Raw genomic sequence first — 121,131 nt, 5'->3', positions numbered from 1 at the left:
CGTACCTACTACTAGACGCTCGACGGTAGAAAACCAGCAACTGAAAGCGGAGATGAAAAATAAATAAATCTTTTTTGAGTACACCCACCATTTTGACGATGATCAATATCACCCGGCAACGCCAGAAAGTCACGAGAGACGAGCAGCATGCACGGGCAGAGAGCAAATGTGAGAGGGAGTACAAGACTTATTGCCGTCTATTTGGTTGGGACTATCGTCGGTTGTTACGCAACGCTGCGCTGTAGCGACACCACACAACTCGTTATGTTATATATCTTGGCGGAAGCCGTAAAGGGGCGGATGAAATTCACAAAATTGCTCACTGCCGCGCTATATATCCTAGTAGTACACAACACCATGCAAGACAGGAAAGGAAAAAGAGATGAAGAGAGAATCCCACCTCAACGAAGAAATCAATAATTCAAATGCTCCCGCTGCATGCGTGTGTGCGGGGGTGCCGATGTCTTTCTCTCCTATAATAAAACCCTTCGCACTTCTTTTTTCCCCTTTTTCCCCAAAAAAGTTTGCTACCTTTTTTTTTTTTTTTTAAATGAGGTGTGTATTCGCCGAAGGCGAATGTTACCAATTTATTGTCATAGGCATGGTAAAATACAAGAGTCACACTATTATGAAGTAGAGATAAAATAAGGATAAGAGAGGGGGATGGGAGAAGAGAGAGGGAACCGAGAGGAAAGATTAGGCAGAAGATCGAAAGTAGAACTGGAATTCTGGAAAGTGAAGCGGAGCGGCACGCGATTGAAAAACTGAGTAAAAAAGAATAAGAAGACTAAAACGAATAAAAAGACGCCGCTGCCGACCCCCCAGATAGACCGGTGCGACGAGATGCTGATTTGGATGTCACCAGCACCGCGAAGCAACGGACGACTCTTACGGCCACGGTCCGGTTAAGGCGCCCGCTAGAGCCTGAGGATGAGAGCAGGGTTAAAAGCGCCAGAAATTAGGGCACGAGGGACTCATGCGAAACAAAAGAGCGGCCAAAATGCATCAACTAAGAGCACGAGTAAAGAGAATAGGAAGACTAAAAAGAATAAAAAGACGCCGCTGCCGACCCCCCAGATAGTCCGGAGCGACGAGATGCTGATTTGGATGTCACCAGCACCGCGAAGCACCGGACGACTCTTACGGCCACGGTCCGGTTAAGGCGCCCGCTAGAGCCTGAGGATGAAAGCAGGGTTAAAGCGCCAGAAATTAGGGCACGATGGACCCATGCAAAAATGTACAGAGTACCAAGACGCAACTAAGAGAAGAAGTAAAATATAAAGAACTGGGAAAAGGTGGTGGTGGTTAAAGTCTTTTGATAGAACATAGGAATTTAACAAGCGAAGACCAAAGAATTTTGGATTGGGAGAAAGCGTCTAATGGGACTGGCCACGACAGCTTTAACTCAACCGCAGAATTAATAAGGCTGACTCTGTGTACGGCGTGGCTGGTACAGACAAACAAAATATGAGCCACATCTTCCACTTCCCCTGAAAGGCAGGGACAGAGCGGTGACGGAGACTTTTTTATTTTAAAGAGAAAGTTGTTTAAGCCGCAGTGGCCCGAGAGAAAGCTGCAGAGAAAGAAGGGTAATTTAGAGGAGGACAAAATCGAGGCGGATTCCACTGAGGGAAAGAACAAGCGGGTCTGGGCACCAGTATTTGCATTTTGCCAGGCTTCATTCCAAAGGGAAAGCATTTCTGACCGCAACAGTCTTTTCCTGTGCAGACCAAGGGGTATGCCTGCTGGAGCTTCAGACGCCAGAATTTTGGCAGAGATAACGCCAGCAACTTGTAACGACGAGGGTGGCAGAAGCGCAGCTAGGGTAGAGATGGATCTCTTTAGCACCGTTTCGATTATTTTGAGGTGCAGAGGGAGGGTGTTGGCGAGAATGAGGGCCGCGTCAGTAGACGTGGATTTGAACAGACGGCCAATTGTCAGCGCAAAAGGGCGTTGGGCGGATTTCAGGGCTGCAATTACACGCTTCCTGCGGATGGCCGAGGCCCAAACAGAGCAGTTGTATAGTATAGTGGGAATCACGGTTGTTTTATAAAGAAGAGAAATTGCATTACGCGAGAGGCCCCACGAAAGCCGACAGCATTTTAGAATAAGAAACAAAAGTTTTTTTACCGCAGCGCATTTGTTAGATATGTGGGTGTTCCAGCTGAGTTTGTCATCGATGGTTAGACCAAGGTACAGGCATGAGTGGGAACGAGCAACACATACGTTGTCAACCTTCAAGGGCAGAGACGGCATGGTTCGTTTCGAGGAGAAGACCATGAAGACGGATTTTAAACCGTTGAAAGTAAGTTTGACCGAACGACCCCATGCTACAGAGGAATCGCACATTGCTTGAAGGTTGGCAAAAGCAGTATCATAGTTTTTGTCCATTGCACAGAGAACAATGTCATCTGCATACGCCAAAATAAGGAAGGGGAAGGGGAAACTAAGGCTTAGCAGTTCCTCTATAAGAATGTTCCAAAGAAACGGCGAGAGGGCACTGCCTTGAGGACAACCGAGCTCAGTGTTGGCAGTGAAGGTGTCCGAAGCGTTTTTCAAAATGCTTGAGCGAGAGCTGAGGAAGTCACCCAGAATTTTTACTAAAAACTGGGGGCAGCCTTTTTTGATCAGGCTGTTCAGAATGGCTGGGTGCCAGGTCGCGTCAAAAGCTGACTTAATGTCTAAAAAAGCACAACAAGTGACCATCTTCTTTTTTTTGTTGCCTTCGATTAACTTAATAAGAGAGAGGGAGGCCGTTTCTGTGGATAAACCTGCCCTGAAACCATGCTGACTGGGGCTGAACCAAGAGTGCGTAGCAGCCAAAGCTTTGAGTTTAGCAAGAATGATTTTCTCAAACAGTTTAGAGAGGCTGTTGATAATACTGATTGGTCTGAAACAGTTTGGGTGAAGGTAATTCGGCTTATTGTTTTTTTTAAGGATGACGATAGAGGCGGTTTTCCAGCAATTAGGAAAGTAGCCGAGGTTAAAGCAAACCGAGAAGAGGGCCGCTAAATGGGATTTTATTAAATCGAAGGAATGGCTTAGCCAGATGGACGAGATTCCGTCCGAGCCGGCGGACTTAGAGAGGCGTACACTATCGAAGGCCTGCTTAACTTCGGAAGGGAGGACCAGAAATTCCGTAGAGGAGAGAGGTGCTTCGCAGAAGGTAGTTGAGGAGAGCAGAGCGGATTTGTGAAATGAGTCATCTGGAGGGTTAGTCGGGAAGAAGTGCGAGCTGAAGGCAGAAAGGATGTCCTTTGGGTCGGTAATGGAAACTCCATCAATTAGTAGTTCTGAAGGATGATTGTTTACTGGGGTGGATAACGTCAACTTTTTTAACTCTCCAAAAATATCTCCGTTTAGGTTATTGGAGCAGAAGGATTTCCAGCTTTCTTTTTTACCTGCTCTTAGGGTCCTTTGGTATTCGGCTTTGAGGTGACTGTACGCGTCTCTATTCCCTTGAGAGGGAGACTCACGGCTGAGTTTGTAGGCGACTTTCAGCTTTTTACGCAGAGACCACATCATATCGGACCACCAGGGCATCCTAGCAGGAGCTCGGGAGGGATGAAATGGGAGTTTACTTTTCAGAGCAGCCGACTTGATAGAGTCAGTCAAATTTGCAATGAATGCTTCGATATCCTGAGGAGAAGTAAACGTCTGTACAGTACTGGGGCTGGCCATGGAACCGAGGGAGGCTTCAAGGTTTGAGAGAAAAAGAGGCATGTTGCAGTTGGGAGGAGACGGAAGTCGGAACTCAGTACGTGCAGGCAGGGCAACACGACAACCAAAGGGCACACGGAAAGAGATAAAAGGGTGGTCCGAAAGAGACGGATAGGCCGGGTACAGCCAACCATTGAGGGAGACGGAGTCCCCAGCCAGGGTGACGTCAACAAAGGACGTGTTGGACGGCTTGTGTGAGAGTAGTTTGAGATTCACATTTGAAACAGAGAGAGCGTTATTTAGGAAGCAGAGCTCTAGGTCAACGCCGATGTGGTCAGTGCGAACGCTGTTCCAGGCCTGACTTTTGGCGTTGCAATCAATGCCGAAAAAGGCGTGTTTTTTTACGGCCGGCGGAATAGAATTAAAAATTGACTCGAGGTGTAGAGGAATCGATACCAGAGATGGTCTGCAGTAAATAGAAAAGCAGAACAGATCGTTGGACAGCTTGATGCCACAACAATTATTTGATAGACCAAAAATGCAGAGCGAAGCGTTCAAAGAACTTTTGGCAATAATCAGGGCGCCGAAAGCATGCTCGGAAGATAGATTGTGGAAAGAAGAGTAGCCAAGAGGAACGAATTTAGGCTCAAACGAAGAAGACAGGGGGGACATAGCTGCATACGGCTCTTGAATTAAAATTACATCAATGTCAAGATCGAGTATCAATTGAGAGAGATTAAGCGCAGCGCAGCGCGAGTGCCTTAGATTGATCTGAAAGCACTTGAGTGGGGCAGACGCTTTACTGATGTTGTGATGGGCGACTGGCATATTCACTCGGTGGAAATGTAGTCGAGGTATTGAGCTACGGCTTTGGCCAGAGCAGGACAAGCGATAGATCCAACTTGGTGGTTTTGCTGACAATTCGCACATTTGAAGTCTTTAGGGAATGATGTACAGGAATGAGTCGCGTGGTTCTGTGAGCATTTCCCACAGACTAAGATAGGGGAATTACAAAAATGATGGATATGTCCATACTTTTGGCACTTTGAGCAGTGCCGCACCTCTTTTCTTGGGTCAGACTCGACAACCGCATGAGTAACGCCATCCAGGAGGATTCTACCACTTTTGATCAGATGCTCACAGAAGGGCTTGGAGGAGAAAGCAATTCGGACAAGGAAAGAGTTACTGTTTGGGCGTTGGTGTAGAACCCGCACAGACTGTAAGTGACCCCTTAGGCCAGGATTTTGTTCAACAAGCCTACGATTAAGAGCGTTCTCTTGCGCAACTCGAGCAGCCTTATTTTCAGTGCCTTTTAGATGGGAGATTCCCTGTAACTCTCGAAACCTGACCAGAGCAGGAAACTGTTTTTGAGGGACCGATACAGAACGAAACACATTTTGGGCTGAGTTATTGTTGAAGAGATCTTGGGCTTTGTCACGAGAGGCCACGTCTAAAAAAGACAAAATTACTCGTCCATCGATTTTCTTTATGTTTTGGACAACTGGACCGTCACCATCAAGGTCAAATAACTTGTCGATTTTGTCGTTCGAAATTTCGCTCATCGGCAGGCGGTCGCTACCTCCTACATGAGCGATCAAAACGGGTTTTTTAGGTACCTCCGCATACAGGCGGGTATTTTTCGGAGCCGAGGGATTGCTAGTTGGAGGGTTTGAAGCTGGATGGGGTTTGATCAAAGACGGAGTCCTAGCTGATTTGACAGACGATTGCAGCTCAAAAAGCCGGATGTCTTTGTCAGCAAGAGATAGTTTGGCCGTTAAAAGATCTTTTTTTGCTAGGTTAAGTTCGCTTTGGAGGGAGGCTCTATTTTCGATTGCTTTCTCCAGCTTCTCGATTTTTTTTGTCATTAGAGACTTTTCTGATTTGACACCGACTGCTTCTTCTTCCAATTTGGCAAACAAGGATTTCAATTTTAGCGTCTGCTCTGCTGCGTCGAGATCAAGGAATGAATCAACGTCCATTCCGAACGCTTTATCAAATAGGAAAGGAAAATTATCATCCTTATCATCTTTCTGCTGTTTGGACAAATTTGTCTCTTGGAGGGAAAACTGAGCTGCAGAGCTATCCCTCTTTGTCCCGGCCGCTTTCGGTTTTAACAACATTGCGGCTTTACAATCCACGCAATATTTGTATCTCGAGTCAATCGGGGCAAACGGAAGAGCGCAAGATTTGCAAGAGATAGTTTGACTTTGAGACGGGGTGTTGATACTGAGAGCAAGGGAAGTATGGCCCCAGACGGAGGTATCTCCGCCTGGATCATCATCGTCATCTCCCATCACTCTTAGGGAAGTGGATAAAGTTAGTGGCTAGCAATTAAGATCAGGGCCCTTATAAAAAAAAAGGGAAACAAAAAACGAGAAAGAAGAGAACGAAAGAGATGGACGATCCTCTTCGACACTGGGAGGGACAGGCAAGACGAGTACGGCGTCGAAGAGAATTAAAACTACCCCCAGTTCCCTCACCCCTCAAACCAAGCGTGAGCAGAGTGCCCAGTACTCAATCCCCCCAAGGTCTCCACCAGAAGGTTTCCGGCGCTCCCTCAGAAGCCCACGACACGAGAACGGATTGAGAAGCTGGCCTTGCCACTCGCTCAGGGAGGAGGAGCAAGATCACCGGGGATCTTAGCTCTATAGAGCAATAAACTAGGGGACCAAGCCTTTTCCAGTTATGCTTAGAACCAGACCGGACGGGGTGGAATTTCACCACACACTTCCTGTTTTAAAAAATTTGAAAATAGAACTTCGCAACTTACGATTGACACAGGGTTATAACCCTGTTTGATTTCCTTTATAACTGATGAACGAGCACAAGAGAGTCTACTAATTGGGAGAGAAAAAAAAAACACAATTAAGCCAACTGATATAAGTAGAAGAAATAATAAGACGTAGAAAAAAATATGAAGGCAGCAGAAAGGTGTGATACAAAGAGAGAAGAAAAGAAAAGAAAAGAAAACAAAAACTGAAAAGAGAAACTGATCCGTCAGGCCACTGACAGATCAGCTGGAAGGGGGGGGGGAATTTTATACACAGACAGTAGATCGAAGAAACAAACGCGAAAAGGATAGAAAAAGAAGATGAGAAATATAGAAAAAAGATAATCTGCAGAGTCCAGATTCACTCGCAAACGAGATAAATCCAAAACTACTGTTGAAAACAAACCAGAAAAAGCACAAATATCCAAAAAATCGGGAGCACAAAATCACAACACGTCGAGGCTGTAGCAGACGACGGACGATCCGTTGTTTGCTACCTTGTAGCTCCTTTTATAACAAAAATAAGCCTAAACCGTTTTGCGAGTCAGCTGTAGCTACTTACACTGCATGCTACCCCGTTGGCAAAAGTCATCAGGTACGCCAACGAATAGGCGAGAGATTATGTAGGTAAAAGAAGAGCTGTTGAACTAAGTAGGAGAACCAACAGGTGAAACAGACGAGCTGGAGTTGCTGGTTGGAGGTGTTCAATGTCTTTGCTCCGACGATATACAAATGGGTTCTAATCAAATGTTACACTCGATCAAGATTAGAATGGGACACACACACACACACACGGCATCAGTGCACGAGCAGCAAACGGGAGGCGAATTATATAGCGACACACAATATCCCCATAGGAGGCTGATCATTGATATCTTGACGTAGATAGAAACAGCCTCCTTAAAAAAAAGCCAACGGGAAATGTTTACCTATTATTCTGATTCTGCGGGGGGAACAGAGACGGATGCCCTGGCCTTATAGAAGGAAGAGGCGGGCCAGGAGGCGGGTCACTATGCACATATAGCCCAACAGCTTTAACAGTGTAGTTAAAGGGTCAGGGCTGCTATAAGGGTCTCCTAGTTCTCTCAAACAAAAAGAAATAAAAAATTGTTCCAGGAAGTTTTTCTAAAAATCGAAATAATTAGAATTATAAGAAAAATAGCTATTGCTAGAGATTGTCACGGACAGGTGTGTGTGCTGCTGCACCGGATATTGTGTTTCTTAGACGTTCTTCTCGTGTTCTGGATGTATAACATGTCAATTAAAATATTTTGCGTCTTCGTTTTTTCGTCGTTAGTTTCTGAAGCAAAAAAAAAAAAGGTTTTCTCTTTCCTTATTTTGTATTTTCCGTTCAAGTTGTGAGCCGCCAACTACTCTAGTTCCACACATCCCGTGGCACGTATGTCTCCCATGCCACTACTATTGCATACGTTGTGTATACGCAGTAAAGGAGACATTCATTAAAAAGTACCGACACTTGAGTGTAGTGAGCAGAGACGGGTGGGTAATGAGTTTCCATCAGCTGATGCGGACGTTCACTCGCTCTATCCTCCTCTTCCACCGGCTGTATGTACAGCACAGTACGTATATATACATACATGTATGTGTGTATACTTTCTACTTCAGTACGCTCAGTCTACAAGGCAAGTTGAGTTTGGCAAAACTCGACTCAAACTTTATGTACATCCCGCTAGTTGCTGCCGATCCTACTGCCCTTGCGTCAATGCAAATAATAGCCACCAAACTCACATCCTATTGCTATCTCTCAGTTTCTATTGCGTCTACATTAGTTGGAACTATTTCTCATTCTATGTATATATCCGGGAATAAACCCCAAAGTATATTTCATGCCTTACTTGCCGCTTGTGTAGTACGTGATATGCCCTGCCGGTAATAATCCTCTAATAGATAAACAATGGCAACTCCAACTCTATACGACCACTCAATAAACTAAACGTTGGTTTGAAACATTTAGACTCAACTTTTCCCTCGCTTACTTTTTTTCCGGGAGGGGGGGAACAGAGGTTTTGTTTTGTTTTCTTATTTATTTTGGCCTAACTCTCGCTCCGAAAGACTAAAACGTCTATAGCTGGCGCTGGCCAACCCCGGCTGCTGGAAGATGGAAAGTTGCGTCTACATAATAATGTATGTATACAACGGCGTCCGCGGACGACATATGCTGCCGTTCTTTAGCCTCTTTGCGTCACGGCTATTTCTTTTTCTTTTCTTTTTTCCTTTTTTTTTTTTTTTTTGCTTGTATTATAAAACTCGACTCTTCTTCGGGTGCTGCAGGACCTCCCTTTTCTGTGAAATGGCAACGGCTTCACGGCAGCAGCAGCAAGCAACGGTACTACATACTACATTTTTTTCCTTTTTTCTTTCGGAGCTGCTATCATCCATCTCTCCTCTTTTGATGGGGTGAGGGTTTCCACCTTGTATTATCTTCGACTGGAACAGCGGTGGCGGATCAACAAACTAATAAATCCTCTCTGCTGGTATAGTTCTCTAGCGTATAGGGGTAAGTGGATAGGTTTTTTTGGGAGAAAAGAAATAAAAATATTTCAAATGGAAATTTAAAAAAAAAAATTCATTTTTAAACAAATCTTCCATCTCAGTGCGTGTGTCAAATCGCCAGAGCAGCGTGTCATTAAAAAAGCTCCTCCCCCACAAACAAAAAATAAAAACTTGTGCTGACGGTGCGGATGGTACACACACAAACACTCGGGCGACCTATTATTAATCCGCCAAAGTTTCCGGTTATTATCTATTTTGTTTTATTTCAGAAAAAAGGAGGAAGAGAGAAGAGAATTAAAGCCAGCCATGGCGTGCGCGTTTCCTCAACCGCAAAAGCCAGCACAGATCTGAACAAGTAGATGGTCTGGAGATAAATAGAGACGAGATAGAGAGACAGCTAGAGACTGCAAATGTACATATGTATACAAATCTTTTTTTTTTCACAGGATATACAAATTGGTTGAATGGTCGTATTTAGCTGGCGGTATGCGCGGTGGTATCTGCCGGTGTTTGTCGATCGAGCGATTCCCACTCCGATTGTGATAATCCAAGCGAGAGATGGACAAGATGATTATAATATGTATGTGAATAGGAGAGCGGAAGAAGAAGAAGAAGAAGTGCGTTAAATCCGGTTAAAAAATGAAAAATGCTGGAAAAATGAAAAAAAAGATGATCGGTTCTGTTTGTTTTTTTCTTTGACGGAACCTTTTTTTGTTGTTGGCTGTGCAGCTTATTCCATTTGCCAACCATTTTGTACTTTGAAAATTGGAAGACAAAAAAGGTAAAACGGGCAAAGAAACACCCACTGCTGGATAAAAAGAAGAAGAAGGAAACAAAAAACAAGGAGATATAGAAAACCGATGCTGTCAGAACGGATAGCAATCGGCTTATTGTCTTCCGCACCGAGAACGAGAGAATTGTCACATAGAGCGATAGGAAAAAGACGATCGTTTTTGGCACCGCCTTATAGCAGTAGTATAGCTTTTGGCCATGCACTCCGTCCTTGCACTAGTCTTTTAGAATTTAGTGTACGGGCTTTTTAACCTAGCCAAAGCACACACACACACACACTCATCTGGCTGCTGCGGGGCTTCAGTAGAGAGAGAGAGACTCTCCTATACTGCTGGTGCGCTCTTTTCCTCTCGCTTTAGTCTAGTAGTGGGTTTTACTATTGACCGAGCACGGCTAGCCTGGAACAGTCAGTCGGCACCGAGCCGTTGTCGAGTGAGGGTCGTGTCTATAACTTCTATCTCGTGCCATCCCTCTTTTATTCTCTCTCTGACATTTTACCAAGTTACACAACAATCATTTTGACCAACACAACAAAAAGTTATTACGATTTTTCGGACATTGTCAATTGGTTCGTCTGAAAGTTGTCGATCAATCCGTGAGTTCTTTCCATCGATAAAACATTCGCACAAGGAGTGTGACTCTGTTTTTTTCAACCGTTCTGTTTCTTTTTATTGAAATTTGTTTCTCGCCAAGATTTTTACCGCTTATGTGGTTCGACCATGCCAATAGTCGATGACTGGCCCGTTCGGGATTGAAAAAAGTTCGTTTTTTTTTTTGTTTTGTTTTTCGTTTGGTTCCGGCGTGTGTGTTTTTTAGTGTGAGAGTGTGGCCGTGTTGTGCACCGTGAATTTTAAGGAAGGGCAAGACACCGGCAATATTATACAACAACTACCACCATCATCTCGTCCAGACTCTTCATAATTCCGATTCAAAGGTGAGTCTCTCTCGTTACTGTTAAATACCTGCGATATCATCGGGACGGAAAATCGTGCCGGCACCGCGTCTAGGCAGTTTGTTGGGTTTGATTAGAAGTTATAAGGCCGACAGGGATGAAATAAGCAAAACAAAAGGGAATCTCTGCATTTTGTATTTAAAAAGAAAAAAAGTCCAAACGATTTTTGTTTTTTTTTAAAGAGACTTTTTCGTTCATTATTTATTGGATTTTTTTGAAATTTTAACGTTGGGACTAATGAAGCGCGGTCGATTGAGTTACCTGTTTCGACCCTTTTTTTTTGTTGTTGTCCGACCTTAATTTTCTTTTTTTCTTCTTTTCTGATATCTCCTGTGGTTTGGAATGGGATATCTAAAGTGAGAGAGAGAGGCTGGTCGTCTCCTGTTTTATCTATTTGGATTTCCTCGTATATGCCACGGTGGCGTGGGCACAGGCACACCAGCGCGTGTGTACCGTTATAAGGTTGTCTCCTTGTTACAAATTCATGATTGATGTTGGTCCGTCGCCTTTTTTCTCTCGTGCGCATCTCACCTGCTGGCCCCGCTCTCTCTCTCCCGTCTTCTTTTGTTTCTTTTTTCTCTCATTTGATTCCTCGTCGACTTTTGACTCTCTTTCGTGAGTCTATCACATCCAATCAAATTCAAAGCGAGAAAAACCAAGTGGAGGAAAAATACTCAATCCTCCAGGGTTTCAACTTTGATACGTTCGCCCGTTTGTCAGCCAAGACAAAAAGTTAAAAAGGTGTGGAAAACGGCCGTGATGTGTACAACTTCTCTTGCTTTGTGTTTTCTGTACTACTCGAAAAAGAAAACTGGCCTGCAATCGGCTGAAGGTTACAAGGCCGGCAGGCTCACGCAGGTGGACACTCCCCTCCGCCCAGAACAAACACACAAACACTCTCACACGTACACGTAAACGTGAAGAATAAAACAAGTGCCATGAATAAATGTCGTACTCAATTCTTCAAAAAGTTCTTTCTCATCATCATCCCAAAGTCTTTTTCTCTTTCTCTCTCTCTCTCTCTCTAAAAAAAAAAAAAAACTGGGGGAAACGAATTGTTTACATTCGGTGTCTTTTACGACCGCCAATTTCGGCCATTATCTTTCTAAATCCTCGACCAGAGCAAAGCCGCTCGTCATCGCTGGCACCGTGCGATGCAATCGTGTGGGAAAACTCAATTTTTTTTTTTCAATTGCTCATGTAGGTCCATCCGTCGTTTTTCTTCTTCGCATGAAGTACACAATTGAGCCGGCCAAGAGAAAACCTTTTGATTTTTGGGTTGTTTTCCTTTTCTCATCATATTTTTGTGAAATGAAGAGAGAAAAAAATGGGGGTTATAACACACAGCGTAGGTTGAGGGGGGGGGGGGTGTCGGGGGTGGAGGCGTGTCTTGTGGAAGAGGAAGTGTCTGTTGGTTTTGATAGAGAGAGAGCGAAACGATGATATCAAGTTACCCACACAGACACGTATAAAACCAGGAAAAGAGAGGGTTGAAATGCGATCGCCCAACGCCATCTTGGTTGCTGCTGGTTTGAGGGGACAAACCAAAACCACATCACGGTCACTCTCTACGTGGGCTTTTGACAAATACGAACAAACAAAAAAGAAGGAGGAGGAAAAAAGAAAGAAAAAAGGAAGAGAAAAAAAAGAAGCGACATCATCAAGGTAAACAGAGCGGACCATCCATCAAAAGATCAAAACCTCAACGACAACAGACGTATAGAGTCTATACTGTGTGGCTGCTATAGTGGGCCTCTCGGTGTGTGTGCCTAGCGTGCCTCACCCACATCTCGTTCACGCTCCAAGATTCCAATCGGGAACTTTCTCCGTGGAAAAAAAAGGAGGATAGAATAATAGGAAAAATAAAGAAGAAAAAAACCCAAAATATTTTTCTTTTCCTTTTTTCTTCTTCTTTTATTTGTGTTTTTTCTTCTTTTTTGTTGTTGGCTGTCGTTGTGTTTAATAATAAAAGGGCCAAGCTGTAGATCGAGAAAACCTTGCGGTCCGGTCGGGAATGAAGTCGTCAACCGCGAAAGTAAGAGACGTAACAACCTTAATTATTCAAGAAAATGGAGAAGAAAAAAAAAGAGAGGGAAAGGTGTACGACTTTTTTCTTCTTCTTCTTCTGTACGCGGCCAGCAGACGGGAATGAGGGGAGGTGATGAAGACATTCCGCAGCCCAAACAGTCGATTACCATACTTAACACGCGGGCCATATTCAATAGGGCCATTCACACTTCTTCCTCTTCTTCTTTCTTTTCTTTCTTTCTTTCTTTCTTTTTCTTTCTTTCTTTCTACCCGGTTTGAAACGGCTAGACGCTCAAGATTTTTATAGATACAGTCACTATGTATATATCTACGTATACATATAGAATATTATTATAATATTTATACCGTGGACGGACGACGACGAGGACCCAGAAAGCGGACCCAGAGAGCGGAGGAACATATTGTACAACTTGTATTGCCCGTTTGCGATGGGAAAGGTTGTTGTGTGTCTGCATGCATAATAGCATCATCTCGACAACACAAGAGTGGAAAAAAGGAAAAAATAAAGTCCCTTAAATAAATTCGTTGGTTTTTCTTCTTTTTCTTCTTCTTCTTCTTTTACGGCGTTCGGTGTGGCGCGCCGCGTGGCGTCCTCCGACACTTTTGGACGGACCGAAAATGTTCTTCCCTTTTTTTTTTTTTTTCTTTTTTTGGTCCGTGTCAGTAATAAACAGGATGGACAGCGGACACACGGAGAGAAGAAAAAGCGAATCGGCTGGGATGGCAAGCGTCCCGAATCATTTGTTTGCTTATTTATACAAGACGACGGACAGAGACAGTGCCAGGGGACGGGCGGCTGCCGAGCTGGACTGACTTGTCTTTTCGAACAGCAGAGCTTCGTCGAAGCGGATCTAATTTGCAACGCGTGTTTGTTACCGTTAGCGAATTAATATTCGGCGGATGGCCCAGTCCCGTTAGATGAATGTGGCCATCTCCATCCATCCATTCGTCCGGCCTTGTTTCTCCTAGGTAAACTCGCGCGTGTATAGACGACGAGGAAGGAGGAAAAAAGAAGAGAGACTAGCTGATGCATCTTCCAGCAAAGAAGAAACAAACAAAAGCAGCGGACACCAGCTGAATTGTTCGTGTCGTGACGCACGACATCGGCAATCCGTTCTCGGCAACTTTCTTACTTTTTTATTATTGGGGCTAGATAGACTCGCGAGTCGACTAGCGTCTGACTCTCTCCATCTCACCGTGTATTTTCTATAACCTAGCTACGATTGATTCCGTCTATCAATGTCTCGTCTTTTTTCCCCCCTTACTTCCTCGTCACACTCTCGTCTCCCTCTCTCTTTCTCTCTTTCGCCCGTTAATGAATGTAAGTCGCTGATTAGATTCGCCTGCTGCAGCGACACCAAAAGATTCACCGACACTTCACAGTTGGCTGAACTTCTCGACGCCCAAAAATTCGTAAAAGGGAAGGAGGAGGGAGGAGAGAAGAAGAAGAAGAAATAGTTGAAAAGAAATCGTCGATCATCAAACGATTTACAGACACTCGATCTCGTTGCCAGTGAGACACTGGACAAGGACTGCGGAGGCGATCTTTGATGTGTGCCTACAGCGCCGAATGGAATTCAGCAGGAGGAAATATTCTTTGAGAATGGGACTGAGTGTTTGTGTGTGAGAGTGATATAGTGGTGTTGTGTGAGCGCACCTGACTTTATTACCGGACCGTGTCAATGGGCACGCTGCCCTCCAAGCCCCGCCAATTATGCACATTTGTAGGTAAAAGAAGGGAGACGAGAAGGAGAGAAAAAATTATTGGTACGCCGCCTTCTTCTTATTTTCTGTCTACTATCCATCTATTTGAAATGAGACAGCCTCCCTTTAGCGCCCGGGCAGAGAAGAAGGAGATGAAGAAACACAAGGGATCAAATGAAAAAAAAAGAAAAAGAAAAAGAAAAAGGTTCTTCGAAGTTAAAATAAGAAGAAGATGCGGAGGCAATTGGCTTTTATACGCATTTTTCACGGTTGGACACGGGAGGGGGAGAGAGTGAGGAGAAAGGAGAAACAAGGAAAAGATGGATGGATGGATGGATGAGTCTCTCGGCCAGCAATAAGGAGAGGGGCCTCGTCTTTTTCTATCTCTGTTTTTGTTTCAGGAGCTCAGGTATGTCGAGGAGGCCCAAATAGCCAGGAGCAAGCGGAACATTGGGAGAAGAGAGAGAGAGAAGGAAAGAAGAAGAAGAAGAAGGAGGAGAGAGAAATTATACACCTCGTGTTATACCTGTTACATGGACATTTTACCTTTATTTTTCTCCCCATTTCTTTTCTTTCTTTTTTCTTCCTTCTTTTGTGGGTCGACACAGGGAAGAAGAAGAAGAAATGGAGGAGAGCTCCTCCTACCCTCTGACTACCTTAACCTAATACCTCCCTCCCCTTCTTCCTTATGGACCCAATTGATCGACCAGCAGAGAGTGGAGGAGGAAAAACTTAAGAGAGAGAGAGAGAGAGAATGTGTTCCAGCAGGTATATAATATCTATATCTATCTGTCTTTGACACCGGTGACCATATCGCTGGCCGCTACTACAAACCTGACGGGCTGCTGCTGCACAGGTTGACTGACTCTCGTTTCATTTATACCTGGGTGCGCTCGCCCTCATCTCCTCCAGCCCGATGGGTTGTTATAAAAACGGACAGCCGAAAAGCGTTGAGACGACGGGCCGTGTGATTTTTTTGTTCCCCTTTTTTTTTACAAACTTCAATAAGGTACCGACTAAACATAAAAGAGGAGGGTAAAAAACCAATTGCACACGTCAATCGATTGGCTTGTTTACCGACAAGGGTTATACGGTCTCCTCGTTTGATTTTGGTTCCCCTTCCGAAAGGATTAGACGCGGATAAACAATAAAGATATACACCAGAGTCAAATAACACCACAGAGTTTAAGAGCTAGTATAGCTGGGACGCGCTTTAATTGCGATGTATACGAGAATAAATAGGGAGTGCCCCTGGATATGTTAGACCCATAGAGTGAAACAATTAAAAAAGAAAGAAAAAGACACTCAATCTAGCAGCTTGGGTAATGACCTTATACAACAAATAGATGGTATGGGTCGCTTCTCTATTCAACTGGTTCTTTTATTCTTCTTCGTCTTCGTCTTGTTCGTCTTGTTGTTCTCTTTTACGATGTTTACAGTTGCGCAGGTTTTGATGACTCACTCGTAACTCGTGTGCGCTTCTTATTTTCTACCCGCCTGAAAAAAAGAAACAAAATTTCCTACCCCGAAATAGGTTTATAATTTCGGCCGACCTCAAACTCGTTCGAATCGTTAAAAAGAAGAAGAAGAAATCTACATAAAATTGTTGTTGCTCTTCTCCAAACAGCCAAGTCGTAAAAGAAAAAAGATAGAGAGAGAGGGAAAAGAAAAACAGGCAGTGCTACTAACTTCCCGAAACAATTTCCCGCTTCGTAAACTCTTTGGCATCTGGTTGTGCGCACTGATTGAGTTATCATCTCCCGCGTCAATCAAAAATACACTTTTTTTAAATTTTTTACCACATTCTTTTTTGACGATTTAAAGTTCTTCTTTACAAAAAAAAAAATAAGGAAGAAGAACGGCGGCAATGTGTAGCGACACAAAGTGTCTTTTGTGATGTTTGACACCTTTGGAAGGTGCACTGCATATTAATCAAAAGGCCCATGAAAAAAAAAAATAATCATAAAAACAGGTGAAAAATCAAAAAAAGCCACTCAGATTGACCTGTTTCTCGTTTTTGATATTTTGATACTTTTACACAAACATTTTCGTCTTGGGTTGTTTCGTTTCAGAAGAATTTCAACCCCCTGTATGTGTATTAAAAAAAAGGAGGTGTAAATGGTATTCCGCCAAGGGCCAACTGCAGCAGCAGCCTCGGCCGGCCATCACAGCTCGGGAGAGATAAAAGGTGTCAGGTGTATATTTATACCTCTTGTGCGGATGAAGAGCTATATTTCATCCGTATAGGCCCTAGAGGCCTCTCTAGAACTATGGCGCGGGGTTTTCAAAACGACTAGGCTGAATAACACGAGAGGAAGAGAGAATGAGAGAGAGAGGGAATGAAAATTGCTGTTGGAACTTGAAAATGGTGTAGTGGATGGTGTTGTGCTGTATCGTTTGTCGGCTCTCCAACTGCTCTCATCCACACTGGCTGCTGGCCGACAAGAAGGAAAAAGAAAAAAATGAAAATTGATGCGGGCCAGAGATGATACCGTGTTCTTGTTGTGTAGTTGTTTTTGTTGTTTTATCTCCACTCGGCTGCCATCTCCTCGGGCCCTGCAATTTCCAACATCTTGATCTTGCCTTTAATGCATTCGGTGAACGGTTTCACGCAAACCCCTCCCGGCTTGATTCAACGTGAACATCTCTCTCATCTGGCCCGTCGCCCGGAGAGAGGGAGAGTCAGTTGAGCGGGCGAAAGAAGAACAAGTGGGGGGGGGGGGGGGGGGTTGGAGGAGAGAAGAAGACCTTGACTCTCAAGCGCCGGCCCAATTAGTAACGTACACAGTGGCCCGTTTCTCTCTCTCTCTCTCTCTCTTTCTCTTGATTATATTGCTGGGGTCCTTTGGGGCCTTTGCTTTCTTACTGTTATACACCACATTCCCCCATCATCAGAGCTCTCGAGAACCCGCTGGCCAGCAGTGATGGTAATTTTTTTCTTTTTCGACCACGAAACGGACAGCAGTCCAGTCAGCCGGGGCCATTTTCGTGTCTCCAAAAGTCTCGGGAATCCCAATGTCACTGGGTCAGCTGTGCAGATAACGGAGTGCTGGGATATTATTGTTGTTACAAGTCTTGTTCCGTTGGATTCTGCCATGCTTTTCATACACCAAATATCTCTCTGGCTGGTGGTACATAGCTATATCGTGTTTCTTCCGTGTCGAGATCCATCAGAGCCATACACCAGGGGAGTAGAGAGAGAGAGAGAGAGAGAGACGGAACAGAGCGGAACATTGGGAAGGTACACACAGTGGTCAAAGTGCAATTTGCCCAGGTAGACAGGGCCCCTGCTGGACGCATCTCTTATACTCCTGACATCTCATTCTCTCCGCCTTTCTTCGACTGTCAAAGCAATAAAAAATCCACGGCCCCCAAAACATGAGAGAGGAAGGTCAAAAAGAAGAGAAAATAAATAAAAAAAAAACGGTGAGAAAATAAGAGAGAAGAAGAAGAAGAATAAAAAGATGTTTTAATTATTTCACGGCCCGCGAGCCTGTGGTTTACCATAGAAAAGGAAGAGGGCCGTTTTTCTTTTCTCCTCCATCCCCATGCTGCCTTGTTTTTCATCTCTTCACGGAATTGTTCAGACACCCCCCTCTGATGAAGTTGTTTAGTCTCTATACATTCCTGAATCGGAATGAAGCCCATCGACTCCGCCCGCGCCGCCCGTCTCTTCCAACCCCCAAGGAAATTGGGGTCTCGTGTCGAGGTGCTAAAATAAAAAATAAAAAATAAAAAAAATAAAAAAAAAGGGGGGAACCCAAAAGGTGGAATGGTGTGTGCCTTGTTCTGCTCCATTCAAAACGATGTCTTGATGGATCTCTTCTTCTTCTTCTTCTCTTGTCTTATATTCCGGACCGGAGTCAATCTCACCACACCAGTTCACAGTGCACCACCATCGGCATCAGCATCTTTTGGGATTTTTGTTTTTTTCTTTTTTCTTACTTCAGAAATATGTGCTGTTGTTGGCGGGGCTGGGCCGATTGAGTCGTCGTCCCAGCTGGGCGGTATAAACGACACACAGAAGAAACTACATAAAAAAAAGGGCCAAACTAGGAGGACACACTTTGTGTCCCTCCTCAATTTTCTATAGTAAATCTATAATGCAATATAATATAATACAATCTAAAAGAGGAGCTCTCCCACTTGGGGGCCCCTGTGAGAGTGCGCATCTTCGGGCCGCCGGGATATGCACGAGGGCCCCCCTCCTGACGGCCGATGACTTTGTAGAAAGCAAATCACCACACACACAAGACCAAAAAGAAAAAAATTCGAAGAAGAAGATTGGAAAAAACCCTCCTGCGAAGAATAATTTATTGAGAAAACCCAAAGTTCTTATCTTTCACTCTCTCGCTGTGTGTTACCAACAAGTTTATCAACCGGGAATAACAAAGAAGCTAAAGGGAAAAGCAGAAGAAGAAGAAGAAGAAGATTAGGCAGAGAAATGTTAACGGTGCGCCACACACATCGGCCGAAACCGGACTTGGATCAATTGCGAAATTATGCCGTTTTCCCCCCCTTTTTTCTCTGACCATCACAGCGATATATGCATGGCGCAAAAAAGCAATCTAAAGATTCTTTTTCGTTTCGGCAATTCCCTTGTTTGACCGCATTTGGCAAGGGTTTGCCTTTTGTTATTTTACTGCACATCTCCTTCAAATTCCACCGTCTTGGGTTTCTTTTGTTTTACGGCGTAAAAAGCTTCTCTTTCGTTTGACTCATCCTCGCATATGTGTACATAGTTAATACACACACACACGCCGAACGAAGTTGCCTTTATATGCTACACACAAGGCTTCTAGCGCATTTATATCCAAAGGGGGAAAAAGAAGTTATCTCTTTTGTTTTGTTTTTTTCGTTTTTTTTTTTGTCCCGGACTTTTGATAATGGCAACAACACCTTTCGGCACCTCTTCACGTTAACGAAGCCATCTCCTTATATTTCTTCGTTTTGTTGCGCAACTTGATAGAGAGACTCTCGCTAACAAATTCGTGAAAATCTTTTCCAACTTCTCCGGGACTTTTCTTTCCAAACTTCTCCTTCTTCTCCAACACGTCGCTCTTTTGGATTATTATTTTTTTTCTTTCCGACTTTTCTTACGTAACGCTCGCTGTCGGGGGCTCTGGCCGTGTTAAGTTCTTTTCTCTTCATCCGCTGTATTCTAAGCGATTCTGGATGCGCCTAGCAGAGGTAAAACAGTAAAACAGGGTGTCGGGGTCCTTCTCTTTGAACTCATTTGCATTGGAATTTTCTCACTCTGTTCTCCAAAAAGCCAAACTCGCCTTTATTCTTCTTGTTCTTCTCCAATCTTTTTATAGCAGTAGGACTCGTTGTTTTGGTTTCGCCGCACCAACGAGGAGGAATTCCGCGCTCGTTTTCACATTCTCCTTCGTATTTTTATACACACATGCCTTTTTTTGTGTGTTGGTGGGTTGTATAATAATAATAACGATTTATTTATACGCTAAAGGATCAGCAGAAGGAGAAAAAGAAAAAGAAAAAAAAGAGATGAGGGTCCTCGTACGAGTGGGTAGTCGTAATGACGCGGAACAATAGCCGTGGAAAAAGAGAGACAAGTTGCGTGTCCCATTGAACCGTGTCGTTTTTTTTCTCTCTCTCTCTCTCTCCACTTTTTTCCATTTCTATTTTTCTTGTCTTATTTCTGCCCGCAGTCATGATGAAGTCAAATCGATAAATTGTTTCGGTCGGCCCCCTCGCCGTGCGACTCCAATTACACGCACCGCAGACGCGACGAAATCTTTGCAACAAACACAAAACACAAAAGTCGGCCTCTTCCGAAGAAGAAACAGGGCCGGCCGTGTGCGTCCGTGTCTGCCGCGTGAATTTCTCATCATTCCCGAAAGAAAATATAAAAAATAAGAAAAAAAAATAAGAAAAGAAAATTTGAATGGAACGGAGAGATCCCCCGTTGATTTTCGGCTTATTGCGATCCCGCAGTTGGATGATGAACAAGAAGGGGAGGGTCAATAATGGTTGGATATATCAAATGACCGACACAGAGAATCTCCGGGAAAAATAAGGGGAAAACGCAACTCATTGCCGGTGCACACAGCAATCATCTTCCCACCTATTTCCCCGAATCGAAACAGGGCGACTACGTAACAGCTATATGAGTGTGTGTCCTAGAGAGAGAAGCCCTGCCTCTTGTTCACAAGGGGATAGGAAGATAGAAAACTTGCCATGCAGCATTAACTAATCAGATGTGAGCTATACAAGAGAAAGAGAGAGAGAATAAATCAAAAGGACGAGATAGCCGAGTAGCGCGGCAATGAATTCGAAAACAGGAATCAAAAGGAAAAAATATGATAGAAAAAGAAGAGACTTATTCTTTTTTTTTTCTTATGTAAAGAGCTGACTGACTACTTCCAGATATGGAGACATGTCATCTTTTGATCTCCCTCTCGTTCGTCATCTTATATCTCTTAAGAGAGAGAGAGAGAGAGAGACCCTATACACTAGCCTACATTTGATTGGCCAGTGAACCTGCCCAGGTGATGTGATCTCTTTTCCCTTTCTACATATTTCATTTTTTTTTTCTTGTGCTTCTTTCGAAATTGCCGGCTTTATTTCGTCGAACGCTGTTATTCAGTTTTCTCATCAGTTTCTCAACGACCGACGTTACCCGGGCAACGTCGCATTTCAAAAAATATGGAAGCGGGAAAAAAATAGACTCGATCCGCCCTCTCCAGTCTCCAGAGGAGCATAAATTAAAAAGGCAACGATGAAGTGACGAGGGGTTATAAAACGGTCACACAAAAATAAAGTGTAAGGCAATCAAAAAATGCTGGCAGTTTCTCTATCGACGCGGAAACTTATATCCAATTCAAACGTACATGTGTAGCTACAACATGGGTTCCCCCTTTCTCTCTATTGTGTCGCCCGCAATGAAATGAATGGATCCGCTTGCCGGTCTGTGTGGCGGGTTGGTCTCTTCATTCCGCAGCCAGGTATATACACACACTCAGATATATAGGTGTATTCGTTGCTGGTGGGTGGTGGGACGGGGAGGGGGGACAATCATAAATTGTGTGTCGCAGTCGTCTTCCCCCCCTATGGGTTGTGGAAGAAACTTGTCGACTTGTTCTCGCTGGGCGCTTTTTTGGCCTTTAGACCTTTTTTGATTTTTTTCCACTCGGCCGGTGAATTGCTCACTTAAATATTTTTCTCTTTTTGCTCGTCGTGGGGGGAGAGATATAGAATATAGGAACGGTCTCTCTCTCTTTGGGCTTTCCATAGTCTTCACCATCTCAATGGGCGGTGGATGGAAACCCCTCTAGCGCTCGCGTCGTCGCAAAGTGAGTTGTCAAATCTTTCGGTGCTGTGAAGAATATAAGAAAGAACGGAGAAGAAGAAAACGGGTCTTTGAAGTGGAAATGTAATATGTATTTATAGAGACGACGACGTCGTATAGGCCGGCCGGCCACCCTTTTTGTCCTCCTCCCCTCTCTCGCCAGACGGGCAGCACTAGGACATATAAACGCTCAGCACGCATGGACGTAGATTTCCTTTCTTCAAATATGACTAGATTTTTATTATTTTTTAGTGTGTGTTGGCTGGACCCGACGATATTTCCCCATTCTTCCCTGTTGATTTTTCTTCAGAAGAGTAAAAAGAAAAAAAGGAGAAAAATGGTGGGAAAATCATAAAAATGCGCGCATCCATACTTTGATTGATCATCTTGTTGCTCTTAATCACGTAACTAACGACCGCCGGTATAAATCAACGGGACGGCGGCTCGTCTATAACCAACATCCTTCATCCCATACACAATCGTTTTATTCTCTTCATTCGTTTTTTGGGGAGGAATAGAACCTGTTTTTTTTTTATTTATTTTATTTTTCTCGTCTTCTGGTTATATTCCTTTGGTTTCTATTCGATTCGACTCATTTTTCATGCTGGGAATCGTGTCGTGCGAAAACTCTGAAAGAATGAGGACGAATTGAAATTCAAAGCATCTCCTTTGATATTCACATAGCTCGGGTTGTTATTGTTGTTGCTGTATATATAGGCCCGGTTGTACTACTACCGCTGCCGTATATACAAGTAAACACCGCGCAGTCTGGCACAGACTTTGCAGCTGTATCCGTCCGTCGTCATCATCTTCTTTTTTCTTTTTTCTTTTTCTTTTTCTTTTTCCTTTTTTTTTTCGCTATCTCCTGCTGGTGGCATTATATAAGGAATAAAAGAGCGCTGAATGGTTCTACAAGGTTCATTTTCCAGCTGAAGGAAGAGAGCAGCAGCTAGCGGAGAGTCTCTCTCGTCTATAGGGAGAACGAGGGAAAAGAGGCGGACTTGACAGGCCGTGTCAGGATCGGTTGGACTCGTTGCGAGTTGAAGTTGACGTGGCGGAAGAGAAGGAAAAGAGACAGAGAGAACACGTCGTCTAGTCTTTTTCTTCTTTCTTTTTTCCCCTTCTTTGTTTGAAGACCAGCGGTGCTGTCACGTCAGTCTTGTTCCCCTTTTGGTTTTTATTTACCAAAAGAAGTAAGGAAGAAAGAAGAAAGAAGAAAAAGGAAAAAACAAAATTCCCTTTTTTATTTCATTTCTTTGATTCCATGCGCGCCTTATTCAAATTGGTCATGGTGTGCGCTTGATGGCCGAGGAAACTGGTGTGACTGTGAAGAGAGTAAAAGTGCGAAGAGGAGAAGAAGAAAAGGAGATCGCGCCCCGATTTTATTTTTGTGGCCAGCTCGTCTTATATATTCCTCCCTTTTTTTTTTATTCGATACATTTGACGATATCCATATAAAAGAATGAATAAAGAAGAAAATGAAATGTGTCAATGCATCAAAGATGTCGTCTGCACGGTTGGTGGAAGAGCGGGACAAATTGGTTGGCAGTGGTCGGTATCACGCAACTCGTCACGAAGCACGTCTCCGCTTAAAAAAAAAAAGAAAAAAAAAAGTCTTTCATCTTCTTTGTATAATATCAAATGGAGAAAAAAAATGGGGGGAGGGGAAAGAAATAAGAAAAAAAAACTGGATTTTTCTTCTGTGTATAGGTTTCCTTCCTTCTTCTTCTTCTTGGTCGCAACCCTCCTGGTAGTAGAGGCCTTGCCTCTACTGCTGCACAGATGTTATCACCAGGTTGTAGCAGTGACACTCTTCAGTGTATTGTTTATTCAACCGCGCTCTTCTCTCCCGTTCCTGTCTCTTATTCCTTTTTCTTCCATTCGATGTTGTGTGTATACGTTGCGATCTAATCGCCTTCGTCGTCCGTCTCTCCCCCCCCCCTCTCTCCCCGTCTGTGTCTCTTCCACGTATTCGCCTATCGCTGAACAGCAGGTTCGACCGAGCATGGAATAAAACCTACTACCTTAGAGTCGACTAAGGTATACTATATACCTTCAGAGAGTTGAAACACATGTTCCGCGGTACCTGTTTTCTGTTTTCTGTTTTCTTGTTCTTTTTAAACCCAAAAATAAATTCAAATGTCTATACAAGTAGAAAAGAAAGAAAAGGAAAACTTTGTGCGCTTTGGAATCCGAGTTGAAATGTGTCACACGGCCCAGACGTGGGATTGTTGCTGGGCCCCTCTCAAACGGATCAGAAGAGGATTTCTGTCATCTTTTTTCCTTTTCGCCTTCACAACTGACGTTTGCTCTTTGACGTGAAGACGACCAGAAAACTGATCCAAGTGACAATCAAAATCGTGGCAAAACTGGTTACAATGGCCATTTTTTCTTAGACACAAATTCCCCAACTGAAACATTTGTCTTATCCAAAGCTCCTTTGACTCTCTGATTTCCGTGTGACTCATTCCACCGCCGCGAAATCAAACAGAAAAAAAAGGAAATAAATAAATAAATTTATTTGTTTTTTTGCATTCGAGCGATTGCGTAATGGATTCGAATTTTACTGAGTGGGTCTTGTTCGTCTAGTCGGTATACATGCCTTGTCTCTTTCGATATGTGCTGTCTGCTGCCGGGCATTAGCAAAGCAGCGAGTTCCACATATTAAAGAGTCGCACATGTACACGCCGCGCAAAGTGGCCCTCCGGAAATTCTCTCTTTGAGCAGCTCCTGCTGGCTCCTGCAGCTCCCAGCGCAACTGCTGTTCGCTTGCAAATGGAGAGGGGGAGGCCGGTGATCGATGATGATGGTGAAAGACGATACTGCAACTAACACATACAAGTCTATATAGGAGGAGTATAGCCAGTTGGGATGGAGTAGCAGTTTGCTCTGGAGTGACGATGATGGCCGTGCCCGGTGGCGCCCGGACGAGGGAAATGCACGCAAACATCAAGTTGCGATCCATACAGATAGCTATATACATAGCGAGAGAGAGATGAGAGGAACTAGACGGAAGGAAGAAGAAGATAGGGGAGAGAGAACTGTCCTAATATTTTCCCTCGCATCAGTCCCTCGGCTCCAGCGTATAACGAGCACCAGTCAATTTTGTGTTTTGCCTGCTGTGGTGCTCATCAAGCAACATCATTTGGACACCATCAGTTAGGGGCGGAGAGGGGGGGGGGCTAGCAGAGAGGTCTGTATACACTTATTATTACACATACCACGAAGAGACAGCGGGGCCAGCGAGGAGTTATCTGACCAGTGTATCATCATCATCATATACTATGTATAATACTAGTAGTAGTAGATATATAGGCAACTTCTTTTTTTCCCCTTTCTCTGAAAAGACACACAGTCAAGAAGATGGGAGCAATGTGAGGGCGAGCGGAAGTTGCTATATCCGCATAAAATGCAGTGCCATCAGCTTTGAGTTAGGCCAGCCTCCTCCTCTTCCATCTCTGGGAAAAAAGAAGTACAGCCGGCCGACCAACCAAACTGTAGCGGATCAATGCACTGGCCATCGTGGTCATCATCATCGTCTTAGAAAAGACGAAAGGGGAATGTGTAGTAAGAAGAAGAGATCCCAACTAAGCAAGGGCTGGGCTTCGCCAATGTTATCATTCGATTCAGAGCTCTTCGCTTTTTTTCTTTTTCTTTTTTCCCCCTTTTTATTCTTTTTATTCTTTTTCTTCTTGTACTGTACCCAAGAGCCTATTCGATCGAGTATCGACATATCTATACAATCCCCTAGTGAGCAATTTTATTTTATTTTTTATTTTTTCTTGAACAAACGACACAAGTTTGGTCACGCTTTGAATCTTTCAATCTCTTCAAAACTCGCAGAGAAAGAAAAAAGGAAAAGAACCTGTCCGTGTGTACGAGCAATTTCGATACAATCGAGATGTTCACCAACTGATTACCTTGTACACTGTGACAATTCTCAAACTGGCGTGTCCGGTTCTGATCGATTGTCGCGCCCAGTTATTTTCTTTTTTTTATTTTTTATTTTTCTTTTTTTCCTCTGCTGCTGACAATTTTTTGGGTGTCCGTCTCTCACTTGTATCCGTGGATATAGTGATGGTCACTGAATAAAAAGTCGATTCGATGGGCACCGCAACACCACAAGGCGAGAGATGAACGTCTTTTCAGACCCTCTCTATCTGCCCTAATAACACAAATAGAAGAAATATAAGAAGAAGAAGAAGAAGAAGAAGAAGAAGAAAAAAGAGTCGTCTCCTAAAAGCTGCGAGACGACGACGGAGAAATAAATAAAAAAAAAAAAGTGTCGACGAAAGCAAGGAGCAGCTTTCGCCTTTGAGGCTTTGGATTTATTTCTCTGTAAAAGAACGGAAAATGGGTGAAAGACAGCAATTCGGTGGCAACTCGACGAGAGAAATATATATCAAAGAGAGAAAAGAAGAAATCTGCGCTCGCTCACACAACGACACCCACAAGCGCCAGCGAGATGCACCCGCAGCACGGGCCATTGAACGTTTGCGCTGTGTGTCGCCGGCGTCGACGTGTTGGGGAGAGAAGAAGAGAAGAAAAAGAGAATAAGAAACGGGCCAGCCAGCGTGGAACTAATTCGAACCAGAAGATATCTACCGCACAGACATCCCCCCAACACCCACCCACTCCTCAGTAGTATATACGTACGTAGTACAGAGAGAACAGACCCGTTTCCTTTTCTTTCAATCACCCACAAGGGGATAGTTTTTGATGCCAAAGGTTCTTCTTTTCATTTCTATTGGGACTCCTTATCGCCCTCCACCACTAGGATATTTATACCTTCAGACCGCCATGACGACTCTACAACAGCGTAAAGTGAAAAAAAAAAAAAAATAATAAAAAATAAAGCACCTGGCCCTACACATCGTTGCTTATAAAATATCAAACGCTTTCCTTTTATTGTGAAACACTTATAAGGAAACATATGCACTTACAATGATCAAAATGTCTGTTGTGTCCTTGCAGGATCTCCGCTCCTATTGTGTTGCCTTCGCTGCGGCTTTCGCTTATTATCCGCTACATTCTTTTTCATTTACACTACACACAGTGCTGCTGCTGTCCGTCCACTCGGACTGAGGGTGGTGCTGTCGTCATAATCACTTCAATCACGCTTCGATTGAGAATATATAAGAGACGATAATACCTAACGGTCGATGCGCCGCACTTTGAACATTTCCTTTTTTTATATACTACCTTCAAACGCCGCCGCCACCGCCGCTGCGATTATTCACATTTTTGAGAGACATATGTATATAAAAGGCGACGCTTCTTGTGGCCTACATTCAAGGATGACCACCGCTATATATATATATATTGTACACACGTGTAGATGATCCATTTGTGTAGCGACGTTATTTTCTTTTTCTTTTTCTTAAGTGGGTGTTGCGCTGGTTGGGTTAGTGTTTGCGGCAGATGTTGTTGACTCTTTTCAGTCAAATGGCTGTGTGGCGGGCGGCAGAGAAGCCGTGGCTTTTCTGATTTCTTTCTGCGTGTGTAACCATGCAGTGTAACGTATAAATAGGACCCGCTGTGGTTTGACTCGTCCTGGTGGGTCTCCAACTCCACCAGAGAAAATCCTGTCACTTTTCTCTCCGCTGCTTTCCACTCGAAAATGTCCACATTTTCTTTTTTTTTCTCTTTCTCCCTTCTTCCTTTTCTTTTTGGAAGTTTAAGAAAAAAAAGTTGACATTTTTCCAGCGGTATAGAGTTGCGCATCGTTAGTGTTGTCAACGGCAAATCAGATAGCGGATAGAGTGACTGAGAGAGGAGAGCGACGAGGGCGGAATATAGAGAGAAGAGAGAGAGAGAGAGAGAGAGAGAAGGAACCAGGATAACTTGTGCTAGGGTATAGTTTACCCCAGGGTTCAAAGTTGATAGACGTCACTCTATGTATATGTGTTGTGTATAGAGCCGGTGATGTCTATAAGGGTGTCGAAAGAAAAACGAGAATGCCAAAGGAAAGCAATTAAAAGAGCCCAACCAACCGGCTAAAGGCCACAGCCGACACACGTCAAATTGCTATTATTTGCTTTAAGGCCTGCGATAATGATTTCTCGCCCGTCGCTCTCTTAATATCCGGGATTTTGTTCAATAGCACTTCTCCAGTGTTTGACACATATACACACAGCACACACAAGAGGCAAGAGAAGAGCTTCTTCCTATATTACCCTGTCGACCAATCAAAAAGTTTTTTTTTTTCGGCTGCTGCTGCTGGGGGGGAAGAAGGAAACTTCCTCGTTTCTCTTTGAGATTCTACGACCGACAAGTCGCTCGGAATTTCTTTTTAAGGGGGCGGATGTAAAGGACACACAGAGTCGCCACTGAGATTCTCTCCATTTTCGGTAGGCCATCGTCTGTGCAAAGGTTTTTTCTTCTTTTTCTTTTTCTTTTTTTTCTACGGAGATCGTGAAGAGTTGACATGGGCGGTCCGTCTTGTTCCGTCTTTTTTTCTTCTTCTTCTTCTTCTTCTTCTCTTAGAGCTCAGGGGCCTCATAAGTATGAGAGTCATGTGTTTGTGTGTGTGTGTGTGCGAGCGCGCGCGCCCGTTGCACGGCCCGTGGGGTTCTTGCAGCTGTCAACATGTTCCTCTTGACAAACGTTAGACGACGATCTCTCGCAGCGGCTGCGGCCCGCCCGCCAGTTTCCTCCCTCGGCTCGGCTCGGCTCGGCTCGGCTCGGAGAAATGATCATCATTTCAGAAATGAAGAGAGGCGATAGCGCATGAAAATCATGTGGTATGGAATCGAATCGCGCGCGGCACTAAATCATCAGCAGCGGTGGTGTCTGCATGTGTCTAGGAGATTCTCCCTATGTATGTACGTCGAGCGCGTGGGACGCAATAAGGAGACGGCCAATACGCCAAAACACGGAGAGAGAGAGAGAGAGAGAGAGAGAGAGCCAAAGTCAAAGCAAAAGCAAAAGCAAAAGAGCCTCACGAAATACATATAAATATAATGTAAAGGGGGGAAGCGGAGAAGACAAACAGATGAACGCCGATGATAACGCTTCTTCTCTTTTCTCTTTTACGTATAGTAGAGAGAGATGCAGCTGCTGCTGCTGCTGCTGGGGCCCCTTCTTTCTTCTTCTTCTTCTTCTTCTTCTTCTTCTTCTTCTTCTTCTTATATTTTTCTGTTTAGACTTTGGCTGGGCAGCAAGTTGATTTATTCCAAGTGTCAGACTACAAGAAATCTCCTTATGTATCCGACCCGTAGAAATCGTATAGATATTTGAGCCTTTTCGTCTTTTTGTCTTTTTGTCTTGCCACCTTCCAACCTTACCCCCGCGAGTCCTTTAGGGAAGGAATCGAAATGACGAGGAGACAAAACACAAGAGAGAAAAATGCACGCAGTCCTCGACGTGCGTTCTATTCATTCATCTCAGGTGGCGGCCGTGGAAAAACGGTGGAATGTCGAGTGACACTCCTTCCATTTGTCTTTTTTTTCCTTTTTTTCCTTCTTTTCTCCCTTCTTTTCTCCCTTTTTCTTCTTTCTCCCGGTTGTTTGTTCTTCGTCAAAAAGCAGCGGCTTATCCACTTTGGAGATCTCGATTCAAATCGTCTCTAATTTCCACCAGCAACAGTTTCCCTAATACCGTCAACATCGCCAGGATTTCGGGGGTTGATGGTTTCGTTGACATCCAATTTCTCATTGGATGTAAATAACGTCGGCCATCAGTTGCAATAGGAAAACACAAAACACAAATAATATAATATCCCGTAGGGATACTGGGTGTTGATGGGATATGGGTGATGACCTGGATATATACTGTATAGTATAGCTATTCACCGGATAGGTTAGCCAGTTGAACGAATGTTTTGTTTCTTTTCGGGGCTTGTTGTTGTTGCTTTTGTTGTAATACAGTCATTATGACGTGACACACGGAGGTGAATCTTGTGCGCAGAAAATGTATTCATCATCGTCTTGATTCTTTGGATTTCTCCTTTTTTTGGGGAGGGGGGGGGGGGAGGAATAAAAAGAGTCTGGCGTCCGTGTTGGTATCGTTTGCGGCGTTGCCCTATGATTAATGACGGAATGATTGGGCTCGTCTTTGCTCACGAACTTGCACCCTTCATCAGGTTTCCAACCTCTTGCGGGGACTGCATATGTACACACAGCCAGGCCTGGCCTATACCTTTATATACCCACCTCTCTCTCTCTCTCTCTCTCTTTGCCGTTAACTCTCTGTATAGCGTGCCGTGCCGCTTTGGGCGTCGTGTTAACGTTCACGCCACCTGCCTTCCCTTTTCGTTCCGTTTTTTTTTCTCTCTCTCTCTCTCTCTCTCTTCTTCTGATTCTTTTGATTCTTTTACTCATCTCGATTCTGCAGCTGTGCCACGACGTGAAGAATAACCGTCGTGAACATCTCGTTTATTTTATTCCATCTTGGATGCTGTAGCTATAGCGCCTATATAGGAGCCGAGCAAGTCTCCGCCTGGAGGCCAATAGCCGACTTGGCTTAATATTCAACAGTCTGAGTCTCTGAGAGAGCGGGATAGAGCGGGATGGAACGGGATCGAAATCAGGGCAAAATTGGAATCTCCCGCGTTACTCGATATTGCTCTTATACGACTGACTGACTTTTCGGGCCGTGTTTACGCAGTGACTACTAAACCGTGTAATTGCTTTGGATATCTTTTTTTCCCCTTCGTTGTTGTTGTTGTTGTTTTTGTTGTTGTTTTTGTTGTTGTTGCCTCCTTGTTTTGGCAACAGCTTTGCGGACTGGCGTTGGCTCCCACAGTGTCAAATTCGGCTGAGCTGCGCTCTGCGCACGATCGTGATACGAGCTACGAAATTATTAATAAAAACCGTTTTTCACACGCCGCAGAGCACAAGAGCAGCAGAGAGTCTCTTAATCTCTCGTTGCACAGCGATAGACACTCTGTATACTGACTAGAATATATATTTAAAAAGCCATTATGAATTAGGAACAACTGGCAATTCGGTCGTCGTGTCCCTTTTGCGCCTTTTGATTGCCATTAGACGCGCCATTATGAGGTGTTGCCTCCGCGTTTTGTGTGTGTGTGTGTGTGTGTGTGTGTGTCTATTATTTGGGGTGGTGATTGCAAGTTTCAGTATTGAGTTGTCTTGTTCTTTTTTATTTTCGACTCAAGTTGAGAGTTTCGTGTGCACAGGCGGCGTCGTCCTGATCATCAGCGGGGGTTGCTTTCTTGTTTTTCTTTTATTTTGTTTTTCAAATCGTGAGTTGTTATTCAAACCGCTGCCGTGATGATGATGATGTACGAACAAACATTGGGGGAAACCGAAAGAGAAAGAAAAAACAAAGAAAAAAACAAAAACACGTAAGGATGTGGTTGATGCATCTTTTTCTCTTCTTTCCTGTGCGATAGAGCTTCGCCGCTATACTAGACGTATAGTTGTAGTAGTAGTAGCTAGTATCTCTCGTCTCTCTATCTCGTCTCTCTAAAGATGTTCGATTGGCCACGAGTTATTCTCTCTCCTCTCAACAGAGGCAACGTGATTATCGTCTGACTCGCTACTACTATAAGAGAGGCCAAGCTGATGGAGGGAGAGCAAGGAAGCCGAGGCGGATAGAGAAAATGAGATTCCGCATGGAATAAAAGCGTCGCTCCTACTCAATCGACTTTCCTTTGCCGCCGATCGTCTATATACCCCGGCCCTTGTCCCACCAAGGCCTGCCGCAGACTCTCTTCTCTATTCTTTCGTTAGATAGATATTCACATTGTGGCCGGAGCCGGCGGAGTGACGTCCGGATGCGTTTCGATAGATAGATATATATATGTGTGTACACACACAGCAGACTCACTCTATTCACTGGATTGGATCCATCGAGCGCAATAGTGTCGAGCGCTAGTCGAAAGAGAAAGAGGGAGAGAGGGAGAAAAGTGGCAACTAATTGTCTGTGCCAGCCGCTGCACGACCCAAAGAGAAAAGAGCTTCTTCTTCCCTATATACACTCTGTGAAAACGGGCGTTTCCTCCTATTGCGAGTGGGGGGGTTCTCGGTGCGCAACGTTTATTGAATCAGTTGTCGACACAACGGAGACCAGCGCCAGACCAGCTAGAGCCGGGCCGTCACCCCCATCTCTTTCATTCCCTTTTTGTGCGGAGGAAGGATGATATTATTTCGACAATTTCACATCGGAATAATTTCCAGTTCCGGCGCCCCCCAACCCCCCCAAAAAACATGTAAAAGACGAGTTGACGTTTCAAGGCGTCGCATAACAAAGTTTTGTCGGTTTCGATTGAATAGATGGAAGAAGAAGAAGAAGAAGAAAAAAAGATGAAAAGGTCTGAAGATCAATCGAGTTGAGAGGTTTGGTTGTTGATCCACTTCTTTTTCCTTTTTTTTTCCTCGTTGAAATATGGAGTAGTTGTTGGGTAGTGGTGGGTGGACGAATCCACACGAACTCGTCTACTGAGGAGATGTGATGGATGTTGTCTTTCCTATTACATAACTACGTTGAAGTGACGCAGAGAGAGACGCAGAGAGAGGGGAAAAAGGAAGAACAAGTCTGGGGTGGGAGAGTCTATGCTGAGAGGATTGCTACTGTACACGGCTTGCATCTCCAAACGGGGATTATACATATACGAGAGAGTTTGTATCCTATTTATATATATATACATCAAGGGAAAAGGAATAGATGGTGGGAGGGGGGAAACCATAGAGATCGTTTCATTAATACTAGTTTGCCCTAACATCTTTGACCCTCCTCCTCTCGTCTCTCCCTCTCTCTTACTATGAGTCTCCTGGCAGACACGTGATTCTTTTTCACAACCTAGAGTAGCTGCTGACCGGGGGTAGTTATTATAGACACAAGTATTGACTACGCACGCCAAAGTGTGTACACGGCCGACTCTCTGAGCACTGGGGGGAATAGTGCACGACGCGGTGCGGATCGTCTTTCGCTTTCAATCAAAGCTCGGCCGAATGGAAAGAAGAAGAAAAAAAAGAACCCGATCCGATTGATCCTTTCCCTAGACGAGATGAAATAGTCAACTCATAAATCAAAGTGAGCCTCGGGCTATTGTATCGCCATCATTATACACACAGTGTCCTAGTTACACTATACATACTATATACTAGGTATATATTTCTTCTAATAAATGTTTGCCACACCGTGAACTTTTCACGACCTAACCAATAATACGCAGTAAATGGCGTACACACGTCTATGGCCGGCAAACTCCCACACCACCGCCCACTCTTATTATATGCCGTCATTTTGTAGATGAGGTTTTATGGACGGGCTTTGCGCAAGCTGCTCTGCTGTGTGTGTTGAGGCAGCAGCAAGGGACTGCGGCCGAAAGGGGATTGCGATGAAAGGAGAGAAAATATACAGCCTCACGACGCCAGCACAGACGGCGCGTGTATAGTATATATAACGCGGCGGCCGAGAATCTGTCTTGCTTTTGTTTTTCTTCTTCTTTTTTTCTTTTTTCCTTTTTTCGGCTTTTTTCCTCCTGATGTATAGAGGATATAACATCCGTGCCTTGTTGCTGTTGGTCGCTCCTTGCGGCTCGATAAAGTAGCGAGAGAGGCTCTACGCACACACATTACATAACGTCGAGTAATATATAGAGTAGGCCTATATGAACACAACAACGGCGGAACAAGAAGAAGAAGTAAGAAGTAAGAAATAAGAAATAAGAAAAGGGAGCAGCCTTTTCTTCCTTGTTAATGTCAATTAGTCGGCCGCAGCAGCTCGGGCGCGATCCATTAAAAGCTTCTCTCTCTCGCGCTCGTTGTCGACTTGTCGTCCGCCGACTTGCGGCTCAGTTGCGCCCGCCTTATATATTTCCCCAGTTTTCTTGATTCTATTTTACGAGAGCCACGATTTCAACCCGTCGACGGGACCCACAACGCCGCTGGATGACTTCCTGCTGAGCCGAGGGCAAAAGAGCGACGGCCTCCCCTTTTTTCTCCCTAGAAAAGAAGAGAAAAGAAGAGAAAAGAACCATTTGATTTCATTAGAGCGAAGTGGATCAAGTCTAAGAAAAAAAAGGGAGTCCTCTATAACTGTTCAAGGGATAGCTAGCTGTTGGAACTCTCTTTTTCTATGACGTGTCTGTGACTTTGTATACATCTTTTTGCCATCGTTCTCTTTTTTTCCTATATCCTAAAAGAATGAAAGCAAGTGGGAGAGTATTTCAATTTATTGTTACGACGGGCCCTAGACTGCGCCTCATCTCGCGAAGTTGGCCGTTTCATTGCCGGCCGTATCGCACTATATAGTACTGCATCGGAGCGCAGTTGTACTAGCGGTGATGGTTGCAGCAGCAGTATTATAGAGTGGGAGAAACTATAACAGAATGAGGGTGTCGGTCGACATCGAGAGCGTCGACGTCTCTCTCCCTCCCCCCCAAAAGTCGTCGACAACGGCCCCCTCTCTCCGCCCACGATCTCGGGGGAAATTGCTCCGCACAAGTGAATGATCAATACTAGTACTACTACTACTACATCTATATACTATATACTATACCGCCTCTCTCTCTCTCTCTCTATCTGCCAGCCTCTCCTATATATCTATATATATATATATGTGTGTGTGTGTGTGTACTGTACACTACTCAACGAGTCTCTCTTGTATATATAACTTCCTACTATGGCCGCCGGTCGGTCCAATCTCGTGGGAAACTTTTCACAAGCGAATTCCGATTATCTTGAAAGCCTCCGCGTTTTTCTCCTTCTCTTATTATTCTGCTGCAGCCCTTTTCTGTTTTTCCCTATTGTTGAAAGACGGGCGTAAAGATTATGAGATCCGGGTCATGTAGTCAGTCAGTCACAGTTTTTCTTCTTCTTTTTCTTTTTCTTCTTCTTCCACAGTTGTGTTCGAATTTCATCCGTTTTTTTTTTCTTATATTTGTGTGTTTTCACCATAGAAAAATCAAAATGGGAAGAAACAGATGATGATGAAGACGACGGGCTCGAACGGCCCCTCAGAAAAAGAAACTGGCAAAGATGCGTATACATTATTCAATCTGTGTCTGTGCTGTATATATCCTATGCTATGGGCCGCGCGTTATATCTGTGTGAGCTGGCCATGTCAGGCTCGAGCTCGACTCCAGCCAACAGAGTTCATGAATATTCAACTCTCTCGGAAAAGAGAAGAGAACTAGCATCTCGGTTATTTATGACAGTGAAAACGTTCAACTTTTTTCTTCTTCTTCTTCTTCTTCTTCTGCTTGTGTTTTTCTTCCTCTTCTCTATTCGGTTGGGCTCTCCGCTCTCCCCTTATATATACATATAAATATTCCCACCCGCGGAATAAATCAAAATACTATTCTCTTTATTACATTCTTTTTCCTCCGCCATATAATCATATGAAATGGGATAGGATATACTTAGCGGCCTGGCATTCAGAAATCGATTTGAAACCCCGAAATTTTCCAGCATTTTAATCATCGTCTTATTCCCTTGTTTGGATTCCTGTCTTTATATAGATGGCAACAGTTTGGCAGAGGCGTCAAAGATGTCGTGCCGTCTTGCACTTGAGCTGGCTAATCCTGCTGATCGCCCGGCCGTGCCTGGCCGCCGTGTCCGTCCAAACGACGTCGTCCGTCCTGGAGGAAGTCCTGGAACACGGGCCGCTGTTTGACGAAATGGAAGACGAGGCCTGGTGGAGCGGCGTCGACGTCGTGGACACAGCCTTGCGGTCGTGGCCGGAACCCGGTCCAATATCCGATCCGTCTGGATTGCTGGCCGTCTCAACGAGTGCGCCGATGGAAGAGGAGGATTTCTGCCGCTTCTGGCAGGGCCACGGCCGTCCTGAATCATCGGGGTCCTGGCTCCCAGCGGACGCCTGTTCATTGATGAACAGGGCGCTGGCCGTTGACCTTTCGGGCGGATCCAGCTCCATGTTGTTGCTGCCCCGATTGCCTCCCCCGCCGCCTGTCCCGCCCACTCTGACTGATCTGGTCAAGCAGCTCAATCAGCTCAGTCAACTCCAACAGGAGCAGTCGCAGTCCCAGCAGCCGACCAACGTCGGCAACAATGACAGTGAGTGCCTGCTCTGTCAATGGGCCACGCTCAATGGCACCATCGATCTTCTGCCCAATTCAGGTAAGGCACCCCTTCTCCATCATTCCAGCAATGAAGTGTGTCAATCTCCTCCCACTAGAGTCCTACAGACTTATTGGGGACGGACACATACGTAGAGAGAAAAGACAAAGATTAACTAGACCTTATACATCACCAATATATATATAGCTGGGCAGAGTGGGTGCATGTATAAAGGTGTAGCTAGTACACTCTTCTCTATCTCTGTCTGTGCGTGGATGGGATACACGTGATGAGGTCCTTTGTTCTGTGAACAGTCAATATTTGAACTAAGTGCCGGACGGACGGACTTGGGGGAATGGGCCCCCCGCCTAGCCGGCTAGCCCAGACGCATCGGTCACAAAAGCTCAAAAAGGTTTGGACGACCGGACAGAGAGAGGAATAAGACAAGTTGCCCACCCTAAACTATATGGTGACCATGTCTCGTGTCAAACCGGAATCAAAGGCTCTTTATGCATATGGCTTATGTCTCTTTTGATACCAGGCACTTTCTTTTCAACCACTGAGGCCAGCACGATCCATTTCGTCTCTCTAGAAGTGGGCGGGAAACCAAAAATGAAAAAAAAAAATGAAAATGGGAGAAAATGACTAGATTTTCTGCTGGGCGCGAGAGTTTTGGCTGGGATATAGAAGGGAGGATAGTGTAACAACGTGGCACGGTTTTTTCGTTTTTGTTGTTCAAGAAAAACGAAAAAATAAAAAAAGAGTCGACTGTCACGCTAGAGGTGTTGCTCCGGCTGACCCCGCCGCTTCCCGTCTCTTTTCTTTTCCAGAAAAAAAATAAGAAACAAACTCTATATCAAGCAATTTTAGGGAAAATTACCGCGTGCCGGCCCAGTCTCTCTCCGTTGCGGTAGTTTTTTTTTCCTCTCTCCCGGCAGTTGCGTGCCCAACTCGAAAAAATAAAAAATATAAAAAAATATTACCCTCAATCAGAGTTGTACGCGCGGCTCCATGCCGTGCGCGCCCTTTTGAATGAAAACGGTGGGCAAGGACGGGCAGGATAAATTTTTCTCCTTCAGATTTATTTTGACTTCTTTTTTTTTTTCTCTTTATTTCTGTACAGTATTTATATAAACATCAGCGTACGTACTTCATCATCTGTGTATAGTAGCAACCGGCCATTCTCTCTCTCTCTCTCTTCATCATTCGTTATTTTCCTACAACCGCTGGATAGCTCCTTGTTGTGAATACATACCGACGTGCCGGTTTTTCCCTCTGTCGCGCCTTGTTAGCTCCCGCACAACAGCGCTGGCTGGCTGATCCGGCGAACAAGAGCCGGCAATTAAAGCTACACATTCAATACTAGTATACCGGCAACTTTCTATCCTTCGTCTGATGTTAGATCTCCTTTGAAATATTAAATAACGGCCATTTTGTTCTCTTTTTTCGATTATTGCGTCCGTTCCGTGTTGACTTGAAATCTTTTTTTCTCAAAAGGAAGCCAAAAAGCTTCTGGTTTTGATTCACTCTTGTCTGTTGTATAATAAATAAAAAAAAGGAGCTGCGCTGGAAAAGAAGCGACAAATCATCGGCGGGGTAGAAACAAATAAAAACTAAGGAGCAAAAAAAACATTCCAATTGGGTTTTTCTGGCTGGGAGAAAAATAACAAGGGCGTTTATCTGAAAAGCTATAGGGAAAGGCAGGGTGCTTGGCACGTCTCCTTGCGGTTCCTCAAGGGACATTAGGAGGGAGATATCAGCTCAATATGATACATCTCTTTTTTCCGTCTGGTCTAATAGAACCAACGCGTATAAATATCAAGTCTGCGGGTGTAATAATCCAATGATTAGAAACAAGGAAAAAAGAAAAAATCAAGCAGCGAAAAGGCGCATCTCTCAAGACCGAAAGGGAGGGATTCGACGCAACACGCATCGAGGCGTTGTTTTAGATCTTGGTCTAAATTTTGACCAGAAATGAAAAAGAAAAAAAAAGGGTCGGCAATCAAAAAACATCCGGCTCAATTTAAATTGAGTCCACTCCGCTTCTATAAAGCGGCTCACGCGATATTTTTTCACCCCCACTGTTGTTTTTTCTTCGAGAAATTAAAAAAAAAAAAAAAAATGATGTTGTTGGATCAGGTGTGTTAATGACCGGTTTCTATATAGCGCAATTTTTTTAATTTCTTTTTGCTAATTTAACGATGCGCTAATAACCGACATTCAACCGCTCTTCTATTAACGACTTCTTAATTACCCAACGAAATGGATCCCCCGGCTCTTTTTTATTTAAAAAAAATACAACAAAAACGTTCCAATGGAAATTTGAAATAAAAAGAGAAAAAGAGCCCGCCATTTCCTTTAATTCATTAATATCCCCACCCCGGTTTTATAGTCGTGAGTGTACCTATAAAAAGGGGAATTGATTTGATATCGAACATATCGAATCGGCTTCCATCGAACATGCGACAACTGAATCCAAAGTCAACAGGGCGCAGAGCTAAAAAAGGAGCTGGAGGAAATGGGAGGGATGATTTCGTGAGCTGAAGACGACAGCCATTTCCTCATCTCTTTTGGATTTCTTCTGGCCCAGCCAAATCTATCTGTCGGCTAGAATGTCTTTCTTCCTTCTATATTTGTGCTCCCACCACTTATATAAGGTATATTTGCACTGGGCTGAGCGACAGCAGCTGCAGCAGCGGTGCAACATCGACACGACACCGGCGTCAACAACCCAAACAGGGGCGTTCAACAAAAGAATCTCAGAAGAGGCCAAAATAATACAAAAAGAAAAAACAAAAAACAAACAGCAGAGACGATCTCGCCGCCGCTCTATTTCGTGTGTGTGTGTGTGTAGCGCATCGAAAAGGCGCCTCCAGATTCCGGCCGAGCGCGGCTGAGATGAATCAAAAAGAAGAAAGAAAAGAAAGAAACAATTCTTGGCTTGGCTTTTTGCTCTCCTTCCAAGGATTGCTGCGCCTCCCTTCGACGGTGATGGATGGCCTTTGATTCTTGTTTTTTGTTTTGTTTTTTTCTCTCCTCTCTTTTTTCTCCGTTCGTGTTATTGTGTGTGTGTGTGTGTGCTGCGTGTGTCCCATCAGAGTCGCACACAGTCCAAAATAGATGAGAGAAAATGCTCCACTACGCCGCTCGTCCTGCATGGTCTATCTTTTGATCCCCTCGTTTCTATACAACATCATCCCCGACATTCATTATATTCCCAATACACGGGACGAATATTACGATTTGTATCCTCTATACAGTATATCCTATCTCTCACTCTCTCTGGCGCAGTTGTAGGGCTGTAGGCCTGCTGGCCGGCTACGGATGAGAGGGGGCTCAGCAGATAGTGGATATAATAGACTGCCGGCCTCGTCGTAGGAGAGCGAAAAGGGATGATCCTGATCAATTTTTTCTTGTTGCCCCCGCTGTGCGCGGCTGCATATTATAAATACATCGTCGAGAGCTATAAGCCTCTATGTATATAAATATATATAAGTTATACATCACAAATAAATAAAGAAGAAGACGGATCCAAGAAAGAACTTTATCGAATATAACTAGGTTTTCTGCCTACACATACTGCTGGTTTTGTAGCTCGGAGAGTTTATCGTCTTCTCTCGCTATCGATAGGCTATATGTGGCTATATGGGACGGACGACGTGTATTATGCGGTATAGACCCGAATCACGCACAGCCCAACTCGATAGACTTTCTGGGGCGAAGAGAAATATATAGATGGGAGCCCAAAAGAGACTCGATTAAGAGGATGATGCGCACGCTGTTATTTATAATTCACGCACACACAGTGCATGTTGTTCGGATCCGTTCGGATGAAGACGTGAAACGTTAGATCGCTAGAAGCGCATCTTTCCTTTTTGCCTTCCAACTATCATCATGTCCTGTGTGTGTGTGTCTATAGCCTTCTTCTTCTCCTAACACAAGTTCAGCCAAAAAGATTTTGGTTTCTCTCTCTCTTCTATTTTTATTTCTCATCTCTCTCTCTCTCTCTTTTTATTTATTTCTTCTTTTTCTTTTTCTTCTTCTTCTTCTTCGGAGTTTTTTTTTCTTCTTTTATTTTTAATACTTGTTGGGGAGTTTGAGACTCTTGGGCTGGCCTCTTTGTTTAGAGCCGGGCGCCGCCGACGCGCATCACGCCAGGTAAAATAACACCACGCACACATCACCCGAAGCGATTGTATACACACATTATAATACATCCCCCCTTATTCAACAAAAAGAGAAAAGAAGAAAGAAGAAAAAAGACCTTTTTTTTCTTTCCTTTTTCCATCTTTCGTTCTTATACAGCAGATGAGGGAGGACTGCATAAGAAACTGTTGCAGGAGATGATGATGATGACGATGATGATGATGATGATGAAAAAAAAAAGAGTTGGAAGAAACAGAGACCCGAGACACACACACACACGGACACACAGAAAACAGAAAAAGAAAAACGATGATGAAGACCAAAAGGAAAGACGAAACGGCGCAAGTGTGTTTTCCAAAGTTATATATTTCCCTCCCCTCCTTCTTCTTTTTCTTGCGTTCTTTCACGAATTATTTGTTTGAGAAGGAGAGAAGAATAGAGACACTTGAGAGTCACCATCGTCCATCCCCCATTTTCCTTTATATTCCTTTTTTTTTTTCTTTATTTATTTTAAAAAAAAATAAGAAGGAAAGAAAAATCTTTGACAGCTTTGGTGTTTATATGCTGACCAGCCCCGGGAAATCTGAACGCAAACGGCTATGGGCCGGCCACCTCCTCCTTTTCCTCTTCTGCATCCATCCCACCTCCTTCTCTATCCACCTTTCTCCCTTAAAAGGTGCGATAGGGGCTCTATTGCTCTTGTGTGTACAGCTGCTGAAACTCGATGGCTGCTTCTTCGTCTATTCTATTCCATTCCATTCCATTCTTTTCTGTATCTCAGCTAACGCCCAGCCAATGTATTATTATACACGTTATTATTATCATTATGATTCACATTACTGAGAATGTGGAAAGAATCATCTGATCCACATCCTCCGAGAAAAAGAGAAACGATCGAGATGAAAAGGCGAATCAAAGTCAAAAGCACAAAATAACAAGAGCCAACAGATAAGCAGTTTAGGACACACAAACAAGTTGAGATGTTATAAAAGAAAAAAGAATAGGACGAGAGGTGGATGAAGGATACACAGGGACACTGGAGGCATCACGAAACAATCGGCTGGGCGTCTGTATTTATAGAAGAACCGATAATAATTTTTGGTCCTTGTCAGGAAACGTGATCCCGGCTTGTTACCGCATCCCTAATAAAGGTTGTGGCCAAATTCGGATCAACTCCGTGCCTCTGCCCTTAACCCTTTTAACCGGTTCAGATCTAATTTTCTTCTACCCCACTGAATAAATAAATCAAAATAGAGTTTTATTTTTTTCTAAAGAAAAAGACAGCCCAACATTGTCTGTACTGAAAGGAAAAAAGCAAATGAGGGCCAACCAAGAGTTCAGGCGAGTAAACAACGCAGTTGATTACTCTGAAACAATTTGACCTGATGGGCTTGGCTGCAGACTGCAGAGCGGTTAGCTATGGCATCAGCGACTCTGCACAGAGTTTTAGTTAGTTAGTCAGTGTAAAAAGATTTGAAAAAAGGGAAAAAGAGAGATGATGAAGATACTACAGGAGCGAGACTGTCGGTCTGTTGTGTGATGATGGCCGGTGCAAGTGTTTTTGGTACGAGTCGAGTGTGGCTGGAGCCGAAGAAGAAGTCGCGGCCTGCAGGCGATGATGTGTCAATTACGGCTCCCAACGAGGCGTCTTAATGGCCACTTGAGATAATACCAGGGCGAGTGGTTTCTTGGTTGAAGGTGATTTTCTTCTTCTTCCATTTTTTTTCGCTCCTTTTCACCTAGCCCGCCACTTCTCGCTCCATCTTTTTTATTTTTTTTTAAGACTTGCGCCTCCATCACCTCTAAAGTTTCTTATAACTCAACGCCGGGATGGGTACGAACAACAACAACACCGCCTCCGGATGGAAGAAAAACAGAGGGAAAAAAAAATTAAATAAAAGAAGAGCCAGACGAAATGACGTCAAAAATATTAAGAAAGAAAAGAGTTTAACAAAATGAGAAAAGTGGCTATGAAAATGGAACCCGCCATCGGCCATCATCACACAACTGCCCAGCACTCTATCGGCCCATCATCATCTTGGGAGAGCAGCGCAGTATATATGCATATACGATCCGATAGTTAACAACTGAGCTCACAATAAACAAATCGCCCATATTTGGCAGTGAGTCAGAGCTCAGCAACTTTGCGTGGAAAAAAAGGAAGAAAACCAGCGCACAGTTCTGAGGTAAAAAAATAACAAACGGAAGATGCATCAGGTTGGGCAACAACAACCGCCAAGAGCTCTGCTGGTTCTGTTTGTTCAAGAGTCTCTCTCTCTCTCTCTCTCTCTCTCATCGCCAGTCATATATATTTAAATATAGAACATGGCATTTTTGGTATCCAGCGAGAAAGAGAGAAAAGAACACGCACAAACGCTTTCTGAATGCCCAATGAGGTGATTTGTGGAGGGGTTAGATCGTACCTTCATCTTCTTCTTTTTCGGGGTTGCCAACGTTGTTTGGAATATTTCGAAAGTCGCGGTCGTAAAGAAATAAGATCATCATTCCAATTCCTATGGCGGCGGCCCTATATCTCGTTTTGTTGTTGGCTTGTATTTTCGCTGGTTGTTGCGCCGTTGCAAAACCGACCGGAATGTGTCTCGGGTGTTCCCGCCTCTTGATTGGCTCGTGCTCCAGGTGTGTGCAAGACACACACACACAAAAAAGAAAGAAAAGAAAAAAAAGGTAAAAAAAGGAAAAAAGAAACGAGATGCGGCTAGACCGCACCTCGGCGTTGCGTGACCCGCCAACTTGCATGGTCCTTTTTTTTTCTTCTTTTCTTTTCTTCACGTTTTATTTTTATTCCTCTCATTTTATGAGGCACTCTCGACCTTTACTCCTCAGTCGTTGGCAGGCGAGAGTCGCCATCCAACTGACGAGAGTTCCGTGCATAGTGCCGGAGTCTATCCTCCTTCGCCTAATGTCCGTGTAAGTGACGACGGTCTGGCAAGCTAAGAAAACCTAACAACCAACACAAAAAAAGGAACCTTAAGCTAATAAGAGTTGAAGATTGAGAAATATACGCAGTCTAAGTGCTTGGCGTCGAATTGAAAGGCAAACTAGAGGTTCTCTTTCTCTGCTTTGGCTTTGGGTTGAAATGGTTTTTGATGAAATAGTTGTTGAGAGGCTACAGGTGGCGCCACGGGACCAACCCCTTTTCTGCATGCGATTGCACAATGGACGCCCTTCGGTTGGCTCCTTATTATTCCCAGTTTTCCAATCCAATCATCGCCAACAAGATGAAGCCATTGAGATGATGATTGCTGCCTCTCATTTAACCTGTCCTTATTCTCTCTCTCGATCCTCCGCTGCTGCTGCTCCCCCCCCCCCTCCCCCGTCCTCCTTCAGACATCAGACTATATTTGAAGAGCGGGAAACAAGCCGGTCTCGGCGTTTGTGCAGCGCGTTCAATTGAGTTTGATGGAGAGATTGGAATCGTCTGAAATGCAAACAAGCGAGAGAAGAAGAGAGAGAGCGGGGTAGTAGTAGAGCTAGGCTAGTATACATCGCCCATTAGCGGAGTATTTCCCCCCTCGAACCAGAGCGGCTTGTTCATTTAAAATTTTATTTTTATTTATTTTTTTCGATTTGGTTTTCCCACCACGTCGGTTGGAAGTCCATGTCCTCTCTTCATTTTGGACACACAACAGCAGCAGAGCAGGACCAGTCGACACTGGCGGATGATGAGGTGATGACGTTTTTGATACCCTCCACTTGGGTCCTTGGGTCCCCTCCATTTTCCCTATTCTCCTTTTTGTTCCTTCAACTCTTAACTATTATTATACAGGACGTATCTACCAATCTATCCATCTACCTATAGAATATACGTCGACTATCTGCTTTTTAGATATTTTTTCGCCTCCTCCTCCTCCTCTTTTCCCCTCTTCTTCTTTTTCCCCGTCCGGCCCGTCTGGCTGTTGCCCGGTACCCCGATGACTATCTCAAAGATTGAACTGTCAGAGCCGATGGGAGTGATCAGCCCCCTCGTGCTGCTTAGCCATTCACTCCACGTAATTAGTTATTAACCCAACTGTCTGTTTGCATTCCTCCTCGTATGGTGTGGAAAGAGCCGAAACCCCCCCCTCTCCCGACTTCCTTTTCCATCCATTCGCCATCTTTTTTCTTTGCCCCCAATTAAAAAACAATTGAAACAAAAGAGGACGGAAAAAAAAACGAAAAATTCTCCCATGAAAGAAAAATGTCACGAAAATGAGTCGCTTGATCTCGACCTCTTTCGACACTTTGTGTATTGATTGTAATACAATCTCGCATTGAACACCAGCTGATGGATGAGAGAAGACGCTTCTAGGGTTTGTGAAAGAGACCAAGGAAATGACCAACAGGGCAAATCGAAATATTAAAGGTCTATATTGGCCAGGTGTTTGCGAGACAAGGAGAAAAAGAAGCCCAGAAGAAAGAGGGCGTTGTCCGCCTTGTCTGTCAACCTTCTCTTATGATAGTCACTGACGTGCACTCACACCCCCTCTTCTCTCGGGTTTCATATGAAAAAAAAAGGAAAAAGAAAACGGCAGCCAGCCAGCCAGCAGCAGGTATGTAGATGGGCCGTGTGTTTTCTTTGGCGTGAACGTGTACAACTGTACACATAGTCGAATGAGAGCTGAGAATCCCGGGCGACCGCGAACAAACAAGCGACGACAGTTTGTGTGGGGGTGAACCGGTGGGTGGATGGAAGAAAAAGTGACACTGCTGCCCTTGTCACAGCCCAAACAGAGTCGCCATTCCGTTTGAATGCGCTCGCCCGGCAGAGCTTCCCTTTTAGATTAAGAGAGAGAGAGAGAGAGAGAGAGAGAGGTGTACAATAACGGGCGTGGTCACAGTAGTAGAACTCTCATCTCTCTCCCAAGACCTCCGAAACTTTTGAAACGCACAAGTTTTTACCAAGATAAACAAAACGTCGCCTGGTGATGATGGATGCATCTTTCTTTTCTATACTCGTTTTTTTTCCTTATTTTTCTGTCACCACATCATTTTTTTCTTCTTTTTTCTTCTCTATTCTTTTCAATTCAGCCAAGTTCCCCTTTTGGGTGTTGAGATATGACGATCAGCCTGGCTTCGCCTGGCTTTTTTCAATAGTCTACAAAACAAGTAAACGTATAGAAAAGGATCGAGTCACCTCGAAACGATTGTATTTTTAACAAATAGAAAGATATACAGACCGGTTTATAGTTAAGGGAGTCGCGCCCTTTTCCGGTTTGCATCACTCGGCAAACGTCATTGAATCAACCGAGATTGCGATATGTGGAAATATCCATCGATGGAAGTGAAGAAATGCAAACTATTTTAGATTCTATGCTAGAAAGTAGACGAAACAACCAAAACAAAAAATTTAAATTAAAAAAAAAAAAAAAACGGAATAAGAGAGCTTTATGCGACATGATCCGCATCACGTAATGTAATGCATTAAGAGAGTCATTCCTGGTTTTCATCATCCGTTTGTTGCGTCAGACACTTACGAAACCAACGCGGCAAATACGAACCGGTATAATACCCTCCCGAAAAAGAAAGAAAAAAAAGAAAGAAAGAGACTTCATCACATCTGGGTATAGAATAGACTATAAAAGAGATGAGAGATAGTATCCGTCGCGAATTTGCCAAAAGGAGAGATTATTAGATCTCATCCGCACACACACAACATCCAAGAAGAGGACGAGTAAAAGGACGAAAGATGTAGTCATGTTGAAACAATCTTTTTTGTGTCCGTGTGAATGGAACGAGGCTCGACTATGTGGGCGCATCCATCTTTTTTTCTTCTTCTTCGTCTTCTTTCTTTTGAGACGCTCTTGTCGGCACGGTAGACGCAAACAAAAGAGGCCAAAAGGATTTCGGGCTTGTTCCCGTCTCTCTCTCTCTCTCTATGGTGTGTCTATGCGCATTACCTGAAAATTTCCCATCCGTTTTTGTGTATTATCATTTCACTTGTGTTTTTGTTCTCTTGTTGCTGTTGTTGTTGTTGCTCCGTACGACCAGATGGAACGAAATTCAACGTCTCTTCTTCTTCTTCTTCTTGTCGGAACTGTTACACGCTTGATTAGATCACGTTCGCTTCGCTCTCGAGGGCCTCATAGTTTTTTTTTTTTTTTTTTCTTCTTCTTCCTTTTATTTTTCCCGTGGAACAAAAAGGAGAGAAACTGTGTGAAAGAGAGAAATGCGCATATCTCTCAGCCATCGTCGGTTATGTGTTTATACTCTCTCTCGGCCGTCGTCGTCTTTTATATTATATCCACCCTCGACGGCTCGACGCGCTATATGGTTAGAGTCTTCTCTCTCATCTTATTCATCTATTATTCATCGATGCCGCACCGGCCCTTCTCTCTATCTCTCATTCTCTCTCTATTGCCGAGATAGAATAGAATACCTTTTTTTTACTTACCTATTACAGCTCTCGGCAGCGAGTCTCTATCTGGCCATTGATATACGTCGACATAGTATGGATTATAGCTGCCAGAGACATGTTATGTACAAACACACGACGAAACGATCGACCCCTGGTGGATAATTGCTTCATCCGACGGGCGGTGGTGTGTGTGGTGATGGCCGGGCGCTTAGATTATTCCGCTTCATTGTATGCGATCCAGCGCGTAGATATATCCATACACTATACTGGAGCTTTGGTGTTTTCTCTTTATTTTTCCAGCCCGTATTTATATATTGATACTTTTGGTAGAGCACAATAGAAATAGTTTATACGTTTTGACGATTCCATTGGCGTGGTTTTTAAGTTGGGCTATCATCGGCTATCTTTATTGTTATGATTCTTGACTTTATTTGGGGGTCCCCTCGCGGCGGGAATGTGTCCTCTTAACGGCCCGATATTAGATGCGCTGCTTGGCTCTGCCGCGGCCATTGTCTCTTTATTGGAGACGTGGTAGTAGGTACCATACGCCGGCCAATAATGTGGCGTCCGCGAAACGAGAAATCCGCGACAGATTCTCATCTATACCTCCTTGTTTGTATAATGTATATTCGTTTATGGAGATTCGCCTTCCTGCCTTTTTGATTCTTTTATTATTTTCTTTTTCTTAGTCTACTAGTCTACTAGCTAGCCACCAATAAAAGGTCGGAGGAGAGAAAGAAGGAAAGGAAAGATAGAACATGGCCGCTCTCTCGCTGGGGCTATTCATCACGAGCTTAATTGGTTCGTTATTTACGATGCATAAAAAAGGAGGGAAGAAGAAAAGAAATAAGAAGAAGACGTGGCTGGGGTGATATTGTGATGTCTATACAAGCTTTTAGACGAGTTCACCAGGGGTTATGCCTTGTTGTAGATTTCCTCCGTTGATTGAACTTGCGTTCCTCTCTCTCTCTCTTTCTCTCTCCCCTAAACCCCCTCCCCCCCCCCCTCCACCCCAACATCTTTTTCCTTTAATTTTATTTCTTTGATGATGAGAGAGCCGCGCGCAGGGATTTTCTTTTTCATTCATAACTCGCCTCGTCTGCAGTCTTAAGCACAGGTAATATATAATGCAGAGCAGCCTATATTTATACACGTATAAAAATTTCCCCTCAAAACCCCCCAGCTCTCTCCATTCCCCGTGACCTTATACACGTTTGACCATATTTCGAATAACAGCCCAAGAGTTTCTTCTTTCTTTTTTGGATTTCATTTCCTTTATTCTTTCATCAAAAATTGAAGAAGAAGGAGAACTCGTGTGTTGTTTATTTGGTTGCGCTCCATTAAGACGAACTTGAGCTAGGCTCTTGTGTCTTTTCTTCTGTGTTCTTGTTTGTACCTGGGAACTCAACCGTCCACTCGTTTGTCTCTATCCGCCTGTCCATAGTCCATTCTTTTCCCTCATCATCTTTTGATTCTTTTTTCTTCTTCTGCTTTCCTTCTCTCAACAATCGAAAGAGAAAACTTGATTAGCTATCCAATATTGGCCTTTCCTTTTACAAAGAAGTGAGGAGGGGGGCTCAGGTACAGCAGGAGTGCAGGACTATATGGCAGATCGCAATAAAGACAGCTCACAGCTGGGCCCGGCCAACTCAGCGGGAAATTCTACGGCTCCGATCTAATTGCATTAAACGTCGTCGCAGTCCCTTCAATCACACACAAGGCAGTGCAGCAGTCGATATATTGAAGGCACTTCTCTCTCTCTCTCTCTCTCTCTCTCTCTCTCTCTCTGCTTCTCTCCTCAATTTGTTGTGTCTGGTATATACACAGGAGCCTTTGCCCAAACTATTCGTCCTTGTTAGTGTCAATATAAAAGGAGTAGCGAAACTTTTTTGTGTGTTCAATGCACCCCCCGTCCCGACTCCTTTAATATGATGAGTGAAGAGGGGAGTGAACAGAGAAATTGGACGAGAGAGAGAAGTAAACAACCTCGTCTATTGATGAGTCTATAGACGTATGTACGTGTGTATATACGGGGATGGATAGAGTGGTTCTCTGCTAGCTGGCTCTCCTCGGTTCACTTGTTGTTCAACGCTGGAATCTCGACAGTTGTACCCTTTTATTTCATCCCCCTCACGTTCGAAATGTTCCAGTCTTTTTCATTCAGTTGTACATTTACACACGTCCACATAAAGTTTCCTTGTTGTTGTCCGGCTCTTTCTCTCTTTCCATCTGGTAATAATGCGATCTAACTCAGGCCACCCTCTTTTATTCGTCTTCAATCAACCCTAAATACCCCATCCGTGGGTTGTTGTGCTGGAAAAGAGAGAAAAAAAATAAGTAGTATTGTCCGTCCCCCCTCCCCCCGCACCTTTGGCCTCTCTTGTTGTCGTTCGTTCCAGCCGATAGATATTTTGGCCGTTCCTTTGGTAAACACGCACCCCCTTTCGCCCGGACTGGTGCTGGTGGTGTACTGGTGTAGTATAATATTTGAATAGGTGCGCTGCTGCTGCTGCTGCTGCTATGGCTGCCCGGCATTGCACACGGCTACTCCTGCTGCGTTCCATTTCTTTCTCTTCCATTGTTCCTCTTGTTGTCAATGCGGCGGATTCTTTTGGGTTCTTTCGTTTTTCGTTTTTTACGACCCATTGAATGCGTGCGCTTACACAGAGAAAATAAAAGAAATAAAAAAAGGTGCTTTTTGGTTTCCCCAATCCCTCGTCCACCCCCTCAAACCTAAAGCAGACGACATTTCATGGCTTCCACCAACCAATATACATGCGAGGACATAAACAGCAGCTCCGCCAAAACGAACAGCAGACTTCAAAATTGTTATTTATTTATTTACTTTTTTCAGGGTTTTTACCTAAAAAAAAAAAGTTTTGATGAACGTCACTAATATTATATGGGTTTTTCTTGTTTTTTTTTTCCCGGATATTTTTTTATTGTTAAGTCGGGAGAGAAGAAGAGATGGGTGGGTCATAAACGGATGTCACCGACTGGGACCCCAATAGATTTTTTTAAGATTTTCTCCTTTGGGAAGGTCCTCTCTTTTCTGTCGTTGTTGTTGTTGTTGGGATGAGCGATCACTCAAGATAACACACGCTATTCTTTATATAGCGGAATATCTATCTAGAAATAAGGAAAAAGAAAGAAAAAATTGAAAAAAAAAACCTTTTACAGTAAATTTAACTTTTTTTTCTTTTTTTTCTGTTTATATTTGTTTATGAAATGTTATATGCGCTGGCGCGACACTGACCTGGAATATACAGAACTGAGCAGCGAAAATACCTGGGTCCCGATGCTCGTCGTTGTGGCACTTGTCTCCGCCATGTTGGGCGCCGTCCTGATGATCACCGCCCTAAAATGCCGCCGGTAAGTTCCTTTAAAAAAAAAATATGTATGACTTTTATTTTATTTTTGGTAAGTTTTGGCGATGACTGAATTAGGAATAGCGCGGCTAGTGCAGGCGGTACATAGTAACAATTTACAATAAAAATGCAGACATCTTTTTATGTATGTAATTTATTTTTTCATTTTTATATATTTATTTACATGCGAGTTGGATGCGCCGGATCAATCTCGTTTTTATTCCCTTTTTTGTTCGTTCGATCCAATCGGCTGGTTGAAAAAAGAAAAAAAATATTATTTTTTGTCTAACAAATTTTCCTGGAAATCCAATCAAAGGGCGGGGTCTGAATAATTTGGTTGTCGGGCCATTTTGTTCTTTTCTTTTTGGTCCCTTTTTGTTTTGACGGTGCGCGGCGGCAAAGCAAAAAAAAAAAAAATAAATAAATAAAAAAAGCCGAGCGCTAGAGCTGCTTCTCATCCGCGTTCTGTGATGTGTGATGGCGACGCGCCCCCATTGACACATCACCCCAAATAGGTCTCACGCGCCATGCCCCAATCAGCCGGAGCCTGTTTTTTCCGTTGTGTAACGACCACTACTACAAGACTACGGTTGATTATAGAATGCAAATCAGTTGGCATGCGCGTATATGTTTATACGCTGCACGGCCCGTTTTTATTCGGCTTCCGACTCGATCGGCACGAAAGAAAACCTAAAGCCATTGTCGTCGCTCGCATCATTTCCCACTAAAATCAAATGTTTTCTGATCCCTTGTTAATCAAATTATTCCGCGCTCTTTTGCTCCAATATTTAAAGAGAGAGAAAAAAGGAAGAACCGGGCTTGATAATTATGCGTTCTGATTTGATATTCTGGGACCGCTCTCGTTATTTTCTGGTTAGATATTTTTAGTTATTTACACAAGGGGGGAAGATAGCCATCGCCCCCGTAAGAAAGAAAGAAAAAAATAAATGTTATCCAAAATAGCAAAAGGGCGCGGTCCGATTTCATCATTTATGTTTCGTTCTCCGAACAAAGTTGTTGTTTTTTTTTCTCAAATATATGCAACAGATGAAGAAAGAAAAACAAAAGACTATATAAAAAGCTCAAAAGAACTTTTTTAAATGACGAAAGAAAGAATGAGACAAAAAGAGAGCAGTTGCAGCAGCAGTTGGAAAGTTAATAGGAAAGAAATATAATAAGACCCTGAGTTGTTGACATTCATTAGAATACAAGGGCTTGTTACTGGGTTGTGTTCTCTTTCTTTCCTTTTTTCTTTTTCGTTCGTTCATACATTTCGCTTTGGCTCACTCCTCTTCTGTGGAGATATATAATGCGATATACTATCCAGCCCACTCCCCATTTGCAAGGGCACGAGGCTCCGTCTCTATCAAACACAAAGCACAAACGGTTTGGCATGAGCCTAAACCTCGTGTGAGCTACGGTCATTAGCGGAACAGGCAGTCGGAAAAAAGAAGAAAAACCCATTAAAGAGCTGCACCGCCTATATGGCCAATATCGGCCTTCTTTTTTTTTATCCCATTTTCTTTTCACGTTGAAGGGGGGGGGGGGTGCTGTCAGCCACGCACGGTAGTCCTTATAGGTAGCCGTCGACGTTGGCTGGGTCGTGGCAACCAGCTATTTTGGATATAGGCCAGTTAGGCCTACATCACGCCATATCAATCCCATTAGGCAAGGCTAAGAGTCGACGTGAACACAGGGCCTTGTTATCTATTCAGACTTGGTATATCCGTACACATTGTGCTGGAGTTCTATCTAAAATAAGAGAGACTGGATGCCGCACTAGCTGCTCCAGTGAGGTCATAGACCGTCAGCGAACATCCTGTTTTAATCCCCCATACGCCTCTCTATCTCTGTGGCAGTTTCGGTGGGATAGACACACAAGGGGGTGGGTGGGAAGGGGGGGGGAGACGTGATGCTAATGCGTACGATCTAATCCGCGTAACCCCTTTGCTGCCTATATAGCTTCCGTGCATGTGACGGGCATAAAGGCAATGGCCATGACGCCTCATCTCCACGGAGACATTATTGGATATGTCGATGGCGTGCAGCGGATGTGCTTCTACACGGTTGACCCATTCCGGCTCCTATCTGTGCGCACGAATTATTTCTCAAAAATCATTTTAACGAAATGATTCGCCATTCTTATTGCTCTCCGTACGGACACATCCAGCCGTAGTCTCATTTGAGATGACGTTCGGCTGGAAGACTCCCGAAAACGTCTGGTGCGTGACACATGAGACGGTGATGCATACGTAATGCGCGAGTATATATACTGTATGTCTGTATGTATATAAATAGCTGGAAGGAGATGCGGTATATGCAGTGCTGTAGAGTTGTGAAGCTCATAAGAGGATTTGGATGTCACTTTTCGTCGCATAAGCGAAAAACAGGCTGGAAAATCGTCTATTCCTTTTGGGCGCCCATTCGAATTTCTTTTATTCTTTTCTTCTTCTTCTTCTTCTTGAAATTTCTTCTTTTTGTGTGTGTATGTCTGTGACTGTTGCCTCTGCGTGGGGTAATCATCAGACACATAACGTCCGGCTCTCTCTCTCTTCAGTCTCGTCAGCAGTTGCGTCCCCTCTAATCCCAGAAAGCCGTCCCATCATTTCATCCATTGTAAATCGAAATAATAATCCGGACATTGTGTTGTTGGCTGGATGCTATACAGCCACCAGCTTATATATACACACACACACAATTCTATGTAGAATCATGTAAATGAAAGCCCGTATATATATATGCGTACACACATATGTGAACGAAGTAAGACCCAAATATTATAAGTAATAATTCTACCGTCTCTTCTTCTTGATCCCCTCAAAGACAAATTTTCTTCCTTTCAAAATCTAATTCTTCTTTTTTTTTTTCCTTTTTTTCCTTGTTAATATGTGATGCGGCCGTCCCCATTCGTTTTGTCTCTTCGTCGGGATTGATCCAGGTTCAAGGTTCTGCCACGCGGAGGTGAGATTGATTAGTTTGACGTTAATCTTGATCGAAAGGAACCAAATTTGACAATAACCTCAACATTTTTCTTTTGAAATGAAAAGGATCGTGCCCAACTCTTCCTGTTGGCTACATGGTGGGCGAAGGTAAAGAGGGCGTTGTCCAGACCAGCACGACCGAACTGGCTGGAATGGAGACGCTGCCGAAGAATTACACGGTGCGACAGCCGGGCGAGTCGAACGGGACGATGACGTCGACTCTGGGGCGTCCGAGATTGGAGACGCCGACGATGAACGTCATGTCGGATTTGGCCGGCCAGCCGCACCAACTGCAGCATCTCCAGCAGCTCCAGCAACTGCAGAAGCAGATGGCCGGAGTCAATAATAACAAGTCGCGGGCGGCCGAGACGGGCACCGGATGGCGGGTGAAACTCTGGCGCAAGATGACAGGAGGATCGGCCGGGGATTCCGCCTCGGATTACTGCCAAGATCCTTACATGGCAGGTGTGGATCACTCGGACGACATTAGCGCCGTTTACGCCGAGTTGAACAGCGTGGCCGGGTCGACGGGAGTCCACCGGCCTTCGCCCATTTACCACTTGAACACGTACTCGGAGATCCGTGAGCCGCACCACATGATGATGCCACCTCCGCCGACTCATCCATCGCAGCACCAGCAGCAGCATCTGCAGCCGCAGGCCTCCTCTTCCCTGGCGGCCACCCTTCACCTGAGGCGTCTGCTGAGCGACGGGACCTACGAGAACGCCGGATACGCGCTGGAGCGGGGCGTGGTCCTCATGGAGCACTTGGACGCCGTCAGCAACAGCAACTGCAGCGCCTCGACGCCCAGCAGCGCCTACTACTCGGACCTGTCCAATTCGGACCGGAGCGGCTCGCTGCACCACCAGCAGCAGCACCAGCTGCTGCAATGGGCGACGGGAAGTGGGCAGGCTGGGCGAGGAGGTCGTCCGAGGGTCGGGAGCGAGAGTCACGGCTCGTCGCACAGTTTACCGCCTCACCAGCACTGCTGCCACCACCAGCACCACGTCCACCAGCACCACTGCCATCACCAGCACTCGAGGAGTCTGCAGGAGCAGCAGATGATCCGGGCGATCCCCCGCGATCTGATGCCCATCGCCCTCCAGGTCATTCCGGACAACCAGCAGACCGTGCCGGTTCTGCACTACCTGCCGGACGAGGTGGCCGCCGCCCACCACCACCACCTGCTGACGGCCACCTTCTCGCGCGGCGGAGTTTCTGCCTCGATGAGAGACGACGGGTCGACGGGGTCGTGCAAGCGGCCGCTGCCGCCGCTGCCGTCGCGACAGCAGCAGCGACCTCAGCGTCGCTACGCCTACGCCGTCGATCACCAGGCCAATCATTCGCCCGGCAACGAGTCGCCACCTCACGATCCCGCCTCCGTCGGCGGAGGAGAATCACCGGCGCTCTCTTGCGTCCCATCTGAATACGTGTAAAACAAATTTGCTTGTAAAGAAGAAGAAAAAAAGAAGAAGAAAACAATGTGAAAAAAACTCTTCCAGCTGTCTTGAAAGTCGATGCTCCAGTAAATATTTGAAAAATAAATGATGTAATAATCGACAGATAATTATATACATCGTCCGCGTGTTTCCCCGTGCCAAAAGCCAACAAGCAAAAGAAGAATATTTTCAAATGATCAACAGCAAGTGAACATATCCAGCAGAACATTAGAATGAGCATAAAAAAGAAAAAAGAAAAAAAAGTATATTGTGTGCAACCGTCTTCCGACAAATGGGATGGAATCCTAGTCATGATTCGATTCCGGTCCCTTATTTTTCACCGAGGGTGGATGCGTCGCTTTTGGTTATCATCATATCATGTTCCAGGTAAATCTTGATTTTTATTATTTGCTCCTTCCTTCTCTTAAAATGTCAAGTGAACGGGGAATGATCCCTGTCTTTCGCCTTTTGTGTGGGCATTATATATTTTACGTTCGTCATTTTCATTGTGCCGCGACTCTTTTCCCATTTGTAGGATTTAAAATGGGCAAATGTCGAGAGCGATGTCACGCAATGTCGGTTAGATTCCATAAAGTACTAGGTCGTGATAGTTAGACAGACGGTGGGTTATTATCATGATTGGGATGATTATCCCGTTTTCCTTGTTGGTTGTTGTTGTTGTTGTCGGGGCGAATAAGGTAGGGGAAGAGTAAGACGGGTGGAGGAGGGGGTGAAGAATCGCCCTGTTGGTTTGTGTCAGGTGGATTTTATCGTTCCAGAGCGTTATATTTCCCTCTCTTTCAAAAGTTAAGTTAGAGGGGCCTCCAGCAGTGAAACAGGTGGGCCTCTCTGTTGGCTGGTCTATTCTTTGGGTTGTTGTTGTTGCTGCTGCTGCTGCTGGATGCAAAGGAAGAACCAGGATCCGTCTTCTTCTTCTTCTTCTTCTTGTAGTTATTCTTCGAAGGTCAAAGACATCACGCCGCAGCTCTCTGTACATTCACACAGAGTTACACATACACTGTGTCTTTCTCTCTCTCTTGTATAGTTTCTCTTGTTGTGCTCGAAAAACCTCCCCGTCCAGCAGTTCTGGCAGGATGACTCGTCGCAATTTCTATTTTTTCCCTATAGTATACATGTCTGTCCATGTGTACGTACGTTTCTTCTCTCATCGGCCCCGCCGGCCAACTTGGGAAATCAGAAAAGAAACCGACCGATGCAATAACATTCACGGACGTAACGGCCCACCAATCGACAATGGAGAGTCCTCCTGTCTCTCTCTCTCTCACTTAATGTTATTTTCTTATTTTGGCTGGTGTCTCACTTGAGCGGGGGGTCTTTTTTTTTCTATCACTTCTTCTTCTTCTTTTTCTTCTTCTTCTTTTGGGCAGCGCAGCACCGCAAGCAGAAGCAACAAGTCCAAGGAGAAGAAGAGGAGGTACCCAGCCGAGCATTATTCATTGGAATAACATTCGTTCATTCACTCAATCCAATTATGAGGATGACTTTTGGCGGCGTTTGACCACAATGATTTGTGAGAATGAAGAGAATAGCAGAAGACGGCCACATAAGGACTAGTATTAATAATACGAGAAAAAGTGAGAGAAATGAACAAGAGGGCGACAGAGGATTCTCTTATTATTTTTATCGATGGAAATATAATTGCCGCAGAGAAGTTACAAAATTCAAAAGAAATCGAGTCAGAGACGCGACCGCGCGGCGAAAGCAACCGGTTGCAGCAGCACGCTCTGCCACATTCTTCCGAGTCGATTTCCCGTTGAGCAGGTGTCTCGTTCTATTCCATCTATTCTCTGTTTCTATTTCTCTTCTTTTTAATGTGTAGCCTATTCTGATTTCGACTCTCCTGGCAATGGCTGATGTGCGTCTGCTTTTTCTTTCAGTTGAGCTCGGAAAATTCATCCGTAAAATTTCCTGAAAATTCCGAGCGTCATTTCATTCGTTATTTCCTCGGCTGTCGCTTGTGCATGGGAACCGAGAGAGAATTTTTGTGTCGTTTCATTGTGATGCGCCTCTAGAAACAAGTTGCTCTTCCTTTCTTTGGATTCCTTTTCATTTCGAATGAAACGGCGTTGCGCTGGTCCCATCACTCGAAAAGGGAAACGTAGGGCCGTATAAGGTCGTTGGGAGGAGCTGCAGGGAGTTCTGATGGGAGAACCGCTGGAGCTATTTGCGTACACCGGCACAGAGAGAAAGAGAAATGATCGAATTGTCATTGAATTTGTATTGACGGGGGTTACATCAGCGCCCGAGCTCGGAGCCTCGAACGAATTCAATTAGACACCGTGACGCCATTTCTCCGGCATTCCCGTCGCTCGTTTTTCCACTTCTTTTTATTTTTATTTTTATTTTTTTTTATTCTTCATTTTTCTTCTTGCCTTTTTTTCCCTCATTCGATTCGATCGGACGAGACGCCGCTTCCTCGTCGTCATTGCCCCCTCCACCGTCCGCTGTGTGTGTCTTCCTTTCTTTTCATTTTTGCCGTTTCAAGGAAGAATGAAAAGGAGCGACATAATAGAGGATAGGGGATGGACAAGACTACAAGAATGAATAAAAGAAACGGAATAAAGAAAGAAAAGTATATAACCGACTTATACACAGTCGGTTTTGGGACGATTCGACTGTAATAATCGAACGTCACCCTGGCCACTCTCTCTCGATCTCTCCCTATCTTCCGAGTGTGTGTCTGATGGCAGTAGAAGTCAAAAGCGGACAAACCGCGCGCTTCCTTTCAACTTGACAACAAATCAAGAAGGTAGAAAAATGTCGAGAGACCTCAAAGAGAAAGAGAGAGAGTCTACCTAGCTCTCCCTATCTTTTCTTCTTCCAACATATATTTTTATTTTCTGGCCGAGCTGCTGTCCGTCTCTTATTTTCTCTGTCTTTCGGTGGCGGGTGGCCGCATTGAAAAGTATTTCTGTCATTTCACCTACCCCGCTGTGAGATAAACGACTTTAAAAAGAAAAGAAAATGGATAAGAGAAAAGAATAGACATCAAGCTGACGCTGACCGTGTATATATCTACTTACTTACTATACACATCTCGGGAGCGCGTATATGAAATTAAAATAAAAAAACTCGAAATCGAAATGAGATCGCTCTCGATGTAGCATTCCGTTGCGTTGTTGTTGCTGGTGAGAGTGAAGAGGAAAAAAAGCCCAGTGTGTTGCTCACCCTTGTCCAGTTTTCTAGGACTGCTTGTGGATCGCAGCATTCACTTTGGCTCTATTGTATTGTCGACGGAAATGTTCTTATTATAATACGATTCGGCATGCATGAAAAGAAAAACAACTTTGCGTTCAGTCAATTAACCCTTGCATTTTTTCTCTCTCTCTCTTTTTCTTGATAGTCGAAACGCTATTTTGCAGATGAACACAAAGTCCTGACCAGCTGGACGTCCCTTTTCTCTCTCTCACTCCGTGGCCCACGAAGTCCGACGAAGGGAAAAAAATACGAAAAAAGAGAAAAGAAAAATGAAGCAGCGGGTGGCACCATGCCGGCGAAGATGCTTTAACATTTCTATATCTGGATTTGGGTTTCTCTGTTTCGCCAAAACTCCACAGGCCTCTGCAATCCTCATCCTGGAATAAAATAGAAAAAAAGATTGAAAGGAAAGAATAAAAAAGACAAAAAAATATATATATATTTTTGTGCATCTGATGGAACCCAACAACAGCAAAATAAAGGAGATAAAACTGTCAGCGCTACAGTTGCGGATGTAATGTTCACTATCACCAACAGCGCTGCTCACATCATAGCCATCATTGAAGAAAATTTAGATATAAATGGCCTGTTAATTTCTCCGTTTATTCACTGTCAATGTGTATACAGATGACGTCCTGCGTTTTGGAATTCCCTTTGAGCATTTCTTAATTCTCCGTGTGTAATATGTATATGTACTGTATGTATTTCTCTCCCTCTCCCTTTCAGTCCTTTTTCATCAAAACGTGTTGAATTATGTTCATACTGTACATAGATATCACAAATATCGGACGGCCAACAGGGGCGGAAAACCAGTTGGACGGCCAAGAATAAACTAATATTCATGAATTCTTGATTTATCAATGTTGTGTGCCGCCTGTGTGATGGAGCTTGCCGCTACTATAAAATACAACCCTCTAACTATATTGGAAATCTGTTATCATTGTCATTTATTGTAGCTACTGTTATATGTTATATTTTTCACTGGTCGTTCTGGAAACGCGAGGGTCTCATTGCGAGAACCCGCCATGTATCGATTTGTCGAGAAGGGCGTGTATACGACAACATTAACGCGTGAGACGGTTGCAGTTTTCCTGTTTTTTTTATCTCCTCTATATATAGCTGCGAAAAAGACTGGCGCGCTCTCTTTTGATTCAAAGAAAAAGGAAAAATGTCAACTTCATTACTGTCCCATGCATTTGATGGGGTCGCACTCGGTTAACTGGGTTCTCTAGCTCGATCCAATTCAGACTTTTTTACGTTTATGATCCTTCGCATTGATGATGTCGTCGAGCAGCCGGTTATATTCCGATCGTTATCGTGTCACGTCTGTCCCGCTGACCGATTGCTATAGCAGTCACACATTGTTCTGTCTCTCGCACGTCTTGTTCTATATAGCTGCTCTAGTGTTGATCCTGCATACAGATTCAATTCAACTATAGCGAGTCTTCTTCGAATCCAATTCTAGTGTCGCATTATTATCCAGCACGGGATCAGAATTTTTATCTATCTCCTCGGGGATAGACTTATACCGATCGAGCAAGCTCCTGCAAGTCTTCCCGTATTCTTCTGTCCCTTTGGATTATGCCCTCAAATGCATCTTGCCAGCTCGTCGGTCCCCGATGGTCACCAACTTCTACAAACTGTGAAATTCAAATTCACTGGAAATGGAAGCCAAATAGCAACAGAAAAACACATGTAAATAAGAATATGAATTTAGGTCTGGTTTCTTACTTACTTGTCAGATTAACGTGCCACATTCAATCATAAACTATTGGTCTCTTGCATGTTGCATCACATCAAGCAACAGCAAACTTTCGTGTTACTATAATACTGTAACTAAGAACTATGAGAAAGAGTCCAGCTATATTGGATATGATGAAAACACAGGCGAGTATAGGATGGGCGGAGGGGCAACATGTCCAAATTTAATAACTGATCCAAAATAATAACTGTCCCAAACGGTTTGGGATCCAATTTTATAATACAAGCCCAGAAGTTGAACGAATTCATTCACTTTGACTCTGAAACAACATTCGTCGAGTTTTTTTCAACGCATATTTGGTCTTATACGACTGGCGACATTCACGACATTCTTGATACCTTTACTCTCGCCTTTACTTTGATATTAAGCTGCGAGAGTTGTTGTATGTATGCTATGGAATGTTCTGTTAGAACGGTGGTATTCGCAGCCAATTAAACAGTTTTCCAAGAAGTGTAACGTAATACGCCGGTGCCAAATGAGCCTAAAATATACATGAATACATTCCAAAGCGTCAGTTTCCATTCCGATGTATTTTCTTTTGTTATTCTATTGTGCTAATAATCCTTTCGGTAAAATTAGTTAATGATCTCTTTCGAAATAATAATAATAAAAAAAAATGTCACTGCGGATGAAAAAAAAAAAAAAACTGAAATTTTTGTTGTGAAATGAATGCTGTTTAATCAAGCCGATATGATGTATTGATACGTAAAAAAAAATAAAAGTAGTTATCACTGTTGTTTGTCTAGAAAGTGGAGACGACATTCTCTTCAGCCGGAAAGTGCTACGGTATCTGATATTGCAGCATTGTCTGTCTGATTGCGACAAGGATACCGGGTATCTGTTAGAATGGGCAGTAGCAGCAAGTCTCTCTCTCTCTCTCTCTCTCTTCCGGAATTTAATTAGACGTGTCCTTTGTCATGAAGCCTGGAAATCCTGTTTAGACGGCAGCTTATTCTCTCTCTCCCTCCGTTTGTTGTGCACTAATACTGCTAAATCAATCTTCCGTGATCGCGACGGAAACATACCTACACACAGCAGCCACCACCACCGCCGTCCTTTTGAGCGTGCGCGCCTTTTGAACACGATGAGCTTGAATGTTGAGGAGAAGGAGAACAAGACATGCTGGCTAGTTTCCTTTGAACATTAGCATCCCGGACATCAGCGACGATCCTAGTCTTAAATCTCGATCGGCACCGGCACCAGAATCAACAACGAGTCTGAAAATGATTAGACGTCTACGGCAACAGTAGTCTTACTTTGGCCGCGTATAGCAAAGAACAAAGTTTTCTTCCTTTTCTCAACTTTCATCTGTAGTCTTATGTCGGCCCTTAGTTATATACGAAACTTTCAACCAGCCGGCAGACAAGTGTATGTTGTAAATTTCACGGAACTTCTGGCTGATTATATCGCCGATTGAGTCTTTATGTATACCAACTGTTCCATTGCTTCCCGTTTCTTCTTGTCCAACTTTTTAACTTCTCCTTCGATTGCTCGCTGCTACGACCCCAATGTGCGTTCGGTTGCCTTGACAAGCTGCAGTTTGCCTTTACTTCCATTAATTCGCTTGGCTGAGTGGGCCACAAACTGACTTATTATGCCTTTCTTTCTGCGTGTGTACTGTATACTGCCGTACGGTACGTCGTTTCTGCGTCGCGATTTTCTTTGTCTCTTGCATGTTCCCCCGTTTGCCAGTGTATTGCGCACAATCAAACAATAAGGCGATCGACAAACTGGTTTTTCTTCTTTTTATATTTGCATTTTTCAAATATGCAAATACGGGAGTGGCAGCAGCTTTTGAGCTTTCATGATTTTTTCGTCTTTTTCCCTTTTTTCTTTATCTTCAGCTACTGGCAGAGTGGTAGATATGCAAAAGTCGATGACCATCTGCGGTAAACCGCCCCCTCATTCTCTCGTCTCCATTTGATGCTTTGATATTTTGCCACTTGTCCACTTGGTATTCAGTTGAAGTGGCTCGTATTCTTGTGGAAAATAAGGGCGAGCTCGAGAAACTTTAAATGTCTGCCCGTCGCTGCTGCCGATCGTCCTTGCAGAATGCTAATGAACCTGCTGGCGTGTTTCAACAGTGCAAGGAAGGAGCGCGCTGCCAAGACGTCAGTCATCGATGCAGAAATCTACAAATTACAAGATCATGTCTAGTGTACTGTGTATAAGAGAGCACCTCACGTGGGATGGTAACAGGGATAAGATTAGATGAAGCATCCATATTTAGCCGATGAAGATCTAAAGCATGATACCCGCAAAAATAAAAAAAAATAAAATATGAACCTTATGACATTCGAAGTAATCGTAGAACCACCATCGGTTGTTTTCTTCCGCAATTTCCGATTGCAATGTGCTGTCAAAGAAAATGATTTTGTTTGTAGTGTGTTATGGCGCACCGTCCACGGCACCACCGTCACTATACACACTACAAACAAAATCAGCACGTCGGGGACGAATGCACCACTAAAAAATATTGTAAAAAGAACTATTACGTTACACCATCTAGCGGTAAAATAATAAAAAAAACTGTTTGTACAATTTTGTGAGACGTATTCAGACGTGATAGTAAGGGAACCGTCTAAATGGCGGAAGCGGGATTAGTATGGTCAAATTGAGCCACATTGGGGGGGGGGGGTCTACCCAAAAAAAATTGTTAAAAGCTATTTTTTTAATGGGCTTTATTTATAACAATGTTTACTTACTCTATGTAAAACCCGCCCACGAAAAAATAAAGGGATGATATAAAAAAATGTGTTTAAAAATTAACTTTTCGCTAAATGGCGTCTTTTTATTAAACATTTTTTATTTGAAAAATACAGGGTTAAAGAAAATTGCAAGATTAACTTAAGTTCCAATTTTTGTTTAATTACAATGTTATTTAGTATTAAAAAAAATTTAAATCTATTGAAAAATCGGTGAGCCGTCGAAAATTTCTTTGCTCGTTTTAACATGGCGCTTACGGGGAAACGAAAAGTTTTTAAATCTCTCCCATTTGTAACCTAATCGATCTAAAAATACGATCTTAGTCTCATGAAATTCCTTGTTTCATCTACTTTAAGTCGATATTATTTTTTTGAAGGCGGGACCGATTTTTCTGTAAGTTATTCATATTTTTATAGAATCGCCCCCAATCGTCAATTCCGTTTTAGTAATCAACACACCCGCTGGGGGGCTTCTTGTCATAACCGCTGAAACTTTTGTTCGACATAGCCATCGACATATGATGTTTATGAAATAGAAACAAGAAGAAATTCTTCCACCACAGCACAGCACAGCACAGCACAGCACAGCGACTTGGGGGTCGGCGGCCTTGCTTGAAAAATACCCTTCTTCAGCCGGGTGACTACGGGATGTTTTACGATTTCTTCGCGGTTGATGTTATGAGTAGAAGAGAGCATAGATCTGGATACATTAATAGAGCTATAGCTCATACCCGCTCCAAAAATTCCGGCTAGATAGCAGAGCACCTCCTTCACACCACCAGACATGGGATGGACGTTCCGTGCGTGGCACCAATTATTCCAATTTTTCCACGCTGACTGGTATGCAGCGTTTGTGTTCTTTCTCGTTGCTGAAAGGAGAAGTTCGATAACCTCTGGCGGAAACCCTCGGCTATCGAGACAACTCCCGAAAGCCTCCAGGCGACAAGCCGTATTGAGCGGCTGGCTGTCAGTTGATGGAATTCCCCCAACGGGGATGTCAACAGCTCCTGTTCCGGGTAGAACATTCGGGGTAAATCCACCGCCAACTCAAGCAGGATCGGGAACCACGACTGTGTGGGTCAGAGCGGCGTGATCATCACGGTTGTTGCCTGGTCCTGCATAAGCTTTGAAAGGCAACGTGGGATGAGACTGAACGGAGGGAAGGAGTAGCTCCTGACGTATTTCCAGTTCAGCGTGAATGCGTCTGTCTTCCAGGCTCCAGGCTGGGGAAGCCAGCTTATGAAAATCGGAAGCTGTGTATTCCACGAACTCGCGAAAATGTCGACCTTCATTTGCCACACTTGGTGAATCTTTACGAAGGCTGAGGTTGAGAACTTCCACTCCCCCGTTTAGAGTTGCTTGCGTGATTCTGCGTCGGCAACGAAATTTGATTTACCCGGCAAATACGTTGCATATAAATCAATTTTCCGCTCTTCACACCAATTGTTGATTTCAAGTGCGACGGAACAGAGAGGGCTAGACTTTGTTCCCCCTTTTTTGTTAATATATGCGACGGCAGTGGTATTGTCAATATTTATTTCTACCGTACTTCGGAATGCCGATGACGCAAAGCATTTCAGACCATTAAACGCCGCTAATAATTCCAATTCATTAATATGACGATTGGTATCCGCCGTGATCCATGGTCCGCCTGTCTTTACATCTTCGCTCACCGCCCCCAACCCGATAGTGAAGCATCAGAAAAGATCGAGATAGAGGGAGTGGAGATTTGCCTGGTTGATCCACCAAAATAAATCGGATTTGACCTCCCGCGAAAGAGAAACGGAGAGAGAAAGGTCACCCTTTGCTGATTTTGATTGTTGCGTGTAGAGAGTTTGTAAATTTCAATAATGCGCCGGGGCGTAATCTACAGATTGGGTTGCCCAGTTTAAAATGCCCAAAAGAGATGCCATTTCTCTAAGTGATAATGACATTGACTTTCTTCTTTTGAAGAAGACAAAAATTCATAGAGTTTGTATCGATGACGAGACCAATATATTCGAGTACCTGTGAAGGCTCCAATATTGATTTTTCGCCTTGGATAACAAAACCTAAAGATTCGAAAAAGTTGACTACCAATTTGACCGCTTCCCGTGTCGATTCCTCAGAATGACCAATAATCAAAATATCATCAAGATATACCACCAAACGGAGTCCTTGTTTACGGAGAAAACCAACGATACGTTTTAAAAGTTTTGTAAAGACCCTGGGAGCCGAGACCAAACGGCATTGAAATGTACTGAAAAATCTCTCCTTCCCATTTGAAACAAAAAAACTTTCTTTGTGAAGGGTTTAAGGCCACGGAGAAATACGCATCTTTCAAATCCACTATGGTTAACCAGTCCTTCTGTCTAATTGTGACGCACTGTATTAACGCCCTCCATTTTAAAGTGCAGGTGGGGTATGAAAAGGTTTAAGGCTTTCAGGTTGATAATAGGACGCCACCCCCCTGATGCTTTCGGTACCAGAAAGAAACCACTTGTAAAACTACAATCGACTGCCCGTGTTATCGCTCCCTTTCTTAACAAGGATTTTACTTCTGCATTACAAAGCTCAATTTGGTCGGCACTCATAACGGCGTTATGTGGGATTTTTTGTTGAGTTGGTGGGGACATAAAATCCAGCGTAAGACCTTTTTCAACAGTCTCCAAAATCCATGGGTCACTCGTAATCGTTCGCCACATGTCAATATAACGAGAGATTCGACCACCAAAAGAACAAGGCGAGATTGTTACGTACCCTCTTTGCGATGCTGGATTAGAGTAGTCGATTGGTTTTTTCTGTTGGCTGGCGGAAGCTGGTTGGTCCTTTGAGTGACTAGGTGTTTTCTTCTTGGATATCGATGCTAAGGTGGCTTGGGATTTTGCTTCTTCCACGAGATGCTTCAGGAATTTTCGGCCAAAGAGATTATCGCCGTCGGACCAGATATCGTCTCGTTCCAATAGGCCCAAGTATTCAGGATACACTTGAGAAAGGATGTTGTGACGTCTAGATCTGATAATGTCACGAAACAAAGTGGCCCATAGCCTGACCGCGATCTTGACTGCATTACCGTCGCTCTTCGATTTTCTTTTCGATTTTTCGCGGCTAGCAAGGAACAACAGTGGCTTGACCAAATCCAAGACTTTAAAAGACAGCTTCTTAAGGGCTTTTCCGTCGGGTCTATGTTGGCTTTGGTGGCGTTCGAGCCTTTCGCGGCCTTAAGACGGATGTAAATAGATTCGTCCAAGGTGGGATTTGTCAGCAAATCGGCTTTTCTTTTCAGCGTGGGTTTGTAGATATCTCTACATTTTTTGACTTTCTCCTCGCTGATACCAGTGACAACCCAGCGGGAAAAAACTGGTAGACTTTGACTTGGAAACTTGAAACTTACGGCTAGAACTTTTGAGAATAGAAGAGTCACTATTATCGGAAGACCTAGAAGAGTTAGAGCTAGAGTCTAACGAGCTACCGTCAGACGACATTCTTGCTTGAAAGCCAAAAAAGATCTGAGGTATGTAAGGGTATACGCTCACCACCTAAATGTTTTTCCGCTTTTAAGTAGCTAAATACAAAGGTCAACACATAGGTAGTTGATGCGAGACCAATTTATAACAATTATCGCCTAAGATGTTAAACCACACGATTGACATGGTTTTGTATTAAAGTTACTTTTGATTAGTTTCCAAAGTGACTCATGTTGCTTTATTTTAGGTGATCTTCAAAAACGATAATCTGATCAAACTATTCTTTTGTCGAAAAATTTCTGAGTGTTTACCAAACTAGTGCTGCATCGACCGGGAACCGAACCCGGGCCACCGACTTGGCAAGCGAGCATTCTACCATTGAACCATCGATGAGACATTGCTCAAGTCTACTGTGCACAAAACAATTTTTAGAAAATACATCCCTACTAACACGGCCCATCCAATTTATGTAAGATGTAGGTTTATATGGGATGAATACATCCAGGTCGCAATTGGGGGGCGGTAGTATAGCGTAGGTATAAATTTATTCGGATCTAGGATGGGATGAAATAAAGAATATTCATCGTAGATCCACCAGCGTATATTCATTAATATACTGATTGTACGTCAAAGTAATATACCCGGGGGTATGATTTTGTTGTGATACCATTTGGTACATACACAGAATGTGCATCACAGTATAACCATATAAGGTACACAGTGGACGAAAAAGCTAAAGAATATCTCTATTTCCACTACGCACAAACATTTGTTCCCATAATGTATGAACAGTTGGTCAAATGGTTAGAGAGGTGAGATACGGAATTGAAGGTCAGTAGTTCAAGTCTCGGGGTAGACTTTTATCTTTTAATTTTCTGACAGAAATCATATCCAAAGATGGATGTTATTTAAGGATACTGTGTATACACAAACCGGTATATGCAAGGGACATACAAATGGTACGTGCGGGGAAGGGGAAATAAGGATCAACATGAAGCATTCCATGGATATGCTGTTTGTATCTCCCTTATCCTTGGGAGTACGCTTCAGTCATATCCATGGTACATCGCTGTGTTAGTAGGGATTGCATCATAAAAAAAACATTTGTCTAGCAGAGCGTAGTTTCGATCTACCGACCTCTGGGTTAGGCGCCCGGCATGCTTCCGCTGCGCCACTCTGCTTATGTTTATTCTTTCAAAAATAGAAACTCATTCCAAAAAAATTGTACTTCTGTTGATCATTGGCGATTCCAATTTTCATAATTATCGCTTAAGATGTTAACCCACACGATTGACATGGTTTTATATTAAAGTTACTTTTGATTAGATTCCTAAGTGACTCACGAGCTTTATGTTGCTTTGTTTCTTGGTGATCTTCAAATACGAGAATATTATCAAACTACTCTTTTGCAGAAATATTTCTGAGTTCTAACCAAACTAGTACTGCATCGTCCGGGAATCGATCCCGGGCCGCCCACGTGGCAAGCGAGCATTCTACCTCTGAACCATCGATGGGACATTTCACAAGTCTACTGTGCACAATAAAATTTTTAGAAAATACATTGCATCATCAAAAAAACATTTGTCTAGCAGAGCGTAGTTTCTATCTACGGAACTCTGGGTTATGGGCCCAACACGCTTCCGCTGCGCCACTCTGCTTATGTTTATTCTTTCAAAAATAGAAACTCATTCCAAAAAAATTGTACTTCTGTTGATCATTGGCGATTCCAATTTTCATAATTATCGCCTAAGATGTTAACCCACACGATTGACATGGTTTTGTATTAAAGTTACTTTTGATTAGATTCCTTAGTGACTCACGAGCTTTATGTTGCTTTGTTTTTATGTGATCTTCAAATTAAAGAATCTAATCAGACTACTCTTTTGAAGAATTATTTCTGAATTCTTACCAAACTAGTACTGCATCGACCGGGAATCGAACCCGGGCCGCCCACGTGGCAAGCGAGCATTCTACCACTGAACCATCGATGCGAAATTGCTCAAGTCTACTGTGCACAAAGAAATTTTTAGAAAATACATTGCATCATAAAAAAAAAATTGTCTAGCAGGGCATAGTTTCGATATACGGATCTCTGGGTTATGGGCCCAGCACGCTTCGGCTTCGCCACTCTGCTTGGGTCTACTTTTTCAAAAATAGAAACTCATTCCAAAAAATTTGTACTTCTGTTGATCATTGGCGATTCAAATTTTCATAATTATCGCCTGGTCTCGATAGGCTTGCCCCTATGAAGACTAAGATGTGCATTGTACGACCATCCAGTCCGTGGTTTAGTGGAGAAATCTCTGCCGCAAGGCGTCGGTGTCGGATGCTGGAACGGGTTTGGCGAAGACGGCGATTGACGATCGATAAAGACATCCTCCTCCACCATATTCGTCAATTGAGAAAATTGATGAACGACACGAAGGCCTCGTTCTTCAAATCGAAGATTGATGAAATGGGTAACGACAGGCGTAGCTTATTCCAGCTACTGGACAAATGTCTATCGAGAGACAAAGTGTCGAAGCTTCCTGTGCATGCTGATCCGGCCACCATGGCTGACCGGTTTGGACGATACTTCGATGAAAAAATTGTCAACATTTGTGCAAACCCGGATGCCAAGAATGTCCCTTCAGTCGACTCGTCTTTATCTGCCCCGAACACTTTCTTATCCGTGTTTGAGTTGGTTTTACCCGCCGAGATCTGTGAAATTGTTGACAAATGTCCGGCCAAGTCTTCCTTTGTCGATCCCGTTCCCACCAATATTCTGAAGAAGATTATTCATGTTCTTGCTAAACCTTTTGCTAGCCTTATCAATCTCTCTAGTCTAGTGGTGTCTTCCCTGACTCTATGAAACTTGCCTCGATTACTCCACTGCTGAAGAAAGCTTATTTGAACCCGGAGGAGCTTTCTAATTTTCGTCCTGTTTCTGGTCTCTCATTTTTGTCTAAACTTCTTGAGCGAGTTGTGCTCAAAAGGTTAACATCTCATATGTTATCGCTCGACTCGATGGTGCCAGTTCAATCGGCATATCGGGCTGACCACTCAACAGAGACGGCTCTACTGCGAGTTATGAACGATCTTCTGCTGGCGGTCGACGAAGGGGATGGTGCAGCATTGGTGTTTTTGGATTTAAGTGCGGCGTTCGACACCATCGATCATTCTGTGCTACTGAGCTGCTTAGAGTGCCGTTTTGGGCTCAATGGTGTGGTTCTTGACTGGTTTCGCTCTTACCTCTCTAATCGGAAGCAATCAGTCCGCATCAGTGGGAAGTCTTCAACACCATCTCCTTTACTATTCGGCGTCCCACAAGGATCAGTTCTTGGCCCAGTTTTATTCACTATGTATCTCAGCCCACTTGACGACATTGTCTCCCTGTTTGAGGTGCTGCGCCATTACTTTGCGGATGACACCCAACTTTACAAATAATTTCGGATCTTGGCCGACGGTTCTGCTCAGCGTGCTGCTTTTTCCTGCCTGTCTGACTGTGTTAAGTCCACAAATTCATGGATGGTTAGAAACAAACTCCAGCTGAACGCCGGTAAGACGGACGTACTGATTGCTTCCTCTGCCCGATCCAGAAAATCCAAACCAGTATCGTCGCCCCTGGACATTTGTGATGAGCCGATCACTCCCTCTCCGTTTGTGAAAAACTTGGGCGTGATTGTCGACTCCCATTTAAACATGGAGCGCCAGGTGAACACTGCTTGCCGAAATGCGTACTATCATCTCCGTCGCATTTCACGCATTCGAAAATTTCTGGGTGCAGCCGCCTGTAACCAGCTTGTTTGTGCCCTCGTCATCCCGCATCTTGACTACGGAAACTCCCTCTTCTATGGCCTTCCGGATTACCTTCTTGACAAACTACAACTAGTGCAGAATGCAGCTGTCCGTCTGGTAACTCAGACTAAGAAGCGTGAGCACATTACGTGCAAGCTGAAAGTCTTCATTGGCTCCCGATTCGTCAGCGTGTGATGTACAAAATTGCTGTCTTGGCCTATCAATGTGTTAATGGTACTGCCCCATCGTATCTATGTTAACTTGTATCCCCAAGGTCTGTTAATCGTCGCCCAGGAGTTATAGTGAGATCTCACGCGATTTGGGGGTTCCGGTGAAGCTACCGGGGGCGTACGGGTCTCGTAGTTACTTATGCAGCGCCCCAGATTTGGAACAGCCTCCCCATTGATCTAAAAATGTCTCCCTCCATCGAGAACTTCCGAGCCGGCCTGAAGACCCATCTATTTAAACTTGCTTACACCGACTGATGATTGTAATCCCTGCCTTTGATCAGCGCTTTTGAGCATAATTGATTGGAAAAAGCGCTTTATAAATGCAAACTATTATTATTATTATTATTAAGATGTTAACCCACACGATTTTTTTGTAATGCCTAAAGAATTCATTATATTCCATGTCTCATCTAACTTGGGGAGCAAAAATAAAATTACGCCATGCCAACAGCATCCCGTATTCCCAAGCGGTCACCCTTCCAAGTGCTTTTTTTCATCTTCCTAATTCATTTCTTCTTCCTAATTCATTTCATCTCCCTAATTCATTTCATCTTCCTAATTCATTTAATCTTCCTAATTCTTTTCATCTTTGAACTTTTCCTGACTGAACTTTACCCGGACTAAACTTCCATGGGACTGAACTCCCCTGCTTATGTTTTTTTACGTTATAAATTTAAAAACTGTTTTTTTTTTTAATTTGGGTGCTGTTGTATATTTCTTTCTGATTTTTAGAGTGAATTCATAAAGTGCATAATAAAATTGGCTTTTTTCCTTTTTTCCAGACAATTAGACTTATATTTGCTGCTAAGAATATTGCCTGGTTCTGACTGGTTTTAGGGTTTGAAGGAAAGTCAAGTAAATAAATTTGTTGGGTCGTTGGATTAAAAGTTTGTTGGTAATAGTTTGATATTCTTTTTTTAATAAAATTTACTGCTGGTTTTGTTATTCTGCATTCAAATAAGTGATTTACGTTTTCAATTTCATTACATTGGTCACATTTTGGGCTGATGTCTTGCTTGCAGTTAATTAGCCTGTCCTTTATTGTAAGAGCTTTATGTATTTGTTAAAAACAAATGTTCTTTTAGGTAAGGAGATAAATATGGTTTTGTTGTTGCTATAAATTCAGGTTTAAAATTTGTGTTTGGATATTTTAAAAAGATTTTAGGTATTTTTTGCTCTTCTGCAATGAGTAAAGTATAAATTTCTTTGGATGTTATAATCTGGGTTTTGTTTCTTTTCTCATTTAATTTTTTAATTCTTTCTTCTACATTTGCTAAAAATTTAGGTGTATTTTCACAATTTGGGCTTTTCCTTACTGGGAATATTTTTCTTAGTCTCAGGCCTAGCCAATAATACATCATTTTTCCATTTTCACTGGGATTTTCCTCGGTTAGGTTATTTAGAATAGTTCTTAAAAACAGTGATTGCTATTTGGTTTTAGCATTTGTAAAATTCAATCCTCCTTCATGTATTGGGAGGTACAGTTCATTTTTTGCTAAACTTTCTAGTCTGTGTTTTCAAATAAAATGATGTCCTAATTGCTGTATTTTGTCTGTGTGTGTTTTGGGAATTGGCAAAATCTTTGCTATTTGTGAAAATTTTGTTACAATAAAACTATTGAAGAAAATGACTTTTTGTTGGATGGTGAGGAGGCGGTTGAAAGTATTTATAATGCTTTTTTCCATTTTTTCAATAATTTTCGTGCAGTTTTTGTCGATTGTTGTTAAAATATCTTCATACCAGTGTATTCCAAGCATTTTTATTGATTCTTGAGATGTTATCCATGTAACTGGCCACTGGGTTTCAGTTTTCCATGCTCCCAATTTTAAAAGATATGATTTTGTTCTATTAACTTTCGAGTTTGTTGCTTTCTCAAATATTTCTATACAATTTTCAAGTTTTCTGATGTCTGTAAGGTTTTGAATAAAAATTTATACATCATCCACAAAAGCATTGATTTGATGACTAGATTGTGATATTTGCGTTGAATTGATCTTCTTTTTTATGAATTTTAAAAAGGGGTCTATAAAAAGTATGTATAAATACATAGATAAAGGGCATCCTTGTCTAACTCCCATTTTTAAATAAATGTTTTCTCCGAATTCGTTGTTGATAAAAACTTTGCTGTTTGCATTTTCATAAAATGTCTTAATATAATTGATAAAAGTTTCTTCAAAGCCTAGTTTCCTGAGGACTTCAAATAAAAATGTTCTATCGACCATGTCATATGCTTTTTCGAAATCTAGACTCACAATTGCTGCCCCTCTGTTTTATACCTCTTAAATTCTGAGATCTCTTCATATTTCTTATAGTGATTCTGTGATGAAAAATATTCTATAATGTTTCTATACGTTATAAGATTTTGGGTAATGTCTCTATTTTGGATTCCTCTCGTCTGTTCTTCACTAATTATGTCAGGTAATATGTTTTTGAGTCTTATGGTTAACATTTTTGCTAAAATTTTATAGTCAGAACATAAGAGGCTTATTGGTCTCCAATTTCCCAACTTTTCCTTGGATCCTCCTTTGTATAACAGTGTTATAATTCCTGATGATTGTGTATTACTAAGGTTTTGAAATTAAAAAATATGTCTGTACATGTTTGTAATTTCTTGTTTTAAAAATGGCCAAGCCTTTTTATAAAATTCTATTAGTAGGCCATCTATAACTGGGGATTTACCTTCTTGAAAAGATTTGATAGCATCCCATACTTCTTCTTCGGTAAGATTTTTTGTAAGTTTATCATTCATTTCTGTGTTTATCATTTTGCCAATGTATTCTAAAATTTCATTTCTTTTTAATAGGTCATGGTTGTTAAGAGAGTATAAATTGTTGTAAAATGAATGAATAACTTTATGTACATCTGGGTTAAGTTTTCCATTTTCTTCAAATTTTTCAATTCTTCTGCTTTATCCATTTGATTTTTCTTTTATTAGATTTGCTATTGTACAAATTTCATTATTCACTGGGTAGTTCAATATCCATCTTATTTGTTTTCCTTCTTCTTCTTTGTTATGAATAGCTTTTAATTTATTTTTAAAATAATAGTATTCATCCATTCCTTTTTTACCCTCATCAATTTCTTTTTTTACTTGTTCTAAACACTTGTTTAAGAATTTTTTAACTGAGTTATTTTTTTATCGTTATTTTTTTTCTTGCAGTATCCTTGGGTATTACTAAAATGCGCGTGCGCGCGCGCGCGTTGCGCGGACACTAAAATGCGCGAATCACGTGCGCGACCAAATAATTTTAGGTTAGGTTAGGTTAGGTTAGGTTAGGTTAGGTTAGGTTAGGTTAGGTTAGGTTAGGTAAGGTTAGGTTAGGTTAGGTTAGGTTAGGTTAAGTTAGGTTAGGTTAGGTTAGGTTAGGTTAGGTTAGGTTAGGTTAGGTTAGGTTAGGTGTGTTTTGTGATAGGCGCGCAGGTGATTCGCGCATTTTAGTGTCCGCGCGCGCGCATCCGCGCTTCGCGCATTTTAGTCACACCCAGTATCCTTGACTTAAAATTTTAAAATTGTCCTTTATTTCTTTTTCCCACCATTCTACTATATTGGTGTATTGTGGTAGAAGTTGTTTTGCTTTTAAAATGAACAATTTTATCTCCTCCTGAAATTCTGGGTCTTCTAATATACTGGTGTTTAATTTCCAAATATTCTTTCTATTAAGTGAATGAAGGTTGCTGTCTTTCAATCCCTGGTAGCACACTTACATCCATCGTCTATCATATAGATGTCTTAATGTATAAATCTTATCTAGCTACAACCTAAATTGGATATCACATGGATAATCAATTTACTACGGCCTTATGCTATCTTCGTATAGATGTACTATAGATAAACGTTTCTCATACGATCACGGACATCCATTTGTACTAGAAATCAGACGCTCAACAGACAGACGTAACGTGACGTCTGTGAGATGTCCAAATTATCTGTCCACAGGATAGCTGAGGAAGACAAGGACTTTAAATTTTCATAATTTTAACTGCTAATATTAATTTAGACCAGTTGAACCAAATACAATTGAGAAGTAACAGTGAGTGGTGAAGTGGGTAGAGCACTGGAGTACCACTTTAAAGAACATGGTTTCGCGCCCATCGAGGAACGCTTCTTTTTTCTTTCTTTTTGCTTAAATTTGAGTATTTTGAAGACGGCTGTAAGCCGTACCCATTTGGATGTCTTACAGCGCGACATTAGTATAGACATAGGCAATCCTATGGACGTCGGGTTAAGATATCTCACTCGGCTGAAAAGATGTGCGAAGTATATCCTATAGATAGATGCGTGCTACCAGGGATTCTAGTAAAACTGCATTGTGATCACTGTAAGGAAAATTTAGATGCATACATTTTTGAATTTGATTTTTATTTACTTCACGAGTGTATATTCGATCTATTCTAGATATTCCATTTGGGCTTATGTAGGTAAAGGAGATTATATCTTCATATTTTGTTCTGAATGCATCAATTAATTTTAGTTTTTCAATCAAACTTTTTAGTTGGTAATTGATTTTTTTTCGAAGTCCTTCTCTGTCTCTTGAATCTATAATGCTGTTAAAATCTTCTAATAAAATTAAATTTTGGTCACTTGCTTTCAGGAATTTGGGTAAAGTGTGAAGAAAGAATAAGTGCCTGTTTTCTGCCTTTTCGTTTTGTGTTGGTGCATAAATGTTTACGATGATAAAATCTTTAAATTTGCTCTGATGATCCTTCCATCTTCAGCTTTTTCGGTGGAAATCATTTCTGGTCTTTCTTGTATATAATAATTGTTCCAAATCTGTAGTTTTCAACATTATTATTAATAATTATATTGTAATCTACGTGTAAAGTTCAAAATTCATTGATGTTTGTTTCTTGTAAGGCTAAAATATCTGGTTTATTTTGACTTATAAATGTGTTTAAAAATTCTTGTTTTGTGTTTGTTTTTATTCCATTGATATTTAATGTGATAATTTTTACCATATTTTTGTGTGTGATGTTGAGATTCTATAATTACTGGTTTTGTTTGTATAAGTTTGTAAGTAAGATGTAAGGTTGTATAAGTAATATGCGGTTTATATTTTAGGAGGGGTGTTGTCCTCCTCGGCTGATTTTTCTTTATTATTTCTATGATACTCTGACATTTCCCTTCTTTTCTTCTTTTCGTTTTCTTCATTTTCCTCCTCCTCAGTTGAGTTCTCCCCATCATCTTCCACTGTGACAATTTTTTGTTTGACTGAAGTTTTAAAAGGCCTTTTCTTATCTGGCCATTCTTCGTTTAAAACGGATTCCATTTCCATTTCATCACATTTATCCAGATCCTGAGTACCTGGAATCGTTTGGGAATCTGGCCATTCATTGTTCATGGCTTCTTTAGAAGGGGTTCCAAAATCAAGTATTGGATTGCTCCCTTTCTCTAATAATCCATTTTCCCCGCTGCATTTTTCAGTGGCATCATCTTGATCGCCTATTTTTTCCCCTGAAACCCTTTCTCTTTCAGCATTTAAGTTTTGTTTTAAATTATGAAGTGTTTTGTATTTTTTCCATGCTTTGAAAGCTTGGTTTAATTTTTCCTGATCTTCTGATTCCTTATCTTTTCTTGGGATTTCTTCCCTGTTCTTCTGACTCTTTCTTTTTTTCCTTTCTTTAGTTGTCAATTTCCCTTCCGGGTCTGTTTCTTCGCCATCAGTTTCCACCATTGAAACTTTTCCTTCGTGTTCCTCAATCAAATTTTTCAATTGCTCAAGTGCCGAATTTGCTGCAGAGTTCATTTCTACTGCCTGACTGTATGATTTCCTTCCTGCCTCACAGTTTCTGGCTTCACGTCCCTCTAGATCACAACGGGAACAAGTTTTTGTTTGTCCTGAATATGAGACAGAGTATCTGTTACCCATAACCGTAATAAATGATGGGATGTTTTTTTCGATAATCATTTCTGCACAAAGTTTTTCTCTCTTTGTTTTGAGTAACTCAAATATTGGAACTTCAAATTGAACACTTTTTATTTTTCCATATAGAGTTGATTTCATTTCGTTAAGATCAGTTTCGTCTGGCACATATTTTAATAGACCTTTTTCACAATGCGGAAAGTCGGGATTTTCCAATCCGGCAACGCCGTAATCGGCAATTTTAGTTCCCATTATTTTTTCCCTGTGTAAATTCCCATAAGGAATCGGGGTACCTTTAGTTTTAATTCATTTTTTAATTATTGGTTTCTTACAGCCAATTTATTTTTCATCGATCGTGTTCCCCGATAAATTGGTAACATTTTCATAAATGGTATATTTTACTCGCGGTTTATACTAATTATGTAATTCGAACTTTTTTAGGTTGTTTTGATTCTGGTATGTCAAAACAGACATGTTATGTGCTTGGCTGCGGGGTCAATCCATGCGAAATCGACCAAAGCGGGTTGCGACCAAGACGCCGATTTTGTTTAAAATTTTACCAGTTATAGGTCTATATGTTAAGTTTAATATGTGTAAAGGATTTTTGTTCATTAAATACAACAAAAGTTACGGAATATTTAATTTTTAATGTTTTTATTTTTCCGCGTTTTGCGCGTTTTCTTTTTTTCAGTTTTTTCACGGCCATTTTTCCTAGAGTACGCGTCATCAAATACCGCCAAGGGCATAAAAGGGGGAAAGTGATAGAAGGGTGCGTCCATTCAAAGATTAGCAATTTTTAGGATTGTTTCGTTTTTTCACGGCCATTTTTCCTAGAGTGCGCGTCATCAAATACCGCCAAGGGCATAAAAGGGGGAAAGTGATAGATGGACGCACCCTTCTATCACTTTCCCCCTTTTATGCCCTTGGCGGTATTTGATGACGCGCACTCTAGAAGCGCGAAAAATGGCCGTGAAAAGACGAAACAATCCTAAAAATTGCTAATCTTTGAATGGACACAGCATGATCAATTTAAAAAAAACCTCGGCAAATCTTTCAAGGAAGATAGTTGACGATATCAACTTTCATTTCGCATAATCGGATCTCTTAAATTCCAGGGGGGATTTTATTTCTATTGATTATGTCATTTATAACATTACTTAACATATCTCATCATTTTCTTCCATAGACACACATTCCACAAGACGTAGTTACTGATTTCATGAAAGATACAACTGTACCTGAGGGTACAATGCAGAACACGAATGATGAACACATCAACACATTGGTGAATCAAGTAACATTCCGAATCCATCTACCTGCAAAACAGGCATTGGTTCTTCGAATAAAAAGTATTGAAAAAGGAGAAATAATTACTAGTTGAAGCAGTGTCACGTCACGTCTTCAGTATTTTTATTAAAAACTTTATGTCATGTTTAATACAATGTTTCACTCGAAAAAAGAACTGTGAGTTTTCTTAAAATAATAACGAAATAAAGATAATGAATCAGGTAATATGGTGAAAAACGTCAGAGTATGGAACAAAATGTTGAAGAAATCACAGTTGAATGAGTACATTTTAAACTAGTTTACCCTAAATACTTTTAAGGGAATTTTTAAGTCCCTCTTTCGGATTAAACTTAACAATAGACAAAAATTAATGCGTAAATCAATTGAAAATTGAAGATGCCCTCATCAGGAACTGAATCAAAACAAACAACTTCAAGTCCTGATATTATAATAAGTAGTTAATGTTAAAATGTATTGATAAATATGAAAATGTTACCAATTCATCGGGGAACACAATCGATGAAAAATAAATTGGCTGTAAGAAACCAATAATTAAAAAATTAATTTAAACTAAAGGTACCCCGATTCTTTATGGGAATTTACATAGGGAAAAAATAATGGGAACTAAAATTGCCGATTACGGCGTTGCCGGATTGGAAAATCCCTACTTTCCACATTGTGAAAAAGGTCTATTGCACTTTCTTCCAAGGACTGCCAGCAATTGATACTGGTATGACATGTATTTTTCCATATTTCTCAAAAGGTATTCCATGGGAATGTCTTTTGAAGAAATTTTTGAAATGTTGCTGTTCTTTAAATTTTGCAACAACATTTTTCGTGTGAAAGTGGAAATCAATAACAGTAAGTTGGTCTTCAATAATTCCTAGCTTCATAAAAAATCTATGTATTTCGATTTCAAGAGGAAAGAATTCCAAGTCCTTGAAACTGAAAAACATAGTTCTTTCTCTTTTGCATTCCATTTTAAATAAATTAGACGACAAAAATTGTGCATATGCAGATTTTGTTTTGTTTTGTTTTGTTTTTGTTTTTTTTTGTGCAAAAAAACCCCACACGATTGACATGGTTTTTTATTAAAGTTACTTTTGATTAGATTCCTTAGTGATTCACGAGTTTTATGTTGCTTAGTTTTTATGTGATTATAAAATACTATTTCTGATATACCTACTCTTTAGCAGAAATATTTCTGAGATCTTACGTAACTAGTACTGCATCGACCGGGAATTGAACTCGGGCAGCAAACGTGGCAAGCAAGTATTCTAAAACTGTACCATCAATGCGAAATTGCTCAAAACTACTGTGCAAAAAGAAATTTTTAGAAAATACATTGCATCATCAAAAAAACATTTGTCTAGCAGAGTGTAGTTTCGATCTACGATCCTATGGGTTATGGCCCCAGCACGCTTCCGCTGCGCCGCTCTTCATATTTCTACTCTTTCAAAAATAGAGACTCATTCCAAAAAATTTGTACTTCTGTTGATCATTGGCGATTTCAATTTTCATAATTATCGCCTAAGATGTTAACCCACACGATTGACATGGTTTTTTATTAAAGTTACTTTTGATTAGATTCCTTAGTGACTCACGAGCTTTAAGTTGCTTTGTTTTTAGGTGATCTTCAAACACGAGAATCTGATCAAACTACTCTTTTACAGATATATTTCTGGGTTCTTACCAAACTAGTACTGCATCGACCGGGAATCGAACCCGGGCCGCCCACGTGGCAAGCGAGCATTCTACCACTGAACCATTGATGCGACATGTTTCAAGGCTACTGTGCACAAAGAAATTTTTAGAAAATACATTGCATCATCAAAAATTAATTGTCTAGCAGAGCGTAGTTTCGATCTACGGACCTCTGGGTTATGGGCCCAGCACGCTTCCGCTGCGCCACTCTGCTTATGTTTATTCTTTCAAAAATAGAAACTGATTCCAAAAAATTTGTACTTCTGTTGAACATTGGCGATTTCAATTTTCATAATTATCGCCTAAGATGTTAACCCACACGATTGACATGGTTTCTTATTAAAGTTACTTTTGATTAGATTCCTTAGTGACTCACGAGCTTTATGTTGCTTTGTTTTTAGGTGATCTTCAAACACGAGAGTCTGATCAAACTACTCTTTTGCAGAATTATTTCTGAGTTCTTACCAAACTATTACTCCATCGACCGGGAATCGAACCCGGGCTACCCACGTAGCAAGCGAGCATTCGACCACTGAACCATCGATGGGACCTGGCTCAATTCTACTGTGCACAAAGAAATTTTTAGAAAATACATTGCATCATCAAAAAAACATTTGTCTAGCAGAGCGTAGTTTCGATTTACGGACGTCTGGGTTATGGGCCCAGCACGCTTTCGCTGCGCCACTTTGTTTATGTTCATTTTTTAAAAAGAGAAACTGATTCCAAAAAATTTGTACTTCTGTTGAACATTGGCGATTTCAATTTTCATAATTATCGGCTAAGATGTTAGCCCACACGATTGACATGGTTTTTTATTAAAGTTACTTTTGATTAGATTCCTTAGTGACTCACGAGCTTTATGTTGCTTTGTTTTTAGGTGATCTTCAAATACGAGAATCTGACAAGCCCCTTTGTGGCACCCTCGAGATTTTAAAAGTCTCCTTTCGATTAGGAAATTTAAAAATTTAGTTTTCGTATTTATGACAAGCTCCTGCTATGACATCACTTAAGGTGACATGTAAATCGACTGGCAACTGTTGTCATCTTCAAGACAAAACTTTCTGAAAATGAAATGCGTCTGATGATGAATGTAATCTGCAAATAATTTTGTGGTTTAGTTTTCATCATACAGAAAGATTAATGTTACGTTCGACGAGACTTCGTAAGGAGAAACAAATGTATTCTAGGTCTCAAGAACTGCAAGTGCCTTGTACAAAGCGTAAACTGAAACTGAAGGGCTTCGATGGGCCGTCGTCTCACTCTCACCGCCGGAAGCCGCTTGCGCGCTCCCATCTAGCGGAGGGATACATAACAACCCTTTTCCAAGCGGCGACATCCACATAAATAACAAACGGACGGCGCCGCTTAACACACAAAATGGAATTAACGGGAAAAAAACTGATTGCATAATACGGGAACATAAATTAAAGGGAGCAGAAAAAACTTATTACACACTATGGGGGCGTAATATAGGCCTGTTGAGGCGGGGACTGTCCTACATGTCCATCATCAGCCGAGGCCGTCGAATCCTCCCGCTCCGTCGCGGTTGGGTCGGTACCGGAACGGGTTCCGGTCTTGTCTGGCTAGCTGCTGTTTCCGGTAATCCGTCGACGTTGCTGTCGGTTGGCGGCGTCGTTGCGTCTCCTTCGATGCCAGTAATCTGTTGCTCGTCCTTGTCGTCGGATAATAACGGGCGGAGGTGGCGTCGGTTTCGCCACAATACACTTCCGCTTGCAATTTTACTCGATATGACCGGTATTTCCCGATACTGACGATTTGACCAGCTCTATCCCATAGCAAGGAATGGGGATCTTGGATTCGTACGTGAGAGCCGATGGTCAGTGGTGAAAGCGGGCGTGCCCGTTCGTCGTAACGCTTTTTCACTCCGCCATCCAAGGCCTGTTGACGGTCTCGTGCGTTCATGATGTCCTTCCAGCGTGGAGCAAAAGAAGTGCGATGGGCTGGCAATATCGAACGTAGCTGGCTGCCGAACACCATCTCCGCCGGGGACATTCCGTTTTCGCGGGGCGTATTACGGAATTCAAGAAGACCTTGCATGAATGCGTCGGATGTGAGGTCTCCTGCGGGTGCGATTTTCAAAACGAGCCGCTTCATAGCGTCGACTGCCGCCTCTGCATGACCGTTGCTCTGCGCGTAGTATGGAGATGAATTTCCCCACACTACCCCCCATTTCTGTAGCGCTTGCTGGAATGCTCCGGCTCCAAACTGAGGGCCGCCGTCGGTGCGTATACGGATGGGCACCCCGAGATCGACAAAATTTTCTGTGATCGCTTGAATCAATTCTCTGGCTGAAGGGGCATGATACCATCGGTGGATCACCGGCCATCCGGATAGGCGGTCCGTGTACACGAGAACATGCAGTCGCCCGGATTCGAACAAATCCGCCGATACCTCCTCGAAGACGCGCTGAGGTAAAACGTCGCGTAGTAGGGGCTCTTGTTGTTGGGACGGCTGAAGTTCTTGACATACCTGGCAATTATCAACAAACGCGACGATGTCGTTGATCAGTCCTGGCCAGTATACGGTTTGGCGGGCCCGCCGCTTCATGCGGACGATCCCTTGGTGAGCCGCTTCATGCGGACGATCCCTTGGTGAGCCGCATGTAAATTTAGAAGGACGTCGCGTCGGTAACTTTGCGGGATAACAATCCGGCAGCCGAAGAGAACCAGTCCGTCGTCCACCGACAGCTCGTCCCGGATTTTCCAAAATTGATGAACGGCCGGCGCCATTAAATCCCGTCTAGTGGTGAATCCCGTTTCAATGGCCTTGATAAGAGCGGAATATGAAGCGTCTTTCGACGCAGCTATCTTGAGTTTTTCCAACACTGGGTCCACAAGATGATCTGGCTCATCCGGAATTTCCTCCTCGTCTGTGGACGGTGGTGCTGCCTCCTGGTGTGACTCCTTCACTGGCGTGGAGTTGATGTGGGCGTAGCGGACCGGCTTAGGATATTCGGCGTGTAGAATACCGAGGGATATGCAGTCATACCAAGAGATTAATAGGCCCGATATTTCTGGACTGATGACTATGGTAAGAGTGGTGGTAGTGCCTTCATATTCCGTCACAATGGTGACCTGCCCGATCACAAGTAGTGGCGTTGTTTTATCGGCCATTACCAAATCGAATGATGATGTGTCTAAGTCCTTCTCTGTCATGCCAATAGCCGTTAAAATATCTAGGCCGCCGACAGACACTTCCGCTCCGCCATCCGGTATGACTTTGTTGATGGTCGAAAGGAACTGGCCTTTGTCGTCTAAGACGCGGAGAGAAACGGTGGGTGCCCGCCGCCATCGACGAGGATTCCGGATCGATCCGACAACGATTCGGCCGATTTTTCCTTTCGTGCGTGGTCCAGATGGGAATCCGCCCGTGCTGCTACCACCGGAACCAGGTTGCGCCCCCTCACTCTTGCCGGTGCCGCCTCCACTCTGGCCTGTATGACTACTTCTCCGGGGTTTTGGACAGCGCGGGGAAAAATGATTACTTCCTCCGCAATTATGACATGTTTTTCCGGTAGCCGGACAAGCTTCTCCGGGGCGATGAATGTTGCGACCGCATGAGCCACACGATGCTGCATTTGCGTCGTTACGCTGGTGTGGACGCACGTGGTTGATTGACGACTGATTGCTTAACGCACGTTCATTCATCCTCGCCGCTTCCTCGCTCCTACACATATTGATCGCCTGTTGAGCTGAAGGGAATGGTGTAAGTGCTAGAAGTTTCCTTTTCGTTTCTGTGTCGCGGATTCCCGCCATAATCCGGGTGGCCACTCGAGCGTCGACACAAGTTGCGCAGAGATCTGCTGCATCTGCCAACCTCCGCAGCCGGATGTAAAAATCTTCAAAAGATTCCGTGTTGGATTGGTGGCATTCTTCGAATGCCACTCTATCGAGGGCAATGTTTCGTTTGGCCCGCACGTAGTCTGCGATTTGGTCTAAAATTTCATCGGGTGTTAGTAGCGTCGTGGGTAAAATATTCAGAGCCACCTCCACCACTTGCTGCATGGATGGATCCAAAGCCATTCGTAGAGCCGCCGTCTGTTCATTAGCCGGGTACGTCGCTAATGGGTTTAATTGGCAAAAATCGTTCCATCGGTTACGCCACGTCCGTAATTGAGGTAGCTGTACATCGCCCTGCAATTTCTCCATGCCCGATGGATCAATTCGTCGTCGTTGATTAGCCGCGATTGGTGGAACGACTAATCCACCTCCGCCGCCACCACCCACGCCACCTCCGCCGCCGCCACCGCCGCCACCTCCGCCGCCGCCACCGCCGCCGCCACCGGGAGGTGGTGGGGCGCCGATCAGAGCCGCCAATTGTTGCGTGATATTTGCCAGCTGCGTCGTCATATTGGTTTGGCCCGCTTCCATAAGGTCGATTCGGTTGCCCACTGCCGTCACCGCGTCGAGAGCATCCTGTGCGGTCGCCATTGTGCGGCCGGAACGAACGCGAGGGGGTCGGGAAGAGCTACGATGACGTGGTTGGCGCTTGCGCAAATGATACTCGTGATTCATGCACGATTGTCGGACGGTATGGGACCAATGATTGATGACGCGGAGATAGAGATGAGTTGACGGAAGAACGGGTATATTGAAATAGACACAACGAGTAACACATTACACTATAGACTGAGCGTAACACTCCGACCGAATGGCCCCAGTGGGCTCACGACCAGGAGATGTGTAAATTATTCGTTGACTATGGACTCTTCGTCAATTTCGAGTTGCAGGACGTCTTCGGCCGGCTCTTCTTCTGGGTGGATGGATGGGATGCGTCTGGCCGTGGCTAGGCTATGTGCGACTGCACCAGCGTCGTGAGCGAAAGTTGTTAGTCCTGGGCGCTGTGCAGTAGGCTCATCCGCCCGTAGAGGAGGGGGCGGCACGGAATCAGTGACCAGCTGGGGTTGGTATTCCGGACTGACGTATGGTACAACTGGTGGAGCCTCGGTCTCTCGGGGCGTGGGTGGGACGGCCTGGCGAAATGCCACTCGCCGATACGGTTCCTGATGCGCGACCCGTCTGCGTTGTCTTGCTAACTCTCGTTCGATTGTTGCAGCTAGCTGTCTCTCCTCCAGCATGGAGCGTCGTAGCTCTCGGCTCAACTCGCTGTTGCGACTGCGGGGCATGGAATCAGAGACACGATCTGCCAACGAATTAGTGAGCGGCCCACAATATTCCGGACGAAATGGCTCAAAGAGCTACGACCATGAACATTAAATCGGGACCGGCATCAATGAGACTGTAAAGCGGGTCCAGCTAAATGTGAGCCCGTGGGGAAACAAAATTAGCCAACGATCAATGAATGGCCCACAATATTCCGGACGAAATGGCTCAAAGAGCTACGACCATGAATATTTTAATCGGGACCAGCGCTAATTAGACTTGTGTGTCTGACGTGATTATGATCTTGTAAGCCAACAAAATTATCCAACAATCCCTTAGTGGTCCACAATATTCCGGACGAAATGGCTCAAAGAGCTACGACCATGAATATTAAATCGGGACCGGCATCAATGAGACTGTAAAGCGGGGCCAACTAAATGTGAGCCCGTGGGGAAACAAAATTAGCCAACGATCAATGAATGGCCCACAATATTCCGGACGAAATGGCTCAAAGAGCTACGACCATGAATATTTTAATCGGGACCAGCGCCAATTAGACTTGTGTGTCTGACGTGATTATGATCTCGTAATTCAACAAAATTATCCAACAATCACCTAGTGGTCCACAATATTCCGGACGAAATGGCTCAAAGAGCTACGACCATGAATATTAAATTCGGGACCACCTCCACTTGATATGTGAATCAGTAAATATGCAATGATGGACCGAAAGGCGAATGTCTCTGTCCTACAATGGCTAAGATGGCGGCGCCACGCGAGAAATCTAGCCAGAACAAAGGAGACAAAATGGCGGCTCCCACACAGCTAGGCGAGAAACGAATCAAGTGAATTTTGGCGTTAAATTAAAGCCACACTGGGGGAATTCGCACAGAACTTTTCGAGTCGAGGGTTTTAAAAGGCAAGTTTGACCAACTGCGCCATGTTACGTTCGACGAGACTTCGTAAGGAGAAACAAATGTATTCTAGGTCTCAAAAACTGCAAGTGCCTTGTACAAAGCGTAAACTGAAACTGAAGGGCTTCGATGGGCCGTCGTCTCACTCTCACCGCCGGAAGCCGCTTGCGCGCTCCCATCTAGCGGAGGGATACATAACAATTAATGAATAATCAATACAACCTGTCAATTCTATTTTCCACAGCTGCAGCTTTCATTTGTCTTCATTACAAAATTTCAACCCTTAAATCATGCATGCCTTTTAAATGAGGGAAATTTGTTTTGCATCCGAATAAAGTCTGGTATGCAATGATATCACTTAAGGTGACATGTAAACAGTAAATCAATTTCCAACTTGTCATGTTTACGATAAAATTTTCTGAAATGGAGGTATGTCTGATGATAAATGTAATCTGCAAGTAATTGTGTTGATTAGTGTTCATCACACAGAAAGATAAGTGAAAAAAATGAACACATACTCTCAATTCCCTTTTTTTGAACGTTTTCCAGTTGATTCAGCACCTACATGTGAACCCTCTGCCAATGTGGTACAGATTTGATAGGTAAAGGAACCATCAGTTGTGACACAAGAGGCATTTTTTTCTTTCCTATTATAATGCTGCAATAGTTAAAATTTTAAATATAAACACAGTGCTTCACAAGATGAAATCAATCACAAACATTCAAACGATCAAATTTAAATACCCACAGTAGGCCATGCCACATTCCACAAGCAGACTGGCTGTTGCAAATTGACGTCGTCTGCTAGTCAGCACACAATCAACTAAAAGTCAATCTGTGTATCTTTTTCTTGGTCAAATATCTCGCGAACCACAAATAACACAACGTAAATTTAGTCTTTTCCGTTAAATGAAAGGTTCATCTTTCAATTAGAGGTGGTTGCATCCTCTAATTTTAGAAGACATTTTTTTCCTATATTTTAGAAGTTTCCCCTTTTTTCCCCTTTTTGCTCCCAATCTCTCGTTAACTTCGTTGATACTTAAAAAATTTAGTCATTACCTGTGTAAAAAGTCATTCTACATCGAATGGGATTAGTTGCGTCGCGATCGGAGCAGCATGAACGCGTCACGGTCCCGAAAACCCCTTCGACCAATCACGAATTGCCCCAATTCCCCAGGGACCTCTCATGGTTAATGGTATTTAGAGGGCTGTCGGAACTTTTGTTTCTTCAAATCTCTCACCCTTAAAAGGCGGTGAGCCTTTGGCTTTTTAAAATAAGAATTTTAAAAATCTCTCAGGGATCAAACTACTCTTTTACAGATATATTTCTGAGTTCTTACCAAACTAGTAATGCATCGACCGGGAATCGAACCCGGGCCGCCCACGTGGCAAGCGAGCATTCTACCACTGAACCATCGATGCGACATTGCTCAAGTCTACTGTGCACAAAGAAATTTTTAGAAAATACATTGCATCATCAAAAAAAACATTTGTCTAGCAGAGCGTAGTTTCGATCTACGGACCTCTGGGTTATGGGCCCAGCACGCTTCCGCTGCGCCACTCTGCTCATATATATGCTTTCAAAAATAGAAACTGATTCCAAAAAAAATGTACTTCTGTTGAACATTGGCGATTTCAATTTTCATAATTATCGCCTAAGATGTTAACCCACACGATTGACATGGTTTTTTTATTAAAGTTACTTATGATTAGATTCCTTAGTGACTCACGAGCTTTATGTTGCTTTGTTTTTAGGTAATCTTCAAACACAAGAATCTGATCAAACTACTCTTTTTCAGGAATATTTCTGAGTTCTTACCAAACTAGTACTGTATCGACCGGGAAACGAACCCGGGCCGCCCACGTGGCAAGCGAGCATTCTACCACTTAACCATCGATGCGACTTTGCTCAAGTCTACTGTGCACAAAGAAATTTTTAGAAAATACATTGCATCATCAAAAAAACATTTGTCTAGCAGAGCGTAGTTTCGATCTACGGACCTCTGGGTTATGGGCCCAGCACGCTTCCGCTGCGCCACTCTGGTCATATTTATTCTTTCAAAAATAGAAACTGATTCCAAAAAATTTGTACTTCTGTTGAACATTGGCGATTTCAATTTTCATAATTATCACCTCAGATGTTAACCCACACGATTGACATGGTTTTTTATTAAAGTTACTTTTGATTTGATTCCTTAGTGACTCACGAGCTTTATGTCGCTTTGTTTTTAGGTGATCTTCACACATGAGAATCTTATAAAACTATTCTTTTACAGATATATTTCTGAGTTCTTACCAAACTAGTACTGCATCGACCGGGAATCGAACCCGGGCCGCCCACGTGGCAAGCGAGCATTCTACCACTGAACCATCGATGCGACATTGTTCAAGTCTACTGTGCACAAAGAAATTTTTAGAAAATACATTGCATCATCAAAAAAACATTTGTCTAGCAGAGCGTAGTTTCGATCTACGGACCTCTGGGTTATGGGCCCAGCACGCTTCCGCTGCGCCACTCTGCTTATGTTTATTCTTTCAAAAATAGAAACTGATTCCAAAAAATGTGTACTTCTGTTGAACATTGGCGATTTCAATTTTCATAATTATCGCCTAAGATGTTAACCCACGCGATTGACATGGTTTTTTATTAAAGTTACTTTTGATTTGATACCTTAGTGACTCACGAGCTTTATGTCGCTTTGTTTTTAGGTGATCTTCACACACGAGAATCTTATAAAACTACTCTTTTACAGATATATTTCTGAGTTCTTACCAAACTAGTACTGCATCGACCGGGAATCGAACCCGGGCCGCCCACGTGGCAAGCGAGCATTCTACCACTGAACCATCGATGCGACATTGCTCCAGTCTACTGTGCACAAAGAAATTTTTAGAAAATACATTGCATCATCAAAAAAACATTTGTCTAGCAGAGCGTAGTTTCGATCTACGGACCTCTGGGTTATGGGCCCAGCAGGCTTCCGCTGCGCCACTCTGCTTATGTTTATTCTTTCAAAAATAGAAACTGATTCCAAAAAATTTGTACTTCTGTTGAACATTGGCGATTTCAATTTTCATAATTATCGCCTAAGATGTTAACCCACGCGATTGACATGGTTTTTTATTAAAGTTACTTTTGATTTGATTCCTTAGTGACTCACGAGCTTTATTTCGCTTTGTTTTTAGGTGATCTTCACACACGAGAATCTTATAAAACTGCTCATTTACAGATATATTTTTGAGTTCTTACCAAACTAGTACTGCATCGACCGGGAATCGAACCCGGGCCGCCCACGTGGCAAGCGAGCATTCTACCACTGAACCATCGATGCGACATTGTTCAAGTCTACTGTGCACAAGGAAATTTTTAGAAAATACATTGCATCATCAAAAAAACATTTGTCTAGCAGAGCGTAGTTTCGATCTACGGACCTCTGGGTTATGGGCCCAGCACGCTTCCGCTGCGCCACTCTGCTTATATTTATTCTTTCAAAAATAGAAACTGATTCCAAAAAATTTGTACTTCTGTTGAACATTGGCGATTTCAATTTTCATAATTATCGCCTAAGATGTTAACCCACACGATTGACATGGTTTTTTATTAAAGTTACTTTTAATTTGATTCCTTAGTGACTCACGAGCTTTATTTCGCTTTGTTTTTAGGTGATCTTCACACACGAGAATCTTATAAAACTACTCTTTTACAGATATATTTCTGAGTTCTTACCAAACTAATACTGCATCAACCGGGAATCGAACCCAGGCCGCCCACGTGGCAAGCGAGCATTCTACCACTGAACCATCGATGCGACATTGCTCAAGTCTACTGTGCACAAAGAAATTTTTAGAAAATACATTGCATCATCAAAAAAACATTTGTCTAGCAGAGCGTAGTTTCGATCTACGGACCTCTGGGTTATGGGCCCAGCACGCTTCCGCTGCGCCACTCTGCTTATGTTTATTCTTTCAAAAATAGAAACCGATTCCAAAAAATTTGTACTTCTGTTGAACATTGGCGATTTCAATTTTCATAATTATCGCCTAAGATGTTAACACACACGATTGACATGGTTTTTTTAAATGTTACTTTTGATTTGATTCCTTAGTGAATCACGAGCTTTATTTCGCTTTGTTTTTAGGTGATCTTCACACACGAGAATCTTATAAAACTGCTCATTTACAGATATATTTTTGAGTTCTTACCAAACTAGTACTGCATCGACCGGGAATCGAACCCGGGCCGCCCACGTGGCAAGCGAGCATTCTACCACTGAACCATCGATGCGACATTGTTCAAGTCTACTGTGCACAAGGAAATTTTTAGAAAATACATTGCATCATCAAAAAAACATTTGTCTAGCAGAGCGTAGTTTCGATCTACGGACCTCTGGGTTATGGGCCCAGCACGCTTCCGCTGCGCCACTCTGCTTATATTTATTCTTTCAAAAATAGAAACTGATTCCAAAAAATTTGTACTTCTGTTGAACATTGGCGATTTCAATTTTCATAATTATCGCCTAAGATGTTAACCCACACGATTGACATGGTTTTTTATTAAAGTTACTTTTAATTTGATTCCTTAGTGACTCACGAGCTTTATTTCGCTTTGTTTTTAGGTGATCTTCACACACGAGAATCTTATAAAACTACTCTTTTACAGATATATTTCTGAGTTCTTACCAAACTAATACTGCATCAACCGGGAATCGAACCCAGGCCGCCCACGTGGCAAGCGAGCATTCTACCACTGAACCATCGATGCGACATTGCTCAAGTCTACTGTGCACAAAGAAATTTTTAGAAAATACATTGCATCATCAAAAAAAACATTTGTCTAGCAGAGCGTAGTTTCGATCTACGGACCTCTGGGTTATGGGCCCAGCACGCTTCCGCTGCGCCACTCTGCTTATGTTTATTCTTTCAAAAATAGAAACCGATTCCAAAAAATTTGTACTTCTGTTGAACATTGGCGATTTCAATTTTCATAATTATCGCCTAAGATGTTAACACACACGATTGACATGGTTTTTTTAAATGTTACTTTTGATTTGATTCCTTAGTGAATCACGAGCTTTATTTCGCTTTGTTGGTAGGTGATCTTCACACACGAGAATCTTATAAAACTACTCTTTTACAGATATATTTCTGAGTACCAAAATAGTACTGCATCGACCGGGAATCGAACCCGGGCCGCCCACGTGGCAAGCGAGCATTCTACCACTGAACCATTGATGCGACATGTTTCAAGGCTACTGTGCACAAAGAAATTTTTAGAAAATACATTGCATCATCAAAAATTAATTGTCTAGCAGAGCGTAGTTTCGATCTACGGACCTCTGGGTTATGGGCCCAGCACGCTTCCGCTGCGCCACTCTGCTTATGTTTATTCTTTCAAAAATAGAAACTGATTCCAAAAAATTTGTACTTCTGTTGAACATTGGCGATTTCAATTTTCATAATTATCGCCTAAGATGTTAACCCACACGATTGACATGGTTTTTTATTAAAGTTACTTTTAACAAGCAATCCACCACTCAAGTGCACCAGATCCATGGACCCCACTTTTTTTCCCCATTCCGCTATAGGACCTAAAAATCTGAAATAATTCAGGCATATCCAGTTTTTTACTCCGGATTCACCTGCTGTTGCAGAATTTCAATATTCTTTGCCGTTCAGGAGATATTTAATGTTAAAGTTTGGGTTTTTTCAAATTTTAACAATTTTGGGGGGTCTTTGGTATCGCTTTATGGGTAAATGCTAACCTTTAAAAAAAAACAAATTCTCCCAAAAGTTTGCTCGTCCATCCCTCAATACGAATCCAAAAGGAATTTACATTCTAGATTAGATTGGCCGAGTTATTCCCAATCTAGTAAAGTGTAATTTTTACAAGTTTCCCACCCAGCCCAGTCGCCATTTTTTATCACTCTCCCTCGCGTTCCTGGCGGATGACAGCCGAAGCTAGGCTTTCCTGGCCTTCACTTTAGACCGGGGGACATACTGTAGGCCCTTTCATATAGTCTAGTGGCCGGCAATATGAAGCCCGAGGTGCAGAGAACTCGTATGCTTCGGCTGTCATCCACCAGGAACGCGAGGGAGAGTGATAAAAAATGGCGACTAGGCTGGGTGGAAAACTTGTAAAAATTACACTTTACTAGATTGGGAATAACTCGGCCAATCTAATCTAGAATGTAAATTCCTTTTGGATTCGTATTGAGGGATGGACGAGCAAACTTTTGGGAGAATTTGTTTTTTTTTAAAGGTTAGCATTTACCCATAAAGCGATACCAAAGACCCCCCAAAATTGTTAAAATTTGAAAAAACCCAAACTTTAACATTAAATATCTCCTGAACGGCAAAGAATATTTAAATTCTGCAACAGCAGGTGAATCCGGAGTAAAAAACTGGATATGCCTGAATTATTTCAGATTTTTAGGTCCTATAGCGGAATGGGGAAAAAAAGTGGGGTCCATGGATCTGGTGCACTTGAGTGGTGGATTGCTTGTTAATTTGATTCCTTAGTGACTCACGAGCTTTATGTCGCTTTGTTTTTAGGTGATCTTCACACACGAGAATCTTATAAAACTACTCTTTTACAGATATATTTCTGAGTTCTTACCAAACTAGTACTGCATCTACCGGGAATCGAAACCGGGCCGCCCACGTGGCAAGCGAGCATTCTACCACTGAACCATCGATGAAACATTGTTCAAGTCTACTGTGCACAAAGAAATTTTTAGAAAATACATTGCATCATCAAAAAAACATTTGTCTAGCAGAGCGTAGTTTCGATCTACGGACCTCTGGGTTATGGGCCCAGCACGCTTCCGCTGCGCCACTCTTCTTATGATTAATCTTTCAAAAATAGAAACTGATTCCAAAAAATTTGTACTTCTGTTGAACATTGGCGATTTAAATTTTCATAATTATCGCCTAAGATGTTAACCCACGCGATTGACATGTTTTGTTATTAAAGTTACTTTTGATTTGATTCCTTAGTGACTCACGAGCTTTATTTCGCTTTGTTTTTAGGTGATCTTCACACACGAGAATCTGATAAAACTACTCTTTTACAGATATATTTCTGAGTTCTTACCAAACTAGTACTGCATCGACCGGGAAACGAACCCGGGCCGCCCACGTGGCAAACGACCATTCTACCACTGAACCATCGATGCGACATTGTTCAAGTCTACTGTGCACAAAGCAATTTTTAGAAAATACATTGCATCATCAAAAAAACATTTGTCTAGCAGAGCGTAGTTTCGATCTACGGACCTCTGGGTTATTGGCCCAGCACGATTCCGCTGCGCCACTCTGCTTATGATTACTCTTTAAAAAATAGAAACTGATTCCAAAAAATGTGTACTTCTGTTGAACATTGGCGATTTCAATTTTCATAATTATCGCCTAAGATGTTAACCCACGCGATTGACATGGTTTTTTATTAAAGTTACTTTTGATTTGATTCCTTAGTGACTCACGAGCTTTATTTCGCTTTGTTTTTAGGTGATCTTCACACACGAGAATCTTATAAAACTGCTCATTTACAGATATATTTTTGAGTTCTTACCAAACTAGTACGGCATCGACCGGGAATCGAAACCGGGCCGCCCACGTGGCAAGCGAGCATTCTACCACTGAACCATCGATGCGACATTGCTCAAGTCTACTGTGCACAAAGCAATTTTTAGAAAATACATTGCATCATAAAAAAAACATTTGTCTAGCAGAGCGTAGTTTCGATCTACGGACCTCTGGGTTATGGGCCCAGCACGCTTCCGCTGCGCCACTCTGCTTATGTTTATTCTTTCAAAAATAGAAACTGATTCCAAAAAATGTGTACTTCTGTTGAACATTGGCGATTTAAATTTTCATAATTATCGCCTTAGATGTTAAACCCACACGATTGACATGGTTTTTTATTAAAGTTACTTTTGACTAGATTCCTTAGTGACTCACGAGCTTTATGTTGCTTTGTTTTTAGATGATCTTCAAATACGAGAATCTGATCAAACTACTCTTTTGCAGAAATATTTCTGAGTTCTTACCAAACTAGTACTGCATCGACCGGAAATCGAACCCGGGCCGCCCACGTGGCAAACGAGCATTCTACCACTGAACCATCGATGCGACATTGTTCAAGTCTACTGTGCACAAAGAAATTTTTAGAAAATACATTGCATCATCAAAAAAACATTTGTCTAACAGAACGTAGTTTCGATCTACGGACCTCTGGGTTATGGGCCCAGCACGCTTCCGCTGCGCCACTCTGCTTATGTTTAGTCTTTCAAAAATAGAAACTGATTCCAAAAAATGTGTACTTCTGTTGAACATTGGCGATTTAAATTTTCATAATTATCGCCTAAGATGTTAAACCCACACGATTGACATGGGTTTTTATTAAAGTTACTTTTGACTAGATTCCTTAGTGACTCACGAGCTTTATGTTGCTTTGTTTTTAGATGATCTTCAAATACGAGAATCTGATCAAACTACTCTTTTGCAGAAATATTTCTGAGTTCTTACCAAACTAGTACTGCATCGACCGGAAAACGAACCCGGGCCGCCCACGTGGCAAACGAGCATTCTACCACTGAACCATCGATGCGACATTGTTCAAGTCTACTGTGCACAAAGAAATTTTTAGAAAATACATTGCATCATAAAAAAAAACATTTGTCTAACAGAACGTAGTTTCGATCTACGGACCTCTGGGTTATGGGCCCAGCACGCTTCCGCTGCGCCACTCTGCTTATGTTTATTCTTTCAAAAATAGAAACTGATTCCAAAAAATGTGTACTTCTGTTGAACATTGGCGATTTCAATTTTCATAATTATCGCCTAAGATGTTAAACCCACACGATTGACATGTTTTTTTATTAAAGTTACTTTTGACTTGATTCCTTAGTGACTCACGAGCTTTATGTTGCTTTGTTTTTAGATGATCTTCAAATACGAGAATCTGATCAAACTACTCTTTTGCAGAAATATTTCTGAGTTCTTACCAAACTAGTACTGCATCGACCGGAAAACGAACCCGGGCCGCCCACGTGGCAAACGAGCATTCTACCACTGAACCATCGATGCGGCATTGTTCAAGTCTACTGTGCACAAAGCAATTTTTAGAAAATACATTGCATCATCAAAAAAACATTTGTCTAATAGAACGTAGTTTCGATCTACGGACCTCTGGGTTATGGGCCCAGCACGCTTCCGCTGCGCCACTCTGCTTAGGCTTTTTCTTTCAAAAATAGAAACTGATTCCAAAAAATTTGTACTTCTGTTGAACATTGGCGATTTCAATTTTCATAATTATCGCCTAAAATGTTATACCCACACGATTGACATGGTTTTTTATTAAAGTTACTTTTGACTAGATTCCTTAGTGACTCACGAGCTTTATGTTGCTTTGTTTTTAGATGATCTTCAAATACGAGAATCTGATCAAACTACTCTTTTGCAGAAATATTTCTGAGTTCTTACCAAACTAGTACTGCATCGACCGGGAATCGAACCCGGGCCGCCCACGTGGCAAGCGAGCATTCTACCACTGAACCATCGATGCGACATTGTTCACGTCTATTGTGCACAAAGAAATTTTTAGAAAATACATTGCAACATCAAAAAAACATTTGTCTAGCAGAGCGTAGTTTCGATCTACGGACCTCTGGGTTATGGGCCCAGCACGCTTCCGCTGCGCCACTCTGCTTATGTTTATTCTTTCAAAAATAGAAACTAATTCCAAAAAATTTGTTCTTCTGTTGAACATTGGCGAATTCAATTTTCATAATTATCGCCTAAGATGTTAACCCACACGATTGACATGGTTTTTTATTAAAGTTACTTATGATTAGATTCCTTAGTTACTCACGAGCTTTATGTTTCGTTTTTAGGTGATCTTCAAACACGAGAATCTGATCAAACTACTCTTTTACAGATATATTTCTGATTTCTTACCAAACTAGTACTGCATCGACCGGGAATCGAACCCGTGGCAAGCGAGCATTCTACCACTGAACCATCGATGCAACTTTGCTCAAGTCTACTGTGCACAAAGAAATTTTTAGAAAATACATTGCATCATCAAAAAAACATTTGTCTAGCAGAGCGTAGTTTCGATCTACGGACCTCTGGGTCATGGGCCCAGCACGCTTCCGCTGCGCCACTCTGCTTATGTTTATTCTTTCAAAAATAGAAACTGATTCCAAAAAATTTGTACTTCTGTTGAACATTGGCGATTTCAATTTTCATAATTATCGCCTAAGATGTTAACCCACACGATTGCCATGGTTTTTTATTAAAGTTACTTTTGATTTGATTCCTTAGTGCCTCACTAGCTTTATGTCGCTTTGTTTTTAGGTGATCTTCACACACGAGAATCTTATAAAACTACTCTTTTACAGATATATTGCTGAGTTCTTACCAAACTAGTACTGCATCGACCGGGAACTGAACCCGGGCCGCCCACGTGGCAAGCGAGCATTCTACCACTGAACCATCGATGCGAAATTGATCAAGTCTACTGTGCACAAAGAAATTTTTAGAAAATACATTGCATCATAAAAAAAACATTTGTCTAGCAGAGCGTAGTTTCGATCTACGGACCTCTGGGTTATGGGCGCTGCGCCACTCTGCTTAGGTTTATTCTTTAAAAAATAGAAACTGATTCCAAAAAATTTGTACTTCTGTTGAACATTGGCGATTTCAATTTTCATAATTATTGCCTAAGATGTTAACCCACTCGATTGACATGGTTTTTTTTATTACAGTTACTTTTGATTAGATTCCTTAGTGACTCACGAGCTTTATGTTGCTTTGTTTTTAGGTGATCTTCAAACACGAGAATCTGATCAAACTACTCTTTTACAGATATATTTCTGAGTTCTAACCAAACTAGTACTGCATCGACCGGGAATCGAACCCGTGGCAAGCGAGCATTCTACCACTGAACCATTGATGCGACTTTGCTCAAGTCTACTGTGCACAAAGAAATTTTTAGAAAATACATTGCATCATCAAAAAAACATTTGTCTAGCAGAGCGTAGTTTCAATCTACGGACCTCTGGGTTATGGGCCCAGCACGCTTCCTCTGCGCCACTCTGCATATGTTTATTCTTTCAAAAATAGAAACTAATTCCAAAAAATTTGTTCTTCTGTTGAACATTGGCGAATTCAATTTTCATAATTATCGCCTAAGATGTTAACCCACACGATTGACATGGTTTTTTATTAAAGTTACTTATGATTAGATTCCTTAGTTACTCACGAGCTTTATGTTTCGTTTTTAGGTGATCTTCAAACACGAGAATCTGATCAAACTACTCTTTTACAGATATATTTCTGATTTCTTACCAAACTAGTACTGCATCGACCGGGAATCGAACCCGTGGCAAGCGAGCATTCTACCACTGAACCATCGATGCAACTTTGCTCAAGTCTACTGTGCACAAAGAAATTTTTAGAAAATACATTGCATCATCAAAAAAACATTTGTCTAGCAGAGCGTAGTTTCGATCTACGGACCTCTGGGTCATGGGCCCAGCACGCTTCCGCTGCGCCACTCTGCTTATGTTTATTCTTTCAAAAATAGAAACTGATTCCAAAAAATTTGTACTTCTGTTGAACATTGGCGATTTCAATTTTCATAATTATCGCCTAAGATGTTAACCCACACGATTGCCATGGTTTTTTATTAAAGTTACTTTTGATTTGATTCCTTAGTGCCTCACTAGCTTTATGTCGCTTTGTTTTTAGGTGATCTTCACACACGAGAATCTTATAAAACTACTCTTTTACAGATATATTGCTGAGTTCTTACCAAACTAGTACTGCATCGACCGGGAACTGAACCCGGGCCGCCCACGTGGCAAGCGAGCATTCTACCACTGAACCATCGATGCGAAATTGATCAAGTCTACTGTGCACAAAGAAATTTTTAGAAAATACATTGCATCATCAAAAAAACATTTGTCTAGCAGAGCGTAGTTTCGATTTACGGACCTCTGGGTTATGGGCCCAGCACGCTTCCGCTGCGCCACTCTGCTCATATATATGCTTTCAAAAATAGAAACTGATTCCAAAAAATGTGTACTTCTGTTGAACATTGGCGATTTCAATTTTCATAATTATCGCCTAAGATGTTAAACCCACACGATTGACATGGTTTTTTATTAAAGTTACTTTTGATTTGATTCCTTAGTGACTCACGAGCTTTATGTCGCTTTGTTTTTAGGTGATCTTCACACACGAGAATCTTATAAAACTACTCTTTTACAGATATATTTCTGAGTTCTTACCAAACTAGTACTGCATCGACCGGGAATCGAACCCGTGCCACCCACGTGGCAAGCGAGCATTCTACCACTGAACCATCGATGCGACATTGTTCAAGTCTACTGTGCACAAAGCAATTTTTAGAAAATACATTGCATCATCAAAAAAACATTTGTCTAGCAGAGCGTAGTTTCGATCTACGGACCTCTGGGTTATGGGCCCAGCACGCTTCCGCTGCGCCACTCTGCTTATGTTTATTCTTTCAAAAATAGAAACTGATTCCAAAAAATGTGTACTTCTGTTGAACATTGGCGATTTCAATTTTCATAATTATCGCGTAAGATGTTAAACCCACACGATTGACATGGTTTTTTATTAAAGTTACTTTTGACTAGATTCCTTAGTGACTCACGAGCTTTATGTTGCTTTGTTTTTAGATGATCTTCAAATACGAGAATCTGATCAAACTACTCTTTTGCAGATATATTTCTGAGTTTTTACCTAACTAGTACTGCATCGACCGGGAATCGAACCCGGGCCGCCCACGTGGCAAGCGAGCATTCTACCACTGAACCATCGATGCGACTTTGCTCAAGTCTACTGTGCCCAAAGAAATTTTTAGAAAATACATTGCATCATCAAAAAAACATTTGTCTAGCAGAGCGTAGTTTCAATCTACGGACCTCTGGGTTATGGGCCCAGCACGCTTCCGCTGCGCCACTCTGCTTATGTTTATTTTTTAAAAATAGAAACTGATTCCAAAAAAATTGTTCTTCTGTTGAACATTGGCGATTTCAATTTTCATAATTATCGCCTAAGATGTTAACCCACACGATTGACATGGTTTTTTATTAAAGTTACTTATGATTAGATTCCTTAGTTACTCACGAGCTTTATGTTGCTTTGTTTTTAGGTGATCTTCAAACACGAGAATCTGATCAAACTACTCTTTTACAGATATATTTCGCGCTCTACCAACTCGATCTACGGACCTCTGGGTTATGGGCCCAGCACGCTTCCGCTGCGCCACTCTGCTTATGTTTATTCTTTCAAAAATAGAAACTGATTCCAAAAAATTTCTACTTCTATTGAACATTGGCGATTTCCATTTTCATAATTATCGCCTAAGATGTTAACCAACACGATTGACATGGTTTATTATTAAAGTTACTTTTGATTAGATTCCTTAGTGACTCACGAACTTTATGTTGCTTTGTTTTTAGGTGATCTTCAAATACGAGAATCTGATCAAACTACTCTTTTGCAGAAATATTTCCGAGTTCTTACCAAACTAGTACTGAATCGACCGGGAATCGAACCCGGGTCGCCCACGTGGCAAGCGAGCATTCTACCACTGAACCATCGATGCGAAATTGCTCAAGTCTACTGTGCACAAAGAAATTTTTATAAAATACATTCTATCATCAAAAACAAATTTGTCTAGCAAAGCTTAGTTTCGATTTATGGACCTCTGGGTTATGGGTCCAGCACGCTTCCGCTGCGCCACTCTGCTTATGTTTATTCTTTCAAAAATAGAAACTGATTCCAAAAAATTTGTACTTCTGTTGAACATTGGCGATTTCAATTTTCATAGTTATCGCCTAAGATGTTAACCCACACGATTGACATGGTTTTGTTTTAAAGTTACTTTTGATTAGATTCCTTAGTGACTCACGAGCTTTATGTTGCTTTGTTTTTAGGTGATCTTCAAACACGAGAATCTGATCAAACTACTCATTTGCAGAAATATTTCTGAGTTTTAACCAAACTAGTACTGCATCGACCGGGAATCGAACCCGGGCCGCCCACGTGGCAAGCGAGCATTCTACCACTGAACCATCGATGCGAAATTGCTCAAGTCCACTGTGCTCAAAGAAATTTTGAGAAAATACATTGCATCATAAAAAAAACATATGTCTAGCAAAGCGTAGTTTCGATTTATGGACCTCTTGGTTATGGGTCCAGCACGCTTCCGCTGCGCCACTCTGCTTATGTTTATTCTTTCAAAAATAGAAACTGATTCCAAAAAATTTGTTCTTCTGTTGAACATTGGCGATTTCAATTTTCATAATTATCGCCTAAGATATTAACCCACACGATTGACATGGTTTTGTTTTAAAAATACTTTTGATTAGATCCCTTAGTGACTCACGAGCTTTATGTTGCTTTGTTTTTAGGTGATCTTCAAATACGAGAATCTGATCAAACTTCTCTTTTGCAGAAATATTTCCGAGTTCTTACCAAACTAGTACTGCATCGTCCGGGAATCGAACCCGGGCCGCCCACGTGGCAAGCGAGCATTCTACCACTGAACCATCGAGGCATAATTGTTCAAGTCCACTGTGCACAAAGAAATTTTTAGAAAATACATTGCATCATCAAAATAACATTTGTCTAGCAGAGCGTAGTTTCGATCTACGGACCTCTGGGTTATGGGCCCAGCACGCTTCCGCTGCGCCACTCTGCTTATGTTTATTCTTTCAAAAATAGAAACTGATTCCAAAAAATTTGTTCTTCTGTTGAACATTGGCGATTTCAATTTTCATAATTATCGCCTAAGATGTTAACCCACACGATTGACATGGTTTTGTTTTAAAGTTACTTTTGATTAGATTCCTTAGTGACTCACGAGCTTTATGTTGCTTTGTTTTTAGGTGATATTCAAACACGAGAATCTGATCATCTGATCAAACTACTCTTTTGCAGAAATATTTCCGAGTTCTTACCAAACTAGTACTGCATCGACCGGGAATCGAACCCGGGCCGCCCAGGTGGCAAGCGAGCATTCTACCACTGAACCATCGATACGACTTTGCTCAGGTCTACTGTGCACAAAAAAATTTTTAGAAAATACATTGCATCATCAAAAAAATATTTGTCTAGCAGAGCGTAGTTTCGATCTACGGACCTCTGGGTTATGGGCCCAGCACGCTTCCGCTGCGCCACTCTGCTTATGTTTATTCTTTCAAAAATAGAAACTGATTCCAAAAAATTTGTTCTTCTGTTGAACATTGGCGATTTCAATTTTCATAATTATCGCCTAAGATGTTAACCCACACGATTGACATGGTTTTGTATTAAAGTTACTTTTGATTAGATTCCTTAGTGACTCACGAGCTTTATGTTGCTTTGTTTTTAGGTGATCTTCAAATACGAGAATCTGATAAAACTACTCTTTTGCAGAAATATTTCCGAGTTCTTACCAAACTAGTACTGCATCGACCGGAATCGAACCCGGGCCGCCCAATTGGCATGCGAGCATTCTACCACTGAACCATCGAGGCATAATTGTTCAAGTCTACTGTGCACAAAGAAATTTTTAGAAAATACATTGCATCATCAAAAAAACATTTGTCTAGCAGAGCGTAGTTTCGATCTACGGACCTCTGGGTTATGGGCCCAGCACGCTTCCGCTGCGCCACTTTGCTCATGTTTATTCTTTCAAAAATAGAAACTGATTCCAAACAATTTGTTCTTCTGTTGAACATTGGCGATTTCAATTTTCATAATTATCGGCTAAGATGTTAACCCACACGATTGACATGGTTTTGTATTAAAGTTACTTTTGATTAGATTCCTTAGTGACTCACGAGCTTTATGTTGCTTTGTTTTTAGGTGATCTTCAAATACGAGAATCTGATCAAACTACTTTTTTGCAGAAATATTTCTAAGGCATCGACCGGGAATCGAACCCGGGCCGCCCACGTGGCAAGCGAGCATTCTACCACTAAACCATCGAGGCATAATTGTTCAAATTTACTGTGCACAAAGAAATTTTTAGAAAATACATTGCATCATCAAAAAAACATTTGTCTAGCAGAGCGTAGTTTCGATCTACGGACCTCTGGGCTATGGGCCCAGCACCCTTCCGATGCGCCAATCTTCTTATATTTATCCTTCCAAAAATAGAAACTGCTTCCAAAAAATTTGTACTTCTGTTGAACATTGGCGATTTCAATTTTCATAATTATCGCCTAAGATGTAAACCCACACGATTGACATGGTTTTGTATTAAAGTTACTTTTGATTAGATTCCCAAGTGACTCACGAGCTTTATATTGCTTTGTTTTAAGGTGATCTTTAAAACACGAGAATCTGATCAAACTACTATTTTTGCAGAAAAATTTCTGAGGTCCTACCAAACTAGTACTGCATCGACCGGAATCGAACCCGGGCCGCCCACGAGACATGCGAGCATTCTACCACTGAACCATCGAGGCATAATTGTTCAAGTCTACTGTGCACAAAGAAATTTTAAGAAAATACATTGCATCATCAAAAAAACATTTGTCTAGCAGAGCGTAGTTTCGATCTACGGACCTCTGGGTTATGGGCCCAGCACTCTTCCGCTGCGCCACTCTACTTATGTTCATTCTTTCAAAAATAGAAACTGATTCAAAAAAATTTCTTCTTCCGTAGAACATTGGCGATTTCAATTTTCATAATTATCGCCTAAGATGTTAACCCACACGATTGACATGGTTTTGTATTAAAGTTACTTTTGATTAGATTCCTTAGTGACTTACGAGCTTTATGTTGCTTTGTTTTTAGGTGATCTTCAAATACGAGAATCTGATCAAACTACTCTTTTGCAGAAATATTTCTAAGTTCTTACTAAACTAGTACTGCATCGACCGGGAATCGAACCCGGGTCGCCCACGTGGCAAGCGAGCATTCTACCACTGAACCATCGATGCGAAATTGCTCAAGTCTACTGTGCACAAAGAAATTTTTATAAAATACATTCTATCATCAAAAAAACATTTGTCTAGCAAAGCTTAGTTTCGATTTATGGACCTCTGGGTTATGGGTCCAGCACGCTACCGCTGCGCCACTCTGCTTATGTTAATTCTTTCAAAAATAGAAACTGATTCCAAAAAATTTGTACTTCTGTTGAACATTGGCGATTTCAATTTTCATAGTTATCGCCTAAGATGTTAACCCACACGATTGACATGGTTTTGTTTTAAAGTTACTTTTGATTAGATTCCTTAGTGACTCACGAGCTTTATGTTGCTTTGTTTTTAGGTGATCTTCAAACACGAGAATCTGATCAAACTACTCATTTGCAGAAATATTTCTGAGTTTTAACCAAACTAGTACTGCATCGACCGGGAATCGAACCCGGGCCGCCCACGTGGCAAGCGAGCATTCTACCACTGAACCATCGATGCGAAATTGCTCAAGTCCACTGTGCTCAAAGAAATTTTGAGAAAATACATTGCATCATCAAAATAACATTTGTCTAGCAGAGCGTAGTTTCGATCTACGGACCTCTGGGTTATGGGCCCAGCACGCTTCCGCTGCGCCACTCTGCTTATGTTTATTCTTTCAAAAATAGAAACTGATTCCAAAAAATTTGTTCTTCTGTTGAACATTGGCGATTTCAATTTTCATAATTATCGCCTAAGATGTTAACCCACACGATTGACATGGTTTTGTATTAAAGTTACTTTTGATTAGATTCCTTAGTGACTCACGAGCTTTATGTTGCTTTGTTTTTAGGTGATCTTCAAATACGAGAATCTGATAAAACTACTCTTTTGCAGAAATATTTCCGAGTTCTTACCAAACTAGTACTGCATCGACCGGAATCGAACCCGGGCCGCCCAATTGGCAAGCGAGCATTCTACCACTGAACCATCGATGCGAAATTGCTCAAGTCTACTGTGCACAAAGAAATTTTTATAAAATACATTCTATCATCAAAAAAACATTTGTCTAGCAAAGCTTAGTTTCGATTTATGGACCTCTGGGTTATGGGTCCAGCACGCTACCGCTGCGCCACTCTGCTTATGTTAATTCTTTCAAAAATAGAAACTGATTCCAAAAAATTTGTACTTCTGTTGAACATTGGCGATTTCAATTTTCATAGTTATCGCCTAAGATGTTAACCCACACGATTGACATGGTTTTGTTTTAAAGTTACTTTTGATTAGATTCCTTAGTGACTCACGAGCTTTATGTTGCTTTGTTTTTAGGTGATCTTCAAACACGAGAATCTGATCAAACTACTCATTTGCAGAAATATTTCTGAGTTTTAACCAAACTAGTACTGCATCGACCGGGAATCGAACCCGGGCCGCCCACGTGGCAAGCGAGCATTCTACCACTGAACCATCGATGCGAAATTGCTCAAGTCCACTGTGCTCAAAGAAATTTTGAGAAAATACATTGCATCATCAAAATAACATTTGTCTAGCAGAGCGTAGTTTCGATCTACGGACCTCTGGGTTATGGGCCCAGCACGCTTCCGCTGCGCCACTCTGCTTATGTTTATTCTTTCAAAAATAGAAACTGATTCCAAAAAATTTGTTCTTCTGTTGAACATTGGCGATTTCAATTTTCATAATTATCGCCTAAGATGTTAACCCACACGATTGACATGGTTTTGTATTAAAGTTACTTTTGATTAGATTCCTTAGTGACTCACGAGCTTTATGTTGCTTTGTTTTTAGGTGATCTTCAAATACGAGAATCTGATAAAACTACTCTTTTGCAGAAATATTTCCGAGTTCTTACCAAACTAGTACTGCATCGACCGGAATCGAACCCGGGCCGCCCAATTGGCAAGCGAGCATTCTACCACTGAACCATCGAGGCATAATTGCTCAAGTCTACTGTGCACAAAGAAATTTTTAGAAAATACATTGCATCATCAAAAAAACATTTGTCTAGCAGAGCGTAGTTTCGATCTACGGACCTCTGGGTTATGGGCCCAGCACGCTTCCGCTGCGCCACTCTGCTCATGTTTATTCTTTCAAAAAATAGAAACTGATTCCAAACAATTTGTTCTTCTGTTGAACATTGGCGATTTCAATTTTCATAATTATCGCCTAAGATGTTAACCCACACGATTGACATGGTTTTGTATTAAAGTTACTTTTGATTAGATTCCTTAGTGACTCACGAGCTTTATGTTGCTTTGCTTTTAGGTGATCTTCAAATACGAGAATCTGATCAAACTACTTTTTGGCAGAAATATTTCTAAGGCATCGACCGGGAATCGAACCCGGGCCGCCCACGTGGCAAGCGAGCATTCTACCACTAAACCATCGAGGCATAATTGTTCAAATTTACTGTGCACAAAGAAATTTTTAGAAAATACATTGCATCATCAAAAAAACATTTGTCTAGCAGAGCGTAGTTTCGATCTACGGACCTCTGGGTTATGGGCCCAGCACGCTTCCGCTGCGCCACTCTGCTTATATTTATACTTCCAAAAATAGAAACTGCTTCCAAAAAATTTGTTATTCTGTTGAACATTGGCGATTTCAATTTTCATAATTATCGCCTAAGATGTAAACCCACACGATTGACATGGTTTTGTATTAAAGTTACTTTTGATTAGAATCCCAAGTGACTCACGAGCTTTATATTGCTTTGTTTTAAGGTGATCTTTAAACACGAGAATCTGATCAAACTACTATTTTTGCAGAAAAATTTCTGAGGTCCTACCAAACTAGTACTGCATCGACCGGGAATCGAACCCGGTCCGCCCACGTGGCAAGCGAGCATTCTTCCACTGAACCATCGATGCGACATTGCCCAAGTCTACTGTGCACAAAGAAATGTTTAGAAAATACATTGCATCATCAAAATAACATTTGTCTAGCAGAGCGTAGTTTCGATCTACGGACCTCTGCGTTATGGGCCCAGCACGCTTCCACTGCGCCACTCTGCTTATATATATTCTTTCAAAAATAGAAACTGATTCCAAAAAATTTGTACTTCTGTTGAACATTGGCGATTTCAATTTTCATAATTATCGCCTAAGATGTTAACCCACACGATTGACATGGTTTTGTATTGAAGTTACTTTTGATAAGATTCCTTAGTGACTCACGAGCTTTATGTTGCTTTGTTTTTAAATGATCTTCAAACACGAGAATCTGATAAAACTACTCTTTTGCAGAAATATTTCCGAGTTCTTACCAAACTAGTACTGCATCGACCGGAATCGAACCCGGGCCGCCAACGTGGCATGCGAGCATTCTACCACTGAACCATCGAGTCATAATTGTTCAAGTCTACTGTGCACAAAGAAATTTTTAGAAAATACATTGCATCATCAAAAAAACATTTGTCTAGCAGAGCGTAGTTTCGATCTACGGACCTCTGGGTTATGGGCCCAGCACGCTTCCGCTGCGCCACTCTGCTTATGTTTATTCTTTTAAAAATAGAAACTGATTCCAAACAATTTGTTCTTCTGTTGAACATTGGCGATTTCAATTTTCATAATTATCGCCTAAGATGTTAACCCACACGATTGACATGGTTTTGTATTAAAGTTACTTTTGATTAGATTCCTTAGTGACTCACGAGCTTTATGTTGCTTTGTTTTTAGGTGATCTTCAAACACGAGAATCTGATCAAACTACTCTTTTACAGAAATATATCTTATTTCTTACCAAACTAGTACTGCATCGACCGGGAATCGAACCCGGGCCGCCCATGTGGCAAGCGAGCATTCTACCACTGAACCATCGATGCGACTTTGCTCAAGTCTACTGTGCACAAAGAAATTTTTAGAAAATACATTGCATCATCAAAAAAACATTTGTCTAGCAGAGCGTAGTTTCGATCTACGGACCTCTGGGTTATGGGCCCAGCACTCTTCCGCTGCGCAACTCTACTTATGTTCATTCTTTCAAAAATAGAAACTGATTCCAAAAAATTTCTTCTTCCGTTGAACATTGGCGATTTCAATTTTCATAATAATCGCCTAAGATGTTAAACCCACACGATTGACATGGTTTTTTATTAAATTTACTTTTGACTAGATTCCTTAGTGACTCACGAGCTTTATGTTGCTTTGTTTTTAGGTGATCTTCAAATACGAGAATCTGATCAAACTACTCTTTTGCAGAAATATTTCCGAGTTCTTACCAAACTAGTACTGCATCGTCCGGGAATCGAACCCGGGCCGCCCACGTGGCAAGCGAGCATTCTACCACTGAACCATCGAGGCATAATTGTTCAAGTCCACTGTGCACAAAGAAATTTTTAGAAAATACATTGCATCATCAAAAAAACATTTGTCTAGCAGAGCGTAGTTTCGATCTACGGACCTCTGGGTTATGGGCCCAGCACGCTTCCGCTGCGCCACTCTGCTTATGTTTATTCTTTCAAAAATAGAAACTGATTCCAAAAAATTTGTTCTTCTGTTGAACATTGGCGATTTCAATTTTCATAATTATCGCCTAAGATGTTAACCCACACGATTGACATGGTTTTGTTTTAAAGTTACTTTTGATTAGATTCCTTAGTGACTCACGAGCTTTATGTTGCTTTGTTTTTAAATGATCTTCAAACACGAGAATCTGATCAAACTACTCTTTTGCAGAAATATTTCCTAGTTCTTATCAAACTAGTACTGCATCGACCGTGAATCGAACCCGGGCCGACCAGGTGGCAAGCGAGCATTCTACCACTGAACCATCGATACGACTTTGCTCAGGTCTACTGTGCACAAAGAAATTTTTAGAAAATACATTGCATCATCAAAAAAATATTTGTCTAGCAGAGCGTAGTTTCGATCTACGGACCTCTGGGTTATGGGCCCAGCACGCTTCCGCTGCGCCACTCTGCTTATGTTTATTCTTTAAAAAATAGAAACTGATTCCAAAAAATTTGTTCTTCTGTTGAACATTGGCAATTTCAATTTTCATAATTATCGCCTAAGATGTTAACCCACACGAATGACATGGTTTTGCAATAAGTTACTTTTGATTAGATTCCTTAGTGACTCACGAGCTTTATGTTGCTTTGTCTTTAGGTGATCTTCAAACACGAGAATCTGATCAAACTACTTTTATGCAGAAATATTTCTAAGGCATCGACCGGGAATCGAACCCGGGCCGCCCACGTGGCAAGCGAGCATTCTACCACTAAACCATCGAGGCATAATTGTTCAAATTTACTGTGCACAAAGAAATTTTTAGAAAATACATTGCATCATCAAAAAAACATTTGTCTAGCAGAGCGTAGTTTCGATCTACGGACCTCTGGGTTATGGGCCCAGCACGCTTCCGCTGCGCCACTCTGCTTATATTTATCCTTCCAAAAATAGAAACTGATTCCAAAAAATTTGTACTTCTGTTGAACATTGGCGATTTCAATTTTCATAATTATCGCCTAAGATGTAAACCCACACGATTGACATGGTTTTGTATTAAAGTTACTTTTGATTAGATTCCCAAGTGACTCACGAGCTTTATATTGTTTTGTTTTAAGGTGATCTTTAAACACGAGAATCTGATCAAACTACTATTTTTGCAGAAAAATCTCTGAGGTTCTACCAAACTAGTACTGCATCGACTGGGAATCGAACCCGGTCCGCCCACGTGGCAAGCGAGCATTCTTCCACTGAACCATCGATGCGACATTGCTCAAGTCTACTGTGCACAAAGAAATGTTTAGAAAATACATTGCATCATCAAAATAACATTTGTCTAGCAGAGCGTAGTTTCGATCTACGGACCTCTGCGTTATGGGCCCAGCACGCTTCCACTGCGCCACTCTGCTTATATTTATTCTTTCAAAAATAGAAACTGATTCCAAAAAAATTGTACTTCTGTTGAACATTGGCGATTTCAATTTTCATAATTATCGCCTAAGATGTTAACCCACACGATTGACATGGTTTTGTATTGAAGTTACTTTTGATTAGATTCCTTAGTGACTCACGAGCTTTATGTTGCTTTGTTTTTAAATGATCTTCAAACACGAGAATCTGATCAAACTACTTTTATGCAGAAATATTTCTAAGGCATCGACCGGGAATCGAACCCGGGCCGCCCACGTGGCAAGCGAGCATTCTACCACTAAACCATCGAGGCATAATTGTTCAAATTTACTGTGCACAAAGAAATTTTTAGAAAATACATTGCATCATCAAAAAAACATTTGTCTAGCAGAGCGTAGTTTCGATCTACGGACCTCTGGGTTATGGGCCCAGCACGCTTCCGCTGCGCCACTCTGCTTATATTTATTCTTTCAAAAATAGAAACTGCTTCCAAAAAATTTGTACTTCTGTTGAACATTGGCGATTTCAATTTTCATAATTATCGCCTAAGATGTTAACCCACACGATTGACATGGTTTTGTATTGAAGTTACTTTTGATTAGATTCCTTAGTGACTCACGAGCTTTATGTTGCTTTGTTTTTAAATGATCTTCAAACACGAGAATCTGATCAAACTACTCTTTTGCAGAAATATTTTCAAGTTCTTACCAAACTAGTACTTCATCGACCGGGAATCGAACCCGGGCTGCCCACTTGGCAAGCGAGCATTCTACCACTGAACCATCGATGTGACATTGCACTCAACCATTCCGTCAACCTCAACGGTGTTGACACAGTGTATTAGCTCCTTCAAAGAAAACACAAATCAGTCCCTCTAGCGGCAACGCTGAGAGTTGCCCCTCTCCCTAACGGCCTATCCTCAGACCAGTTTAAGCTCTTGGTGCATACGGTCATGCCTAGCTCTACCTCTCGTTCTCGTTCTCTTGACATCGATATCCGTCGATATCGAGGCAATCCTCGTGCTTCTTTGGATTCTCGCGTTGAGAATTTGGTTCTTCCACCAGATAATATTAGTGTCGTGACTCGTTCAGTGGTTTCTTTGTCGCCAGCTCAAGATAGCCGTTCACGTGGCCCATCTCGAAGCCGGTCGCGTGGTGGTCCTTCTCGAAGCCGGTCGCGTGGTCCATCTCGTAGCCGATCGCGTGAGCCTTCTAGCTCGGTTTCTTCACGAAGTTCCAGATCTCCACGCCGTAATCGACGATCGCGTTCCAGATCTTCTAGACGCAGCTACCGTTCACCTGCCAGTGATGCACGACGAAATGATCGTTCACGGTCCCCGCTTCGCAGGCGTCACAGATCCCCCAGTAGTGATCGCATTAGGGCTCCTCGTCAGTCTCTTGCTTCAGATACGGCTACTGTGCTTTCCCGTGAAAAAATCCGTTCTCTTCGCTCGTGGATGTTAAACGGGATGTCTCCTGCCGAAGCTAAGGCTCTTCGCGAAATTTTCAACCCGTCGTACGAAGGTTCGTTCACGCTTCAATGCCCTATTTTAGACGAATCTATGGGTCGTACATTGAAGAGGTTGAAAGGTTCTTCTGGCTCTGTGATCGACTTCGTCGAGAAGACTTGGCTTTCGACCCACTACAAAATTATGGACATTGCTCGTCCCTTAATTCAACTATGGAGCTCATTGCCGCCGAACGATCCTCATCTACAACATGTCGAATCAGCCCTTCGTTTGTGGGGAGTTGCCTTTCGTGACGTCACTATGAACCGGCGAAAAAATACTCTCCGCCAGACGGCTCCTGATTTCCTCAACCTCTTGTCTGATCCGACAATGTTTTCAAACCGTGAAATGTCACGTTTATTTGGAGTCCATTTTCTCAATGCTATGGCCAAGGAAGCTGATGAGGAGAATAAAATAGCCAAAGTCGGGCGCAATGCCGGTCATCCTCAATCGTCTAAACGCCCTTTCAATAAATTCGCTCGCAATGGCGGAGCAGCTACTCCGAAATCGTCTGCTGGGCCTTCATCCGGAAGTCATCGCGGAACTGGAAGCAATTCTCAACGCGCGTCTGGGTCAGTATATTCCGTTTTTTCCGCTATTATTAGTTGCCCTTATCCACCGGTAGGTGGCCGCTTGTCTCAGTTTGCCCACGTGTGGCGCTCTATTTCTTCGGACCCTTTTATTTTGAATATGGTTTCTATGGGAGTCTCGCTAGATTTTTTGTCGCTTCCATCTCAGTCCAATTTTCTCACAAATTGCAAAATGTCCTCGGAGATGGAGCGTGCCTGTGACGTAGAAATTTCGGAATTAATTGTTAAACGGGCTATTTTTTCTATTCCTGAGTCATCCGGCAAATTCTTCAGCAGCATATTTTTGGTTCCCAAAAAAACGGGGGGATATCGCCCAATCATCAATCTTAAGAACTTTAATTCCCATATTCGTTTTGAACATTTTAAAATGGAGGGTATGGATTCGGTACGGCACCTTATCCATCCCGGGGATTGGATGGAAATTCGACCTAAAAGACGCCTACCTGTCGGTACCAGTTTGTTTGGAACATCAGCCATTTTTATGTTTTCGTTGGCGGGATATTTGCTATCAGTTTACTTGCCTCGCTTTCGGTCTTTCTCCTGCTCCTCGTCTTTTCACTAAATTGCACAAGCCAGTTATCGGAGCCCTTCGTAGAAAGGGAATTCGTTTGGTTATTTACCTGGACGATATTATTTTTATGAACGAAAGTCGTGAAGGTGTTATTGCAGATGTGTCGACTGCTATCGACTTGCTTACTAGCTTGGGTTTTCTTATCAATTGGGAAAAGTCTGTGCTTTTACCTTCTCAGTCTTTAGAATTTTTGGGATTGTTGATTGATTCCATCGCGTTGTCTCTGGCGTTGCCTTCTGACAAGGTCCTATCTATGTTGAAAATGTGCCGTCGGTCCCTATTGAAAGGTGTCGTCTCTCTTCATGATTTATCTTCGTTGATTGGTAGTTTTTCATGGGCCATTCCAACTATACCTTTTGCTCAGGCACATTATCGTCACCTACAGCGTCTTTACATTTTCCATTCGAAATTCTTTAATTATGATTTGTCTCGTTACGTGTCGCTTTCGTCTTCTGCGCGCGACGACATTCGTTGGTGGGTGGAAAATCTCTCTTCTTCCAATGGCTTGTGTTTTCTTAAAAAAGATCCGGATCTCATCATTTATTCGGATGCGTCCCTTTACGGTTGTGGTTTCATGTGTGACGGGGTCTGTTCAAGGGGTCCCTGGGCAGGATCGGATCGATTACGCCATATAAATGAGCTCGAGTTGTTGGCAGCCTTTTATGCTCTTAAATCACTAACTGCGCAATCCACTGATCTTGAGATAAATCTCATCCTCGATAACTCCACAGCCGTTAGTTATATCAATAAGCGCGGAGGCACACGCTCACGCGCCTTATGTGATATTTCCTCCTCAATAGTAAGCTGGTGCGAATCTCACAATTTATCCCTTACCGCTACACATTTACCTGGCGTTCTAAATTCCGTTGCAGACGAACAGTCCAGGACATCGCTCGACGCAAGCGATTGGATGCTCTGCCGGTCGAACTTCCGGAAGTTGTCAGCACTATGGAAGACAGAAGTCGATTTATTTGCGAACAAATGGAATGCCCAATTGCCAACCTTCGTGTCATGGATGATCCAACCAGATTCATTTGCTCTGAACGCCTTCTCGCTCAATTGGAGCAGATTCAAAGGATACGCCTTTCCCCCATTCGCCCTCATAGCCAGGTGTCTGGCGAAAATGAGGAAGGAGAAAGCGGAACTGGTGCTAGTATGCCCACTATGGTTCAGCCAACCTTGGTTCCCCCTCCTGTTGAATCTGGCCTGCGACATTCCCCGAATCTTCCGCTTCCGGCCGGATCTCCTCGTCTCCTGCCTGAATGCTCCACATCCGCTGACAATCAACAATTCGTTGATACTATCCGCTTGGAAGTTGTCCGGGGACGGCTCATTGGGGAGGGCCTTTCGGAAGACGTGGTCCACTTATTGCTGGCAAGTAACAGAGACTCCACGTCAGCTGCTTATCAGTAAGCATGGAGGTCCTGGTGTCATTGGAACCATCGAAGGAATTCAAATCCCTTGTCTGGTTCTGTAAACTTGATTCTGCAATATCTGGCCGATCTCCATAGTGAAGGCAAGTCCTATTCCACGATCAATCTCCATCGCTCCATGTTATCTGGCACATTTGATTCTGTTGACGGGGTACCAATCGGTCAACATCGATTAGTTATGAGGCTCATGAAAGGTTGTTTTCATTCTCGACCGCCGAATCCCCGCTATTCTAGCATGTGGGACCCGGATATTGTTTTGGATTTTATGTCCCGATCTGGAGCCAATTCGGATTTAAATTTCGCCGACCTGTCTAAAAAACTAGTAACCTCCATAGCCTTGGCGACCCTGTTCCGGGTTTCGGAAATTGCTTCCATTGCCAAAGACTCGGTTGTTTTCTCTAACGATGGCGTTTCCTTTTCTCTTTCTCGTCTTCGTAAGACGCAGAAATCCGGGGGATTTCAATCTTTCAGCTTGCGCCGCATTAACAATACGCTCATTTGCCCAGTTGATTGTTTAGGCCAATATGTTTTCCGTACCGATTTTTTAAGAAATGCTCATAATCAATCTAAATTACTTATTTGTCTTCGTAAACCTCATAAGGAGGTTTCTGGCTCAACGGTTGGCCGTTGGGTCAAAGATTATTTTTCTTTAGCTGGAGTGAATCCTCTTTTCTCCGCTCATTCTACGCGGGGGGCAGCATCTTCCAAGGCGGCGTCTATGGGCGTCCCAATAGACTCCATTTTGGCGACGGCGAGTTGGTCCAGCCAGTCCACATTTGCACGATTTTATCATCGTTCCCTGGACACCCCCACCGTGGCTGGGGCCGTCCTTAATTCCTTGGAGCGCCCCGTGCTTTAAAGTCACCGTTGAGGTTGACGGAATGGTTGAGTGCAATTGTCGATTGCTCGAGGAAGCGCAAAGCGCTTCCGAAGAGCAATCTTAATTGCACGAAATGAATGGAGGAGACCTCAACGGTCTCCTAATCCCACCCACATCCAGCCCTCACTAAAATTTATATTTTTTCCTCTATCTGTTTTACAGTTTCCGTGGTCGCCGTGGTGGTTCTCGTGGCGGGCGTTAATTAATCTTTTCGGCGTTTCCCCTTATTACGCGGCCCCAGTTGGTGCCAAGCGGATCTTTTTTCAATTATTTTCACCTTATCTTGCCTTATTGCGCGGTTCAATGTTTTGAGCTAGGTAGACCGTCTATTGATTATTTATTTTATTTTGATCTCTAGTCCCTCTAGTTCCCGGTTTGTTTGTCCAAGACTTAAAGGTCTGAGGATAGGCCGTTAGGGAGAGGGGCAACTCTCAGCGTTGCCGCTAGAGGGACTGATTTGTGTTTTCTTTAAAGGATCTAATACACTGTGTCAACACCGTTGAGGTCTCCTCCATTCATTTCGTGCAATTAAGATTGCTCGAGGAAGCGCAAAGCGCTTCCGAAGAGCAATCGACAATTGCTCAAGTCTACTGTGCACAAAGAAATTTTTAGAAAAATACATTGCATCATCAAAAAAACATTTGTCTAGCAGAGCGTAGTTTCGATCTACGGACCTCTGGGGTATGGGACCAGCACGCTTCCGCTGCGCCACTCTGCCTATGTTTATTCTTTCAAAAATAGAAACTGATTCCAAAAAATTTGTACTTCTGTTGAACATTGGCGATTTCAATTTTCATAATTATCGCCTAAGATGTTAACCCACACGATTGACATGGTTTTGTATTAAAGTTACTTTTGATTAGATTCCTTAGTGACTCACGAGCTTTATGTTGCTTTGTTTTTAGATGATCTTCAAATACGAGAATCTGATCAAACTACTCTTTTGCAGAAATATTTCTAAGTTCTAACCAAACTAGTACTGCATCGACCGGGAATCGAATCCGGGCTGCCCACTAGGCAAGCGAGCATTCTACCACTGAACCATCGATGCGACATTGCTCAAGTCTACTGTGCACAAAGAAATTTTTAGAAAATACATTGCATCATCAAAACCACATTTGTCTAGCAGAGCGTAGTTTCGATCTACGGACCTCTGGGTTATGGGCCCAGCACGCTTCCGCTGCTCCACTCTGCTTTTGTTTATTTGTTTAAAAAATAGAAACTGATTCCAAAAAATTTGTACTTCTGTTGAACATTGGCGATTTCAATTTTCATAATTATCGCCTAAGATGTTAACCGATACGATTGACATGGTTTTGTATTAAAGTTACTTTTGATTAGATTCCTTAGTGACTCACGAGCTTTATGTTGCTTTGTTTTTAGATGATCTTCAAATACGAGAATCTGATCAAACTACTCTTTTGCAGAAATATTTCTAAGTTCTAACCAAACTAGTACTGCATCGACCGGGAATCGAACCCGGGCCGCCCACGTGGCAAGCAAGCATTCTACCACTGAACCATCGATGGGACATTGATCAACTCTACTGTGCACAAAGAAATTTTTAGAAAATACATTGCATCATAAAAAAAACCTTTGTCTAGCAGAGCGTAGTTTTGATGTACGGAGCTCTGGGATATGGGCCCAGCACGCTTCCGCTGCGCCACTCTACGAATGTCTGCTCACCGGATTTACCTTCCATTACGGAATTGTTTCAGCTGCCTATGAAGACTATACAGGATGCGAGGAACTTGACAAAGCTACTGAAAGTTCAACATAATGCATCTAAAATGGTAAATTTCAAACATTCCTCTAATAAATAATGATCTAAATTTTATATTCATCTTGGTTATTGCAGAAGACGTTCGTCATTGGGATAGGAGGGACTACGAATTCCATGGTTGGAAGGGTCATGAAGTCAATCATGACCTACCGGTGTGGCAGTTGTTTCTGTTATCTAGGCCTGAATGAAGATAAAGTGGCTTTCAAGTCAACCACTATTTGTGAGATTGTAATTGGTGAGTGCTTAGTATTTAGAATACATTTTTATTTTAACATTTCTTCCGTCAATTTTTTAACGTTTTTCATACTTTTACCATCTCAGATGGAGTTCGTGAAGCACACAATTCTTTGACAAGAGATGCAGTTGAAGCGAAGATAAAGAACTGGCTACGTCACTGCCCAATATATGCGTCGAAACAAACTGACGATGGAAGCCAGAGTGGAGAAGACGAGGAACAAGAAGAAACCTACTAAACTAAAGACTAATTTTTCATTGTCTCTGCGAAGTAATTTGACTATTTTATGTTTCTGTTGTATATGAAGAATTAAAATTAATTTGAGTTTGTTTCCAAAATATTACTGAGTCTCTTGATTTTATAATAAATTGAGCGTGGTTCATTCCTATTCAGCCATGTATGCAGCCGCGATGAAATTTAAAAAGAACGAGGATATTATTCGTATAAAAGACGTTTAAAATGCATCTCAATGGTTCCATTTACATCTAAATCCCGTCCAAATCCCGTCCAAGGTTCATCTAATGGGACCGGATAGGAACCACTATCGGATCTCGTCGAAGCGGACATTGGCCATACGTAAAAGACGTCCAAGGCATGTAAACTTGGGAATCTGCTATGTTCCGAGTACATCTCAGACGTCTCAAAGTGACGTGTTTGGGACGTCTTTGGGACTGCACTGTGCTATCTGGGATGATACGGAGAGGAAATGACATCCAGAATCGAAGAAGAGAAGACGACATTCTGGGCTTTCGGGACCGGTTTAAACTTTGTATATGGGGCAAAGAAACAATGAACGATAAAATAGACCAACATGTAGCATTCTTAAACCCCCCTGATTGACAGGTCGTATACATCCGACCTTTGTGGTCTTTCTACTTTCCCCATCCAAATGTAGTTCATGACCACTGACAAAATTCGGTAAGCCATCTGGCTATTACACTGAAGAATTTGGGCTATGCATACAGTTCTGGAGAGAGCCCTCGTCTTAATAAAATTCACCCTCTGGTAGAGAGTGAATCGACGAAAAGCACTCTCTCGCAGAATGCCATGAAGATAACCAAAGGCATCCTTCCAAACCCTATCAGCAGTCTCTACAATGGACGGAGAAAACTTGATACCTAACAGGGACAATGTCGATGGTGATTCAAGCCATGGCAGTGGCCACTGTGATTGGTGTTTCCAGTTCCCAAGTCCTAGGGCTTTTGTTTTCTTTTTGTTCGTCTTTGCCCTTGTCCATTGACAGAAGAGGTCTAAGACCTCTCCAGCCTTGACAACGTCATCATCACAAGACAAAAACAATGTGACGTCATCGACAAAGGCTTTGACAGTAAGTTTTTGATCAAATACCCTTATTCCCTGGAGAACATGCGACAAGCGAACAAGCAAAGGCTCGATGTACAGAGCAAAAAGATGCATGGACAGGGGACATCCCTGTCGGATTGACTGAATGTCACAGATTGTATCCGCCACCTCCGAGCCGTTGAGAATTGAAATATCTGCTACCGAGTACATAGTTTGTAGCCAACGGACGAAGATAGCTGGATAACCCATGACATCCAGGATCTTCCAGAGGACATCCTTATTAACCAGGTCATAGGCTTTTTCAAAATCGACTGCTACTATAGCACCCCCCATCCCCGTAGTTGGAGGGTCGGAATCATGACATCCCCGGTCATAAACGAATTGAATGACGTCCCTGAATAAGCAAAGATTGTCAAAAATAAGTCTACCAGGTACCCTACCTTTTTTATGAGGCCCTATATTAGCTGACAGGGACTGCCTCAACCGTTTCGCTAAGATAGATGCCAGGATTTTGTAATCACAGTTCAGAAGAGAAATTGGTTGAAATTCCCAAAATTCTACATGTATCAGAAGACTTGGGGATCAGTCTAATTGCCGCTTGTCCCTGTGATGGTGTAAGGGAATCCCTTTCCAGATTATGGTTAAACATATCCAGGAAATGAGGGGCAATCGCGTCCAAAAAATTCAAGTAAAATTTGTAGGGAATGCCATCGATACCACGTTGTTCTTTTTTGTTTCTAAATGGGCAGATTTAATTTCAAGGATGGAAATTGGTGCAGTAAGGTTTGGAGCAGGTTTACAGCAATCTCTTACTTCCCCAAGAAACTCAGTCCCTGCTAGCATGTCAGTGCATGTACAATGGGCAAACTGCACCATGCCATCTTTAGCACAAGTGACCCAAGGATAATATGTAATACTCAGCTGTTTAAGATGCTGGAACCTAAGAAAAGAAGAATGTAACAGTCGATTCAAATAAAAAAACATAAGCATTTCCTGATAACACACTTTTGCTTTAATGAAGACTGTGTTGCTGTAAGCTGCAATGCAGAAAAGTCTCAGAACCATTTGTTTTCTAGACTCTGCTCCATGGCTGCTTCAAAAATTGACAATTCTCACTATATTTTATAAATGAAATGGTATAAAACCCATAAATATATTAGTAATATTACTTCACTGTTTCTCTCTAACATCTCAACTGAAACCTCTGAATTTGATTCGTATGATGGTGACATCTCATCAGGGACAGGGAGTATTGCTATTGCTGGTATTGCCATCTCAGTGTTATTTATTTGTTGTTGTGAAGAAGAGTGAACTGATAGAGGTTAAGCAATCAAAATGCGCTTGATACCTGGTTTCAGGACACTCTCCCACCAATTTGCTACATTCGTTTCCCTAAGAGGATGCCATGGGGATTGTAAAATGAACTGAGTGATTTTATTTTGAAACAATTCTTCTGACAATATCAAGGTATTCAATTTCGATAAAAAAAGCACTGGACGTTTCTCCTCGAGAAAGATCAAGATTGCATTTAAAACTGGAATGTATCGACTGGTGATCCCTAATCAGCACAGGTTTTAAGCAGATACATTTAAAATTATCTGCAAACATCTGACTAGCATAAATTCTATCAAGTCGTGATGAACCAGCATGATGATGGAAAGTGTGGCCAGGTTCATTGTTTTTTAGCTTTTTCAAGATGTCTACTATAGTTCTAATCCAGCAATCATCTCTTTTCAGGCAATGCTTATAATTTGGGATGGACGGGAATTTGATTTGGTTTGAGATCTATCTTGGATGACGTCGTCCACACAATTCAAATCACCAACCAACACAAGGGGCAGACGGAAGGTCAAAGCATAAGCAGGAAAGGTACGTCTAAGAAAATTGTTTCGCTCTTCCTTTTCGTTTTGACCCGATGGAGCATAGATGTTTATAAATGTAAAAGATTGCAAATCAATTGAGACAAGCCTTCCATCTGGATCTCTCAAAAGAAGCGAATGGTTCAAGCCATGTTTTAGAAGAATGGCTGTTCCATTTTTGTTGGGATCCATGTTAGCAAACAAGTGGTAACGACTTTCAATAATTGGACAACTATGAAATACCATTTCTTGAAGTCCCACAATGTCAAAATCGCCGTCCCTGCAGAAATTAAATAGAAGTTGTCGACGCTCGACCGACTTCACCCCAGTATTTATTGAAGCGACTCTAAGATTTGTCATTTGGATTTGTTAATTGTTGCTTTTTTGGAGGGGGTGCCCTTGGTATTCTAGAAGGACGTGAGTTTCTACTAGTCAAAGTTGGTTTAAAAACTGGTCTTTTATGTCTCACAACTGTCTGCCACGATTCTTGTTCAGTTGAATTGTTTGCGGATTGATGAGAGTCTTGTGGGTTTACGTCAGTGTCCATGGATTCAAAGGTTCCAGGAATGGGACCCAAAGAATCCAACGTGTCAACAGGAGGTAAGGCCTGTTCAAACTGTGTTTTTTGGATTACTGTCGGGGAAGAGTGCAAAGGTGGAATTTGTCTGGGTGGAATTTCTGTTGAAATTACTGGTCGTTCATTTTCTGTTTCTGCCGTTTCTGTATCGTTAGTCTGAGAGTCAATCTCAATTGTGTCATTTTCTCCAGATAGCATATCTTTCATAACAGCCTCTGGAGAAATAGTTGGGTTTTCTGTAACTTTCTCTGGGATGTTCGTTGGTCGTTTTTTTTTTAATTGTCTCGTCTTTTTTACTTAGTGAAACGACAGTCTTTTCTACCACAGCCTCTCTGTTTCGTCTGATCTTGGGACAGGTATTACTAAAGTGGGATTCGTCGTCACAAAGTCTGCAAGTCGAACGTTTACCCTCATACTTCACAATGGCACGGTAACTGCCAATGTTGACATAAACCAGGGGACACCATAAACCAAATATGCACAACCATATCATAAACAACAACAACAACAAATAACAAACCAAAACAAACAAAGCAAGTGACTTACAATTGGAAAAAGGACAGAGCGAAATCGAAACACGTCTGCACCCGAGAATACCAACAAGACATTTCATTTGATTAGATTCCTTAAGCCTCGCTTACAATAGGGTTTTTTAAGCTTTTAAGGTTTTAATTTTAAGAAATTAAGTTCTTAAGCTTTTAATTTTACAACTTACACTAGGAAATTTTCGAGGTTTAACTGCTTAACACCCTAAAAGTTTAATAGCTCAAATATCAAAACTGTTTAGATATTTTTGCTTTTAAGTTCTTAAACTTTCTGAAAGTTTAAGCTTCAGCCAATAGAAATAGTCGAGGGGTGTGTCTTGTTTCTATATTTTTCATAGAGTAGTACCACCTCAAGACTTGCTACATATGTTATTTGATTGCTGGTCTGAATTTGTCTGAGTAGTTTGTAATCGAGGGCTGGCTTTTTAAATATTTTATTAATAAAAATGTCAGGAAAAAGTAATGGCATCACTAAAAATGTGAATTCTGTCCCCCAAAAATCTGTTAACAAACCCACTAGATTCTCTCCTAGAAAGAACAATGGAAAAGGTCCATCAAAATCAGGTCCTAGTTATACAGTCAAGAAAATGTGACTTTAAATATGATTTACTTCATATAATAAAAACTCATGTTTATTGTGTGTTATTCTAGGGTTTCAACATATTCATGGAGTGACGAAACAATTGAATTACTCATCCAGGGTGTTTCAGAGTACCCAGTGCTATTTGACATTACTCGTGCTGATTACAAAGATGTGACTGTGCATGCCCGTGCAAATGATGCTGTTCCCAAAGGATTGCCTAATAATTGTAGTACGTATTACAACTCTTAACTATATTGTAGAATACCTAGCATGTTCCACTTTTAAAAAAATGTTGTACTTGCAGCTGGTGCTGATGTCAAAGCAAAATGGGACTATTTGAGAAAACTGTGGTTAAACGAGAGAAGAGAACTCAATTAAGAAGATCCATCTGGTACTGGTTTGGAGAAATCCAAAAGAAACAGACGCAAACCATTTCCCTATTATGAAGCTATTGTTGTTATAATCGTCAACTACAGAAACCATCACTCGATGGTGCAAGTCTCTTGTCATTTTATGTTCCCTTCCTTGTCAGCAGACGAAGTATCTTGCCTTCTTCTTTCTCGCGTTCCTGCCAAGACAAGTGTGTCTTTCCTCCTGGCTCCATTCAGTTCACTTAAGTACAATAAACGCTTTTCTGTTTCTAACTAAAAAGGTATTTAATTATAAAATCCCACAGGTTATGGGCCCAGATTCCGTAAAAATTTCTAATACATGTAATTTATCTTTTTAGACTGAAAGCATGGCTTACAACGCTAAAAAGACAAGTCACATTGACAATTTTAATGGAACTGACTTCACATCCTGGAAGAAACAAGTTTTGATTGTACTGAAAGTACACAAATTAGACAAAGTTGCTGACGGCACTTTTCTTTGCCCAGTCCAGGAGATTGATGATGATGGAAATCCTCTATTGAACGAAGCTGGAGTACCAACACAGCAAGAAACCATTCAAGAATGGAACGACAAAGATTTGCAAGCACAAGACTTGCTTTTCAGCACTACTGATCCAGGTACAATCTCAACGAGATTCATTTTTCACAATCTTACAGAGATTTCTTTTCCACAATCTCTACGAGATTTTATTTGACACAATCTCATAGAGATTCTCATTGTACAATCTTAACGAAATTTTACTTCTTATAATCTCATAGAGATTTTATTCAATATCGCAGAGATTAACTTATATCTTTTTGCACAGGTGTTCGCAGAATTCTCTTAGAATGCAACACATCATATGAGATGTGGACAAGGCTCACACAGCAATACGAGCAAAATGCTGCTGAAAATCTCTTTGTATTGATTGACCGTTACTATCAATATAACTTCAACGAGAATGGCAATATGATGACCCACCTCGCCAAGATTGAAGGAATGGTCGGCCAACTAAGGGACTTAGGATCCCCAATTGATGACAATCAAGTTGTCTCAAAAGTTTTAATGACACTACCATCAAAGTATGCAAACTTTAGAGAATCGTGGGGCCTTCTAGCAACTGCAGACAAAACCAAAGCTAATTTGATAGCTAAACTCTTACTGTCAGAATCCATGCTGGAACACCGACAAAATCAAGAAAATGTCGAAAAAAAGCCAAGAAAGAGATATTGCTCTGATTGCTTCAAGAAACGCCGGTCTCTCTCGAATGAAATGCTCCATCTGTGGAATGAACAATCACAATCATCTTGATTGCCGGAACAGAAATAAGAGAGAATTCTTTAAACCTCATGGGCCTCAACAATCAAAGAAGCCCCGAGTGAAATGTACGTATTGCCATTATCAAAACCATATATACGAAGATTGTCGTACCCGCAAGAGACATGAACAAGAAGCTTCTACGTCCCAAAAACAAGAACAAAACAACTCCGTGGCCCACTTGGCATCCAAGCAGAAGGAAGTGTCTGACAGCGAAATGTTCAATCTCGAACATGCTTTTGTTTCATTCAGTCTTGGAAAACTTCAGGCTGATGATTGGTTCGCAGATTCTGCCTCAACGGAACATATGACAGAACATCGTCATTACTTCACCTCTTTTGAGCCTATTTCCCACAAATGGAATGTGAAAGGTGTTGGAAGAGATAATCAGCCACTAGAAGTGAAAGGAAAAGGCGATATTAAAATCAAAATCACTGTTGGTACAAATTTTCATTACGGGATTCTTCAAAATGTTCTCTATGTCCCTGGCATCGGTGTGAACCTATTCTCCATCGGCAAAGCAACAGATCGTGGAATTACAGCCATCTTTGAAAAATATTCTGTCCGTATGTACCGTGGAACCAACCTTGAACTCATCGGAACGCGTTCTGAAAAGGATCTTTATCAACTTAATCTGCTAGCAGTGTCGCCAGAAAGCTCAGCCACATCGTCATCATCACAGACTGTACCAGGTACAAATTCGTTTGTTTTCCCTGCT

The 121,131-nt window shown here is 42.3% G+C and overlaps 2 protein-coding genes, 3 long non-coding RNA genes and 20 other non-coding genes across 25 annotated transcripts; 3 read left to right on the top strand and 22 right to left on the bottom strand.

Moving 5' to 3' along the window:
• The first annotated feature begins 10,052 nt into the window (after positions 1-10,052).
• On the top strand, positions 10,053-58,172 carry LOC124188822. The gene is made up of 6 exons (XM_046581702.1): positions 10,053-10,670; positions 35,183-35,801; positions 49,512-49,614; positions 52,549-52,571; positions 52,658-54,417; positions 57,395-58,172. The coding sequence occupies exons 2-5, from the start codon at positions 35,183-35,185 to the stop codon at positions 54,025-54,027; spliced, it is 2,115 nt and encodes a 704-aa protein (XP_046437658.1). The 5' UTR covers positions 10,053-10,670; the 3' UTR covers positions 54,028-54,417; positions 57,395-58,172.
• A 1,509-nt stretch (positions 58,173-59,681) lies between these two features.
• LOC124188823 lies at positions 59,682-61,465 on the bottom strand. The gene is made up of 2 exons (XR_006872494.1): positions 61,298-61,465; positions 59,682-61,143 (listed from the first exon to the last, which is right to left on the bottom strand). It is a non-coding gene; the product is annotated as an uncharacterized LOC124188823 (long non-coding RNA).
• A 13,730-nt stretch (positions 61,466-75,195) lies between these two features.
• LOC124208711 lies at positions 75,196-75,503 on the top strand. Its single transcript, XR_006880553.1, has 2 exons — positions 75,196-75,403; positions 75,472-75,503. It is a non-coding gene; the product is annotated as an uncharacterized LOC124208711 (long non-coding RNA).
• A 2,660-nt stretch (positions 75,504-78,163) lies between these two features.
• On the bottom strand, positions 78,164-78,235 carry Trnam-cau. The gene has a single exon. It is a non-coding gene; the product is annotated as a tRNA-Met (tRNA).
• Positions 78,236-78,497: 262 nt separating this feature from the next.
• Positions 78,498-78,568, bottom strand: Trnas-gcu. The gene has a single exon. It is a non-coding gene; the product is annotated as a tRNA-Ser (tRNA).
• Positions 78,569-84,324: 5,756 nt separating this feature from the next.
• LOC124204496 lies at positions 84,325-84,866 on the bottom strand. The gene is made up of 2 exons (XR_006878943.1): positions 84,577-84,866; positions 84,325-84,510 (listed from the first exon to the last, which is right to left on the bottom strand). It is a non-coding gene; the product is annotated as an uncharacterized LOC124204496 (long non-coding RNA).
• Positions 84,867-85,553: 687 nt separating this feature from the next.
• On the bottom strand, positions 85,554-85,625 carry Trnam-cau. The gene has a single exon. It is a non-coding gene; the product is annotated as a tRNA-Met (tRNA).
• Positions 85,626-86,508: 883 nt separating this feature from the next.
• Trnam-cau lies at positions 86,509-86,580 on the bottom strand. The gene has a single exon. It is a non-coding gene; the product is annotated as a tRNA-Met (tRNA).
• Positions 86,581-87,462: 882 nt separating this feature from the next.
• On the bottom strand, positions 87,463-87,534 carry Trnam-cau. Its single transcript has one exon. It is a non-coding gene; the product is annotated as a tRNA-Met (tRNA).
• A 405-nt stretch (positions 87,535-87,939) lies between these two features.
• Trnam-cau lies at positions 87,940-88,011 on the bottom strand. Its single transcript has one exon. It is a non-coding gene; the product is annotated as a tRNA-Met (tRNA).
• A 404-nt stretch (positions 88,012-88,415) lies between these two features.
• Positions 88,416-88,487, bottom strand: Trnam-cau. Its single transcript has one exon. It is a non-coding gene; the product is annotated as a tRNA-Met (tRNA).
• A 406-nt stretch (positions 88,488-88,893) lies between these two features.
• On the bottom strand, positions 88,894-88,965 carry Trnam-cau. Its single transcript has one exon. It is a non-coding gene; the product is annotated as a tRNA-Met (tRNA).
• A 399-nt stretch (positions 88,966-89,364) lies between these two features.
• Trnam-cau lies at positions 89,365-89,436 on the bottom strand. The gene has a single exon. It is a non-coding gene; the product is annotated as a tRNA-Met (tRNA).
• Positions 89,437-91,782: 2,346 nt separating this feature from the next.
• Trnam-cau lies at positions 91,783-91,854 on the bottom strand. The gene has a single exon. It is a non-coding gene; the product is annotated as a tRNA-Met (tRNA).
• A 1,841-nt stretch (positions 91,855-93,695) lies between these two features.
• Positions 93,696-93,767, bottom strand: Trnam-cau. The gene has a single exon. It is a non-coding gene; the product is annotated as a tRNA-Met (tRNA).
• Positions 93,768-96,508: 2,741 nt separating this feature from the next.
• On the bottom strand, positions 96,509-96,580 carry Trnam-cau. Its single transcript has one exon. It is a non-coding gene; the product is annotated as a tRNA-Met (tRNA).
• Positions 96,581-98,726: 2,146 nt separating this feature from the next.
• Trnam-cau lies at positions 98,727-98,798 on the bottom strand. Its single transcript has one exon. It is a non-coding gene; the product is annotated as a tRNA-Met (tRNA).
• Positions 98,799-99,211: 413 nt separating this feature from the next.
• Trnam-cau lies at positions 99,212-99,283 on the bottom strand. The gene has a single exon. It is a non-coding gene; the product is annotated as a tRNA-Met (tRNA).
• Positions 99,284-101,577: 2,294 nt separating this feature from the next.
• Trnam-cau lies at positions 101,578-101,649 on the bottom strand. Its single transcript has one exon. It is a non-coding gene; the product is annotated as a tRNA-Met (tRNA).
• Positions 101,650-102,530: 881 nt separating this feature from the next.
• On the bottom strand, positions 102,531-102,602 carry Trnam-cau. The gene has a single exon. It is a non-coding gene; the product is annotated as a tRNA-Met (tRNA).
• A 404-nt stretch (positions 102,603-103,006) lies between these two features.
• On the bottom strand, positions 103,007-103,078 carry Trnam-cau. The gene has a single exon. It is a non-coding gene; the product is annotated as a tRNA-Met (tRNA).
• Positions 103,079-103,465: 387 nt separating this feature from the next.
• On the bottom strand, positions 103,466-103,537 carry Trnam-cau. Its single transcript has one exon. It is a non-coding gene; the product is annotated as a tRNA-Met (tRNA).
• An 882-nt stretch (positions 103,538-104,419) lies between these two features.
• On the bottom strand, positions 104,420-104,491 carry Trnam-cau. The gene has a single exon. It is a non-coding gene; the product is annotated as a tRNA-Met (tRNA).
• Positions 104,492-105,374: 883 nt separating this feature from the next.
• Trnam-cau lies at positions 105,375-105,446 on the bottom strand. Its single transcript has one exon. It is a non-coding gene; the product is annotated as a tRNA-Met (tRNA).
• Positions 105,447-113,530: 8,084 nt separating this feature from the next.
• LOC124208115 lies at positions 113,531-114,304 on the top strand. The gene is made up of 3 exons (XM_046605834.1): positions 113,531-113,633; positions 113,699-113,858; positions 113,945-114,304. The coding sequence occupies exons 1-3, from the start codon at positions 113,565-113,567 to the stop codon at positions 114,094-114,096; spliced, it is 381 nt and encodes a 126-aa protein (XP_046461790.1). The 5' UTR covers positions 113,531-113,564; the 3' UTR covers positions 114,097-114,304.
• The last annotated feature ends 6,827 nt before the right edge of the window (positions 114,305-121,131 follow it).

The sequence above is a fragment of the Daphnia pulex genome, chromosome 2, assembly GCF_021134715.1.
Source record: "Daphnia pulex isolate KAP4 chromosome 2, ASM2113471v1".
Taxonomy (NCBI): Eukaryota; Metazoa; Arthropoda; class Branchiopoda; order Diplostraca; family Daphniidae; genus Daphnia; species Daphnia pulex.
The sequence above is the reverse complement of the archived record's forward strand: the minus strand, read 5'-3'. Positions and strand labels throughout refer to the sequence as shown.

Coding starts and splice junctions, on each gene's coding strand:
- LOC124208115 (XM_046605834.1), top strand. CDS start 113,565: ATGAAGACTATACAGGATGCGAGGAACTTGACAAAGCTACTGAAAGTT. Junction 113,634..113,698: donor AACATAATGCATCTAAAATG/GTAAATTTCAAA, acceptor TGGTTATTGCAG/AAGACGTTCGTCATTGGGAT. Junction 113,859..113,944: donor TATTTGTGAGATTGTAATTG/GTGAGTGCTTAG, acceptor TTACCATCTCAG/ATGGAGTTCGTGAAGCACAC.
- LOC124188822 (XM_046581702.1), top strand. CDS start 35,183: ATGGCAACAGTTTGGCAGAGGCGTCAAAGATGTCGTGCCGTCTTGCAC. Junction 49,615..52,548: donor ACCGCCCTAAAATGCCGCCG/GTAAGTTCCTTT, acceptor GGATTGATCCAG/GTTCAAGGTTCTGCCACGCG. Junction 52,572..52,657: donor CAAGGTTCTGCCACGCGGAG/GTGAGATTGATT, acceptor TGAAATGAAAAG/GATCGTGCCCAACTCTTCCT.